General features: G+C 33.7%; 14 protein-coding genes and 1 pseudogene across 17 annotated transcripts in view; 3 read left to right on the top strand and 12 right to left on the bottom strand.

Annotated features, from left to right (window-relative positions):
• LOC120197926 (protein TIC 22, chloroplastic-like) overlaps window positions 1–5310 on the top strand; it is an 11716-nt gene extending 6406 nt beyond the window's left edge. Inside the window, exon 8 of the mRNA XM_039199325.1 lies at window positions 4949–5310. Within this exon, the coding sequence (XP_039055256.1) occupies window positions 4949–5041 (93 nt within the window). The 3' untranslated portion in view covers window positions 5042–5310. The remainder of the gene's footprint in view (window positions 1–4948) is intronic.
• Window positions 5311–7309: 1999 nt separating this feature from the next.
• LOC120198227 (protein WEAK CHLOROPLAST MOVEMENT UNDER BLUE LIGHT 1-like) lies at window positions 7310–10683 on the top strand. Its single transcript, XM_039199584.1, has 3 exons — window positions 7310–7318; window positions 7815–8696; window positions 8831–10683. Exons 1-3 carry the CDS (start codon window positions 7310–7312, stop codon window positions 10679–10681), a joined length of 2742 nt encoding a protein of 913 aa, XP_039055515.1. The 3' UTR covers window positions 10682–10683.
• Window positions 10684–11046: 363 nt separating this feature from the next.
• Window positions 11047–12400, bottom strand: LOC120198661 (photosystem I chlorophyll a/b-binding protein 5, chloroplastic-like). Its single transcript, XM_039199964.1, has 6 exons — window positions 12093–12400; window positions 11876–12008; window positions 11680–11792; window positions 11483–11587; window positions 11288–11376; window positions 11047–11205 (listed from the first exon to the last, which is right to left on the bottom strand). The coding sequence occupies exons 1-6, from the start codon at window positions 12305–12307 to the stop codon at window positions 11063–11065; spliced, it is 798 nt and encodes a 265-aa protein (XP_039055895.1). The 5' UTR covers window positions 12308–12400; the 3' UTR covers window positions 11047–11062.
• A 669-nt stretch (window positions 12401–13069) lies between these two features.
• LOC120198562 (pentatricopeptide repeat-containing protein At2g04860-like) lies at window positions 13070–15386 on the bottom strand. Its single transcript, XM_039199871.1, is given in 2 exon segments — window positions 13070–13376; window positions 13379–15386. Coding segments are annotated over 2 exon segments (2088 nt in total). The 5' UTR covers window positions 15381–15386; the 3' UTR covers window positions 13070–13290.
• A 66-nt stretch (window positions 15387–15452) lies between these two features.
• On the bottom strand, window positions 15453–17248 carry LOC120198563 (alpha-amylase-like). Its single transcript, XM_039199872.1, has 4 exons — window positions 17089–17248; window positions 16863–16995; window positions 15939–16723; window positions 15453–15856 (listed from the first exon to the last, which is right to left on the bottom strand). The coding sequence occupies exons 1-4, from the start codon at window positions 17164–17166 to the stop codon at window positions 15605–15607; spliced, it is 1248 nt and encodes a 415-aa protein (XP_039055803.1). The 5' UTR covers window positions 17167–17248; the 3' UTR covers window positions 15453–15604.
• Window positions 17249–44181: 26933 nt separating this feature from the next.
• On the bottom strand, window positions 44182–45102 carry LOC120198229 (non-specific lipid-transfer protein-like). Its single transcript, XM_039199588.1, has 4 exons — window positions 44826–45102; window positions 44685–44745; window positions 44492–44594; window positions 44182–44411 (listed from the first exon to the last, which is right to left on the bottom strand). Exons 1-4 carry the CDS (start codon window positions 44949–44951, stop codon window positions 44330–44332), a joined length of 372 nt encoding a protein of 123 aa, XP_039055519.1. The 5' UTR covers window positions 44952–45102; the 3' UTR covers window positions 44182–44329.
• A 3706-nt stretch (window positions 45103–48808) lies between these two features.
• Window positions 48809–49961, bottom strand: LOC120198228 (cold-regulated protein 27-like). 2 transcript variants are annotated; one of them, XM_039199586.1, is made up of 4 exons: window positions 49774–49961; window positions 49239–49375; window positions 49184–49206; window positions 49054–49092 (listed from the first exon to the last, which is right to left on the bottom strand). In XM_039199586.1, exons 1-4 carry the CDS (start codon window positions 49885–49887, stop codon window positions 49088–49090), a joined length of 279 nt encoding a protein of 92 aa, XP_039055517.1. In that variant the 5' UTR covers window positions 49888–49961; the 3' UTR covers window positions 49054–49087. The 2 variants fall into 2 exon arrangements, with proteins under 2 accessions (XP_039055516.1, XP_039055517.1); XM_039199585.1 differs by having other exon boundaries at window positions 48809–49092; window positions 49184–49375.
• A 7962-nt stretch (window positions 49962–57923) lies between these two features.
• LOC120198224 lies at window positions 57924–69371 on the top strand (annotated as a pseudogene).
• A 10193-nt stretch (window positions 69372–79564) lies between these two features.
• On the bottom strand, window positions 79565–80883 carry LOC120198032 (heat stress transcription factor B-4-like). Its single transcript, XM_039199427.1, has 2 exons — window positions 80430–80883; window positions 79565–80317 (listed from the first exon to the last, which is right to left on the bottom strand). Exons 1-2 carry the CDS (start codon window positions 80676–80678, stop codon window positions 79565–79567), a joined length of 1002 nt encoding a protein of 333 aa, XP_039055358.1. The 5' UTR covers window positions 80679–80883.
• Window positions 80884–86878: 5995 nt separating this feature from the next.
• LOC120198375 (transcription factor bHLH95-like) lies at window positions 86879–88105 on the bottom strand. Its single transcript, XM_039199729.1, has 3 exons — window positions 87854–88105; window positions 87085–87528; window positions 86879–86992 (listed from the first exon to the last, which is right to left on the bottom strand). Exons 1-3 carry the CDS (start codon window positions 88103–88105, stop codon window positions 86894–86896), a joined length of 795 nt encoding a protein of 264 aa, XP_039055660.1. The 3' UTR covers window positions 86879–86893.
• Window positions 88106–91344: 3239 nt separating this feature from the next.
• LOC120198372 (probable E3 ubiquitin-protein ligase RHG1A) lies at window positions 91345–96309 on the bottom strand. 3 transcript variants are annotated; one of them, XM_039199725.1, is made up of 7 exons: window positions 96284–96309; window positions 95849–95880; window positions 92722–94366; window positions 92311–92361; window positions 91963–92061; window positions 91742–91882; window positions 91345–91666 (listed from the first exon to the last, which is right to left on the bottom strand). In XM_039199725.1, exons 3-7 carry the CDS (start codon window positions 94324–94326, stop codon window positions 91535–91537), a joined length of 2028 nt encoding a protein of 675 aa, XP_039055656.1. In that variant the 5' UTR covers window positions 94327–94366; window positions 95849–95880; window positions 96284–96309; the 3' UTR covers window positions 91345–91534. The 3 variants fall into 3 exon arrangements, with proteins under 3 accessions (XP_039055656.1, XP_039055655.1, XP_039055654.1); XM_039199724.1 differs by lacking the exon at window positions 96284–96309 and adding an exon at window positions 96013–96121; XM_039199723.1 differs by lacking the exon at window positions 96284–96309 and having other exon boundaries at window positions 95849–96086.
• A 3423-nt stretch (window positions 96310–99732) lies between these two features.
• LOC120198374 (NAC domain-containing protein 96-like) lies at window positions 99733–102219 on the bottom strand. The gene is made up of 4 exons (XM_039199728.1): window positions 101617–102219; window positions 100600–100872; window positions 99961–100211; window positions 99733–99868 (listed from the first exon to the last, which is right to left on the bottom strand). The coding sequence occupies exons 1-3, from the start codon at window positions 102124–102126 to the stop codon at window positions 100134–100136; spliced, it is 861 nt and encodes a 286-aa protein (XP_039055659.1). The 5' UTR covers window positions 102127–102219; the 3' UTR covers window positions 99733–99868; window positions 99961–100133.
• Window positions 102220–103301: 1082 nt separating this feature from the next.
• On the bottom strand, window positions 103302–107121 carry LOC120198373 (polyadenylate-binding protein 2-like). Its single transcript, XM_039199727.1, has 9 exons — window positions 106872–107121; window positions 106138–106256; window positions 105150–105806; window positions 104971–105048; window positions 104799–104888; window positions 104451–104582; window positions 104100–104276; window positions 103820–104023; window positions 103302–103742 (listed from the first exon to the last, which is right to left on the bottom strand). The coding sequence occupies exons 1-9, from the start codon at window positions 107119–107121 to the stop codon at window positions 103497–103499; spliced, it is 1953 nt and encodes a 650-aa protein (XP_039055658.1). The 3' UTR covers window positions 103302–103496.
• Window positions 107122–111868: 4747 nt separating this feature from the next.
• Window positions 111869–112905, bottom strand: LOC120197854 (WUSCHEL-related homeobox 4-like). Its single transcript, XM_039199249.1, has 3 exons — window positions 112655–112905; window positions 112300–112569; window positions 111869–112190 (listed from the first exon to the last, which is right to left on the bottom strand). Exons 1-3 carry the CDS (start codon window positions 112871–112873, stop codon window positions 112038–112040), a joined length of 642 nt encoding a protein of 213 aa, XP_039055180.1. The 5' UTR covers window positions 112874–112905; the 3' UTR covers window positions 111869–112037.
• Window positions 112906–128159: 15254 nt separating this feature from the next.
• Window positions 128160–128957, bottom strand: LOC120197807 (ethylene-responsive transcription factor RAP2-1-like). Its single transcript, XM_039199203.1, has one exon. The coding sequence runs from the start codon at window positions 128797–128799 to the stop codon at window positions 128314–128316; it is 486 nt and encodes a 161-aa protein (XP_039055134.1). The 5' UTR covers window positions 128800–128957; the 3' UTR covers window positions 128160–128313.
• Between the last annotated feature and the right edge of the window lie 15222 nt (window positions 128958–144179).

Genomic DNA, 144179 nt, shown 5'->3' with positions numbered 1-144179 from the left:
TACTAGACATTTTATTTCGGTCCTCTGAAATCTTCCATTTGTTCAAGCTTTGTAGGCTCCTCCAACAAAGGCAATGCAAAAATATCGGTCTAAAAATGAAATTCTTGAGTGCTCGTGTGTAGTCGACTATAACAGGTGTTCCTTAACTCCCTTAGTCCAATATTACCAAAAATTTCTTGCTCAGATAAATTTGATTTAATTTTCCATTGTTTGGCTAGCTGAATCCATAAAGTCGGGGCGTTTAACCAATTACTTTAGAGGGACAGCTTAACATTATAATCACTTTTATCAGGTTTAACTGAAGGGTTCATCTCATCACAAAGTCTTCGGCCTGAAAAAAGCAGTGGAGCAAACACCGAATTGCCAAGTGTCCGAGTAATGTCATGGTTTGAATACAATCTATTCATAAAGCCAGGGCTTTCGAGTTTCCTCTGTAACCAATTGCCTTAGTGGAATAGTTCAGTTTTACGGATTTAATTTCTTAAGATTATCAAGAAGAACCTGTTATAGTCTAGGTGTTTGTTGAAAGTAAAAAATTTCATCTTTAGAGTTCAATTTTCAAGCAACTGACCTAAACTAGATTTACTTACTCGACTATTCCATATGTGAAGATCATTATCATCACTGAACGTCTTAAATAAAAAGTATAATAATGTCATATGCAAAAGGATGCCCCATGTTGTCCGCACCTTATGAAAGGAAAATGTTATATTGGTTAATTACAAGAGCAGGGTACGGTGTTTGAGTGTATATTCTGGGTAAAGTCAAATTCCTTGTTTTAAATCATGTTACTTCGTCAAAGATATGTAACTTTGAACCATTTCAGAGTCTCTTAATTCAGATGATATTCAAAGAATTTCAAGTTTGCAAATATAATTCATTGTTTAATGTCTTTAAAGTAACATAAATTTATTTAAAAGTCCTTACAAAGACTTGAGAAAAAAAATGAAAAAACAAATTCAAACAAAATGTCTCAAATGATGAAATGGTCTTCCTCACTTGGATGCCCCCAAGTTGTTGAAGTCGATCCGATTCTTGTTACGTATTTTATGTATGATTCTCTTGATTGTGGAGTAATTCTCGATAGTGCGCCCTGGGACTCCGCTATGATTTTCGCAATGAGTGTTCTCATCATACTACTTGGGGTACGGGGCTTCATGGATTTTTCTGGATATGGTGACACCACGTGTGCGTCAAACAACTGTTGGTAAAACTCCTTATATGTCATAGGATCGAAATGTTCTCATTTTTTATGAGACATGTGAATGTAATAAAAAAAGGGAAAAAATAATGCGAATGTAAAGAAAAATAACAAAATGCACAATATGGCGGAATGCATGATGCATGAAATGTTCGAGACATTGATCCAAAAAAATGTACCTGTTATTATAAATAATCCTTATTGGGACAAAAGTGTTACGTCTTAAGAGACAAAAATATCTTGAAGGCATAGACCCCGAACAGCTTCTGATAGGTTGACTAGTCTTCTGCCTTCGTCTGTCACCGGTTGAATACCCTGTCAAACCGTTCCGGCTCCTTTGGCTAAAATGTGCAAATAACGAGCTGCTTGCCCCAAAAAAGGTCTCGAAGGACTGCATCTCCGACTTTCACTCTCTGCCGAGCTTGTTTTTAACGAAAGTGCCATTGGAACCCATCATCGAGAGAAACTATCCGAAGCTTGCTTCTTGAATTCGTCAGCAATGACATCCAACTCAGCTAGGGTTTCACCATCTTGTTCTTGTAGTTTTCGAAAGTAGCGACCGGGTCAGTGACCTTTTACTCGTCTTGCACCTGCAACTTTGCCTTTGAGTATTCTTTGACCACGGTTGGACTTCTGAGTTTTTTAGCTCTTTGTATTATAACCCCTTTGTCCGTTAATGCAAATTATTTACTTTTAACAAACACATTTTTGGTGGATTAACACCTCGTTTTAATGATGCGAATGATAAAAAAATGCCAAAGAATAAAAATGAAAGGAGGAAAAAAAAAAGTAAGTGAGATAATGATGATAATAAAAAAATGATAGAAATGAAAAGTCCTACCCCACATGATATCTATCCCACATGCTTATTATTCCTACCCGGACATGATCTCTATCCCGCATGTTAATTTCAAACAAATCCTAACCGCATATTTTTCTAATTCACATGCTTTGAACAGAAAGTAAAATAGGAAATAAAAGGAGCCTAGGGTTTGGAATGAGGTTTTGGGGTGGGCTCTAATTCCCTGCACTATCCCGGTTTAGGTTCTAAAGAGGTACCCGAGTTATCCTTGCTGGTGCCCCCTTGGGCTTACCAGACCCTTAGTCCTAAGCCCATTACAAGCTTATGTGGACTAAGTTAAACTCGAGAGGAAACATTCTCTTATGCCCATACGGAGAATAAATTCACACGAAGGCATAAGATATATGAATCCCGAAGGTTACTTGCTAGGCCCATACGGTGAATAAATTCACACGAAGGCGTCGCTTTCACCCCCACTTAAATAGGGTTCGGAGCTCGGGTATAGAGCCTTAAATGGAAACTTTTCGAAAATCTGAAATCATTGAAAAAATGTTAGTACAACTATTTACTTGGAAAAATAATCAAAGGTAAATAATTGGAATCGAATAAATAAATTAAAATTTACAATTTACAATTTTCGCATAAAAAGACAACCGAAAATTAATTCTGGCCTGAATCACTTACCTGTCCCCAGCGGAGTTGCCAAGCTGTCGGAACCGTCTTTCGGTTGGGCCCCGGAATTGAGCTTCGACTTGAATGAATTGGGTTAGAGTCGCCACCGACCATTTTAAAAACGTTTAGGTAGGTCGGACACCATCTTACCTGATCTGCGTTTTACCAGAGATGTGTCGGGTTCGGGAGTCGGTTACGGTGAAGTAAGGATTAGCACCCTTGAACCGCCCTTTCGGTACCAATTAATTTATCGGTTGCAAAAATTTGAATAATTTAAATTAAAATTTAAATACCCGATTCGAATTGCTTGCCTTTGATTGACTAAAACAATCTCCTAAAATGTTAAAGATGTTAGATGAGAAATAATAAATAAATATGAAATAAATCAAATGAAAAAAATTAAAATAAATTAAAATTAAAATAAATTAAAATTTTGAAAGTACTAAAATAAACGAAATAAATAAAAGAAATGAATACATAACATTTAAAAGATCATAAGGAGAATTTACCCAAGATTTAAAACCATTTTTGTTTCACGCCAAACAAATGCAATTACATCTCCAGTACTTTTAGCCACCAACGCACATCATTCCACTCCACAGCGTGATGAGCCTCCACAAATCCGAGAACTCGTACACCGGCAATGTCAACCATAACCATAGCAGCACCGAGAACATGCCCAGCAGTATAGCACCAAAACTTAATGCCATTTGCTTCCACAGTTTGATAAAAATTAATAATCTCGATTTTATCCATGGAGCGGTTAATGTCCTCGGAATGTGGTCTTCTCCGAGTAAGCAAGATGAATTCCACATTCAAACAGTACAGTTTTGCTTTTGTACGTCATGTAAACGCAAGAACGACCAACTTCATTGCCGCTCCGATCAAAGCCTCAATCCAAATAGCATAATAAAGTTCCCATGAGTTATGTCGATTATTGACATACGCCCACCGAAAGCACTTGCCGGATTCATCGGAGCTCCAGTAAAATTGGATCCCGTTATAACCAAGATCGTCGTCATTATAGTTACTAACCACTGCTTTATCGGGTTGTTCCTCGGACCCTTGAATATTATCATCAACAAAGTAAAGCTTCGCATGAATGTGAACACTCCTTCAACGACGGCACCGGTGTGTAAATCCACTTTTAAAGAAGGTCCGGTCAGGTTCTTGTTGTCTTGACCCGGGATGAATTCTAGGGTCGTTACTCCACCTGCGGCCTGGGCCGGGAAGCGGACTGCCATGGAGTGGAAGGAGGCGTTTTCCCGAGGCCGGCAGCGTGGAAAATGAAGGAGGCGGCGGGGTTGAAGCTGGCGTCGTCGAATAATTCTCCAATGGTGGAGAAGGTTACGACTAGAATGTTGACCAAGACGGTGGAGATGAAGAGAGACGCCAAAGGAAGCGTTTGGACGCAGAGGAACTTGGCTGTTTCGGCGGTGAAGATCATTAGGACGGGCATGGAAAACACCCACATGGAGGTTAACCGGGCGTCTTCAATGGCTACCTTCATCACTCCCATGGCTGCTGGTGATGTCTTTTACAAGGTCGGTTTTGATGAGTTGGGCATGGATTTTTTTTTAGGACTTTCTTGGTGGTGCATTTTGTTTCGAGTAGAGAAAGGTACAGGTAATCCGATATCAATTTGATTATGGAGTTTGGAGAGGGTTTTACATAGCAAAAGCTTTGGAGCATCGGTTTCCCTTTGCTTTTTTGTTTCTCCTCCCCCTGTAGCCCGAAATTACAACCATTAAATAATAATTCCCCCTTCCCCCACTTTCATTTCTTGAAAGAAAAAGAAGGAAACGTGTGTGGTTTTAGTTGAAACGTGGGGTGGAGTTAGTAACTAATTGGATGGTGGTTTAGTGGGTTGTTTTTTGGTTGAGACAATGGTGGGGTAGTGGGGTTGTACATGGGGCCTGTAAAATTAAAAAATAAAAAATAAAAATATTATTAACAATAATAATAATAAGAAAAATAAAAAATAATTATACGATAAAATGCTTTTTTAGACCCGGACAAAAACGGGTGTCTACAATTGTGAATCATTGTTTCGATGCAGATGAGTGAGAAAAACTCGGGGTGGGATGATCATATTATTTATACATGCATTGCATTTTATCTAAATTTTTAATTTTCTGACTGCCGGAGGTCTTCCACGGAAGTTACTCTCAACCTGGCGTTGGGGGTAGCCTACTACCCTACCTCCCCCTTACCCCATACATATGGGAATTGGGTTTTGTTGTTGTTGTTGTTGTTGTATTGTTTCGATGCAGATGAGTGAGAAAAACTCGGGGTGGGATGATCATATATTCATTACGCCTGGTAAAAGCCATTCTCAACACATCCAAGACGTGGTGAAAGTATGAGGCAGTTCAGATGTTACTTTGGCCTGTCCATTTGATAACATCAGAAACGCGATTACAACTCAATGCTATTGAATTCGAATTTGGAATGGAAGGGATAGGAGTTACGCGATAAGAGTGGGATACCTCCATTTATGTACTCCGAGATCCTATGGGTTCTCCATATGTTACTGAAAAAAAGAAAAGAAATAGGCAAGGGAAACGCAGTAGCCGTGGTCATTGATATTGCATATCTTATACTTTGAACGAGTAAAACACTAATTGTCTATTGGCATTTATTTATATCTTCACCATCATTCATCAAAAGAATGCTTTTAAGACAAGGCAACGTAAAATTGCAATTTCTTTGATAAAAATGAATATTGAGTTCCCGCATGAATCCCCTTGATTTATTGGTCTCAAAGTAACCGATAGATTTCACAAATCGTGCATTGTGCTGCGTTTTGTTTTAATCTTTGAGACAATCTCACGAATACAAATAAAAGTAACATGGATTATTAATTTTACAAGTATTAAAGGTGACAATGATCTATAGATATTTGACCTATTATTGATCGATTAAGACGGAGTATTATAAAAAATAATTATAGATGATTTTTCAAACTCATTTATTTAATAAACATATTTTATATTAATATATTATTTATGAATAATCAATTGTTTAATATATAATGGAAGTGTAATTTAAAATTAATGTAAAATGTAATTTAATATCTATAAGATTTTATCTATTAAGCACTTTAATTTTAATATAATAATAAAAAAGATTTGTGTGAAATGAAAAGAAGGAAACAATAAGAATGACAAGAAGAGTAAGAGATGTGACAATAAGAAGAAAATTTTATATTGTTTTCTCAATATGAATGGTGTATAATTAGTTTCTATATTCTATATTTACAGACATAAGAAATAGATATCATATAAAATATTAACTCTAATGAACATTAAAGTCTTAATAATAAATTGCATCAAAATTCTATTTAATAATAATGTTTTAATCATAATAGAGATTCGCATATATATAAATATTTTTAACAAAATTTTATACTAAATAAGAAATAATATATTTTAAGTTGAATATAAAATAGAATTTTATACTTATCATATTTTATCTAATTCAAATTTTACACACAAAAAAATAATAATATTTTAAATTAAAATAAAGTATAAATCAAAATGAATATAAAATATAATTTCATATTTTATTGGATTTTATCTGTTCAATTTTTTTATTTAATTTCAATAAGATGGTAAATTTATACAAAGTCTTTCAATATTGATATTAAATTTAGCCAATTAAATTATTTTTGATTAATATCACTTTTATAGTTATATAATAATTAGTAATGCATTAAAATAATCATTTTTGATAGATTTACTTAAAAACTAAAAATGGATAATTAGAAAGAAATACTATAATCAACGTAAGAGAAAACAATATTAATTTGATCAAAATAGCAAAGTTGCATTGCTTAGACGTGTAAAACAATAAACCATTAATACTTGTTGTGTTTTGCTTTTATTTCTCCCCTTAAATTTCGCGTTTTGAAGCATTTCGGAATCATTATTAACGGATACCCCTCCTCTTTTCGTCTGTTTCTGGTTAGTCCGGGTAACTTCTTTTCGTTTTTTTTTTTGCAATGTAATTTGTTAATTAGCTTTCTATTCATCTATATATAATCAATGCATTATTCATGAATCAAGCGCCAAACCGTTTGTTAATCTTTTCAGCTCTGAGAATTTTGAAATTTTTGGGATCCAAGTTGAATGAATGCATAACGTTGAACTGAGAAGCCAAGCTTAGGTTCTTCATTTAATTTCCGTTTTTCTGCTTCGTTTTATTGCAGAAACAATCGACGTTAAGATAAACTCGGATTAGCTCCACGTCCTTTCCCGTGAGCTTTCATTTACATTTGTTGATTTAATTTGTTTCTTTTTATTTGATTCTAATGTTTAGAACTCCTTGCAATGAATTGCAGGATCCACAGATTTTCTAGATAATGATGTGTGTTCTTATCTCAAAACATTCTTATTACTATCCATTCTTCTGAAAAGAATCAACCTTTCAAACTATTAGCGGGAAGAAAAAACTTTAATCATGATTAAATTATGGTGATGCTCTGCCGAAATTGTTTATCTGCTAACAGGAAAATAAATGGGAATGAAAAATGGAGATGCTTTTGTTTATGAATTTGGATTGTGTTTAATTTAACATAGAGTGTTAATTTAATTTGTGAAAATCATGATTCAGTTTGAATTTCATTTAAGGTAATGAACTCTGTATCTATGTTCTAAGCTGATACATTTGTCATCTGATTTTGCATGAAATTAATGTTAATGGGCTGTTGAATATCTCCCCCCATTATTGTTATTTAAATGGTTGATTCACTGCTTGATATCATTGATCATTAATGATGTGTTTGGCTCATTCAAAGAGGTAAAACGAATTTAAGATGACAAATCGTTGTTGCCACCTAGATTCAGCATGATTTCTAATGCTTGTTTACTCTTGCATTTCTGATTTCTTTGATCAAAATTTGTTTGCAACCTGTCGTATTTTCTATGAATTGTAGAACTTAGATGGTGCTTAGATTGAGGACCTACTATTGAAGAATTCAGTGGCAAACACTAATTTTCTTGTTGAAATTTACAATGTTTGCTAAATATATATTTTCAGGTTTTCATATAATTGTAAGAAATTAGATGTACTATGCAGTGATTTCTTGTAAGTTTTTTTTATCTTTCGCTTACATGGCTTCTGTTTTGTTGGTTTCAGACACCTTGGCCGGTCTCCTTGCCGTTTTCTCAGGTGCAGAATGCTAAAACAGAAGGCATACCTCGTTTAGATTCTTTTGACGACCCAATTATAGGACAAGTAGACCATATAATAGATACTGCAGCTTTAGCTTCGTCAGTTGTCATTGATCAAACTGAGGTAGATCATCAGGGTAGGCTGATGGAAGGTTCTAGGTGTGGGGGAGTACATGACAGTTCAGATGAACATCTATCTAAAAATACTAGTTCTGTTTCACATAGTAATAATGAGGACATAATTGTTCCTCCACCTTCTAATCCAAAGGTTGGAGATTCTGAAATTCACCATGTAGCATCAGCCAATTCTGTTGGAGCTGTGCACGCTCTTTCTGATGGTCAGCAACCTGAACAAGCAGATTCAATTGCCAGTTCTGTTGTCAATGGTGACAATGACATGATTTTGCCTCCTGCTTCCTCCCATGATGTGAAATCAAGTGAGATTACCTTGCCCCATCCTGAGGTTGGCACCATTAATGTTGAATCTTCCCAAAATACTACGGATGAACAAAAATCTGAAAATGATCATTCTGCTTCCATTGATGCCGAAAGTAACAACCAGATAACATCAGCCAATGATTCTACTCAACCGCTTCTTGTTGGCGGTAAGGCAGAAGATGCTAAAAAAGGGGATGTAGATCACGTCAGTCATCTTGTTCTGCCTCATAAAAAGATTGTCAGTTCTATGGTTAAATCCCCAAAACCTGGTAACCCTATACCAAAAAAAGAAGGTGATTTGAATAGGGGTCGTATTGTTACAGCTTCACCTTTTGAATCTGTCAAAGAAGCAGGTTCCAAGTTTGGAGGAATGGTTAGATGGAAATCTCAGAGAACACAAAATCTGGAGGTATATTAGATGTATTTGCAATGGTGTTAATGTTAATATAATCTATTCTACTGCAATGTATTTCTTTCTGTTTTTATCTCTGCCTACTTTATTTGTGTCTGCTAAATGTAACTTGAACTTTTTTGGGGCTATAGGGAGGATCCAAGGCTGTGGCCCAAGACCTTGAGAAACTACAGGAGCAGATGGTTGTATATAAGAAACAGTCAGTTGATGCTGAAGAGGCAAAATTTGAAGTATTGAAGGAGCTGGACAACACAAGTAAACTGATAAAAGAGCTAAAGCTAAGCCTGGATAGAGCACAAACTGAAGAGAATCAGGCAAAACAAGACTCCGAACTCGCCACACTCAGGGCAGAGGAAATAGAACAAGGGATTTGTGACGAGGCTAGTGTTGCAGCTAAGCAACAGCTTGAGGTTTCTAAAGCCAGGCATGCAGCTGCTGTTGAGGAGCTGAAATCTGTTAATGAAGAGTTGGAAACATTAAGAAAGAAATATGCTTCTACGGTGACTGAGCGAGACACAGCTGTTAAGAAAGCTGAAGAGGCTGTTTCTGCTTCAAAAGAGGCTGAGAAGAGAGTGGAAGAATTGGCTTTTGAGCTGATGGCCTCAAAGGAGTACTTAGAGTCAGCACATGCTGCCCATACGGGGGCTGAAGAGAAAAGAAACGGAGCAGTCCGAGACCAAGATACTCGCTTATGGGAGAAGGAACTAAAACAGGTTGAAGAGGAGCTCCAGAAACTCAATCAGCAAATCCAATCGACAAAGGATCTGAAACCAAAGCTAGACACTGCTTCGGTACTGCTACGTGATTTGAAAGCTGACCTAACTGTTTATATGGAATCTAAGTTCAATTTGGAAAATAATGGACACTCTACTGATGCGTCACAGACACCACAGAAAATAACTCCCACTGAGATACCAGCTGCTGTTGCCTTAGCAAAGAAGGAGCTTGAAGGGGTGAAGCTCAAAATATTAAAAGCAACTGCAGAAGTGGATTCTTTGAAGGTGCTTGCTGTTTCATTAAAATCAGAGCTTGAAAAGGAAGAGTCTGCTCTTGCCACCATTAAGCAAACAGAAGGCATGTCAGTTGATGTTGCTTCTCTGAAAGATGATACGGATAACACCGAGTCAAAAATAGATTCAGTGCAGATGAATGAAAAAGAGGCCAGAGATAAAATGGAGGTGCCCAAGCAACTGCATCGGGCAACACAAGAGGCTCTTGAGGCCATGACACTTGGTCAAATGGCTCGTGAAGAGCTGAACAAAGTAAAGGAAGAGGTTGAACAAGCAAAGGCTAGAGCAAGTACCATGGAGAGTAGATTACTTGCAGTTCAAAAGGATATAGAGGCAGCTGAGGCTTCAAAGAAGTTTGCTTTAGATGTTATGAGAAAATTGCAAGATCATGTATCAGCTCAAAGAACCGATAATGTTGATTCACCAGATGCTGTAGTTCTTTCCTTAGAGGAGTACAATGACCTCAGTAAATGTGCATATGAGGCGGAGGAACAGGCCAACATGAGGGTGTCAGCTTTCGCTTCTCAAGTCGAGGTAGCTAAGCAATCCCAGTCGAGTAGCTTGGAAAGGTTGGAACAAGTAAAGAGAGAGATGGCTGAAAGAAAGGAACAACTAAAAATTGCTTCAGAGAAGGATGAGAAGGCCGCGGAAGAGAAGTTAGGCATAGAGAAGGAATTGAGACGATGGAGATCTGAACACGAGCAGCAGCGAAAGACTTCTGAATCATGTCACAGTGGAGACCCTCGATGGGCAAGTTTTAACGGAACGAGTCGAAGGAAGAAACCTGGACCTAATATTTCTCCTTGCAACACTCTAGATAGCTCAAAGGCAGCCAATGGAAGTGGCACCGAATCCGAATCATCCCCAGAAACAGCGGTCGAAAAGAAGAAGAAGAAACTGTTCCCCAAGTTAGCTATGTTCTTTAACAAGAAAAAGAGCTTATTAAAATCCAAGTCCAAGTTCAGAACCTAGTAAGTCTGCCTATGAAATGCTCTAATGCTGTGTTATCTTTGCCATTGTGATTTCACCTCAATTCTTTTTTCGTGATTGTCATGGTGGCCCTCAATATTATATTAAGGTTTGCCGGATTTTCTCCGAGTGTAAATTTTATCGACTCTAGGATGAATGATAAAGTTGAGTATACATATGGTTTGTATGGCTGGAGGATGTGAAGAAACAAAAGATGATCCAAGTTCTGTATAGGCTTTGATATACTTGGATTGTCAATTCTTGTATAAAACTGATGTTTATGATGAAAGAAAAGAACCTTTTTTATGCAATATCATGAGATAATGTACACATTTGCCGATAATCAGATGAACCGTATGAGCCAGTAGCAAAATGATTTAACAATCAAGAAGAGGAGCTAGAAAGGGTTTGAATGATGGTCTTATGCCATGGATTCGAAAGGTGCTCCACAAGGTTATCAATTGGACCTGCATGTGTCACATAAGCTTGCACAAAGATCCCTAGCATTGCTACCATCGCTAGTCGTCCTGCATCCGGAAACAATGGCTTAATTTCATGCAACGAAAAAAAAAACCATGGTGATTGAGGGAAGAATCAGGCAAACCAGACCATTTTTTATCTCTTTCAGCTTCCAATCATGAGCATTTTTAATATCTTTGGCCAGACCAAGAGGGTTCAGCAGGGGACCTCCAGGGTATCTGGTAACCATGGAAACAAAATTCTAAGTTTGATTTTCATTTTTCGAATGAAAATATATTCACTTCCAACAAGTGTTCGTATCTGGAAAGTGTTTAGGAAATATACCCGGGTTCTAAACCTGCTAGTGCAGATTCCAATCCGAAGAAAGATCCTTCTTTGGCTTGAGAACCAGGGCTGATGAAGTCCATGTATCTTTTTGTTTCAGCAAACCTGTTCTCATCAACATCAAGCCAAGAAGCAATGATCTTAACTAGATGAACAACCTATACATATGTAGGAGAATTCTGGCATAGTATTTGTACCCCATTAAAAGAAATTGAACAACAATCAAAGTTGTTGTGCTTGCAAACTCGAATTTCACCGCACCAGCTTCGTACCAAACCGGTAAATTGCTGATCCCTGTAATGCGTAGTAACTGCAATATGAAGTTCTTATATCATCAGAGATTTGTGATGAACATTAAAACTGGGAATTAAAATGTATGGGGGAATCACTTACATCAGTGAATAAAATTCCAGCAACACCAGCCATGGCAAAGCGAGCATGGACCAACTCAGCTTGAACATACCATTTTAAGCTCTCTGGATTTTCTCCTAGTCCGAGCGGGTCAAACCCATAATCACCAGCCAAACTGGTTATGAGGAAAAAAAAACTGAGGAAACAGTGTAAATTCTATTGTTGTGTAGAAAATTTCAAGTGGACTGGTGTGACTTACGTGCCATCCAAATAAGCTGGAGGGTCAAGTCCGGGGAGCCATGTTGGTCGCTGCTGGGCTTGGACCGCAACCTGTCGATAACGTCGAGGTGAAGAAGTAGACCAAAATGCAGGTGCCGAGCCGAACGAGGGTTTATATATTTTGTTATGGAATATGTGTGAAGAAGAACAAGAACAAGGTTGGAGAAGGAAGCCTCTTCCAACCGTGATAACCATTGTTGTGTTGATTGATTCCTTAATTTTCTGTTTTTTTTTATATATATTTATCAACAACTCTTAATTGGAGGCATTCACGGCACCATATGTCGTGAACATGATAACACAGGCTCACTTGCCCCTTTCCTAGCCATTGGATTTGGATGTAAGGATTATTCTACCAATTGATAGATGTGGTCCAGTTTGAATATCCCACATTACTCAAAAAAATCAGACTTGGATAAAGTTTTGATTTTTGGTACTAATTTTGTATTAGTAATATCTAAAAAAAATTTGTATCTAACACAAGAAATGCAAAGCCATGAGGCATACTTTCACCTATGAAGCCATAGCATTGGAATATCGAATAAAGAGTGGGTCAGTAGCAAGTCACCGCCTGTTCAAGCTTCATACTTCATGCTTTTCCCATAAACCTTAACCTTATTAGCATCATTAGACTCTAACCCATAATCAAACAAACAATCATTAAACTTGCTAGGAAAGCCCATCATAATACTAAATTACGGTTGCAGCTACGGCATTGCGATTGCAGGTGTTACAGACGTTACAACGTGATTTATTTTCTAAAAATAACTATGTATTTATGTTGCGGATGCGGTTTGCGGAGTAGTGATGACCTCGAAAAACATTACGTCATGGCCACTACACAACGTTGCAACCACAATTTAATACTATGAAGCCTATATACTGTTCACTAAAAAACTTCATTCCCTAAAACTCCCTTGGCAGTGAAATCAACCGGATCTCCAAAATCTTTGAACTGCATTTCCACCCCAAGTTTCACTTTAATTCTGTTACCAACCTTTAAAACCCACCAAGTTTCCTCATTTTCCTCCTTGTTACTCTCTTCACCATCTTCTTCTTCTTGCTGACCGTTAAATTAATGTTCAACATCTTGATAAAAGAGCAAGATGGAGTTTTGAGAGATGGGTTTAGGGTTACAGGCTATTAGTATCATTCCTGGGTCTTCTGGCATGGCAAGATTATGAAGTCAACTCAATCAGGCTAGCTCCTGAAGAGCCATCCCCTCCAGTGTCCTTCATAATCTGCCTCACTCTAACTACATCATCCACATCCCTTTAGAAGCATAAATATTTGACATCAACACATAAAAGCCACCATTTGTGTGAACCAAGAGATACAATTTCTTGGCTAAATATTCCCCAAGTTTGACCTCTTGGTGGATGCAACAGCCATCGAGCAAAGCTCCCCACACTGCAGAATCAGGATCGAATTCCATATTCCCGATGAATAATAATGATTCCTCAAAGTGGCCACCACCGCTAAGGAGTGTAACCATGCTTGCACAGTGTTGAAGACTTGGTGATATACCAAATTCTTCGGTCATTATCTGTAAGTATCTTCTTCCTTTATCAACATTGCCACCATGGATACAAGCTGCTAAAACACCCAAGAATGTGATTTTATCAGGTTTTCGCCCTCCTTTTTGCAACTCAGCGTAATGATTATGTGCTTTGTTTTCAAATCCGGATATGCTGTACCCTGTAATCATTGTATTCCATGTTGCCAAACATGGCTCTTTGATGCCCCAGAAGACTCTTTCAGCTAGCTCAATGCTTCCACACTTTACATACATGTCTATAAGAGCAGTACTAATAAAATCATCCATTTTTATGTTATTCCTGAGGATAAAACTGTGAAGCTTTTTACCATAACGTAAATAACCCAATCGTGAACACCCAGATAGCATACTAGCAATGGTTATGGCATCTGGTACATGTCCGTGCAACTTCATTTGAAAAAATAACTCCATGGCATCACCAGCTCTTCCAGCCTGCACACAGCCGGATATTATTGAATTCCAACTGATTAATGTTTTTTCTTGCATCTCAAAAAACAGAGAGAATATAGCTTCAACGTCATTAAACCTGGAACACATACTTATTAGCCCATTTGCAACCAAAAAATGTATGGTTAGACCAGTCTTTATTCCGTAACCATGAAAAGCAAGCCCGATAGCAATGTAAGCAGGATTTTTTACCCCATGGAGAATGCTAACCATTGCAACTGCATCAAGTTCCATATTGAGTTTCCGACTCCGAGCAAAGCATGCTACCACCTTATCCATGTTCCCTTTCTCAGCATAGCTAGAAATAAGAGCAGTCAAGGATACCAAATTTTCTTGCGATAACGACTTATGAAGCAACTCAGCTGACTCACTATCTCCACATTTCAAATATACGCAAACTAAAGAAGTAATTACAGAAGCATTGTTGACAATACCAGTTTTAATAGCAAAACAATGGATAGTTTCAGGTTCTGCATTAGCAGATAGAAGGCTCATAACTGTTACAGAATTTGCTTCCACAGCTTGCGCTCTCATTTTCTTGAAAAAAACCATGGCTTCATCAGAGGAACCATTTTGTCCATAAGCACCAATCATAGTATTCCAAGAAACTACATTTCTTTCTACCATTTCTCCAAACAAAATTTCTGCCCCTTCCAAGTCCCCACATTTTGCATACATCGAAGTAAGCGCATTTTTCACCTTGGAATCCCTATCTTACCCGGCTTTAACTCCAAGTCCATGAATAGATTTCCCTTTAAACACTAACTCAAGCCTCCCACTAAACGGAACCAAACCAACCAACGTCTTAGCTTCAGGCCTAAACCCTTCTCTAACTATTTCAATGAAAAGACTAAAAGCCAACAAATCATAACCATTTTTTGAGTACCCTGAAATCAAAGCGTTCCAAGCAACAACATCCCTGTCAGGCATTTCTTCAAACAGAAAGCGAGCACTTTGAATGCAACCCAAGTTAATACAAAAGATCAGAAGACCCGTTCTAACGTATGTAAGTTGAACAATACCGGATTTAAATAGATGGGTATGAATTTGATTGGCTTCTAGCTTGGATTTTAATGAATTTGAAGCAGAGAAAGATGAAGCTAAGGCTTTGATGAGAAGAGAGAAAGTGAAATCATATGGCTTTAGATTCGATTGTAGTAATTGGCGGAAAACAAGCAAAGAAGATTTCACTGTTTTAGTTTGAAGCTGTGAATTTAGTAATGAGTGAAAGAAATTGAGACCAAATGAATTACCCAAGCTCATACTCTGGATTCTCTCTAGCCCTCTGAATTAACCTTATAATATTATTTTTGTTCTTGTAAAGGATAGAGAAAAAAGCAGTAATAATTCATAAATTATTAGATTTATTCTTTACATGGAAAAGCAGAATTTTTCCTAGTTGTTAAAGATACAACAAATGGCCAGTCTTTAGAACATAATCTGAAATGACAATTTGTGTCTGTTTTTAAATCATTTATTCAATTTGGTCACTTCTTCTCCCATACTGCATAGTTATTACCAGAGGTAGCAAGCTGGTAACTGGAAGGAACAAGGTTTCCAAGATCCATCTTTGGTCCAATCTTCATTATGATTTTATCATCAATGGCAGCAATATAAAGTTCAGATTCCGCTGCCAGAATATTAACCGTGCTTGTGCTTTGAATCCCATTCTTATTCCTGATTGCCACCAGTCTATTAATCTCGTCCTTCAACCCGAAATCGAATAAGTGATCATAAAACTGCAGAGCCAAGATACGGAGGTTTTCATTAAGAAAGTTATGGAAGATTAAAAGAAAATGAAGAGTGGAAGTGTAAACTTACTATGGATGGGATGCCAGGATGGGTTAGGATGTAAGTATATCCCTGCATTATTTTATCAGATGGGAATGGCCATTGATTTTGTGTGGATCCAGTGTCATGGTTGTCAATGAAAGTTACAGCATTTTGAGGTAGAATTCCAATCAGTCCAGGAGGTTTTCCATTCGAATCCTTCAATCTCCATAACTTCCCTTGCACCGCGTCGTTCAGAATCCCTTTCGTAGTGAAATCGAATGCAGTCACAACACCTCCGGCAGCTTCAACCCAATCTTTTATGTCAGCACGGTGTGAATCTTCTTGTCCTTCGTTTAACTGTTCCCATTTCTCCCCGACAGCAAAGTCCGGAGCAGTTCGATCCATATAGAGTTTGGATATGCTCGGGGCATACCCTCTTACAAAATCGAATCGCCATCCATCGAATCCAATTTCAGTCTTTAACCAATTCAACCAATCTGATAACTCATTTTGTACCACCGGATTGAGATGATCAATATCCGGGGCAGGTTCATAGAGCAATCCGCTGTCGAGATTCCCGGTGCCATCACCATAGATGAGATCATCTCTGCAAATATAGGATGGTCCCCAATCTAGTCGATCATCGGAAGTTCCACCTTCGAAAATGCAGTATATACCCCTGCTATCTTGCCTCTCGGCTGTTCTATGGTTTATCACAATGTCAGCAACGCATTTGACTCCCTTTTGATGGAAAGCATCAATCAATGACTTCAATTCGGCCTGAGATCCATACGTCGATGCATCGAGATCATATAGCCTTCCCGGCAAGTATCCTGAACAAATTCATATAAAGTCAAAAGATTGCTAATACACACAATTCAACAAACACAAATCCTGCAACATTCATGGACTCATTCACACCAGTTAACATATGCATATATGATCAATGAAGAAATTCAAGCGAAGGGTTACCCTCGCGACTGACTGACTGGGAGGGCGGTGGGAGCCAAACATGAGTAACACCGGCGGCAGCGATATCGGAAACAGAGTTCCGGAGAAAATTGTACCATCCACCAGCCTTTTTGGATGATTCCCAGTTGAAACCCTGAGAACAAAACCATACAAATTCAGAGAACTAATCATCAAAATCATGTTTTTTAACATTCAACCATAGCTTCCGAAGAGAAAGATACAGCACCTGGAACAATAAGGTAGAGGATGCAAAAGGGGAGAAGACAAAGAGGATTACAAAGATGAAGCAAAGTGAATTTAACATTTTTTTTGCCTTTGGTTTTGTTTTGTGTGTCCTTAGGAGCAGAGCAGCTGAGGGTTTTATACTCTCTCCTGTAGGGTTTTCGTCGGTTTGTTTTTGGAACTTTTAGCCATTAGCGCGCAAATTGGAGCTCTATGGAGCTGGAAAATTATTGGTTGGGGGAAGATGAATAAGAAAAGTTTTGAATTTGCGTGTAGCTTGGTGGAATTTTGAATTAAATAACGTGTTCAACGGCAAAAGATACATGGACCTGTGAAATTTTCATTGAAACCAATCATCTACTCTCGTATTGAAGGGGAGAAGATGAATTTTCAAAGTCATTGGAATTATTCCTTCCCATTACGTGAGTAGGGTAGGTTTTAGAACAACTTGATGTGAGGGGTATCAATGTCTGTTCCAAAATTTCTGACTTATTTTGTATTAAATTATTTTGATTTCAAATAATGATGTAAAGATGATTAATTGAATTGAAAATAAGTGATTCAATCAGTTAAATATAAATTATAATTAAGAATAGAAGCAACTATAACAAAATTATGAAATTATTTCGTTTTTAAATTTTAAAACTATTTTTTGTTAAATTATTAGAAAAATAACATCAAATATATAAAAATAATACTGAAAATATAGTTGACTAGAAAAATAATACAAATGTAATAGAATTATACAAATGTGTCAAAATTATATATTTTTTATATAAATAAAGTGTCGTCTATATTAATTTTATTCTTCTCTAATAATTACATTGTTGATTTGTTTCTAATTAAGCTAAAATTAAAAAGAGAAGAAAAATCAAATATACAAAATTTAGTTTTATCGAAATTGCCTTGAAAATTAAATAATTATTATATTTGATTATTTGACCTTTAATTATGAAAAAGATTCGGAAAATGATATTATTTAGAGGAAATTACAACATATATCCTCAAAGTATGACCCTCATTTTAAATTAGTCCTTAAACTTTTAAATGTTCCAATTTCATCCCTAAACTATGACTATCAGTCTAAATTAGCCCTTAAACTTTTGAACATTTCAATTTCATCCCAAACTATGACATTCATTCTAAATTGGTCCCCAAACTTTTTGAACATTCTAATTTCATCTCAAACTATATGTATATACTAATCACATCAATTGTTAATAAAATCGTTAGGCTAAGTTGTATTATAATGTGTTTGAAAAAATAGGTTAAATTTTGGTTGAAACTAATTACATATTTTTGATGAATTTGGGGATGAATTTGGAATATTCAAAGTTTGGGGATCAATTTAGAAAGAGGGACATAGTTTAGGGATGAAATTAGAATGTTCAAAAGTTTAAGTACTAATTTAAAATAAGACATAGTTTGGGGATATAATTTAAACATTCAAAAGTGTAAGGATTAATTTAAAATGAGAGTTATAGTTTGAGGACATATGATGCCATTAACTCTATTATTTATTCAAAGTTTTTTTCTAAGCACGAACCAAGCAATCTCGGTGATTAAAGAATTGTTGTTATTCATTGAGTCCCTTCGAGCACCATGAAAGTCAAGAGTATGAGCGTTTAATGTCAAATGATCAAGAGTTGTATTTGAATAAATAATATCTTGTACTTACCCTAATTAATATAAAAAATTATAAAGTAACAAGGGAATGTCAGTAAATATAAGTTTATTTAGTTGAATGGGATGTTAAGCTTATTCAAAAAAGATTTAAGATTTAATTTTTGATGTTATTAATGAAAAATGTTAGATGGATAAGATCACCTTATAATAAATTTATGCACTAAATGATTTAAATTAATCGATCAATAAATCATATACATGTGAATACACTCAAAACAATATCATAACTTAATCAAAAATATATTACCTAAAAAGTCCATAATCAATTTTCTGACAAATTTATGTTAATAATAAGTTTTCTAATTCTTTAAGGAAATAAAATATAGAAAGGATTATTTAGAGAAATATCAATTATTTTTAGAAATATATTATGTTAACCATGCTTTTTAAATAGCACGTTTAGCGAAAGTGTCTTTGTTTACGTGACAAAAAAGTTTGATCATAATTTTTTATATTTACGTGACAATAAGTTGTAATTTATTGTTTGTTTTTTATTAGGTTGTTCTTTGGTTAGGCCATAATCTGTAGGTCGTTTCTGATTAGGTGGAATATGGGTTATATATACCCATCAATGTAATAGGTTTTCATTCCTATTGAATCACTCAATTTCATTTCATAATAATAGAAGTTCTATTCTTAGCCTTTGTATTCATTCCCGTTCATCTATTCCGGCACCATGTCGAAATTCTCACAGGACCCATCTTTAATTAAAGGACGTTCAAATTATAAATAGTGTCACGGACTAAACTTTTGGGTCTATGGACATTGGCGCAAAGGTTCACACAAGAGGGGTTCTATTGCGCAGACTTTAGGCTTGTTGGGCATGATGAGTTGGCCTGGTTCTTGGAGAATGCTTACGAGTCCATAAAGGATCGAGTCTGAGGCGTCTGAGAGAAGCAACGAGGGTGTTACATGTTCGATGGGGGTAATTTTGTCAAGGCTCGTGGATTCAGACCGAGACATGTGTGCGCAGATTTCTGTAGAAGAATAATACAGAGTGTTGGGCTTGCCCAGAACCATCAGACCTAGCCTGTTCCTTGGAAGATTCTAGAAAGTATATTATTATCCAATAATTAAGGATTTAATTATGGATAATGTTTTGTTTGAATTCAAATACCTTAGAGATAGAGTTCTTGTTAAGGTAGGATTCATTCTAAGCCGTCGATGTACATTGATCTACACCGTTGGATCTTGAGGGCCTCAACTATAAATAGAGAGTTCCCCCTCATTTGTATTCATTCCATCCAATTCCATCATTTGTAATCTTTCAGAGTAATAAAGCTCAGGCATTTACACTTACTCTCTTTGAGCTCTTGTGTTTCTAGCTTTCTAGCATTGTCGGTTTGTTCTCCTTTGTGCTGAAGCCTTTGTGGCTTGTGTTGCCGATCGTGTGGGCTGAGATAGCCTCTAGAGTGTTCCTTTATGAGTTCTTTCAAAGTGCCAAAGTGATTCAAGTCTTGGTGACTTAGAAAGTTCTCACAGTGCTCGTGCTTTGGAAACCCGCTTCAACCCATGTGGCTTGGATTAGCCCCGATTATATGTTGCTTCCGCGTTGTTGTTTAACCCTTGAGGGTTTGTTCGTCGCTTAGTGATCCAGAGACTCACAAAGATGTGGTTAAGGCTGACTTAGGTGCTATTTCGACCTTGAAATCGTTTAAGTGTCACACGAATCGACTAGCAGAAGTCTAGCCCCGTGATAAGTGGTATCAGAGCGTAGCTATTGTCGTAGCCCCACCACAAGTGGTGTCAGAACGAGTTGTTGGTGAAACGACGCGTTTACCAGTCAGATTTTGTGGCAAGTAGTGACAAAGCGAGTCGTTGCAGGCAAACAACGATAGTTTTGAACGTGTTTGGTGAAAGTGAGTCAGAGCAAGTCAGAGTGTTGGTGTTATGGATTCAATAGTGATCCGAGCTTGTCTCTTGACAAGAAGAATATTAGTGAGTTGAAGGAAGCCGTTGTGGATACAACGAGTGTTCCAAACAAGTTGTGGAAAGAAAGCGTGATGGCACAACAAAAAGGAGTTGTTCCCACAGAGAATGACGCGTATAGCCATGGTGTTAGGATTGAGCTAGAGAAATAGAGCGTGGGAGTTATCCCAGGATTGTTGGAGATGAGGATCGAGAACCTTGAGAGCTTTGCTGAGGAAACCAAGGAAGTCCAGGGAGTTATGTAGTCCCATCTTGAACAGCTAGAGTCCATGAAGGATGGGTTTAAGGATGTGGCACAATGAATTCTCCACGACTGGACTTTGATAGATATGAATAATGTGCTCAAGGTCAAGGTGATGGCCTTGAGGGAAGAGATAAATGGGCTCAAGAATGAGCTACTAATGTGCAAGGGAGCAATGAGTAATGGCGGTGTGCTCAAGACCTTCGTCGAAGGACTTAGACCACGGGTGATGCTTGCCAGAGAGCAAGGTGATGCCTAGAGTTGTTCGGAAGCCGGAGCTGTAGCCAAGTCAAGGTGTGAGCTTGAAGGAGTCAAGCCAACCAAAGATGAGTCGTCCGAACCCATAACCGAAGATAGTGGTGAAAATGGGGGAGACTATGACAAAAGACAGTGGATAGATGGCAGAAAAAGCTCTTTGAGTAGCCAAGAAGTGGCATTGACTGATCGTGGTTGGATAAAGCCATCGGGGAATCATGGCAAGGCCAAGTACGTGTCAAAGAAGAAGGTCAGTAGTAGGCCTCTTAAATGTTACTTCTGTGATGGTCCTCATATGATAAGAGGATGTCCCGAGAAGAATCGCCTTGTTGCCATTGTTAGAGGAGAAGACAAATCAGAAGGGGAAGTAGCCAAAGATGGTACGACTGCGGGAGTCAAAGCAGTCAAGCCAGGAGTAAGGCTCAGCGTGAATACGAGTGGGGTAGGAAAGCCGAGGGTAAATAAGCGAGATCCACTAAAGTTTTTCCTATGTCAAGGAGCACATAGGGCTAAGAGTTGCCCAAATACAAAAAATCTATGTGCCAATGCAAGTGACGAAGCTAAGAAGCCAAGGGTAAAGAAGCGAGAACAATTGAAGTGTTTCCAGTGTGGAGGAAAACACAAGGTGCGAGATTGCACCAACGATGTAAAGCTCGGTGGGAAAGTCAAGGGCTAATCAAGAAAGTCGAGGGTAAAGAAACTTAAGCATCGGGAGTGTTTTCGGTGCAAAGTTCCATACATGGTGTGGGAATGCCCAAGCCGAATCAAGCAGTCCAAGGGAAAGGACAAGGCCGAGAGTAGCGAGCCTGTCAGACTTGGTTCATTGTTGTTTACTTCTACCAAGGTTAGTCAGAACCAAGAGCAGAATGGGTTGCCCAAACCCAATGTTGCAAAGGAGCTTGCCAAGGATGTCGAGGAGGTAGTCGTTGCTGTGGAAGCTTGAGTTGGCAAAGGGCCAAAAGAGCCTGAGACGTTTCAAGAACAGTTGAGCTCAGTGCATGCCGAGATGGAGGCATGGTCTAAGTTGATAAGTCTTAGACATGATGTGACATTGAAGGAGTATGTGATTCAGTTCAAGGAACTCATGCTCAAAGTCCTAGAGTTGACTGAAGATGATGCATTCTTCACCTTCATAGATGGATTGAAGCTATAAGCAAAGAAGGAGATTGAGAGAAGGGGAATGAAGGAGCTGTCTAAAGCCTTGATGGCCGTCGAGTCTATCAAATAACTTGGAGTCAAGAAGACATCCAAGCCGAAGTTGAAAGATGTGGGTAGTGGTAAAAGAATCTGAGATGAGGGTCTGTCTAATACTGAGGAGCGAGGCTCTTCGAGTGATGCTTGTTCGAGTGGAGTTTGTTCGAATGATGAACATTTGAGCACTAATCGTTCAAGTGGTGAACACAAGTCTGGAGAAGACATGTGTAATGTTGGCACAAGCAAAGATGTCAGGTGTCTTAAGCCGATGACAAGAAATGAGCAAACGAAGGGTCACCAAAGAAAGGGGCCACAAGAGTTGCAAGCTTGCATGGATAAAGCTAAGTAGTCCGAGAAGATGGACAAGCATAGGATCGAGTTACCCAAGGACGTAGGTGAAGATAGGGTCGGAGAGGCTGTAAGAGTTGGCTCAATGATTTTGAGTTCTGCCAAGGCAAGTGGAGGCCGAAAGCAGGATGTGTTGATGTATGTGAACATCAATGTTGCGGGAAAATTGAGAGTTTCCTTAGTAGACACAGGAGCAACCGATTTATTCATGTAAAAAAAGGCTGTCGACAATCTTGGTTTGAAAGCTGAGCCATCGAAGGGGGCGATCAAGACTGTTAATTCTAAAGAGGTTCCAATTACTGGAGTGGCCAGGAATATAGAGCTGCAGATTGGTGATTGGAGCAGCAAGGAGGACTTTAGGGTGATCCAATATGATGACTTCGACTTTGTCATCGGGTTGGGTTTCCTTGACCATATAAAGGCTTTTGTCTTTCAATTTGTCGATGTCATGTGCATCTTAGATTCCTGACGACAATGTATTGTGCCTTTGTTTCGAGATAGTAGGGGAGAGACTAAGACCGTAACGTCCATTCAGTTTGTTGATGATGTTCCAAGGGAGAGGAATATTGGTTTGGGGACTATCATCGAAGAGATAATCGATAAGTGGTTGATAGAGTCCAAGCCATCCAGAGACATGATGGGCGAGAGCTTGTCACCCATGTAAGAGGGTAGAAGTTGCACCGAACTTCAAGGGAGGAAGCGCCGATACGAGTAGAAGCATTAGACTTCCGAAGAGAAGTTTTGGTGTGTGGAGTGCCAGATTTCATGGAGTAAGAAGGGTTGACAAATAGAGTAAATGTGTTGAAGGAAATCGAGAGACATCTCAAACACGTTCCAAGTGTTGAGTTTGATTCACCATTGTTGATGAACATAGGTCGATGACCTAACCATCTTTTTGCGGAGTTATCAAAGATTGGAAGGGATATCTGAGACTTTAGAGTTCTTAGGGATAAACGAGTGTTGCCGATGAATCTGAGTTGTCGTGTTGTATGTTGTCGGAGTATCCAAGTCTTTACCCCTAGATCAAAAGTATCCTTGTTTGGGTGAATAAAAATGGGTAAGATGGATTTCCTATGATCGAGATGAATGCCACGGTGTGTTAGATTGTGTTAAGACATAACGGTGTTAACCAAGGCGAGGAAGCCAAAGAGTTTAGTTAAAGCGTCCAAGGTGATAAAGACCAAGTGTTCTCACCTAGCAATAAGGGCATCGCTAGATCAAGTTGGGGAGATTGTCACGGACTAAACTTTTGGGTCCATGGACATTGGCGCAAAGGTTCACAGGAGGGGTTCTATTGCGCAGACTTTGGGCTTGTTGGGCATTATGAGTTGGTCATGTTCTTGGAGAATGCTTACGAGTCCATAAAGGATCAAGTTCGAGGCGTCCGAGAGAAGTGACGAGGGTGTTACATGTTCGATGGGGGTAATTTTTTCAAGGCTTGTGGATTCGAACCAAGACATGTGTACGCAGATTTCAGTAGAAGAATAATACAGAGTGTTGGTCTTGCCCAGAACCATCAGACATGGCCCGTTCCTTGGAAGATTCTAGAAAAGACATTATTATCCAATAATTAAGGATTTAATTATGGATAATGTTTTGTTTGGATTCAAATACCTTAGAGATAGAGTTCTTGTTAAGGTAGGATTCATTCTAAGTCATCGATGTACGTTGATCTAGACCGTTGGATCTTGAGGACCTCAACTATAAATAGAGAGTTCCCCCTCATTTGTATTCATTCTATCCAATTCCATCATTTGTAATCTTTCAGGGTAATAAAGCTCAGCCATTTACTCTTACTCTCTTTGAGTTCTTATATTTCTAAGTTTCTAGCATTGTCGGCTTGCTCTCGTTTGTTCTGAAGCCTTTGTGGCTTGTGTTGCCGATCGTGTGGGCTGAGATAGCTTCGAGAGTGTTCCTTTCTAAGTTCTTTCAAAGTTCCAAAGTGATTCAAGTCTTGGTGACTTAGAAAGTTCCCACAGTGCTCGTGCTTCGGAGACCCGCTTCAACCCAGGTGGCTTGGATTAGCCCGATTAAGTGTTGTATCTACCTTGTTGTTTGACTCTTGAGAGTTTGTTCGTCGCTTAGTAAGCCAGAGACTCATAAGGACGTGGTTAAGGCTGACTTAGGCGCTATTTCGACCTTGAAATCGTCTAAGTATCGTATGAATCGACTAGCATAAGTCTAGCCTCGTGATAAGTGGTATCAGAGCGTAGCTGTAACTGTTGCAGTAGCCCCACCACAAGTGGTGTTAGAACGAGTTGTTGGTGAAACAACGAGTTTACCAGTCAAATTTTGTGGCAAGTAGTGACAGAGCGAGTCATTGCAGGCGAACAACAACAGTTTTTTATATGTTTGGTGGAAGCGAGTCAGAGCAAGTCGGAGTGTTGGTGTTGTGGATTCAATAGTGATCCGAGCTTGTCTCTTGACAATAAGCATCTTAGCGAGTTGAAGGAAACCGTTGTGGATTCAACGAGTGTTCCAAACAAGTTGTGGAAAGGAAACGTGATGACACAACAAAAAGGAGTTGTTCCCACTGAGAATGGCGCGTAGAGCCATGGTGTTGGGATTGAGCTAGAGAAATAGAGCGTGGGAGTTATCCCATGATTGTTGGAGATGAATGAGGATCGAGAACCTTGGGAGCTTCGCTGAGGAAGCCAAGGAGGTCCAGGGAGTTATGGAGTCCCATCTTGAACAACTAGAGTCCATGAGGGATGGTTTAAGGATGTGGCACAATGAATTCTCCACGATTGGACTTTGATAGAGATGAATAATGCGCTCAAGGTCGAGGTGATGACCTTGAAGGAAGAGATGGATGGGCTCAAGAATGAGCTACTCATGTGCAAGGGAAGAATGAGTGATGGGGAACAATGAGTGATGACGGTGTGCTCAAGACTTTCATCGAAGGACTTAGACCAGGGGTGATGCTTGCCAGTAAGCAAGGTGATGCCCAGAGTTGTTCAGAAGCCGGAGCTATAGTCGAGTCAAGGTGTGAGCTTGAAGGAGTTAAGCCAACCATAGATGAGTCATCTGAACCCATGCCCGAAGATAGTGGTGAAAATAGGGGAGACTATGACAAGGGACAGTGGATAGATGGCAGAGAAAGCTCTTCGAGTAGTCAAGAAGTGGCATCGACTGATCATGGTTGGATAAAGGCATCGTGGAATCATGGCAATGTCAAGTCCGTGTCAAAGAAGAAGGTGAATAACAGGCCTCTTAAATACTACTTCTGTGATGGTCCTGTAACACCCCTAACCCGTATCCGACCCGGATACGAGTCCGAAGTGTCACATTGACTTTTCAAACCTTGACTCTTAAGAAAAAATCCCGGGAAATTTAAAACTTTATTTAAATCAAAATAAAGACTTTATCAGAGTGCTCGTACTTAATAACTTATTACATGCCAACACTTTATACATAACCAAATACATACTTTGTCAACTATTTCTGATCTGATCTTTTGGTAAGGAAAACTGACCTGTCTTGCTCCGCATCACTCCTTACTCTTCTCGAAACCTACGTGTGAAACAATCACACGCTAAGTCGAAGACTTAGTGAGGCATAACAACTTATAATGCACTTTAAAACATATATTGATACATGCATGTTCTGTTCTATCATGTTATAGCATTTATCATACCACTAACTTATATTTGTTCATATCTCTGGATTAGCCCATGTACATATTTGAGAACTATCGATATGTGAGTCTATAGAGGTTGTGCACTATGCTGTCACCACAGCTCGTATAAATGCACCGAAGTGCCCCGTAGAATTGCACCGTAGTGCCATATAATGATGTCCATAAGGACCACGTAGAATTCTTTAAGAATCATATACATATGCTAGGGATCAAGTATGTGTCTTTCCAGACTTCACACATGTTCCAAAGAATATACATATGTCCCGAAGAACCGCATAGAATTGCACCGTAGTGCCATATAATAATTTCCATAAGGACCACATAGAATTCTTTAAGAATCATATACATATGCTAGGGATCAAGTATGTGTCTTTCTAGACTTCACACATGTTCCAAAGAATATACATATGTCTCGAAGAACCGCGTAGACCCTCGACTCTTGGCATGCCAACTATACCCCTAGCTCTCATGACACATAACATGGGCGTTATCATTTATTTCATTTCAAATATTCACATAACTTGTAATTCACTTTCACATATCACTTATCACATAGCTTCTTTTCATATTATCACATAGTCACGTAGTTCACTTATACGTAGATCATTTCCATATAATTCACATGTCACATACTCATCATATCTTGTTCACATATGATCATATACTTCATATAACAGATAGGAACACTTTCACGTAGCTTATAATCATAGGTTTTGTCTCATAACATATACTTGTTTTCACATATATATATTTCATATCAATTCTTATACCATCACATAATTCCTTTAACATACATAACATATCATGTAACATTATAATAGAAATATCTATAAGTCATATCACTTAGAGCACATACACTTATAGTCACATTGCTTATATCTTAATCTTATGCCTTCTCTTAGACATATATATATATTCACATGTTCGGTAATCCACCATTTCATCACATAATTGTGTATTCATATAACTCATTTCATTTCATTTCATATCTATCTATATATATATATCCTCAAGATTATCCTAATATAAATCATATAGCACTCTTATATTTCGTATTCATATTCATCTAGGGCAGACTTATAAACATATCTCACTTCTATTATTTCTCTATATATGATCTAATCTGTTTACTTAATTCAATTTCATATAACTCCTATAATCTTCTCATATAACTTCATAATTTTCTATCATACAACCCATGTGTTATAGTTTTATTTAAACATATGAATCCTTCCCATCTAGCTTATCTTATATGTTCATCTTATCATTTATGTTCAAATCTCCTAGTTAGTGTACTATTCTCACTTCATCCTATAGATCAATGTTATCCATCTTATTTCACTTATCATATAGTAATAATTATATTTTACTATGATCACATAGTTTATATCTCACATAATTCATAACATTTCTTATGTAATTACTTATACTTTATCATCTAACACATAAAAGAACAAATCAATCCATATACTCAAGCATACATACATGCATATTCAACTCATGCCTTTAATCATGCATTCATGTGTAACACTTCAGGAAATAGACTCATCGCAAGTCTTATTCCCATTGCACATCATATACTATTGAATATGCACTCACCTGGCCTCACTAGTCAATTCCAATCTCTTATCTTTCCCTTGATCGATCTTACTTGCCAAACGTTCCGGAATTTCTCTATGCGTAGAATCTACATAAATGTACATTTCGAGGTAATCATTAGATACCTACACCTTTTAATTAGATACTAGCAGCTTAAACGAACTTATTAAACCAATATTCCCATTTTTCCTTTAGGGGGAATCGGTTCCCTACTATGGGGGTATCGATTCCCTCTAGACATTCTGGAATTCTGTCGTTTGAAGGGGTATCGGTTCCCCTTGAATGGGTACCGATTCCCCTTGCCCAGAAATCATATTTCAGCCCGAAAATTACCTCATTTCCTCTCAAACACTTCATATATCATCCCCTTTTTCATTCTTAACTCTAGTACACATACTTAAACCAATTTATATTCATTTATTTCATCTTAAACCTCAAAATCCTATATTCCATATGAGATTCAAAAATCATACCAAATTTTCAATGTGTTCTAATTCCAATTCTAACACTTCATACTTCTTAATTAGATTGATGACAAGTCAAATTCATCTATAAAACTTCAACAACCATACCATATCAAAATTTCATCTTAAAACTCATATTATAAATTCCTTCATAATTCCTTTATCTTATTGTTTAAATCCCATATAAGCTTTCCTTAAGCTTATTTAATACCCAAAGAATCAAAACTAAGCTTAAAACTCCAGAATTAACCAACTAAAATTAAACTTACCTTTATGAAGTAAACCCACGGGAAGAAGAAGGAAGAAGAATGTAGCTTTCCAGATACTTCCTTACCCATTAGCTTATCTCTTTAAATAAGAGATAATTATCTTTTACATAAAAAGACCATAATACCCTTTCAATTCTTCCATAATTACCATTTAATCCACTATCAAAATATTACACTTTAAATTCCTAAACTTTTCAATTTAGTCACTAACCCGGTATTGAGGATGTTACAGGTCCTCACATGATAAGAGGATGTCCCGAGAAGAATCGACTTGCTGTCATTGTCAGAGGAGAAGACAAGTCAGAAGGGGAAGTAGCCAAAGATGGTACGACTGCGGGAGTCGATGCAGTCAAGCCAAGAGTAAGGCTCAGTGCGAATGCGAGTGGGGTAGGAAAGCTGAGGGTAAATAAGCGAGATCTACTGAAGTTTTTTCTATGTCAATGAGCACATAGGGCCAAGAGTTGCCCAAATACAGAAAAGTTTGGTGCCAATGCAAGTGACGAAACTGGGAAGCCAAGGGTAAAGAAGCGAGAACCATTGAAGTGTTTCCAGTGTGAAGGAAAACATAAGGTGCGAGATTGGACCAACGAAGTAAAGCTCGGTGCGAAAGCCATGGGCCAAGCAAGAAAGCTAAGGGTAAAGAAACTTAAGCATCGGGAGTGTTTTCGGTGCAAAGGTCCACACATGGTGTGGGAATGCCCAAGCCAAATCAAGCAGTCCAAGGGAAAGGACAAGGCCGAGAGTAGCGAGCCTGCCAGGCTTGGTTTATTGTTTTTTACTTCTACCAAGGTTAGTCAGAATCAAGAGCAGAACGGGTTGCCCATAACCAATGTTTCCAAGGAGCATGCCAAGGATGTTGAGGAGGTAGTCGTTGCTGTGGAAGTTTGATTTGGAAAATGGCTAAAAGAGCCCGAGACGTTTCAAGAGCAATTAAGCTCAGAGTATGCCGAGAGGGAGGCATAGTCTAAGTTGATGAGTCTTAGACATGATGGAACGTTGAAGGAGTATACGAGTCAGTTCAAGGAACTCATGCTCAAAGTCCCAGAGTTAACTGAAGATGATGCATTCTTCACCTTCATAGATGGATTGAAGCCATGGGCAACGAAGGGGATTGAGAGAAGGGGAATCAATGAGCTGTCTAAAGCCTTGATAGCCGCCGAGTCCATCATAGAACTTGGAGTCACGAAGACATCCAAGCCGAAGTTGAAAGCCGTGGGTAATGGCAAAAGAATCCTAGATGAGGGCCAGTCCAATGCTGAGGAGCGAGGCTCTTCGAGTGATGCTTGTTAAAGAGGAGTTTGTTTGAATGATGAGCATTTGAGCACTGATCGTTCAAGTGGTGAACACAAGTCTGGAGAAGACATGTGTAATGTTAGCACAAGCAAAGATGTCAGGTTACTTAAGCCGATGGCAAGAGATGAGCAAACAGAGGGTCACCAAAGAAAGAGGTCACAGTAGTTGTAAGCTTGCATGGATAAAGCTAAGTCGTCCGAGAAGATGGACAAGCCTAGGATCGAGTGTAACACCCCCAACCCGTACCCGACCCGAATACGAGTCTGAGGTGTCACATTGACTTTTCAAACTTTGACTCTTGACAAAAATCAAAGAAAAATTAAAACTTTCATTAAAATAAAAGTGGTTTATTTACATAAATTAACCAAAATAACCAAAATCGATCAGATCATATTCAACTCAATCAATTAGTACATGCCAACTATATTCGAAATAACCAAACACATTTAAATCATCTATTTTCTGATCTTAAATTTTGTAAGGGAGATATTGACATGTGTTGCTCTTCTTCGTTTCTCTTCTCGCTTCTTTAACCTACGTGTGAAATAATCACACGCTAAGTCTTTGACTTAGTGAGACATTAAATTTATAAAGGAAACTCTAAATGCTTAAACATGTATGAACATATCACTTCATGATGTTACACAATCATTATATATAATATAATGTACACATATACACATCACACATTATTTCCATCATTAATCTTATTCTATTATCCATATTATTATCATTTATATCCTTTAATCATACCTTTTTATCAACAATGACTCATTCAAACCATACACACATCATCATATCAATCATATAATACAGTTCATATCACAAAAGCATATATTTCACAAGTATTATCTTCATTGTTATCTCTTTGTTTAGCCCACGTACAATTTTGAGAACTATAGATATATGAGTCTATTGCGGTTGTGCACTATGCTGTCACCACAGCTCGTATGGGGTCCCACCAGGGACTATGAAATTTGTCCCGAATGACCACTATGAAATGTCCTGAAGGACCACTATAAATCCCTCGACTCTTGGCATGCCAACTATACCTCTAGCTCTCTTTACACATAACATGGGCATTAGCAATATATCATGTCACATATTCATATAATCACATAGTTAACTTTCACCTGTCTCTTATCTCTTATGACCATATAATCACATCACTCTATATCAAATTCGACATATTCATATCACATAGTTCATGTCACTTGCATGGTTTCTCATAAACATATATATCATATCTTATTCACATATATTTCTCATATAACCTATATTAAATGATTCATATCTTATTCTTATATAATCCTGCATATCATCTATGTTCATTCACTTAATCTCTTATATTCATATATCACATATGCATATTATTCATTATATAAACATATATTCATATAGCTTATGTAAATCTATATATATCACTTATATCGGTTTCTATATCTTATCAAACTAGCATATATTCATACAAGTCATATCATACCTACAACAACATATAATTCATAACAAACACATGTTCATGTTCATGAATTTATGCATGACACTATAGGAAATAAACTTTTCGCAAGTCTTATTTCCATTTTATATCATATACGATCTAATATGCACCCACCTTGGCCTCACTTACTATCAATTACTCATGTGTCTTACTTTCTCTTCTGGATCAATTCTAATCTTTCAATCATTCCGGAACTTTCTCTCAATCGATATCTATACAATCACATATTTATACTATCAGTATCCAATCGATATATTGTAATCTATCACTTCTTAGACTGAAAGAAAGATTTATTCCATTTCCCATTGATGTGCATCGGTACATTCTACAGTGTATCGATGTATCCCTTAACATGTGCATCGATGCACTACCCATGCATCGGTACACAAATCACATTCGATGTTTTAATCTTAAGGGGGTGCATCGATGTACTAATTGCATTCGATGTTCATTTATTTTAGAGTGCATCGATACACATTGAAGATGCATCGATGCACACAACCCATAAATTCCATTTGAGCCCAAAAATTCTTACTTTGTCCTCAAATTCTACTTATTAACCCCTCCTTATGCCTTAAAACTCATCTATACATATATAAACCTTCTTATAACACTATAACACTTAATTATCCCTCATAATTCACCATAATTCTTTAATCAAAGAATTTCATCAAATTTTCCATGTGTTCTTAATTCAATTCTATCACCTCTAACTTCTTAATTAACCCTTTGACAAGTCAAATTTAACTTCAAATTTTTTTAACTCCTTCTATTTTAATAATTCACTTAAAAACTCCTTTTACTAAATCTCTTATAACTTGTTCATTTTGGAGTTTTAGGTCACCATAAATCTTCCCTTACTCTTTCTTATCACTCAGGAATCAAAAGAAACCATAAGATTGAAGAAACAAGCAAATTAAATCCAACTCACCTTATACATGAAGACACGAGAAGAAAAAGAAACTGAACCCCATCTCTCCAGAAATTTTTTCCCATTTATACGTGGTTATCTCTTTTATAAAGAGATAATAAAAATCTTTCTTTGCAAATACCAATTTACCCTTACTTCCTTATATATTTACCAAATAATCCTCAAAATATTCCTAATTAAGTCTCTAAACTTTCAGATATTTTGAAATTAGACTTTAAATTTTCAAAACTTCCATTTTAGTCACTTACTCTAGTTTTGGGATGTTACAAATCTCCCCTCCTTTTAAGAAAATTCGTCCTCGAATTTTTATTGCATACATTGATAAGAACATATCTTCTAATGTTCTCATATTGCTTTCTTTACTTTATCCTTTCAAAATTTATAATCATTGATTTGCCTTCAATTTCTAAATAACCCAATTAATTTTTGTCTCTTCTCTCCTTTGATTCTACATCTTTCTTTGACCTTTCTAAAATTCCATATAAAGTCACTCATCATGTAAACAATAACATCTATTCTCATCACTTCACATCACAATTCTATCTCTAATTACCTTACCACAATGACCAAACTCTTATTCCATCACCATTTGACCAAGAACACCACCTTAAATCTTCTTCAAATACGATTAAACATATACTTTACGGAATCAAACAATCTTTTCACATCACCTTGCACACTTTTCTTATTTCTATATCAAACTTATCATCTACACTTCCATATAACCTTCATCATATCTGATCCCTTAAACTCAATCATTTTCATTTCTTTATTCCATTATTCCTTTATTCATTCAAAATTGAAATCTCCTTATACATAAATCATATATTTCCTTTTATATTCATATACTCTTGTCCTATCACCTATACGCATCTCTGTGTACCAATCTTCATTGCATCCTCGTAATTTTGATAACCCAATTTACTTATACAGAACTTCATTCTTTACCATCTCTTATACTTGTATTTTCATTCCTTAAAACTCCCTACAATAACTTTTCTCATTATCTACATCATAGTTATCCGATCAGAATACACAACTATATTCAGATCCACATCATAATTAATTAATTCAACTTTATCCTTTCTTATAATCTTATAACTCTATCACATTTACTCTGACAGCTAGTCAATAACATCTGTCCAATCTAGGGCACAAGCCCTAGTCAACCAATCATATACATCCTTTCCAATCGAAATTATCTCAAAATTAGTTTACTTAACTTATCAAATACCTTTATTCTCATACATCCTGTAATTTCCGTTGTTCAAACTCAACATTCTGACTTTCTTTGTCTTATAAACTGATCATCGATATACCCATTCTTAAACTCTTCTTATAATTCCTTAGCTTGTATCCAGATCCACTTCATATTTATTTATCTTATTCTGACAATATCTTATAATTCCGGTACATTTTTATCGCATACTCTGGTTAGCCAACGCTAACTCTTTCCATCTTAACTGCAAACCCTTATCATATACACACTCTTGTTTATGCTTAATACTATCCCTTCGTTTCAAACTCATAAGCTATGACTTTATACATCTTATACGCTTTTCACTAATACACTTATTCTTGAACTCTTTTACCAATTCTCACTACATCATTTGATCTTTTAACGCTCTATGGTGATACTTGTTCACCATATTATATCTTATCCACTAAATAACAAAACGAATCCATATCACATTTCCGATTCAAAACAGTGAAAATTTTCTATCATTATTCATATATGATTTCAACTTTCTGAAATCAACCTTTAATCTTATAAGACACTTTCTGAGGTTTCTGCTCTTCATCCTACCTAGCCAGGGCAGGTGAATTGCTATCACCATCAGATTTGTCAGTCCATCGATTCACTTCGACAATTTCTATAATCAATTTCTACTATATCATACAAAACTTATTCTATTAGCAAGACAACATACTCCTTATACTATCATATCAGAAATTTTCACTTTAAGTTGGCATGTATACATTTTAAACCTCATTTGACTTCGGTTTAAGCCTAGAATCGGCTAAACCTTAGCTCTGATACCATTAAATGTAACACCACAATCCGTACCCGACCCGAATATGAGTCTGAGATATCACATTGACTTTTCAAACTTTGACTCTTGACAAAATTCAAAGAAAATTTAAAACTTTCATTAAAATAAAAGCGGTTTATTTACATAAATTGACCAAAATAACCAAAATCGATCAGAGCATATTCAACTCAATCAATTAGTACATGCCAACTATATTCAAAATAACCAAACACATTTAAATCATCTATTTTCTGATCTAAAATTTTGTAAGGGAGATGCTGACTTGTCTTGCTCTTCAACCTACGTGTGAAATAATCACACGCTAAGTCTATGACTTAGTGAGGCATTAAACTTATAAAGGAAACTCTAAATGCTTAAACATGTATGAACATATCACTCCATGATGTTACACAATCATTATATATAATATAATGTACACATATACACATTATTTTCATCATTAATCTTATTCTATTATCCATATTATTATCATTTATATCCTTTAATCATACCTTTTTTATCAATATATGACTCATTCAAACCATACACACATCATCATATCAATCATATAATACATTTCATATCACAAAAGCATATACTTCACAAGTATTATCTTCATTGTTATCTCTTTGTTTAGTCCATGTACACTTTTGAGAACTATAGATATGTGAGTCTATTGAGGTTGTGTACTATACTATCACCACAGCTCGTATGGGGTCCCACTAGGGGCTATGAAATTTGTCCCGAAGGACCACTATAAATCTCTCGACTCTTGGTATGCCAACTATACCTCTAGCTCTCTTTACGCATAACATGGGCATTAGCAATATATCATGTCACATATTTATATAATCACATAGTTCACTTTCATATGTCTCTTATCTCTTGTGACTATATAATCACATCACTTTGTATCAAATTCCACATATTCATATCACATAGTTCATGTCACTTGCATGGTTTCTCATAAACATATATATCATATCTTATTCACATGTATTTATCATATAACCTATATTATATGATTCATATCTTATTCTTATATAATCCTGCATATCATCTATGTTCATTCACTTAATCTCTTATATTCATATATCACATATGCATATTATTCATTATATAAACATATATTCATATAACTTATGTAAATCTATATATATCACTTATATCGGTTTCTATATCTTATCACACTAACATATATTCATACAAGTCATATCATACCTACAACAACATATAATTCATAACAAACACATGTTCATGTTCATGAATTTATGCATGACACTATAGGAAATAGACTTGTCGCAAGTCTTATTTCCATTTTATATCATATACGATCTAATATGCACTCACCTTGACCTCACTTGCTATCAATTACTCCTATGGCTTACTTTCTCTTCTGGATCAATTCTAATCTTTCAATCATTCCAGAACTTGCTCTCGATCGATATCTACACAATCATATATTTATACTATCAGTATCCAATCGATATACTATAATCTATCACTTCTTAGACTGAAAGAAATATTTATTCCATTTCCCATTGAAGTGCATCTGTACATTCTACAGTGTATCGATGCAACCCTTAACATGTGCATCGATGCACTACCCATGCATCGATACACAAATCACCTTCGATGTTTTAATCTTAAGGGGGTGCATCGATGCACTCCTTATGCATCGATGCACTAATTGCATTCGATGTTCATTTATTTGAGAGTGCATCGATACACATTGAAGATGCATCGATGCACACAACCCAGACATTCTATTTGAGCCCAAAAATTCTTACTTTGTCCTCAAATTCTACTTATTAACCCCTTCTTATGCCTTAAAACTCATCTATACATATGTAAACTTTCTTATAACACTTAACTATCCCTCATAATTCACTATAATTCTTGAATCAAAGAATTTCATTAAATTTTCCATGTGTTCTTAATTCAATTCTATCACCTCTAACTTCTTAATTAACCCTTTGACAAGTCAAATTTAACTTCAAATTCTGTTAACTCCTTCTATTTCAATAATTCACTTAAAAACTCCTTTTACTAAATCTATTATAACTTGTTTATTTTGGAGTTTTAGGTTACCATAAATCTTCCCTTACACTTTCTTATCACTCAAGAATAAAAAAAAACTATAAAATTTAAGAAATAAGCAAATTAAATCCAACTCACCTTATACATGAAGACATGGGAAGAAAAAGAAACTGAACCCCAACTCTCTATAATTTTCTTTCCTATTTACACGTGGTTATCTCTTTTATAAATAGATAATAAAAATCTTTCTTTGCAAAGACTAATTTACCCTTACTTCCTTACATATTTACCAAATAATCCTCAAAATATTCCTAATTAAGTCTCTGAACTTTTAGATCTTTCGAAATTAGACTTTAAATTTTTAAAACTTCCATTTTAATCACTTGCTCTAGTTTTGGGATATTACATCGAGTTATCCAAGGATGTGGGTGAAGATAGGGTCAGAGAGGCTGTAAGACTTGGCTCAATGATTTTTAGTTCTGCCAAGGCAAGTGGAGGCCGAAAGCAGGATGGGTTGATGTATGTTAACATCAACGTTGCGGGAAAATCGAGAGTTGCCTTAGTAGACACAGGGGCAACCGATTTATTCCTGTCAAAAAAGACTGCTGACATTCTTGGTTTGAAAGCTGAGCCATCGAAGGGGCGATCAAGACTGTTAATTTTAAAGAGGTTCCAATTACTGGAGTGGCCAGGAATATAGAGCTGCAGATTGGTGATTAGAACGACAATGAGGACTTTAGGGTGATCCAATTGGATGACTTCGACTTTGTAATCGGGTTGGGTTTCCTTGATCGTGTAAAGGCTTTTGTCTTTCTATTTGTCGATGTTATGTGCATCTTAGATTCCCGACGACAATGAATTGTGCCTTTGTTTCGAGACAATAAGGGAGCGACTAAGACCGTCACGTCCATTCAGTTTGTTGATGATGTTCTAAGGGAAAGGAATATTGTTTTGGGGACTACCATCGAAGAGACAACTGAGAAGTGGTTGATAGAGTCCAAGCCATCCAGAGACATGATGGACGAGAGCTTGCCACCCATGTAAGAGGATGGAAGTCACACCGGACTTCAAGGGAGGAAGTACCGATGCGAGTAGAAGCACTAGACTTCCGACGAGAAGTATGGTGTGTGGAGTGCCAGATTTCATGGAGTAAGAAGGGCTGACACATAGAGTAAATGTGCTGAGGAAAATCGAAGGATATCTCAAACACGTTCCAAGTGTTGAGTTTGACCATTACTGAAGAACATAGGTCGATAACCTAACCATATTTTTACGGAGTTATCAAAGATTGGAAGAGACATATAAGACTTTCAGTGTTCTTAGGGACAAACGAGTGTTACCGATGAATCTGAGTTATCGTGTTGTATGTTGCCAGAGTATCAAAGTCTTTGTCGCTGGATCAAAAGTATCCTTGTTTGGGTGAATGCAAACGGGTAAGATGGATTTCCTACGATCAACATGAATGCCACAGTGTGTTAGATTGTGTTAAGACATGACGGTGTTAACCAAGGAGAGGAAGCCAAGGTGTTTTGTTAAAGCGTCCAAGGTGATCAAGACCAAGTGTTCTCACCTAGCGGCAAGGGCGGTGCTAGATCAAGTGGGGGTGATTGTCACGAACTAAACTTTTGGGTCCATGGACATTGGCGCAAAGGTTCACAAGAAGGGTTTTATTGCGCAGACTTTGGGCTTGTTGGCCATGATGAGTTGGCCCTGTTCTTGGAGAATGCTTAAGAGTCCATAAAGGATCGAGTCCGAGGCATCCGAGAGAAGTGACGAGGGTGCTACATGTTCGATGGGGGCAATTTTGTCAAGGCTCGTGGATTCGGACCGAGACATGTGTGCGCAGATATTTGTAAAAGAATAATACAGAGTGTTGGGCTTGCCCAGAACCATCAGACCTGGCCCGTTCCTTGGAAGATTCTAGAAAATATATTATTATTCGATAATTAAGGATTTAATTATGTATAATGTTTTGTTTGAATTCAAATACCTTATAGATAGAGTTCTTGTTAAGGTAGGATTCATTTTAAGCCGTTGATGTACGTTGATCTAGACCGTTGGATCTTGAGGGCCTCAACTATAAATAGAGAGCTCCTCCCCTCATTTGTTTTCATTCCATCTAATTTCATCATTTGTAATCTTTCAGAGTAATAAAGCTCAGACAATTACTCTTACTCTCTCTAAGTTCTTGTGTTTCTAGCTTTATAGCCTTGTCGGCTTGTTCTCCTTTGTGATGAAGCCTTTGTGGCTTGTATTGCCGATCGTGTGGGATGAGATAGCCTCGAGAGTGTTCCTTTCTGAGTTCTTTCAAAGTGCCAAAGTGATTCAAGTCTTGGTGACTTAGAAAGTTCCCACAGTGCTTGTGCTTCGGAGACCCGCTTCAACCCAGGTGGCTTGGATTAGCCCAGATTAAGTGTTGCTTCTGCGTTGTTGTTTAACCCTTGAGGGTTTGTTCGTCGTTTAGTGAGCCAGAGACTCACAAGGACGTGGTTAAGGCTGACTTAGGCACCATTTCGACCTTGAAATCGTCTAAGTGTCGCACGAATCGACTAGCATAAGTCTAGCCCCGTCATAATAGGAATCAATTAAAATTGAATATATGTAATTTAGAAAATTATTAGGTATATAATTGCACCAAAGAAAAAAAAATGGGTATCTTATTATATAAAAATACACTTAATTATATAAAAAAAAATTAGATATCGCATTACATATAAATGTCAAAATTAGGTACTAAAATTTATATTTACCCTTCTAAAATCCAGGTAATAAATATGGGCGGCTAAATTATATAAAAAATTCAAATAAAATCCTAAAATCTATAGATGTCTCCCAAAATTGAATTGAGAAATTGAGATAAAGTTGTTTAAATACTAAATAATACTTTTTAGTTATTTAAGATAATAATATTAATCATTCAAAAGAAAAGAAAATAATATTAAAAATTAATATCTACTTTATAAAAGACACGTCAAAATATATTCGGTTAAACTACTAACATGACGTGTCTTTCTGAAATAGATGAAATACTATTTTTTAAATAATTATTTTTAAATTTATTTCATTAAATAATTAAAAATATATATTATTTACACAATTTTACCTCAATTTCTTAATTCAATTTTAGTAGACAGTTATTGATTTTAGGGTTCTATTTCTGTTTTTCTATAATTTTAGCCGCCTATATTATTTTTATACAAATTGAGCTGTTAATTTTATTGAAAAGAGAAAATATTCAAATTTACTATGAAATATGAAAATTAAACACATAACTAGAATATTTTCTTGTAACCATTGATACAATAAAGTAGTCACTCAAAATTATTCAAGGACCATACATTAAAAAAGTTAAAACTCATTTAAGAAACTCGAACAAAAAGAAAAATACAAACAAATTTTACTTCATCGACAAACAAACCATAACATGGGATTAAACTACTGAAAGACCACCACCAACAACAAAATAGAATTGAGCGCCGTGAGAAAATTATCTACGAACGCAAACCACGTATCTAAGTCCGAAAGAACAACGAGATAACAAATAAACGTCATTTTGATCAGACGATGCCACGTTAAATTCAGTCCTGAAAAAACAGTCAAATGATCAAAAACGTACCATGAAGACAGAAGAAAATGTGTCCTAAAGACAAATAAAAATGTGTCATAGAGACAAAATTATTAGAAACTATAAAATACACGAGAAATAAAAAATATAGGCGATAAAAGATAAACACCAAAACTGATATCGTCACCTGTCAAACTCAAATGAATAGTAGAAATAAAATGAAAGCTAACCTTAGATATTGAATTATCATCTATTTGTTTCTTTTACTTTTGAAAATTATATACATTAAACTAGAACAGACTCAAATAATAATAAGAATAAATAAACAAACAACCAGGTGAGATAGAATTATGCATGACCAAGATAAACCAATCAAAGCATTAAACATAAATTATTGAAAGGACTCCTAATTTATTGATGTACCAGCAATGTTTTTCATAACTCCATCCAGAAGTTCAGAATGCTAAGTGGAGCGGTCTTTATTTCTTGAACAAAATAATATTCAGCCCTCTATTCTCCAATATATGTGATTATTTGGATGCCTAGTTCTTGAACATGTACATTTTCATATTTAACTCATTTAAGTCAACTTATATTTTTTTGTATGCTTGGAGTTATGTAAATAAACTACCTAATTTTTTTGAATGGCGAGCATCGTCAAGCAGCAAAACTCTATTACTATCTCCACTGCCAGTATGTTTTCTCTCTGTTGAGCGCCCGATATCATTACATGTGATTGTCAGAATAAATATGGTAACTGAGTTATCCATCACAGGCCTCTCACACACGGGAAAACTCAAAGAAATTTCAGATGAGTTAGACCATTAATGGCAGAAAAAGTGTATCAGCATTTGATCCAACTCACACAAACATAAAGAACACTGCCATAAACATATAGAAGCATCCATGGACAGTGAATAAGTTTTATTTACTGGGATATAACTAAAGACTCAATCTTTTTAGACTTTAATCATCCAAATATACTAAACACTCAGACTCCATATCCGAACAGCATAGCAACCAAGTAACAATGGTTCAATTTCGCTCGACGGACGTCTATTTTGAATCTCCGATATGCTAGCCGACATCATTTCGTAATTGATAAACAAATCACTGGTAAACAAGGCAAGAAAGTAAAATTGATAGAAAATTGAAGAAAGAAACGAAAATGGAACCAAATAATTTAACAACAACAACAACAAAACCCTGATTCCCATATGCAATGAGGTAAGGGGGAGGTAGGGTAGTAGACTGACCCCAACGCCAGGTTGAGAGCAGCTTCCGTGGAAGACCTCCGACAGTCAGAAAATTAAAAATAAAGATAAGATGCAAAAGCGTGTATAAATAAATAAATAAATAAATAAATACATAGATGAACAGTCTTCATATACAGTATTGATATGTGCGTCTGTAATGGGGAGTAATCCTGTAAATAATTCCCTGCAAATAATTCCCTACATAGAAATCTCTGCATATAGACTGAAAATGTAAGACCCCCCTAAATTTAAAAAGAGGAAACATGAGTAGAAATGATACACAGAAGTCAATAATAGCAAGCTACGAGAAGGAATAAATTCAAATGAGTTAATTCTTAAACTAAGGCAACACTACTCCGATACCCTAGTTCTAAGCCTTCATACATTTCAATGACAGAAACATGTATAAAGTAGAAGTCATGGAAAGTACTACAAAGACATTAAAAAGAAGACAGAGATGTTACACCCTATGGCTGTGAACCGCACTACTCAACTACCCTAGTCTTAAGTCTCCATACTTTCCTATCGGAGGTCATGTCCTCGGTAAGGGCTAATTCCTTCAAATCAAATCTCAAGCAGTCTTCCCACTTCCATCTTGGTCGTCCTCTCCTTCTGACACCGTCGACTGTAATCGACTCTACCCTCCTGACCGCATCCGACGGTTGTCGCCTAAGGACATGCCCAAACCACCGTAGTCTTCCCTCCCTCAATTTTTCGGATACAGGCACCACCCCCAAGTACATCCTAATAGCAGAGTTAGGTGTCATGTCCCACAGAGTCCTACCACATGTCCATCGAAGCATTCTCATTTCTGCGGCCTCCATCCTCCTTACGTGATCCTTCTTGATTGCCCAACATTCTGATCCATACAGCAGCGCTGGTCTTATTGTCATTCTATAAAATTTTCCCTTTAGTTTTAGAGGCACCTTTTTGTCACACAAAACTCCAGTAGCAGCCTTCCACTTTAGCCATCCCGCCTTTATACGGTGTGTAATGTCTTCATCTACACCCCCATCTTTATGAATCATAGACCCTAGGTACTTGAAACAATCATTTGAGGGGATAATGTGTCCTTCTATGCATACTTCTACATCTTCATCGTTTTGGTTTCCACTGAAGTTTGAACATACATAATTTGTCTTTTCAATATTGATCCTTAGACCTTTTTCTTCCAAAGCATTCTTCCAGGTAGCAAGTCTACTATTCAGCTCAGTTTTTTGTTTCAGCAATTAGGACAATGTCGTCAGCGAAAAGCATACACCATGGAACACCGTCTGGTGTCGCACAATAGATGTCGTCCATAATCAAGGCGAAGATGTAAGGGCTAAGAGCCGACCCCTGGTGGAGTCCGATTTCCACCGGGAATGCCTTGGTGTCGCCAACTGTAGTCCTGACGGTAGTAGTAGATCTACAGTACATATCACGAATCACCCGGATATAAGCAGTTGGGATCCGTCTCGTTTCCAAGGTCTTCCAGATCGTATCGCGGGGAACGCTATCATACGCCTTCTCAAGGTCAATGAACGCCATGTGAAGATCACTATTTTTTCCCATATATTTCTCCCTATATTTCTTGTCAATCTTCTAAACAATTACTTGATTAAAAGAACCATAATTTTCCTTCCAGAAAATAAACGAAAAAGATTCACATCAAAAATCCATTTTGGAATTTCCCATTTTATATCTTCAAGAACAAAAGTTGAAAAGCAAGAAACAGAATAAATCAAACGACCTTCGAGAACTTGTGTAGAAGGGTCAAAATGGGATTGATCAGAACTGGGTCGTTCCAAAACACCAGCACCACCGATCTTGAAAGAACCGAACCTGGCTTTCCTGCACGTAAGTTTTGAACCCATTTTCTTGAAAACTCAAACGTAGCAAGCAAAGCAAAGAAAAAAAAGAATTACCTCAAAATGAGAACAAGGAACGAATGGTGTAGGGCACGAAGGCGTTGAACGGTGGCAGCCTACTGTAGCTTTGTAGGTAAATTGTAAACGGCGGAAACCATAAAGAAAAGAAAATGAAAAAGGGTTAGGGGTTTTATGAGATAAAAACTCACTTTGTGGTGTTTTCAATTTCAAACGCCACTAATGTGTTGCCAATTGCAGCTTTTTATCAAAAACACCACTAATGTTATGAAAAATTGCGGCGTTAAATGAAGAATGTCACTATATATAAGTTTATTGCGGCGTTTGTTTCAAAAATACTACTAAAGTACGAGTCTTTTGCGGCGTTTGTATCCTAAACGTCGCTAAATTTATCATTTTGTTGTAAATGCAAAGATATGTATAAAATTAACGGCGTTTATCTTAAAACGCCACTAAAAATCCAAAGTAATTTTTTAGTAGCAATAATGCTTATACATCAAGCCACTATAATCATTAACTATAGCTCCTATCCCATTGTATTAAGCTTGACGCTCTACCATCCACATTAACCAATCAACCATTTAAGTCCCAAACAAAACAATAATTTTATTTTAATCCTTACTTGAGCAAGTAAATCAAACGCCAAATATTGTTAGTTTTTAGTCCCATTACTCTCAGAATTTGGTAATCAAAATGACAAAATCCAAGTTGAAAAAAAAAAGTTTCGAGTCTAATAGTAAGAAAAGGAAAATTAAATTGAAAAGGATTATCAAGTTCAATAACTTAACACTGATTTATCTCATGATTAATGGATGACATGATTTACTAATGGAAAACTTGGAAAGAAAACCCCTGGTAAAGGTAAAGCTGGATGAGAAACAAGATTATCATCTCCATCACTTGCTGAACTGAAAGAGGCCTGAGATCGATATAAGTGTCAGACATAAATATATGTAGGTCGACACAATTAGTATAAAAAGACGAGACGTGGGGAGTAACATAGTCCGACGAAGCACATAATTTTATTGGAAATACTTCAAATGATGAATAAAACGAGTGGAGCTTTTACAGTAGAAACCATTAACGACTAGAAGCCATCTTATCTGGAAACCTAAATACTACATTGGCATCTCTGCTCACATCTTTGCCGGCTTTGGGAAAATATCTGGAGTGAATTTCTGAGCTGCACTCAAGCTTCCCTTGATCTTCATCATCCCCCTGCATCATCCATGGCAGTTGTACAAAATCTAAGCAGATTAAAAATGGAATATAATGAAGGGAAAAAGAAAGAATTTCACCTCATAAAAGCAACCTGGGGATTCGTCTGCCCAGTGGCGACCTTCACAAAATCATCGTCCTTGAAGTAAAACGTAGCATCAGGCTTTCCCCCTTCAAATGTACCTAAAATTCAGGGTAATAGATCTCACTATCAACTTTATAAATTGCAGAATTTCATCGCCGAAAGAGTGAAGGAAACCGAACTATGATAACCTTTGGTAACCTCTCCTTTCTTGAGATCAACAACGTAAGAAACCTCATCAATCCCAATTTTCTATAAATCATAAACAAATCCCGGAATCAGAAACAAATCTTTAAGATCAAATAGAGACTGAGAAAGAATAAAGGGATAACCTTGGGGGAGATATTGAATTGGAAAACGAGGCCGATCTTCTTGGTGAGCTCTTTACCAGCATCAGAAGCCAGGTGGAATTTAATCATCTCAAACAAGTTATCAGATTTCAACTCAGTAGTCGCCATTATTACAACACAAGTGTAGAAATCCGAAGAAATAAGTGAGGGAGTTGGGTTTGGCTTACGATTGAAATCTGATTTTGTAGGGCAGTGAAGGCAAGGCAGCTGACGATAATTCAATTGTTCATTCAGTACGGGAAAGTGAATAGGCGACGTATCTGACCTGCCACGCTTTTCAATAATTAATAAAGACTAACAATTTATAGGAAGTAGGGTACACTGCATTCAATTGGTAACAAAAGACAAAATTGTCTAAACAATGTTTGGAAAAAAAAATTATCCCGTATATAGGAAAATTTATTTTCTCGTATAAAGTTATTCCTACAATATTTTATTGGAAACTCATAGATCATTCGTTTACTTTAAAAAGACGTATAAATTATCTGATAACTTATTTTTAAGATATATGCTTCCCGCAACCTAATAATGTTGTAGGTTGAACATTGTCTTCTTAAAGACGTCGTATAATCTCTGCATCTTTCATAATTCATCGACTAATTTGAGGTCTTCTATAATATAATGAAACAATAACCCTATATAAATATCACAGATTGATTTTTTTAAAAATTCTAGAATTTATTTGTTTTAAAAAAATTAAATTATTAATATAAAAAATACCTAAACTATTATTTAAAAAAAGTATATCACACATTATAAAATAATAAATTATTAAAAATATAAAAAATACTAAAAATATTAAAAAAACATATTACATAATATATACGTTAAACATTCAAGCACAAAAGTAAATTAATTATATTCATATAATTGAATTAGCAAAGTTAGTATGCTTTAAATTTTATATAATATCAACAATCACTAAAGATGTCATACATTTTTGTATCATACATGTACACATACAAAACATTGTATCATTATCATATAGTTATATCATCAATACTTATAGAAATTATTCTTATTGGATTAGTAAAAAAAACTTACGAATTTTACATCTAAATATAGTTAAGAAATATCGAAGTTATTCGTATCAATATACACATCTAATAATATTTCAAATAATTTTTAAGTGATGTTGTATATACTAGTTATACAATGTGCAATGGTTTATGAATAACCCTTAGAATTGTTCGAAATATGATTGTATGTGTATATTTATGCGGATAACTTACAATATTTTTAACTATAGTTAGATATAAAATTTGTAAGTCTCGACTAATCTAATAAAATTTGTGGACCGGTATGAACACGTTGGATTTTGTTTATTGATCTTTTATGCAACGAGAAATAATCTTTTATCCAAGTGTCTAAATTCAACTAATAATTAATTGATCTAATAAAATTAAATATTAAATTTTTTAAGCAAGAACTGAGATTTAAATTTTAACGTTTGTGAATTGAGAAATTTGTGTTAGAAAAGTTATCCCATAATAAGTTTCTACAAAATTCGATCTAAACTAATCGATCAATAAATTGAATATCAATGATTAATATATAAAAAAAAATTGTCCAATGCTCGATTCATAAATATAACAATGTTGTACAACAATAATAATCAACATATCGTTCCATCCACTCTTGGTCTTCAATGTCTTGTGATTAAGAGTAGTTTATTGATAGCATGGTGATTAAGAATATTTTGTCTTCTAATAGAAAATTCAAAAGTTAAAGGGATTCAGAAAATAAAAAAAAAGGTTTGATTATTATATAATTTGGATAGACTATATATATATACATATATTTGAAAGGGATAAATTATATCTTTAGTATCTCAATTATCACATTTACTGTGTTTAGTTACTTGATTTCATTTTAATCAGATAAAAAATTAACAAAATTATTGACATAATATTTATTTTATTTTTTTAATGAAATAATATTTATTTATGATAACATATCAATATCATCATTAAATTTTTAACAATAGATGGTCAAAATAAAACCAAAGTAAATATTAAGTATATTTTTTTTAAATAGTTAAGTAATTAAAATGAAATAAAAATAAGAGTTAAGAGTACTAAACATGTAATTTGTCCTATAACTTTTCATATTAAAACTTTAATTGTTGGTTAAAATGATTTTTGAGAGGAAATGAAAATTTGCGAATCCTTTTATTATAATATTTTGGTCTGATATTTTTATCTTGATTAATATATTAAAAGAGTTTTAATCATATATATTCAAGTATTTAGTTGGATATCAAAATCAAATCTTTATAATTAATAAAAACATAATATGTACAACAATAAAATAATAGAGTTCATTTAACTACAAAATATTTATTATTATTTTTAATTATTCTAAAATAAATATAAGATAATATTTTTAAGGGCTTTTAAATATATTAGATTTTTAATATGATATTTCATACGTAAATATTTCTCATTCTACTTTTTCTTTATGTCTTTTATATTATTAAAATAACAAATACCTCTCTTTCAATTTCATCTCTTCCTTCCACTATAACCATCATCATTATTATTTGACACTTATATTTAGAAATTAGGGTAAACAATATATTTAGTATCTAAATTATTAATTTTATTCCATTTTCCCCTCCAAATTATACCTTACGCTCAGTCTAAATTTTATTAAAAATAATGATAATGTTGAAGTGTTGAAAAAAATTAAAAAAATCACATCAATAATTTTATTACCTTTTTAATGATAAAATATCAAATTTAAATTTAAATTAAATATTAAATAAAAAATTAAAATTTGGTACATTAAATATTAAATAAAAAATTAAAATTTGAGTACCAAAACGGAATTAAAATAATAAATGTAATTTATCCTAAAACTTATTGCTTGATAAATAGAAGTAATAAACATTACCAACTAATTGATATAGTTGATATAGTAGAATCAAATATCAAATTTAAAATTCAAATCTTAATATTATAAATAAAATAAATTTAAATAGAAAGACTACCCCATAAAAACTCTATATTTACATGAAGAAACTGCCCTACATGAACTACTGCGATCTCTCTCTGTGTCTCGGTCTCCATGACATAAAATACATATACTATGTCACCCAAATCATCCAAATATATATATATATGCAAATGAAGGCAACACAAGGTGTCATGGAAATTTAGCAACCCAAATCAACAAATACTAGTATCTATGGAGTATCCTTCGGCTTTGCTTACTGTATTAGTCTCTGCCATAGATGTTAAGCTACTTCAGGTAAAGGAAGCTTCTTTACCTCATACAATAACCTAAAACCAAAACCAGAAACATGCCACCAAAATTAGGCCTAAAACCAAAGTGATTTATTTGTTTTTGTCTTAGTTTTAAGGCAGGACAAACGCTAGTAATCTTTTTTACCTCGTCATTGTCTGAAGCATCATATGCCAGAGTTTTTAGCTTCTTGGAACTGCATTCACTGCTAGTTTTTCATCTATGAAGTTCTGATCCGAAACCTCTGCAACCACCAACCAGTCTTAGAGTCCGAATACGGGTGCAATTTATTTAGCAATAGAGAAATTCATCAACTAGTATAAACATGCCTATTGACTTCTAACAACTAGTATATGCCGATCGGACCGGTTCCGATAGCATGGAGCCGGTCAGATCGTTTTCTTATTTATATGTGTTCTAAGTATATAGAACCATCAAATATAACAACATGCCACCGTAGCAAGACACCAAAAGATTATAGAATACTCATCAGATAATCATGAATAAATATTTATTTTGCTATCATATATGGATGCAAATCACGATCAGTATTGGTGAAATAGAGCTGAGAGCAATTCAAGGGAAACATTGACAGATCAACCATACAAAAGTCTATATCGTTAGTCTCGAGCGAGATTAAGATTCGTTGAATAAGCTCAATACCACTGCAGGAACTATAAACACATAAATTGTATAAAATCATCAAGATCACACCTATATACCAATGCAAGCATCAATTTTACCAATTTGTGGAGTCTTGAAAATGACATGATCATATACAAAAATTGCTTTCTTCGACATTTGAATTGTTTGTTTTACCTTTGGGTGGCGCATTATGTTGAAGATGGCTACCCGAGGCGAATACTCGAGACTTGGATCCGGATCTAAAGTGCTGGATCCATGGACTTGCCATGAAACACCTAGAGTGATCTCTTTTATTCGATTGAAATCCAGCTCTTTTGAAATTTATCTTATTCCAGCTACCACCTCGTAGAACTTTAAACTGCAAACAACAAAAATTGAAAAGAACAGTAAATAGATTGGAAACACAAAGACCCCTTTAATCATAAACAAGTGAAAGATCAGTCTCGAACCTGGCCCGAAGAGGTACGATGCGATTGCCTTGATAATTTTGATCCTGGAAAGTTCTCCTTTTGTGATTTCCATGGAAGAAAATCCATAGAATCATATAACTGGTCAACAAATGAAGCTTCCATGGATTTAAGGTATAAATTGTGCTTCTCATCTGTCCATTCTGTAGATGTAGATTCAGACATCAAAGAATCCTGTTGTATTATCATTTTCATCATTAAAAAACAGAAAGATTTCGCACAAGGCAAAGGCAACACGTAATTTTATTCACACAATCAGATTAGGAAACAATAAACAGCCTGAAAAAGAACTATGAAATATGTGAAGATAGAAAACTAATGTTATAAACCCTGAATTAACAGTACATAATTATCAATGCTAAATAGAAACGTTACAGATTAAATCAAGAGAAACATGCATGATTGATAATGATTAAAAAAAGTTAAGAGAATTTAGCTTCTTCACCGGCTAAACTCATATCAAAGTTGCTTCCTTTAAACCGGGTACAATAAAAAAACCCACGGTTCAAATTCATCGATACATAAATCAAAAGCAACAACAACATATGCTAAAAAAAAGATGGTTTATTTACCAAGCTTGGAAGTTGTTGTTGAGCAAACCAGCCGAGTGACATCGTATGAGCCAACGACTCAGAGGAAGAGGCATCTGAACTAGTCCAAGACTCATTTCTCCTGAAACCCTCCATGCAAAAGAAGTAAAAAAAAAACCACTAAATGAAAGATGCTTTTTAAATTTTGAAGATCAGAAGATGTTTTAAAAAAAAGAGGGAAAAAGGAAGATGGCGATGGCGATGAGAGCAGTTGGTATTTAAAAGAAAGGGCAAAGGAACGTTACAGTTGTCATGGCTTTTTACACGTGTCATTTTGGGACATCGACATTGCCACGTCACTCATGGTCTTAGCGTAAAGCTCCAGATATTTATCTGATCCCTCAAAATATCTACTCCATTCCTTTTTTAAACTTGAAAGATAAGATTACCTGGCCGCATTTCTCGGAGTTTTTGGTATATCTAAACTAAAATCTTTTAGATTTTTATATTTATTATTGAATAAAAAGTATTAGTAAATTTTCGTAATACAATGAAATGAGCATTAAAGACGTGACCTAAATTATTTTATTTAATCAAGTTTAATAATTATGAGTAAAATAAGGGTTTAATTAACACACGTGAATAGTGTGCATCTTCAACGCAGACAATGAAGGGAATACTCAAAATTAAACTAAAGAAGATCAATAGTTAAGTTGAGCATAGGAAAGAAACATACTATTTTTACTAAAATACTTAAAATTATCACCTAAATTTGAGGGAAGGAACTGTAACAAACTAGCGATGTGGGATATTTGGATTTTACTATCGATAATTTTAAACCCTACACGAAAACCCTTTTTTATTTTTAGTACATCCCACGGCATTTTCCAAAAAACCAGGATATTAAATATTTTTAAAAGTATTTTAAACCTTACAACTTATATATATATATATATATATATATATATATATATATAAAGAAAATTAGTCAACAATTAAATTAGCAAATAATAATAAAATATTGTATAATTTTTTTTGGAAAGAAAATACCATAGAAGTCATATTTTGGACATAGTATAAAATTTGTATGTTTTATATATCTTTTTAGAATTATTAAATAAATGAATATAAATGGATGATTTTTTTGAATAATGCTGTTGAAAAAAATGGTTCAAATAATACGATCGAATGATATTTGCTCGAATAATGATTTATATTATTTATAGAAAATAGGGAGCTTTTTAGGGAGAAAATTTTATTATCTTCAATTTAAAAGTTTTAAAATTAAATTACACCATTAATCACTAACTTATCACCTCTTTTCTATTGTGGTCATAAAACTATTTTTTTTACAAAATTGTTATTAATGTAACATTTTTTTCCTATTCTGATCATACACAATTAAATTTAACAGTTGGTTTAATGGAAATGATGATGTGACATAATACAATAATAATTTTGATCATTAAAATTTATATATTCTATAAATTTGATCATAATTTGAAATAATTCAATAAATTCTTAATATTTAAAATTCTATCAATTTAATTTCTATTTTAATTATTTAATATTTCAATAAATTTTTTCATTATCTTATTAAAAATAAAAATATGAGCTCAGTTGTAAAACAATGTTGTTACCATTCTCTATATATTTTTCTGACGTTAGCGATGAATTTACAAAAAAGGTAAAAGTTCAATGGACCAAAATAAAAACACAATTATAATTGGGTGATCAAATAAAGAATTTATGCCATTAATAAATAACAAGAAGAGGAATAACTGTGGAAAGAAAACCAAAACCGATCTGGAATAAATTCTGATAAACACGGTTTCTGATACCAAACAAATATGAAGTGGTAGAGTTGGGTATTAGCTTCGGTACTTATCATTGAAATTCAATCGGAGCCAGACAAAGATGTAAATGGGTTATACCTTTTCTAACCTAAGCATAATTATGAGAGATTAAAATATAAATGTTTTTTTTGAGAGTTTAAATTGTAATGTATTAATATAATATTAAAAAGCGGTATAAATCTATTGTAATAAAAAACTTTTATAAAAAAAAATATAACTTTTTAGATAGAATAATGTAACATTTTAGGTTGAATCAAAAAATATTATAAATTGTATAACTTTTTCGATTATAAACTCAAATCTGACGTCATGTGATTTTTTAAATTACAATCGAAAATATTATAAATTATATAATCTTTTAAATTGAAAATGATAACATTTTAAACTGAAAACATTTTAAATTAAACTATCGTACAATATAACTATATGTTTTTGAAATTAAAATCAAATAACTATCATCTAAAGGAAAACATTTTATGAGTAAATATAAATGGTGATCTTTCACTCTTTTGTACATTTTTTTAATGAGATATCGAAACTGATTTATTTAAATATATTTTAAAACATTTATCACTAAATTAAGATAACAATTCAAAAATAATTATGTTTTTATTAATATTTATAATACATGATTACAATTAAAGTATATTTAGTTAGTAAATTTAAATTTAAGTCGGTTAAATTCACAAACTTTTATTTAAATTTTAATTTGATGTAATTAAACCTGCATGTCAAACTACACGAATAATTTGTTTCGATATGAAATATCAACTTTAATTTTTTTCTAGTCAACTCAAATATATAAATGGTTAATCTAAGTTTCTTTTTAATTTGTCTACATTATTATTTTAAAATATTTATTCTATTTTAAATTTACTACTTTTATATAATTTTCTTTCTTTAAATATATTTATATTTTACTTTTTTATAATGAACAACTTAATATATTATTTATCGCTTATATTATGGTAGCATATATTATGAATTTAAATTTTATATGATCTAAAATATATAATATATAATACAATATATTATAAATTTACAAAATTGTTATGTCAAATTCAAATTTTAAATGTTAGAATTTAAGTGTGACCTATATTTTAAATGAATATATTTTTTTATTGTCCCAACTTATTTTCGGACTTATATTTTTGTCAAATCCTTTCAAATTTTAGAGAGATCTTCAAATTTAGATATATAATCTAATCTTTGAACATATCTAGCTAAATTTAATGGGGTTAAAGCAAGTGAGTGGCCTATTTGGATTTTAAATATTAAATATAAATCACTATTTCATAAAACTTATTTTTTAATATCGCTTCTTCGGTGTTTTATGCAAGAGAAGAAGGGGATTGGGATATATTGTTCGGTTCGGTTCTGTGGTTAATTTGGAATGATCTAAATTGGAGGATTTTTGACCTGGAGTACATTGAGAATGATTCCGTACTAGTGCGGGGTAGGCGACTAAGCTGTGAAGCTAGTAGTGCATTAGATTCAGCCTTATCATTAGCTCAATCTTCTCGTCGTTTGTTGAATACGATTGATCCTTGGTTTTCGCCTCCTCTCAATTGGTGTAAGGTTAATACCGATGGCTCCCGAAAAATAGGTGACATATTTGCTACATGTGAGGGTGTTATTAGATCCTCGAATGGTGGTTGGATGCTTGGATTCTCTAAAGTGATCGGAATTTGCTCTATTGTTGAAGCGGAATTGTGGGGTATTCATGAAGGACTTTCTCATGCTTGGAATCTTGGGGAGAGACAAATAATGGTGGAAACTGATTGTTTGGGGGCTTTTTGAATGCTGCAGGAAAGTTATATAAGAGCTTTGATCATCATGCTCCTAGATTATGTTAAGGGGTTGTTATATCGGGATTGGAATATGGTTTTGAAGCATATTCACTGGGCTGCAAACAAGGTGGCTGATACGTTAGCGAAGTTAGCTACAGCGAGGGGCAAAGTCCACATGGTTTTCACTAATCCACCAATGGAAGTCGTCAACTTGGTGCAACAGGAATGTAACATCCTCAATACCGGGTTAGTGACCAAAGTGTGAAATTTTAAAAATTTAGTGACCAGATTGGATAAATTGAAAAGATGAAGGAATTAACTGAAATATTTTATATAGGATAATTTAGTAAATGAAGAAAGAGTCAAAGGGCAAATGGGTCATTGAACAAGGAAAATAATTAAATAATAATTATTAGGTATTTTAATACCAATGTGGAACATGTTTGGGAAACAAATGTTTCCAGACCTCTCTTCTTTATCTTCTTCTTCTCCAACCGTGAAGCATACAAGCAAAGGTAAATTTCTTAATTAGTTGATTATTTGTTGAATAAAAGGTTGGGTTATGATTCTTAGGTGATACTTAAGGAAAGCTTAAGTTGTCGTATAATCAAAAGATGAAGAAGTTATAAGAGATTAAAGGGAATGGATTTCTAAATAAATTTTTGGAAAAGAGTTGATAAGTGGAATTGGAAACTAAAATTGACTTGCCATAAGTGTGAATAAGAAGTTATAAGTGTTAGAAATAAGTTTGGATTACATGAAAAATTTAGTAAGATTCTTGGTTTTAAGAATTTGGTTGAGATATGGGAGATAATAAGGTGTTGAATGATAAAAGTTAGTTAAAATGGTTGTAGTTGAGTTTAGTGGTATGAAAGGAGTTTTATATGAGGAAATTTAATGAAAAGTTGTGGAATTTTCGGGTGAAACCGGTTTATTATTGACAGGTGCATCGGTATACTATGAATGGGTATCGATGCACTAAGACCAATTTTGAAGGTGTATCAATACACACAGGCAGGCATCGATACATGGAAATTTCGAAGCTATTTTGGGTACCGATGCACCTATTGTGCATCGATATACCCCTAAAGGAAAAAGTGAATATTGATCTATTAAATTCGTTTAAGTTAATAGCATCGAAGTATAATGTTTAAGCTTCTGATAATTGTCTTGAAAATTATATTTATGTAGATACAGAGTCTAAACGAGTTTCGAAATAATTGACAAGTAGTATTGATCGAGGGAAAGACAAGGAAATATAGGTGAGTGCATACTATAAGTATAGTACAATGGAATAAGACTTGTGATAAGTCTAATTCCTATGTTGATTTTCATATTATAATAGTTATGAACATGCATACATGATAATTATTATGATACATGCATAAGATATAGATGTTCATATGCTTTGATAGACGATATATGTGAATAGATTTAAATGCACATATGATATAATATGTGATATGAGAATATGACATGAAATAAGTGATATGAGCTATGTGATCACAAGAGAAATGACATGAGTACATGAACATATGAAACATAAGAATAATGCTCATGGTATATGATATGAGAGCTATAGGTATAGTTGGCATGCCAAGAGTCGAGGGTTCTACGTGGTCCTTCAGGACAAATATAGAGGTCATTAGGGACAAATACATAGGTCCTTCGGGACAAATTTCACATGCCCCTAGTGGGACCCCATACGAGCTGTGGTGACAGCATAAGTGCACAACCTCAATATACTTGAATACCTTGAGTTCTCAATAATGTACATGGGCTTACAAAAGGTATTAAAAGTGTTTACATTATTACATGTTATCATGTTATTATCATTTACACTGAATTATCTGTGACATGATAGAATAATTAGATTATATGTTCATATGTATATGAGATGCATTATTATTATTATTATTATTATTATTATTATTATTATTATTATTATATTTTACGACTCATTAAGTCTATGACTTAGCGTGTAAGTGATTTACACGTTGGTGTTGAGAAGCAGGAGGATTAAAGCTAAGTTCAAAGGAACAACATATCTCTACTCAAGGATCAGATCAGAAGTAAATTACACAGTATCTATTGTTATGTGATAAATAAGTTGGCATGTAAACAAAGTCGGTGAATTAAGTATTTATGCTCTGATCGAGTTTTGTAATGTTCTAAACATATTTATGTAAATGATAATGTAATAGTGATGAAAGCTTAAATTTTTATGAGTTTTATATAAGTTGAGCTGAAGTTATTGTAGCAGTGCATCGGTACACTATAGTAGTACATCGATACACAATTTATATTCGATGTTTTTGTGCATCGGTACACTATAGCACTGTTCATAAAAACGTTTTTGCCTTAAATTTGTTATAATGAAACATAATTCAACGCTATATTATCGTATTTTCTTAATATAAGTCCAAATGTTTTGTTATTTTGTAAGAATATTGTTTCAAAAGTCAATGTGATATCTCAGACTCGTATCCGGGTCGGTTACGGGTTGGGGGTGTTACAAGGAAGTTGTTGGTTGTGTTTTAACAGCAGAGTTTTAATTCGTGTAACTTCTTCATCTTTATTTCATAAAAGAAACTTATTTTTTAATGTTGTATTCAGAATATAAGTGAACATTTATTTAATATATAATAAATCCAATAAAACAACATGCTGAGTTTTATTTTACACACTTTTCTAATTTATTTAATACAATAATTTATTTAAAATTTTAAATAAAAATAATAAAAAATTAATCAATAAAATTATTATTTGAAATAGATATAAATTTAGTATATATGTTTATACTATATTTAAAAGATTAATTCAAATTGATATTATACTAAATTAACTGACCCTTATTCTCATATGTAATGGGGTAAAGGGGAGGTAGGATAGTAGGCTGCCCTCAATGCCATATTGAGAGCAGCTTCCGTATGAGACCTCCAAATTATGAAATGCCCTCCGTGGGACTCGATCCCACGACCCCAAGATTAAGAACCTTGTGCTCTACCAACTGAGTTGGACGGTCATTTCAATAAATTGATATTATACTAAAGATTAATTTAATTAAAAATGATCTAATTATCACTATTTAAAAACATAACATATATATTATTTTAATTATATTTTTTATCTTTTAATTCTTTTATACATCTTTAAATAAAACAAATTAAAAACATTATTTTGTTGTCAAAAAAATTGAAAACATTAGTTTTCAACTTCACCGGAGTTCTTTCTCTCACTCTTTTAATTCCAACCCGCCATATTTAACGACAGAATCTCTGGAAAAAAAAATCATCAGAAAATGAAAAGTGGCGTACATTTGAAGAAGATGAAGTAAAGAAGTTCTAGAGAAAACCTTTTGGGGATCAGGTTATAGAGCTCCTGATGAGAGCCCTGACTCTGTTATATTCACTTTGGAATCCAATTTTAGTCTCTTTTCTTCGGGTTCCGCTAGTGTCGATCGTTGCTCGTTTGCTTCCGATGTTCACGATCACGATTCTCTCACCTCCGAACTCTATTTAGTAACTTCTCCACTCTTTCAACGCCCTTTTTTTATGGTTTTATCGCAACTTTTCGATGTAATGCATAAACAATGGAAGGTGTAACATTTTTAAATTGTGATCGACCATTGTTGAATGTTGATAAATTTTCTTCTTCTTCTTCTTCCTCCTCCTCATTCTCCTCCTCCTCCTCCTCCTCCTCCTCCTCCTCCTCCTCCTCATCCTCCTCCTCCTCCTCCTCTTTCTTCTTCTTCTTCTTCTTTCTTCTTCTTCTTCTTCTTCTGCTTCTGCTTCTTCTCCTTCTCCTTCTCCTTCTCCTTCTCCTTCTCCTTCTCCTTCTCCTTCTCCTTCTCCTTCTCCTTCTCCTTCTCCTTCTTCTTCTTCTTCTTCAACGCCTTTTTTTATGGTTTTATCGTAACTTTTTGATGTAATGCATAAACAATGGAAGCTGTAACATTTTTAAATTGTGATCGACCATTGTTGAATGTTGATAAATTTTCTTCTTCTTCTTCTTCTTCTTCTTCTTCTTCTTCTTCTTATTCTTCTTCTGCTTCTTCTTCTTCCTCCTCCTCCTCCTCCTCCTCCTCCTCCTCCTTCTTCCTTCTTCTTCTTCTTCTTCTTCTTCTTCTTCTGCTTCTTCTCATTCTCCTTCTCCTTCTCCTTCCCATTCTCCTTCTCCTTCTCATTCTCCTTCTCATTCTCCTTCTCCTTCTCATTCTCCTTCTCCTTCTCCTTCTCCTTCTTCCTTCTTCTCCTTCTCCTTCTACTTCATCTTCTCCTTCTCCTTCTCCTTCTCCTTCTCCTTCTCCTTCTTCTTCTCCTTCTTCTTCTCCTTCTTCTTCTCCTTATTCTTCTTCTTCTTCTTCTTCTTCTTCTTCTTCTTCTTCTTCTTCTTCTTTTTGAAAAAGAGGGACAACGGAAAATAACATTTGAAATGTGAATTTCTTTTGCAGTATTTGGCTGCATATGGAGGAGATGAGATTGAGAGTTCAAGTGGACCAGATCCAAATCCAAACAAAGCTATAACAGTCCATAAGAACAGTTGATTCCCCAGAAAAGGTGAAAAAGCTAAAGGTATTTGCAAGTAGCAATGTTTTTTCTTCCATTATTAGTTTATTTCGAAAAAGTTAAAACTGAAACTGCACCAAAAGAAAGAAAGAAAGAAATAAGGAAAACAACTAATAAATCCAAAAAAGTTCAAATTCACTCACTCACTCACTGTCATTGTCCACTTGCTTTTATTCTCTTTCAAAATGATAAGCAGTTCAAGAAGAAGAAAATGATACAGCTCGCATAGGGGACGAAATTCAACTCATTGATTCAACGAGATACTCGTTCTCTCTTGCTATTAAAGGTACTCTTTAGTTTCAGTTTGAAGTTGTTTTTTAGCTTGCATGTTTTTTGTCAATAAGGTAATAATTGTGAATTAGGTTTGTTTGATGTAGAATGCCAGGATAGGAAGATTAGATCTGACACTTTATTGAAGAATCGTGATAAGCGAAGAGCTTCATTAGATCTAAACAATGTTTCTGTATCGTCTTCTTGGTTGTGGACTATGAAGAAAATCACTGTTCCAACACGGAAATCAAATGCAAGTCCTAGTCCTGGGACTCCCAATCATCATCACCAGTTGAATTATGGAATGCAGAAGGGTTGGAGTTCTGAACTTGTGGCATTATATAACAATGATGGAAGGAGACAAGGGAATGCTGTTGGAGTGTTACCTCTGAACAATGGAAAGACCTTGCCTTCAAAGTGGGAAGATGCCAAGAGGTGGATTTTCAGTCCTGTTTCTAGGGATGCTTGTGTGAGGAAATCGAACTTGCATCCACAAACAAGACCAAAATCAAAGAGTGGTCCACTTGGTTCTCCTCGGGGCGATTTGACTAAACTGACACCTTTTCGTCGAATATATCCCTTTCTAATACTCGTTGACTAATATTTTTCGAAGTAGCACTCTTTCGGCTGAGGTGGCATAAAGAAGTATCCTCGGGGATGCGCTTTACCTGGATTTATGCTGATTGGGATGCTACACGTGTAAGGCGCATCCCAGGGGACGTATTTTCACGGGATTCTCTTGAGTCGGACGCCACGGGGGTAAGGCGCATCCCTGGGGACGCGCCTTTCATTAAATGCCATAAATGCCCATCCGTTTTTCCCCCAACTACCCTTCCTCCTCCCCTATATAAACCCCCCTCATTCTTCACACCAAAATCATCTTCTCCTCTCTTATATAAACTCAAATTTTCCAACTATTTGAGTTTTAAATTTCTTATTAGTTGTAAGAAATTTATTTTTAAGTTAGTAATTTTTTAAATAGTTTTTATATTTTATATTAATATAATTATATAAATATTATTTTTTTAAATAATATTTATATAATTATTATTTATTTAAATTTATTAATTATTTATTTTTTGTGCTAATTATTTTTTTTTGTCTACAGTTATAATGGAAAGTGAAATGCTGCTGCGATTGGATGCAAACCATATCTCCAGACATTTTAGTGATATGGTAATATTTTTTTATAATTAATGTTAATATTTATTATTATTTTAAATTTAAATTTATCATGAATTTATATTAATTATAAATTTTTATAATGCATATTATTTAGGAAATTGATCGTATTTTAGAGACATTTATTAAAAACCCACGTATACCGACACCGCAACATATTTTTTCATATTTGTCTTCTGTCGGGTTCGGGTATATTGCAATAATTATTGGTGGTTGCAAACTCGAACCTGCCCTAATTTCTGCATTGATTGAGAGGTGAGGTCCGAGACACACACATTTCATCTTCCATGTGGAGAGGCTACAATTACATTGGAGGATGTCTCTATGCATCTGGGGCTTCACGTCGATGGGAATATTATGTAAGGTATGGCGGATGGTGATTGGCAGTCAATGTGCATGGAGTATCTTGGAGCTGCTCCGCCAGAGTTTAATGAGGTAGAATAGATTTATCATGGTTGAAAGCTAATTTTGAAGTTCTGAATGAAAATGCTTCAGATGATGAAGTAAAGGCATGTACTCGGACTTATATTCTACGAATCATTGGAGGAATATTGATGCCTGACAAATCTCGAAACCAGGTGCGTTGTATGTTGTTGCGGCATCTGATTGATTTTGATGAAACTGGAAGATATAGTTGGGGCGTTGCAGTTTTGGCATTTCTCTATAGAGAAATATGTCGTGCAACGAGTTATAAGAAAACTGCTATCAGTGGATGTCTTCTGCTTCTGCAATCATGGGCGTGGTTCCGCATGTCTTTCTTATGCCCGGTCGTCAATGAACCATACGTATTCCCCTTATTATTGAGGTAATTTTTAAACTAAATTTTGATTTAAATATTTTTAATTAAATAGGGTGATATTTAGTTTAGATTATATTTCATAGGTGGTCGATGAAAAGAAAGAACCATAGAGATATATCTATTGGACTAGAGGAAATCTGTTTACTTATTGATACAAAAGCTGGGTCTGAGGTATGTTTTGAAATCTGTTTAAATATGAATATTTTAATTTAAAATGTTAGATATAATTAGAATATTATATTTATTTGAATTGTATATTTATATTTCAGTTTCAATGGATACTTTATGCGAGCGATGAAGTAAAGGCTTGCATCCCACCCCACCTGAGTGGGTAATTAGAGGTTTGGATGTCAATTGTACCTATTATATGTTATGCTATTATTGAGTGGCATCCAGTTGATCGCGTGCTCCGTCAGTTTGGTTGTACGCAATATATTCCTGGAGCACCTAGGAATTTAGACGACATGCATAACATAGATAGACGAGGAAAGAAAGAGGTTAACTGAGTGGTGAGACACAGAGATTTGATTGCTCTTTGGGAGAACCGGTATGCACAATTGGCCCCTCGACAATTTTACGCTGAAACTGGTCATATGGTTACGTATAACTATATGGACTGGTTTAATGAAAATAGAAAGTCGTTTCTACTTTCGGCGGAAGCACGAGGAGTTAACATTCATAGACGCCGAGAGAGACGTCCACCATCTCAATATCATCATCCCCCAACTCATGGACGGAGAGAAGGCGCTACCGGTTCTGCATCAGTCCCACCACATCCCTATCCACCGCTGATGATGCCCAGCCCTCCAGTTCATATGCCATCTCCTCAGGGGCATATACCAAGCCCACCAGTTTATATGTCATCTCCGCAGGGTTACATTCCTAGCCCCCAGGGTTACATTCCTAGCCCGCCAGGTTACATGCCTAGCCCATAGGGTTTTATGACACCATATGGAGGTGCATATACGGCTATGTTTAATGATCCAACATATGGTTCATATGCATCTTATTTGGCTGATGGTCCTGCTCCACAGACACCTCAATCTCCATCTGGATCACAGACATCGATGCCAATGTTTTCACAGTTTTCTCAATTTTCTATGAGCGGTGAGATTATTAGTAGCACTCCTCCAGGGTCGTTATTTTATACAGGCCCTTTAGCGTCATCTACAACACCAGCCGGAGAAAATACCGATGATGATGATGATGATAGTGAAGATGAGGAGACTGAAGAACAAGTTCCACAAAGAAATCCTCAGCGAAATAGACAATCACCGCCATGTGAAACTCATTTGAGAAGACGACATCGGTGATCCAATTATATTTTAATGTTATTTAAATAGTTATATTTCATAAATTTATGTAATTTGGTTATGTTATTTAAATATTTCATGGTTGTTACAACAATATTTTTAATGTTATTTGTTATTCAAATTTAACATTAAATGTTTTTAATATACATATTATAGTATTCAAAATTTAAAATTAAAATACAAATTATAGCATTTGAAATTTAACATTAAATTCAACTTAATATTCAAATTGTATTCAAAATTAAAAGTTAAATTCCAATTATAGTTCACAATACTTAAATTGAAATTAAATTTATTCATACGTATGATTTTATCCTTAACATATACATTAAAACATATATATTAAAACAAACTTAACACTTCACAATTATTCGTAAAAACATGTCGATGCTCATTCCATACAATTTCAATGTCACAATCAACTTATAACTTCACATTTATTCAATTTATCCATAACATTTTATCCAATTTATTCAAACTTCACATAAAGTTTTAATTTAAGTTATAAACTTAAATTTATCCATATGTATAATTTTATCCTTAACTTGCTGAACTTCCATAAAAAACTTAAATTTTGGTTATAATTTACCTGATTTCACCATTCATCTATAGTTCCCCGGGGGACATGAGTGACATAATAGGACAATGATAACATATTCTCTGACAAAATAATGGAAGGAGCGCCCTCGGGAACGCGCTTTCAAGTCCCTTTAGAAATAATAGGTACTGACATGAATAGTTCCCCGGGTGACATGAATAGTTCCCCGGGGGACATGAGTAACATTATAGGGCAATGATAACATATTCTCTAACAAAATAATAGAAGGCGCGCCCCCGAGAACGCGCTTTCAAGTCCGCTCAGAAATAATAGGTACTGACATGAATAGTTCATTGGGGGACATGAGTGACATAATAGGGCAATGATAACATATTCTCTGACAAAATAATGGAAGACGCACCCCCGGGAACGCGCTTTCAAGTCTCCTCAGAAATAATAGGTATTGACATGAATAGTTCTCCGGGGGACATGAGTGACATAATAGGGCAATGATAACATATTCTCTGACAAAATAATGGAAGGCGCGCCCCCGGGAACGCGCTTTCACCACTTTGCCAAGTTCCCTTATAAATAATATGTACTGACATAAATAGTTCCCCGGGGACATGAGTGATATAATAGGGCAATGATAACATATTCTCTGACAAAACAATTGAAGACGCGCCCTCGGGAACGCGCTTTCACCACTTTGGGTACTGACATGAATAGTACCCCCGAGGGACATGAGTGACATAATAGGGCAATGATAATATCTATCTGACAAAATAATGGAAGACACACCCCCAGGAACGCGCCTTCATGTGAATAGCACCCGGTTATAGACACTATTATATGCAACGTATTATGGACTTTCAAAACAAACTTCAGTTCACAAGCTTTCAAATTCTCAAACTCTAAATTTCTCAAAAATCTCAATCCTCTATTCTGTGAAAATGAGTCGTCTTTCTGCTGTTGTTTTATATAATGGAGAAATTAAGAAAGCTGAAGAGGGGGTTATTTTTTAGTCAGATCATTATATCCCCTTAACCTTGAAGAGAAACATCACTCTTGAGGAGTTAATCACAAAAATTTTGTTAAAGATTCATGTAGCAGGTCGGAGAAGACTATCTTCACTTCAGTATAGATTTCCTACTGAACTTTTTCCACTCACGTATACATCATTTTAGCTTTCCAACGATAATGATGTTTCTATGATGGTTAATGCTCATATGGGGAGTTCACAATCTCTTATTGAAATATATGTCACTTTTATTGAGGTTCATGCTTCTCGTGGTCTCTCATATTCCTTTCACATTGGCATTGCATATCAAGCTGATCAAGTTGATAGCCCGACACAACTGATATGTAATGATTTCACATCATTAATGGCGAATCCAACGCCAGATGTCATGCCATCAAGTTCAATAGGAAGACATTTATCAGCAACTGCTTATGATCTTAACCCACGTGGCTTCACCAATAATCCATATGACAACATATATTCTACTTCAAAGGGCAGACATTCATCTGCTAATATTTTTGACTTATATATGGAAATGCCATCGAGACGACAGTCTATTCACATCCCACATGATATAATGGCCTCAAGTTCAAGGGGAGGACACGCAAGCGGGAACTTATTTGACCTCAACATTGGATTATCAGAGGAACCCTCATCTTCACCAGAAGAACCTCTTCGGGAGCCAGGTGCTGAAACAGGATTATTTGTTGAACCTGACTCACTACAGTTTAACGTACATTCTGATGATGATGATGATGACGTTCCGATAAATACAACACCGGCCAAACTTCCTGCACATATGTATGGGGCTGATTATGATGCAATGTACGAGCCTGAATTTTCAGATCTTCCTGATGTTGGCAACTATGGACTTAGTCATCAGTCAATGACGGTGATTTACATATTGGAATGGATTTCGCATCGAAGGAAGAAGCAATGATGGAAATAAAGAGTTACAATATTCGTAACTCAGTTCAGTCCCGAGTTTATCGATCTACCACGGAGAAATATGTCTGCAACTGCGTCCAACGTGACAACGAATGTCAATAGATGGTCTGTGTATCAAAGAGGAAAATGAAGAACAACTTATGAGAACTAACCAGATACAACAGTCCTCATACGTGTTGTGCAAGAGGTATAAATCAGGATCATCCCAACTTGGACTCTAACATTATTTGCCAAGCAATTATGCCCATTGTGAAGCAAATCTCTCGTATAGCTGTTGTAGTGTTGATTTCTACTATACAGTCACAATATGGGTACACCGTCTCCTATAAAAAAGCTTGGTTGGCAAAACAGAATGTCTTTTGTAAACTTCATGACGAATGGGATTCCTCTTACAACGAGCTGCCCAGTTGGTTTCATGTTGTACAAAGAATCCCGGGATAATTGTTGAGTTCGAAACTCAACATCATTACGTGAATGATCGAGTGGTTCGCGATCGCTGCCAATTCTACCGTGTCTTTTGGACTTACCCTAAGTGTATTAATACAATCAAGTACTGTAAATCAGTTGTCCAAATTGACGGTACTTTCTTGTTTGGGAAATACAAGTAAGTTTTATTATTGGTTGTGGTCCAAGATGAAAACCACAATATTCTTCCTGTTGCATTTGCCCTCGTTCAAGGAGAAGACTCTAAGTCTTGGGCTTTTTTCCTTAAAAATTTACGTTTACATGTTGTCACCAGGGAACGAATATGCATTATTTCAGACCAAGGAGCCGGGATAAAAGCAGCAATGGACTCCTTAGGTACAATGTATAGACCTCCACATGTTCAACATCATTATTGTTTCCGTCATATTGCTGCAAACTATTACAGAAAATACAAGAATAACGATGAACGTCAGTTAGTCGTGTGAATGGGTATGTTACTTTTCCCAATTTTTCTATAATTTTTCTATTACTTATTTATACTTCATATTAACTATTACATATTCGTAATGGCTTAGGTTACGAACTCTTACCTCAAAGGTCTGAGTCTATGCTACAAGAGTTGTTTGGCAAAAATAAGAAGGGGTGTGAGTACATTATGGACATCAGCAAAGAAATGTGGACAAATGCGTATGACGGGGGGTATCGCTATGGTCATATGACAACCAACTTGGCTGAAGCAATAAATTCAACCTTAAAGGGGGCGCGTCATTTACCAGTCAAGGCGTTGGTCAAAACGACTTATTTTCGTTTGGGTCAACTCTTTACAAAGCTTGGTGGACAAACTCTTACTTGGATGCAAAACGGCTATATTTACCACCCAAGACTAGTAGTTGATTTACAGAAAAAAGTGGCTGCATCAAATGGGATGTTGGTTACAAATTTTTCTCGCACCCGTGAATTGTTTCGTGTAACCGAAATGCCACGTCCGCTGCAAGGAATTGAAGCTAACTCTTTCAGAGTTAATCTGCAAGAGAGGTGGTGCGATTGTGGTTTCTTTCAAGCACTCAAATATACATGCTCTCATGTCATTGCAGCTTGTTCACACTCGCATTTGGACTACAAAAATTATGTTGATCTCGTATACCAACTTTCACAAGTATTCAAGGTATATGAATTTGAGTTTCCGCCCATAGAAAACGAAAGAGACTGAGATGAGATTCAAACTTGACTTACAATTGTACCAGATCCATTGCTATTGAGGGACTCAAATCGTCCAAAATCTACTAGAATACATTGTGATATGGATATTCGGGAGAAGTCAACAGAACAAAAATGATGTGGGCATTGTAGAAACATCAAGCACAATAGAAAAAAATGTACAGCTCTGTTATCATCACATAACCGTTAACCCTTATGTAATTAATATTCTATTTAAATGAATGTTTTTGTTTCTAATATTTAAATGTAATTGTATTTTCTATAATTTCTCAATTTATGTATACCTAAATAAATTTTATTTTTTTAAAAATTTTATTTAAAAAATATTTTATGATATTTATTTAATATAATAATTAATATTATTTATTATAAAAAAATAATTATTAATTTTAAAATATTATAATAATTTCACCTACTAAGTAGAGAAAAAAATATTAAATTAAACAAATTAAAAGTTATAAAAAATTTATGTATATGATGACACATTTCATGTTCTGATTAGATGATTAAATTTATTAAATTAAATTAAAATTAAGACTAAATTGATAAAATATGTACGTATTGAAGATTAAATGTGTAATTATACTAATTTTATTAACTTATGCATCAATATTTTCGTTAAATATTGATAACAGATGACTAGATTGATAACATTTAAATAATTAAGTGATAAAATTAATAGATCGATAATCAAAATAAAAAAATAATAGATATATAACCATACGTGTAGTATTATAATTTCATACATTTTTCCTATAACTACAATAAGATCAAAGCTGGTTTTCATTTATTGTTCCATCCGATTAATGTCGCGTGGAATGGGTTAATGTCAAAGTCCCTGAAACATATAACACTAAAACCTAAATTCACTCCACCTTTAACACACATTTAAAAATAAATTCGATAATTCTTAAATTATAACCGAAACACTTTACATAATATATTACTAATTTATAATAACAATAAAATAAAATCTTTATTATTAAAAAAAATACTAGCATGGCATCAAACTCAGCAGAACCCATATAAAGTGCATCCCCGGAGATACGCCTTACATGCGTGGCATCCCAGTCAGCATAAACCCAGGTAAAGCGCGTCCCCGGGGATGCGCCTTTGTCCCAGCTCAGTCGAAAGGATGTTACTTCGGAAAATATCGGTCAAATGATGTTAGAAAGGGAGATATGCGACGAAAATATGTCAGTTTAGTCAAATCGCCTCCTTCGGATTGCTTACCATTCTTTGTACTCTCCTTCGACTCACATGTTTGATGGAGGCCGTAAAGGACTCAGATGGTGTAATTGCAGCAAATGGTTTGACAATTCATACCCGTAGCCCTACTGGAGGATTCGCTATTCAGACTGAGCCTTGTATGGCCCGTTCTGTCAGTGTGCATGGATGCTCTCGGGTAGTGAACCCATCATTGTTGTCTTCTCAAGGTATGTCCATTTCTATTGTTCAAAATTCTGGGTTTAGATAATGATATGGGCTTTTGCCTACAATAACCTCTTATACATTATGGGTGCCATTTGAAATTTATAAGATCGATTATTATAGTTTGTTTTCCTTGTTGTTTGTCTTGGCATCAAGTTACTGAATCTTAAATTAAAACTTATATTTGATGCATCATGAACAAATCAAAGCTCATGATTTAGTAGAACAATATACAACTTTTTCTATGTTAAATGTCATATTTATAAGGAGTTGCTATGAAATTATCCAATAAAATGTTACTTATTGACTGTATATTGATTATAGAACAGCAAAGACGTGCTCCTTGATATAGGAGCCATTCAAACATCAAAGAATATCTGCATCTCTAGGCAAGTGCGCGTGAGTAGAATTCTCTACATTTGCCAAATCATGCACTTGATATTTCTTTTTTTAATACAAACCGTGAAAAGAGAAAATAGATATTTTCCAAATCTAAACTTCATGTTCTATTGAAAGATAGGTTATTGTTTTTATGGTAATTGCTGCTAAAATGGTGCCATCCTGCATCGGTTAATTCTTGGATTACCTGTGGCCTTTATATTCAAGTTGGCCCTTTCCACCGAATGGCAAATGTGTTTTTGGTTGGGTGCTTAAAAATTGCTATGCCTTCAGTACTTTCATTGGTCTCATCTTTCCAATTGGTTTCCATCAAAGTTGCAGATGAAAATCTTGATGCAACCAAGGATGCAGTCTTCGATATTTCTGATACTGTTTCAAGAAGAGATGCGGTGACCCAAATGAGCCCACAGGGTAGCACTCAGTCTTCTAAAGGATGGCCTTTTTCTCCCCCCCACCCCCCACCCCTACTGCTCTACGTATCATGGAACTGCAGTCTGCAGAGCATCCATTGCTCTAAATCAGAAGTGAGAGATGTCCAGGTGGATGAAAGAGACATCATGACTAGGTGGTCAAAAAAGCATGGAGTTCGAAATAGTGGGACGAGCACAGAAGCTGTTCATGACCAGAAAAATAGGGCAGTTGACACTCCTACATCGTCCTGGGATATGTCAGAGACAGCAAAACACATTTCCAAGTATGGTTATTACTATGCCTCCATTTCTTTTGTACTATTCTGTATTTTTAATAAGATAAAAGATGAACACTTTGGAATACCTCAAGGCAATGAGTAGATATCTCTATCAAACACTTCAAGATCCCTTCAGTAAAAGCTAAAAGTTTCCACTCTGAACATTTTTGTTATGTGTGAACCTCATTCACCTTGTTCCTTGAAGACCAACTTTGAATGACTGTAATATAATGCTTAATTTAACCAAAATTATGAGCCTCATGTCAGCTTTTAGATGCTAGAATGTGTGAGATTTGCCTTCTTTTCATTTTATATATCTGCCTTAGAAACTGCATCCAACTTGTTACTTTAATCAAGAAAATCCTAACCTATTTAGTTATGTTAAATCAATTCTGTGTTACAGGTTCAAGTATCAAAAACTGATCAAGAGAACCTAAGACGAATTGAAATGTTTACCGGACAGATTTGCTCGGTTTTCACATTTCAACACCTTTCTCTCATATTTGCAGGTTCAAAAGAGAAGCAGAAAAAATCTCTGCATGGGAGAACCTGCAGAAAGCCAAAGCTGAGGCTGCCATAAGGAAACTAGAGGTTGTTTTTCTCTTAAGTACTCTATTAACAATTGATTCTGTATATTCTTCATATTCATTGTTAATATAGAACCACTAAATAATAATACTCATGACTGCAAATCTTAAAAGATTTTTGGAAAAATGCATCAGATCTAACAAGATCGATAAAGCTATCATCCTTACCATTACTAGCGGAATAATGTTTTTTCAGATGAAACTGGAAAAGAAGAGATCGTCATCAATGGACAAGATAATGAATAAGCTGAGCTCAGCTCAGAAGAGAGCTCAAGAAATGAGAGGTTCAATGATAGCCAACGAGGTCGATCATGTTACAAGGTCAACACATAATAAGGCTATATCGTTCCATAGAGCTCGCCAGATGGGTTCATTGAGTGGCTGCTTCACCTGCCATGCAATCTAATGCCTCAGCCGTCATTTGCCGGTTCAATCAGTTCTCAGATGCTAGGTAATTTCTGCTTGGATCAATGGTTTCTTTCCAGAATTTCTGACTTAACTGTTCCACATTATATATGTCCAGTCTGAAGAATAAAAACCGCCGGAGATGACAAATATTGTACAGGAAGCAACTATTATACTCGACGTCAAACCGGAGTCGCCATCCGTGAATGAAGCACCGCTGCCTCCATCTAAGGTGAACCCAAATTGCCATGTCTTGGGACTTGCATGTTTTCCTAAACGTTTACTAATAAGCTACTGTATGGTTGGTATGTATGTAGATTAACGTTTCAAGTTTTTATTTTATGTTTCCTTACTATGGCAGTTGGCCCTGGAATGGAAATGTCATTCATCTCTTATACCTAGTTAGATTAAATAATATGAATATGGTTTAAGTTGCATAATATGTATAATTCACGTATCAAACTTTATATAAAAATATATGTTCGATGAAAATAACATTAAGAAAAATCCACAAATATGTTTGTCAATTACTATCTCCATTCTCTATTATTATTATCATTGAATCCCATAATTTATTTATTTTTTTCGTCCCTAGGAAATCAAATGCACTTCGTTGATCAAATCAGATTTCGAACACAGAGATTAATGTACACAGTGGCATTTACCCCTAAAAATGAGAAATTTGTTCTATAACCCCCTTAAAAATCATGAAACTTTAAATTAGTTTAATGAAAAAATTATTGTCTCTTAAAAATTATTATGGTTCCTATTTAACAAAACCATGGATTCGCCTTTGAATATATAATTAATTCTTATTTGAGAAACACAAAACACTTTTGATAAAAAAAATTATTAAGTTATTATGGAAAATTTACACCCAAATAGAGTTCTCATAATTAAATTTTGATTAATCAATCTCATCCGTTAACGAAGGGCTTCAGATTGCTCAAAGAAGAATTCCTGATTGTAATTAATAAAAAGACAATCCAAAATAATTTAGAAGAAAAACGGTGCATGCAAAAGGAAGAACAAAATAAATAAGTGAGAAGCGAAACAAAATTTTAGGAGATGAAAATAGATAACCAATAAAAAAATACACAGAAAAAATCTAAAATCTAAAATAATTTAAAATTTTTAAGGGAACGACATGCTCTTCTCTCGGTCCATCCCTGATTAAGATTGTTAGTTTATTAAGGAATTAATTATATATATATTTCTATTTGGTATTACTTTATGGTTAATTAGAAATGATTGTTAGTTTATTAAAGAGTTAGTTATATATATATTTTTCTTTTTGGTATTAGTTTATGGTTGATTAGAAATGAACTATATATATCCATCAATGTATTAGGTTTTGCAGGTTGAACCCAACATATTTTGTAACCCGTTTTTTGCTCTAATTGATTGAAACCCCATTTCCCATTTTCATTTTGCAGTTAATTCAAAGCTTTGTAAATAAAATCCTAACCTATTGGTACGTCTCTGTCAGCCACCACCATTCATCACTGTCTGGATCGTTACCTAATTAATGAAGTTATTGATTTGGTGAAGAAAAAAAGAGAGACTCATCTTGTATGATCTTCAAAGTTGACTTCAGAAAGACATATGATACTGTAAGGCCAAATGGCCTGGTTCCATTCCATTTCTGATATTGCAATGCTTACACTTACAACGTATTTATTTCAGAGTACTAGACGTATCCTTCTACATCACACGTGCGCACTGAGTCGCTTGTCGACATACCCCAACGAATCTATAAATGTGCAACTGCCAAAGACATATAGATATATGTATATATATATGAAGAGAGAGAGAGAGAGAGAGTAGGTTATTAGGGTTATGGGTGTTTTATTTATTTGGTATGGGGCGGAAAAGAAATCATAGGCACGACAAAGATACTGTAAGAATTTTACTCTCTTCTATTCAAAACTTTTTATGCATCACTACATTCGAGAAACAGCAATGAAGCTGTTGAGATGGCTACTCAACCTTTATGTAAAAACTTTACTAATTTATAGATTTTTGGGCGGTGGGACACCTTAAATCCATAAGAGGGAGAGAGAGACAAGGTTTTCAATTTCTTTAGCTACCAGTCAAGTTAAGCAAATGTTTCTGCTTCTTTGAACAAGTATAGAAACATTTCAAACAACTTTTATATTTCGCTTTGATGGAGAATAATTCAGTGCTTTTTTGTACTTTTAGTCCAATCTTATTATATAATTTCAAAAGAAATTATCGTTTTTTATATATGTGGTCTAACAGTTAATGGGAAAAAGAAACGATAATCTTCATCTTCTTTGTACTCCACAATAATAGTAATAATTACGTTGATAATTACATTTTTGAAAATCGGGATTCGAATGTGTTTATTTGTATGGGGTTCTGAATTCAGATGAAAAAGCAAGTTTGTACGTATCAATGTATCATGCATTAATGGAGTAATCAAAAGAAATCCCTGATGAAATTGTCATCGACGTACACAACTTGTTGGAAATAAAACACTCACACAAACAACTTTTATTGAAACTCAAACAAATATTACAAGAGCACTCTCACTCAAAAACAAGAACTACAACTTACTCTTATAAGACTTTGATTCTTCACTCACTTAGAAGCTCTTAATTTTTCTTGATGCTTAAACTAAAATGGGAGGGGTATTTATACTACTCAAGCATAATCCTACGCCCACAAATAAAATAACTTAAACCATTAAAATATACAAATACCTAACTCTCACCTAACTCTTCACCTAATTCTTCACCTAACTCTTCACCTAACTAAATTGATGTAAGCAATGACATCAATTTAGTTTGGGTTTGGGTTTAAGCTCCCATAATGGATCAAATTTATGATCCAACACCCCCTTAAACTTGATCTTGTGACCCCAAGTAAGTTCCTTAATCTTATGAAGTCTTCCCTTGTTAGTGGCTTGGTAAAAATATCGGCAACTTGATCTTGTGACTTCACGTATTCAACTTCCACATCCTTTCTTGCAACGCACTCCCTTATATAGTGGTAGCGAATATCGATGTGCTTACTTCGATCATGGAATATTGGATTCTTTGCTAAGGCAATGGCTGACTTGTTGTCCACGCAAACCTTGGTAGGCTCTTCTTGTATCAAACATATCTCATTCAATAGATTTCTAAGCCAAATTGCATGACAAACGCATGAGGTAGCAGCAACATATTCCGCTTCACAAGTGGACAATGTGGCAATCGGTTGTTTCTATGACATCCATGTGAAAGCAATATCTCCCATGAAAAATACGAATCCAGTAGTGCTCCTTCGATTATCTATGTCTCCACCCCAATCACTGTCGCTATATCCAACAAGCTTGTAATCATTAGAAACTGAATAGAACAAGTCGATTGTACCTTTCAGATAGCGAAGAATTCTCTTTGCGGCTTTAAAATGGGTGGTTGTTGGAGATTCCATATAATGACTAACCAATCCAATTGCGTGAAGAATATCAGGCCTCGTGCAAGTTAGATAGCGTAGACTTCCTACCAAACTTTTGAAGAATGCTGGATCTATACTTTCGCCTTCTTCATGTTTGGACATCTTGATCCTGTATTCTATCGGTGTGCTTATTGGCTTACAGTTCTCCATCTTGAACTTCTTCAGGATCTCCTTTGCATAGCTTTCATGTGAAATGAAAATTTCATCCTTTCGTTGCTTAACTTCAATGCCAAGGTAGTACGCCATGAGCCCCATGTCTGTCATCTCGAATTCCTTCATCATCACTTTATTGAATTCATTAAACATGCTTGGGTTGCTTCCGGTGAAGATCAAATCATCCAAGTAGAGGCACACGATCAAAATATCTCTATCTTTGATCTTGATATATAAATTGTGCTCGTAGGGACATTTGTTGAAGCCATTCTCTTGGAAGTACTTGCCGATTTGGCTATTCCATGCCCTTGGTGCTTGTTTTAGCCCGTAAAGAGCCTTCTTCAACTTCAACACCTTGTCTTTGTGCCCTTTGACTTCGTAGCCTGATGGTTGCTGAATGTAAACTTCCTCTTCAAGAACTCTATTTAGGAAGGCAGACTTTACATCCATTTGTTGCATCTTCCACTTGTTTTGAGCTGCCAAAGAAATGATTAGTCTGATAGTCTCCAATCGAGCAACAGGAGCGAATACCTCATCATAGTCAATTCCAGCCTTTTGACTATAGCCTTTAGCAATTAGCCTCACCTTGTGCCTTTTAATCTCTTCTTTGGCGTTTTTCTTTGTTTTATACACCCATTTGACACCTATCGCCTTATGTCCCTTGGGAAGTGATGTAAGTTCCCATGTGTCATTCTTCTCGATGGCCTTGATTTCTTCTTCCATTGCATTTCTCCATTTCTTTTCTTGTACTGCTTATTGAAAGTTCACTGGTTCACAATCGACAAACAGACAAAATAATGTAAGATTATCTTGTCGTTCAGTTACCTCATAGAGATCTCTAAGGCATCTTATACGTTGCAGAGCTCTTTCACTTTGACTCCCACTTGACAATAACGAAGGTGATGAGTCTCCTTGAGTGGTTGATGTTGGTGAAGTGGGTGGAGTTTCAAGCTCTTGTTGAGGTTCACCTAGTTGTTCCCTCATTGTAATGCCCTATATTTATATCATATAATGATTTAACCTAAGTACTCCTTTATAAAGTTTATAATACATGTTCAAATAGTCTCATTCTATCCTATAAATAATTTCTACTTATTTTATCTCATTTCCCCTTTCACTTACATAATTCATATATATATATATATATATACTAATTTAATCTATTTAATTAGTTCAATTTCCCATTACTTTGTACGTATACTCTTTCATAAAGCTTTGTAGCTCTTCACTTTATAATTCATAAACCATAGTTTCATTTAACTATATAAATCTTCCCTATATAACTTATGTATCCTTATTTATGCATATACCCTTGAATTTATACTATCCTCATAGAGTCTTCTAACCTTTCTCGTGTAATCACATATACCATATAATATGACTTATACTCGATTATCTTATGCTTACTCGTTCATTTCATTCCTTATGTCTCTATCATATAATTTATTTCATGTTCTTCCATTATTACATTTTAGTGTTTTACACAAATCCTATAGCATATCCAAAGCATATCAATATCTTTAGTTATGCATACATACAATTAATGTAAAATATATAATCACATATAATAATAACAACCACATAATCTCATTCATGACTTCATGCATATTATTCTAGGAAATAGACTCATCGCAAGTCCTATTTCCATTAAACAATACCTGTCACTATTATGCACTCACCTTGGCCTCACTAAATTTCGATCCCCTTTTATGATTTCCTCTCTTTCGATCGAGTCTTAACTTGATACTCTTTCCGGAACTTGTTCATGTTCGATATCTACATAATCATACATTAATACATATCAGTATCCCATTGATATACTCTAATCTATCATTTCTTAGACCAAAAGAAATGTCTATTTTAATTTCCCCTTGAAGTGCATCGATGCATTCTACAGTGCATCGATGCATTCTTTAACATGTGCATCAATGAACTACCCATGCATCGATACACAAATCACCTTCGATGTTTTCATTTTAAGGGGTGCATCGATGCACTCCTTATGCATCGATGCACTAATTGTATTCGATGTTTCCATTTTTAATGGGTGCATCGATACACTCTGAACAATTTCTGGAAATTTACCCTTGATGCATCGGTGCACATTGAATGTGCATCGATGCATATAGCCCAGAATTCATTTTTAAGCCCGAAAATCATCAACTCTTCCCTTAATTCTTGTATTTTAAGCCCCTATTATGTTATTAAACTCAACTACCATTACTTAAACCAACTTATATCCATGTAAATCATCTTTAACCTCAAAATCCTATATTTCTTATGAAATTCAAGAAGCATACTCAATTTCTAACATGTTCCAAATTCCATTTTATTACTTCATATCTCTTAATTAGATTGATGACAATTCAAATTTAACTTTCAATTTAAGTTATGAACTCTATTTCAAGATTTTACCCAAGAACCTCAAATCTTTAATCCCTCCTAACTCCATCATACTTTGATTTTAAGATAACTTAAGCTTTCCTTAAGCTTAGTTGTCATCTCATAATCAAAACCCAACCTTAAAATCAACAATTAATCCATAAACAAAGAAACTCACCTTTGACTCTTGGTTTTTACGCGTGAAGGAAGAAGAAAGATTAAGAGAATTCTGGAAAACACTTTGTTTCCTCTTCCCTTTCACGTGTTAAATATATATTCATATTTAAATATTTTCCTTGCAAATGACCCTTTTGCCCTTCAATTCACCTTATAATTACTAACATCTTTTAGGCAATATTTCAAAATAAATCATTGAACTATTTCATTCTTCTACTTTAGTCACCAAATTCTGAAACTTTACAATTTAGTCATTAACCCGGTATTGAGGATGTTACATGAACATGGGTTATACTTCCAAAGGTTCTCAAGTGGGAAATGTTAGGCTTTCTTCCACTCCATGTCTCTTGCGGTGTCTTTCCCCATACACTTCTTGTTGGAGATCAGTTTATCAAGTAGACTACACAAGCTACTACTTCCGCCCAAAATTCCTTAGGTAGTTTCTTGCTTTTGAGCATGCTTTGTGCCATGTCGAGGATTGTTCTGTTCTTTTTTTCTGCCACACCATTTTACTGGGGGGATCTAGGAACTGTTATTGGTGGTCGAATTCCATTTGCTTCACAAAACTCTTGAAACTCCCTGGAAGTAAATTCTTCACCTCAATCGGATCTCATAGCTTTGATCTTTCTACCGCTTTCTCTCTCCACTGCTGCTTTGAACTTCTTGAAGACTTCGAAAACTTCTGACTTCTGTTTCAAGAAATATACCCAGGTTTTTCTTGAAAAATCATCAATGAAGAGAAGAAAATAATTACTGTTACCGAGAGAGCTTGGCTTGATCGGTCCACACACATCGGTATGGATAAGCTCAAGTGGCTTCTTGGCTCTTGTCTCTGACTCCTTTGGAAATCTTTTCCTAAATTATTTCCCGACTAGACACCCTTCACAAAGCTGGTCAGGACGGTCGATGCAAGGTAGTCCCTTCACCATCTCCTTCTTAGATAGCATCTCTAGACCTCTAAAATTGAGATGCCCAAATCGAAGAGGCCAAAGCCATGATGCATCTTTGTAGCAAGATTTCAGGCACTTTGCAACATCATTTTGTATGTTGATCAAGAACATTCTATTCTTTGGCATCGACACTTTAGCAATGAAGTTATTTTTATCATCTTTTATAAAAAGATTATAATTATTCATATGAATATCATAACCTTTCTCTACCAGTTGCCCTAAACTTAAGATGTTACTTTTCATATTGGGCACATAAGAGATATTTGAAATAAATTGATGTCTTACATCTTTCAAACTGATAAGGATGTTACCTTTTCTTTTCACTGTTATTGTAGAATCATCTCCAAACGAAACATTTTCGCTTACTGACTCGTCTAGCTCTATGAACATATCTTTCCTTCCACACATGTGATTGTTTGCACCACTGTCAAGATACCAGGAATTTGCTTGGCCACCATCAGCTTCCTTTCATGCTAGAAGAAGAGTTTCTTTTTCATCTGTCTTTTCCTCCACGTAGTTGGCCTTCTCCTCAATTTTTTTGTTAGGAGCTCTAAATTCTGAAGCATAATGCCCAAACTTCTGACAATTATAACATCGAACTTGAGATTTTTCTTATCTCGGATTGATTCTTCCACGGCCTCGTGTTGAGCTTTCTCCTTTCTCATAGTTATTGTTGGAATTGTTTTTGTTGTAATTCCAGCTTCATCCACGACCTCGACTTCTACCTCGTCCATGGCCTCTGTCTCTGCCTTAGCCACGTTGATTTCTATCATTACGTTGACTTTCATGCATATCCTTGAGTTACAGCTTGAGGAGTTGATCAGTAAACTCATGCTTCTTCTTATGCTTCTCTTCGTATGCTTGCAATGATCCTTGGAGTTGCTCGATTGTCATTTCTTCCAAGTCTTTAGTTTCTTCAATCGTCACGACTATGTGCTCAAATTTGGGATCCAACGAACGAAGTATCTTCTCTATTATCCTCACATCTTCTAACTTTTCACCATTTCTTTTTAATTGATTAGAAATATCTACTACTCTTGAGAAATAATCTAAAATAGACTCGGATTCTTTCATGTGTGAGGATTCGAATTCACCTCTTAATGTTTGGAGACGGATCTTCTTCACTTGCTCGGATCCTTTGTAAGAGATTTGCAGCTTCTCCCACGCTTCCTTGCTAGAGCTTGCACTCGAAATCTTTTCAAAACCTTCATCATCTAATGCTTGATAGATGAGGTAGAGAGCCTTTTTGTCTCTCTTTCTTGAATCCTTCAAAGTTGTCTTTTGATCTGGTGTAAGAGTAGCAAAAACATCATCATCTGCATGCTCGTTATAGCCTTTCTCTATGATATCCCACACATCTTGTGATCCAAGAAGTGCCTTCATTTTGATACTCCAATTGTCGTAGTTGTTGTTGTTGAGTGTCAGAACTTGGAATCGTGTCATACCATTTGTCATATCTCTCAATATGATGACTTTATTTTCTAGCAACAGTCTTTCGGCGGTGCATGGCGGCGCGTCAGAACTCAGATTGAGAAGATTTTGGCGGCGGCGGCAGATTCCTCTCGTCGAGATCTTCGATCTTTCCAACTCTCTCTGATGCCACTTTGTTGGAAATAAAACACTCACACAAACAACTTTTATTGAAACTCAAACAAATATTACAAGGGCACTCTCACTCAAAAACAAGAACTACAACTCACTCTTATAAGACTTTGCTTCTTCACTCACTTAGAAGCTCTTAATTTTTCTTGATGCTTAAACTAAAATGGGGAGGGGTATTTATACTACTCAAGCACAATCATACACCACACAAATAAAATAACTTAAACCATTAAAATATACAAATAACTAACTCTCACCTAACTCTTCACCTAACTAAATTGATGTAAGCAATGACATCAATTTTGTTTGGGTTTGAATTTGGGTTTGGGTTTAGGCTCCTATAATGGATCAAGTTTATGATCCAACACAGCTAGCCTAACAATATGATTTGAAAGGGATCCTAAACTCTCTCTGGCGTTTTCTTTTTGCAATGTGTATTATCTTTCTTAACTCATCAGAATGATCGAATGCAACTATTTATTTACTTTTTCCGTCAACAAATTCAGTTCATTCCACGATTTGGCTCCCGGCTACCAAATGTTGGATCGTTACCTAAATGTTAATGAAGTTATTGATTCGGTGAAGAAAAAAAAAGAGACTCATCTTGTATGATCTTCAAAGTTGACTTCAGAAAGGCATATGATAATGTAAGGCCAAATGGCCTGGTTCCATTCCATTTCTGATATTGCAATGCTTACACTTGCAACATATTTATTTTAGAGTACTAGACGTACGTGTCGACATACCCCCAATGAATCTATAAATGTGCAACAGCCAAAGATATATATATATATATATATATATATATGGAAGAGAGAGAGAGAGAGTAGGTTATTAGGGTTATGTGTGTTTTATTTATTTGGTATGGGGCGGAAAAGAAATCATAGGCACGACAAAGATACTTTAAGAATTTCTCTTTTCTGTTCAAAACTTTTTATGCATCACTACATTCGAGAAACAGCAATGAAGCTGTTGAGATGGGTACTCAAACTTTATGTAAAAACTTTACTAATTTATATAGAGTTTTGGGCGGTGAGACACCTTAAATCCATTAGAGGGAGAGAGAGACAAGCTTTTCAATTTTTTTAGCTACCAGTCAAGCAAATGTTTCTGCTTCTTTGAACAAGTATAGAAACATTTCAAACAACATTTATATTTCGCTTTGATGGAGAATAATTCAGTGCTTTTTTGTTCTTTTAGTCCAATCTTATTCTATAATTTCAAAAGAAATTATTTTATATATATATATGTGGTCTAACAGTTCATGGGAACAAGAAATGATAATCTTCATCTTCTTTGTACTCCACAATAATAGTCATAATTACGTTGATAATTACATTTTCGAAAATCGGGATTCGAATGTGTTTATCTGTATCGGGTTCTGAATCCAGATGAAAAAGCATGTTTGTACGTATCAATGTATCATGCATTAATGGAGTAATCAAAAGAAATCCCTGGAGAAATTGTCATCGACATACACAGCTAGCCTTTTTCATTTTTTTCTCTTTCTCCATTAATGCAGCTAGAAACACACAGAATGATGAATAGATGAATTGCACCAATGGAAAACTAAGAAAAAGAACATCGCTTTTGATCTTCACTTTCAACTTATAATATTAATGTACACATTCAAAAGGAAAAGAAGAAGAAGATAAAATAATTAGGAAACTAACAAGTAGAAGAAGGCATAAGATTCAACCGTAGATCATCTTTTTCCAAGACCAAACGTGTCTTTCTAGTTTCCATGTTTGTTGTTGTTGCAGTATTGTTATACTCGGGATGCAATCTCTTCTTTGATTGTAAAGGTACACCAAACAACTTCGTTTTGCAACTGTTGCTGCTCGGTTCTTCGACAATGGTTAACGAGCTCTGGGATGTTGCTGTCGGGGAGTTCAAGACCTGAACTTGGGGGGGCTTTGGGCTGTTCGGATAATACCCGATAAGCTGGTTCAACGGCTTTTGTAATAATGAACTACTGGTGTTAACAGCAGAATATGGAGGACCAGAAATAAGATTGCTTGGAGTGACAGGCTTCACAGGGTTTTGAACGAAGTAGATAATGTCATTGTAAAGCTTCTTCATATGTGCTAGTTCAGACATAAGCAAATTGTTGTTTCTTCTTAGCCTTTCGTTGTCTTCCGATAAAGCTGTCACCGAGCTGTTATTATATCCTCCTCTTGGGGAAGAAAGAGGTGGTGAGTCACAACAGTTGGCTCGTTCATCTGAGTCGGTCGGGGAGATGCTGACTCGAGTTTGAAACGGGAAGAAACTCGGTGCATTCAACGGAGAATGGTAATGATGATGGTTTAAAGATGGGTGCGAAGTTCTTCTTCTGTGAATCTCACAAAGCAAGTGCTTTTCTCCTCTCTTGAAGAACTCATTGGCGAACTCCCATCTCTCCGGTACAATCTTCCTAAAACCCTAGTTTCCATTACCAAAAAGCAACAAGAAAAACCCAGATTAGTACACAAACCAATGATGCAAAAGGAATAATTTTTATGAACAAAAAGAAGTTAAGTTTTTTTGTTTATACGTAAGTGTTGAGCTGCCTAACAAAGCTAGAGAAGTTGTTGTGCTTGAAGTAATTGGGGAGCAAATCACGAGCAAACTCTGGTGGTCTCCAAACGACAAAAGTGGTGTCGTCTTCTCCCCATGAAACTATGCGATCGGTGGTCGGATCATCGACCAGTTGGTAGGTTTTTGTGAGGAACGGTGCCGTCACCGCTTTGTGGGAGTCTAGTGAGAGTAATACGCCTTCGCAATTATCAAGCATCAGAGCCATTGAAAGATCCAAAGCAAGAAACTGGTGTAAATGAAAGAGATGGAGAGAAGAGGAGGAGGGTAGTGGTCGGAGGAAAAACACAGACGCATTTCTTAAAACATGAATTAGTGTATAGGGAGTGTGCTATCAAGACAAACCCGTGACTATATCTCTCTCTTGTCTGACAATGAATCCCTAGCACATGGCCGTTGATGTGTGCAGTGATCAGACCTCCTTGCCAATTTACTAATTTCATATACTCTCTATCCGAACAAGATTTCAAATAAAATCTAAATTATAAAACAAAATTCAAATAATTTAAATTTTTAATAATTAGTAAATTATTTTTCAATTTTGAATCTATCCTTCAACTTTACAATATATATATATATCATATCTGGAAAAAAATATGAATACTTAATTTAGTTATTGATTTTATATATTTAGAAGCCCCGTGTTTGCATCTTCTTTTTAGTTCATATTTTGTAAGGTACCTTTTGTTGATTAATATGAGGAACCCAACAGACCCTAGTATTTCCAATTCAATTATTAGTTTTGTATTTTTGTATGAAAGTGGAAGATATAAGGAAAAGGATAAATGGAGATGTGTGATGAGATTTAAAGGCTGTTGTTGGTGACGACATATCTTCTTCTTCTTCCAAATTTCTTTTTGGTATTCTAGAGATTTCAAACATAAGAAAATAAAGAATGATGTATAGACATCCCCTTCGGCTCTGCTGCCACCTTTACTTTTCTATAATGGAGGGCTTTGGCCTTGGGACTTTGGGTCTTCAGCTTTGGCTTAATTGCTTTCCTCTTCACTCGGGTGATTGAATTATTGTACCTAAAAGTCTACACCGATGACTGAAATATATTTTATTAAATATCACACCTTTCCCTTTCTTTCTTTCTTATAATCTTCCAATAAATATTTGTTTTTGTTTTTTTTTTTTTGCATGTTCTCTCTCTCTCTAGCTTTTCAATGCGAAGAAGAGGCATCAGAAATTTTAAATTTTTCCTGCTTTTAGAGTAAAATATGACATCTTGAAAATAACATTCAAAGAATATATATTGATTTTCTAATCAAGGTTTATAGTTGATGGTGATGCCCTTAATCTCATTATTGAAAAATGAAATTTCAAAACCAATGAATGTACTACATATTCAGCCAAAACAATGGCTAGCTAGAAGCAAATGTCAGCTTCAAGTCCCGATATTCAATTCTAATGGGAAATGCTTATATATATATATAACGTAAAACTCTTTAATTTTACATAGAATTAGGATTGTTGAATGATTGAAAATAGATGGTTGAAATTGATTCCTTATTTTTTTTTTGTAAATATCTTCTCATTTCCAACTATTAATTTCAACCATATATTTTTCACTCATCCAACAGTCTTAAATTTGTGTAAAATTGAAAGAGTTTTACATTGTGTAACAAAACTCTATCTTAAATACAATTTAAAACTATTTCAGTTTTATACAAATTTAGGACGGTTGGATGAGTGAAAATATATGACTAAGATTAATAGTAGGAAATGAGAATATATTCACTGGAAAAAAAAAGAATCAATCTCGACTATCTATTTTCACTCATCCAATGATCCTAAATATGTGTAAAACTAAAATAGTTTTATATTGTGTAAATAAATATGGTTAGGATCTACTTACACAATGTAAGATTCTTTTAATTTTATATATATATTTAGAATATTTAGATGAGTGAAAATAGATAACTGAGATTATCTCCTTGTTTCTTTTTTCATATAATATATTATTATTCCTACTATTAATCTTAACGATCTATTTTACTCATTCAACTATATTAAATTTGTGAAAAACTAAAAGAGTTTTACGATATATATATATATATATATATATATATATATATATATATATATATATATATATATATATATATTCTCTTACCTGAGTAGTTCACACCTAGACCAGGGACCTTCTGCAACTCCAAAATGTACAATTTCATTTTGTTGTTGCAGTGACTGACATGGAGACAGTGATTCTTGTTGAAGGTTGTTTGTTTTTTGTTGCCATTCTCGTGATTCTTGTTTTGTTTATCACTACAAGGAAGTGACTTTTAGTGACATTAAGAAATAGTCATCAAAATTTACAGTGATTTTATTAAAATATATTAAATATAATATTCATTATTATTGTCATGCTTTAATTAATTTTTTATGATTTTCAGTTGAAATTTATTGAATAAAGTATAATATAATTATTTTTAAAATATAAACATAATCCATTAAGTATTAAATATTAAAGTAATTATATAAATTAATTTAATTAAATTTAAATTAAATTAGTAATAAAATAATTCTTTATGTAATAATTATTTGGTATATTGATAGTGTAATAATTATTTTATGGTTGAAATGGTTGGATTGATTCTTATTGTTTTTACTGATTTTTTATTCAACTATTATTAGAGGGATTAAACCAAAAACTGATGATAAAGAATAATTTAAACACCTATCCCACTTTTACAACATTAAGCTAAGAGGATTCTATTCTAATATCTAAAACTCAATAGCACTAAATCAATCTTATATCCAAACTCATCAAGTGATCTTAGTGGTTAAAGTATTATCTTCTTTTAAGGTTTCGAATTCAAATAATTATATCCGTAAGGTGTATATGTATTATCAATTTTAAGAAAAATCTTGAATATAAACTACCATTTCAAAGACAGGCAGCTTAAAACACAGAGCCAATACGGATATATATAAAAAACCATGGAAAAAACATTAAGGTAAAGGCTGTATTATTTTATTTGAAAAGAAAGAATCAAAACATGTTTTGTATAAGCCAACGACAAGCTCTCAACTTCTTTCTTTCCTTCTGTCTGTGGGAGAGGGATTAAAATTATAATAGTTATTTTGTTAACTTGGATTAATTTTTCGGAATTAGTCATATTTATAATCACGATAAACATACATACATACATGATCGGAAAGAAGTAAATATACATAATTGTTTATGTATATATATATACGTGGTAGATGCAGAATAGTGATATAGAATAGAGGGAATGAAATGGAGGTTATAAAGGAGGGGTCACGAGAGAATATGGGATCCCACGAGGAAATGGCAGAGTGATATTAATGGAGGTTATAAGATAGAAGTTTTGTTTGGGTCATTTCATATCTCTCTGTTCCTTCTGCATCATGATTCATACTCTTTGAAGAATTCGATATAACAATACGTGTACATCCTGCAGAAATAATTATTTGAACCCATGATTTCAATGGCTAAACTAAATTCGTATACTACACTCCAACCGAGCCATCATACATTCATACTTCGAGAGCCTTTTTTTCTTAAAACAGGGGAAGAGGAATTTTACTCCCATTGATATTGAACCAATAACCTAAAAGAAAAAAACAGTGTCAAATGAGAATTTTTAACCGAGATTATTGACAATAACTTCTCATTATCTAAAATTGCATGCAAATATTTATACATGGAGAGAGAGAGAGAGAGTTCGTGCTATTCCTTTTTCCTAAAAATACGCTTCTCCCCTTAACAATGGTTAGTACTAAACAACCGATTTCTCCTTTATTTTATTTTGTATTAAATGAAGAAGGAAGTAGTACTAAAAACATAGCAGTAGGCATGAAGTAATAAATCATATGGATGGATAGGAGAAAGTAATATATTTTTTATTTTCATATCATATACAATGCATGATTTTGTTTTATCATCAACTGAATTCTTTTCTCTCCCGTTTTCTGTAAGTATTGCCATTTTTTCATGTGATGAATGGTTGTGGTCCATCATGGGCAAAACAAAAACTTGTCAATATTTAACTTTGAATCTCTTAACCAACAACGTTTAGAATATTTGCGTTCGTTCAGAATCCGTTTAAGAACGATAATCTAAATATCTTAATCAAATATTATTTATATCTGTACTATCTATTTCCACAACTAAATCATAGATAAAGTTTATATTTTTCAGTAAAAGGAAAGGTTAATTTTCTTCAAATTTTAATTTAATTTTATTATATATCAATCAAACCTGTCGTTTAATAATAATTAAATCTTGTTGATTGCAAGTCTCATTTCAGGTGGAACTTGAGGAAGTTACTGAAATTAAGTGCTGAAGCTGGGAATTTATTAGGAGTTGGTATTAATTGATCTTTGGCAAACAGTAGTTGGATTTGGAAAAAAAATTAAGAGAAAAAAGACTAGAGTGCATTGGCAAAGACTCATTTGGTTTTCCTTGTTTGTAAACATTCCATTATTGTTCGGATGTTCATTTTGGGTAGGTACCAACTGATGATAGACTTGCTCGAATGAAGATTGATACGGATGGAATGTGTAATTTATGTGGTGTTGCCATGGAGACTGAAAACCACTTATTCTCTGAATGTTCTTACTCCTGTAGAGCTGGGGTAAGATTCTGCAGGCCTGCAGGTTGCAGCAAAGATCGTTGTGTTGGGAGGACACAATGCGGTGGACAGTGGACACATGTTCCTAAACAGTGCATTAATTTGGAAAGAACGAAATCGTAGGCAGTTCAAAGAGAATACTCGTTCGATTGATAATATTGTAGAGTGTATAAAAGAGTTTGTTAGTATAATATTATATAATTACTGTATAGATAAGACTAAAAGGGTGAATTTGTAGTTGTGTGCTGAGTGAGGAATCCATTGAGATCCCTCCTCTATAAGTTGTATTTGTTATGGCTGCTGCTGCTTCGTGGATAAATATGAACAATAACACTTACCAAAAGAAAAGAAAAAATCTTGTTTAATATATAATATTTGTTTTAGTTTCGATCAATCTGTTCTCATCCTTGTAAAAAAATTAAATGCTTATATATTTTTTGACAAAAAAATGCTTATATAATTTTTGACAAAAAATGCTTATATAAATTTTGATTAGTTTTGTTTTGTTTGTAGTATATATAATATTGAGAATTTGGGATTATAATAGGAAAAGAGAGAAGGCTGTTGGATCACATGCGCGTTACATTCTTTTCTTTTCTTCCCTACTTTTTGCTTTTATTGTGGCTTATGGACATTATAGAAAATAAAAAAAGGACCCCCGATTCAAGGCCCCCCACCCCCTCGATCCAAGGGATTCTATGTGTTGATCAATCCAACTCTGGGTCCCATCGTGTGGCGGATATTAAAATTCCAACATTAAATTTATTGGTTTTCATATTTTAAAAAGTTTAAACTTTGAAGATAGATATTAATTAATTCCCAATAATTAAGTTTGTCAAAATTCTGGATTACTCGACTTGAACTATTGTAATATGATCGGGTGATGAAGGATGGACCTGTTCTAGGAAAATGCAGCAAGACCTACCCTCCAATGATTTCTGGTGTTGGGTTGATCCAGTTCCTTATCATCATCTCAGCTTCAAATGTTTGTTGTTTCTTTGCTGTTGGTAAAAGTGACAATGGCTCTTCAGGTTAAACCATTTCAACCGTTAATCTCGTATAAATTACATCAACAATTATATTAACCGAATTAAACTCATTCTATTCGAATTAGATCTTCTAAAATGGACCATAAATGAAGTTATTAAACCGTATACAAATATTGGGCCGAAAAATAAAACCGTATGTACATATGACGTGTCCTACTTCTTAAAGAAAGGGTTGGAGCCTAAGGTTAGCCCAACAAAGGGACGGTCCATATCACCTCAAGGCAAACGAAGGGCAGAAGCCAACCTATTCAAATGCATCTTTCTAACATTGACTGGCCCAGATTAAAGCATAGTGATATAGAATGACATGTACAAGAGCGTCATTTAATTTGATTGATGAATCTTAATATTGTGTTTAAATAAAATTAAATAATATTTTATTTGATTCATTTAATTTTTTTTAAATAATTTAAGGTAATGACAATTATACTTTAATAATTTTTCTTTAATTATTGATAACACATACATACCATAAACAGAGTTGCTTAAATTCAAATCCTTTAAAAGAAAATAATATTCCTTTTTATCATCACTAAACGAGTTTTCTAAATTTAGATCGTTGGGTAAAGAAATGAAGGCGATAAAACAGTTGGGTAAACCAAATCTTGTATACTGCTTTCGGTCTTCTACACATTTACATCGTCAAAACTTCAGTTTGGACATTCATAGCAATGGATTTGCTTCACAGGCAGACAGTCACTTTAATCAACTTCCTCTAGGAAAAACGCTGACTACGATTTCAACCCTATATAGGGTTTCTACTATTATCATTAACCCGAAAACAGGCACAAGTTCATCTCTCCTGCAGCCAGCTTAAACGTCTCCTCTATCGAGAGTGCCGCCGGAAATTGTTCCGATACTCCACCAACCTAATCCATAGAATAACCCCACATGGCATGAGCATTGTCGTAAATCTGGTAAAAAAATTTAGAGGCCAAGTTTTCTTAAAGTGTGTACTTACATGGACATGGATCATGTACATGCTCCGATACTGATCCGACGAGACTTGAGCCGAAACCACCTCCAATCGATGCTTTTCGAGTATGTACAACATGGTGGCAAACGTACCCGGCTTCCTCGGTGAACAGACATTGATTTGTGCATCGTCCCCACACATACTAATGACTACATTCGAGGAAAACCATGTCTGAAAGCAAGCTGGTGACATTTGAGCAGGAAATGTTTGAGGCATGTCGATTGTCAAAGGATAATCATTTGTTGGTCCCTGATTATCTGTCAGGAATTCTTCCCTCGACTCAGGCCCTTGCACCTGCGATGTGATTATCGATGATGCCGTCGTCGAACTCCTTAGCTTCTCGAGCTTCTGTTTTTCGAGTGTCTGGAGATTCTGCTGAAGGTTTTTGATGTATGTAACGGCCTCATCGACAATGGTGGACTTGTCTGCCTGTGAAAGATTAAAGAGTAAACGTAAACATCTTCATCTCTCCCTACATCGTTAAAAAAAATGTAACTGAAATGTGCTAATACTAAACCTTATAGAATCTTTGAAAGTTTCTTTTGGAAGAATCTTAAGTAAATTGAAGACTTGAAGTTAACTGTATAGTTGTATACTATGCCCAGAAATCATATGTTTTCTTTTTCAGTGAAGCACAGTTTCAAGATTGGGTAATGAATACAGTCATACAGATACCATGAAAAACAAATAATCTCTTCTCCTCCTCCTTTTTCTACCATAAACCCTACATCTTTTTTTGTTATATGTTAATTACCTTAGCGGGAAGTTGAGGAAGCAAAGCATGAAGACTAGAGAACATATTCCTCATCTTCTTCCTCCTTTCTCTCTCAGTCCATATATGCATCTCATGCTCCGACTGACCACCACCGTGATCGCCGCCGCCTCCATTATCATTCCCTTGTTTCGACCCTCTTTTCCCACTTCTCTTCTGACCACCCTCCTCCGCAACGGCCTCCGTCTCCGTTTCCATGTTTGGGTTATCTGAGCTTGAATCGTATGGTCTCATCACCCAAATTTTTTCCTTCAACGAAACAGCAGCCAATTCAGCTGGAAAAGAACCCAAAGAAAAAGGGGTTTAGGATGAAATTACGAAATGATATTTTTATTGCAGAGATGGTAGTGAATTCATGTATATTTATAATGCGGAGAGGAAAGGGAAGTGGGAAAAAGCGTAAAGAGGTAAAGAAGATGATGAATGAGTTTTTGAAAGCAACAAAACAAAATACAATCATGAGACAATGCCGTTATTCCGCTTCCATTTCTCATGTTCATTAGAAAGAAATTACATATATTTCTGCAGTGGGGCCCGTTATTTCTCTACTTCTTCGACTTTCCCCCTCCTCTTCCCTTGATTTACATCACTGCCATTTTCAACTTTCCCTTGTATTTATCCTTTCACATCAGATACTGCATTCCACCTAAACTTAAGGGTGATTTACAAGTTCTGCCACAAAAAGGTAAACTATATGTAGAACCTATTACTCAGTTTTTGTTTTGATCACTTAATTTTTAGTTTTTTCAAAATTATATTTGATATTATTTTTTGATTCTATTTTAGTCATCTATCATTAAAAAAATCAATGATAATGTTAATGTATTACTATAAGATAATATCACGTATATATTAAAAAATAATTTTAAAAACACCATATCAACATCACTATTAATTTTTTAATAATGAATGATTAAAATAGAATCAAGACGTAATATTAGGCATGATTTTGAAAGAAAAAAAATTGAGTGAGTAAAAAAAAAACTAAGTAATAGCTGAGTGACCAAATAGGTAGTTTACCCAAGAAAAAAAAGAACAAAATGTAAAATGGCAGAGGTGTAAATGTGAGTAAAGTTGGGGCTAATAAGGAAACCGTTGGGCAGCAAGATCTTAGAGGGGCCCAAACACGTCAGAACGACGACATACTAACCCAGCAAACTCATCCGTATTTTTATTAATCCCAGCTTAGTTATTTCTATTTTCTTATTTTACTTAAAAATATTAATATCCGACGTATATTTATATAAAAATGTAAAAAAAATAGTCTTTAAATGTGTAAAAAAAAGAAACCTATTTGTAAATGATATTTACGAAATGAGATAATGATAAGAAAATCAGTTTAGAAAGCAGAAAGGGGGGGGGGATAAAAGCCAGCTAATCATCTTTTTGTTGTTTGTTGTATACTGTGCCTTAATCATAGATAAAACGCAAAAAGGAAAAGGTTTTCAGTTTCGAAAACTTTATAAATTAATAAACTTAAGGTCCAAAAATCATCAAAGAGGATAAACAAACAAAAGATGAAGCAGAAAATTTTGTTTGTATTAGTAGCATTTGCTGATCGTCAATTACGCCCCCAAAAACTAACTCTCTTCTTTTTATAAGCAATCTACCAAACCCTAACTCTCCTCCTCTCTTTGGGTTATTGGAGGTTCCATCGCCTAGGATTTAGAGTTTATATGGATAAATTACACCATATGCCACTAAATTTTAAGTGGTGCATTGTTTATATCATTTAACTTTTTATTTTTTTCAATTATGATATTAAATTTTGATTTTAACTTTAATTATGTCATTCAACCATTACAATCCAAACAGTATGATAACGTTGTTTCAAGCATTAAATTTTAAAAGTGTATCAACTTTGTCATTAAATTACATTGTACATTTTTTTGCCACCCCCAACAGCCAATCACAAAATATTTAAAGGTTTTCATTAAGCATAATATATATATATATATATATTAAACAATTTATTTTTTTATCAAATATATTAAAATCCAAAATATATATTTTCATCCTAGCAATATGTACATGATGGTGTGGGATAAAGATGAAACTCTTAAAAGTCTCATCTTTGTAAGGGGGAGAGAAGGAAAAAAATGAGATAGATATCATATGACTTCCATGTCAATATGAAACCGTTTATATCTTCCTATTATTTATAATTTAATAATGTCTAAATAAAAAAATATGAATAATTTAAAAGTTTAATAATAATTAAATTAAAAGATTTTAAAATTGAACGATCAAAATGGAGTGATTAAAAATATAGTTGACCTTAGTAGAAAAAATATGTATAGAATATAATAATATTGCTTAGTAATAATAAATTTTGATTATTAAAATTTTCGTTATAATTATTGGTCTCCTAAAAAATAAGTTAAAACTTGTAATGATGGATTGTAATTGTAGATGAAAGTTGTACCCATTAAGAAAGAAAATGGGCAAGGCAAATGGTGGAGTTAAGCTTAGTGGACTGAGGTCCTACAAGATTTGAATGAAGCCTATTATAATGGTGAACTTATTAATTCAATTTATTTCATTCGTAAATGTCAGAATTCAAACTCTTAATCTTATTTAAGGATTTTAATAGGATTAGACACTAAATTTAGATCGAACCGATTAGTCGAACTTTTCAGGTTCAGGCCAAAGATTTGGACGTCTCATGCGTTGATCATGACTCTGGTCTTGGATGGTATCTGGAATCCATTAACCTCACAGCTTTGGCTACATTGTCTTGGAAGAAACAATAGAAGAGCAGGGTTCTCTCTTAAGGTCTCTTTTATAACACATTTTAGATATTTAAGTTGATGAACGCAATTCCTATCTCCGGCCGATATTCTTGAAGCGCTAGCACTATGCTATGGGGTTCGTATGAATTGGGTTCCTTCAAGTATTGGTTGAGAGCGACTCCATGCACGTGGTCCATCACTTAGAGCAACTACACACGGATCAGTCGGTGCTTCGATTCTATCTTGCCGAGGCTCTCCTACTCTTTGATTTGCGCCCTCATATCACTGTTCGCCATGTCCGGCAGGAGGCTAATGGCGCTGCCCATTCTTCAGCATCTTATGTTTCTTCTGATATAGTGGATATGAAAGCTTCCTGATCTTTGGACTTCTCGCTAAAGGCTGTCCTTGCTGTTATGGAATAAGTCATTGCAAAAACTTTCACTCAATTTCACAGCCAACCCTGCATTTGATTTTTCTTTTCCATGAGATTGAACACTTCCCCTTCTCTTATCATTTTGTTTTATTAAAAATGTTTACCATTTTTTAATTAAAATATTTCAACCTACAGATTAGCGATCCATCGCTACTCATCATCTCCCAAGGTTGTCTTCCAAACGAAAGAAATGTTCTTTATTTTTCACCCACCGTTGAGCGTTAAATGTCAAGCACAGAGATTTTTAATAATCAAAACTCCATAATTCAATTGGCTCAAGATTCATACATAGTAACTAATAGTTGCAATCATCAAACGGAAAATATAGTTATTCAGACATCCATCGCTTTGTTTAACTGAAACTGCCACGGATATAGAGGCAGCACACTGGGAAGGCATCATGTTTGATGGATTTATGGAAGCCAGGCCGATCACAGGACTTTTTCTTTCTCCAACACGATGATGAACAACCCATTGCCTCGAGATAATCGGGTCATCTCATTTAGTCAGACCCGTTGTTTTACAAATGGGGCACAAGTTCTTCTGCATCAACCACTGTTTAATGCAATCAGCATGAAAATCATGGCCACATTCGAGCGTACCGAGATCCTCTCCCTCATTATATTCCTCCTGCATGTTTGTTCTTGACAATTATTTCATGGATTCATAGCATCGGTGAAGAAATGACATATGAGAATTTGTTACCTGACAAACACAACATGGCTCTGCCTCTGTCTGAGATTCCAGTGCTTTAGAGTTCTTTCGTCGTTTCAGACGGTTTGATATAGTTTCTTCGTTCAACCCTGTGCTTACGTAACCAATACGCTCTTCCAAAGCTAGCAACTCCTATTACCCCACAAAACAATTCAGATGTGAGAATTTTCAAGCTCAGAAAGGATTGCAGATGCCAAGAATGTTGATATTACCTCGTATGACATGTTATCAACATCAAGCCGCATGCCCCTGTGCCGGTCATGCATATCAGCTATCCCAGAAACTACTGATTGATCAAGGATCATAACATCCTGTCGTCCAAGCCGAATTAGAAAGATAACATACCACTGGTTAGGACCAATAATAAATCTTATCAAAAACTACATTTGGGCCCTGCATTACAAGGCCATTCTTTGCCCGTGGCAACTCAAATTCAAAGAATGACTACCTATAGGAACAGAGGTACAATTGAACAATAAAAGGAAAAGGAATCTTTTTCATGCTTTGAATTGATTATGTTAGAACAGCATCGAATAACACCACAAATATTAAAAACATACCTCAAATCGCAAGTTCTCACCCCTGCGCATGAGATCCAAGACATTGCGAATCTGACCAAAATAACCAATGTCATAAAATAAGTCTTTTGCTGGCAAAAGGAAGACCTCAAAAGACTTTAGTGCAACACATTGATTTTAGATTAAATTGAGCATTATGGATAACGAGGACCAATGTCATGTCTTCAGATAAAAGCAACTAGGAAAAGGGGAAAAAACGAGTGTTATTATTCTCGACAATTAGCATTGCAAGAAGATGCAAGGAAAAAGAAGTTACTCCTCTTTATAGCAGGTAAGTAATATACAATAACAGTTAGATTGGTATCAAATCAAGCATAAACAATGTAAGGGAGTGAAAACTATCACAATAATAAAAATATTTGAAGGCAAAAAAGATTAAGTTCTGGAACGAACCTCAGACACAACAAGCCTGCTTCTTCCCTCGGTGGCAGCAGCTAAAGTCCGCAAGGAATGGGGAATTCCAAGCAAATCTGCAGCATCTTGTCTCTCCAACCATGGCACTGACCTAGGGTATGAACGATGATGCCCCTGATTAGCTATTCCAGAGGAAAGTAGCATCTGTTCCGGAGTAGGAGGTCCCGAAGAAAGTGATGATTGATTGCCCTGGCCTCCAGATTCAGCAGCAAGGGAAGATATCAATGACCGACGAACAAGTTCTGACAATCTCCGCGGGTATCGTGAAGAGGTGTTGGAATGAGGGACATAAGCAGAAGCAGGCAAGGCATTGGCACCAGAACTTGATCCGGCACGAGATGTAGAAGCACCATTTACAGGGACATTTATATTTCCACTGCTTAAACCTTGATTTGTTGAATTTCTAACCAATGCTCTCAACTCGGGCGGAGCAACAAACATAGGATGATCTGACAGATTCCTAGCCATGCTTCTTGACTGATGTCCCCCATCCGGTACGGCTTCTCTATCCGCATATACATTAGAACTTGATGAACTAGAAGCTCTTAAGCCAGAACTTCCATTCCACCTAAATGGTTGCATATTTCGTGCCAAAATTGGAACATGAATTACAGAATTTGGGTTTTGAGGAGTTGCATTATCTACCACTGGTGCTGAACTTGAGTCAAGAGAATGATTGACTGGAAGAAGTCTAGATGACTGCTGCAAAGATGAAACAACAGGCTGCCTGATTGTACCACCTGAAGAAAATATTGGAGTCATTGGTTCTTGTATACTTAAAGGACTTATTCTCAGTCGGAAATCCCTGTGTGAAGCCTCTGCAGTAGGCAACAAATTCGGTCCAGGAATGCTGTCAGAACCTGATCCTCTAACATCAAATCCAAGTCTAGGATGCACTTGCCTCGTGGGGGCAGATATATTCACACTGCTTCCTGCATTATAACTAGCAGAAACTCCGTGCCAAGCACTACCATCTGCACAATTGAGGCTGCTAGAACTTCCGCTTGAAGAGGAATGTCCAACATTTGCTTCAAGAGCCTTTCTTTTACAAGATGTACGACCACTGTCAGGACCACGTGAAATTTGCTCATTTCCGGACCCACTAGGCTTATATAGGTTAGACTGTTCGGTAGCTTGACAATTATCATCTCTGTGACCCACTAAGCCAGCATTTAAGTTGAGATTCTGAGGAACTGCATCATAATTGGAACTTTGAACAAACAGAGAGTTTGGTTCATACCACTGCTCTTCTAAACTTGGACCAGCGTTTGCAGAGACACTCGTGGAAGTTGATAATCCATGGTCCATTTTCCATTCATTATGGTTTTCCTCATTCTGTGAACCAATAGAGCTAGGCTCGGCCGAGCTCCATCTCCCCATCTCCTGCTCCTCTCGACCAATCGAATTCATAGATCCAATGTTTATGTCATTCGATGACAGCAAACAATCAGTCAGTCTATTTTCTATCGGATTTCGAATATTATTCCAGCAAACCTTCTGGTCTATAGAAGCATTACTTGACGTAGAACCATGGTCAAAGAAGGTTTCAGGCATGGAACCAACAGTACCTTTCTGCCCCTGCATTAGGGCTACCTTGAACTTCCCTATAAATTATAGTATAGTCCTGAAGAATATTTCAAAACAAATAGCAACTCAATAATTGGCACAGGAAAGTGAAAGTGTAGCAGTAGCATTAAAAATTCTTCTAAGTTAAGAACTTGTGTATAAAAGTACACAACAAGATATACAAGAACGTTTTAATCAAATTTCAGATTCATGACAGTAAAAGAGTAGTTCAAATAGGATAAATGTCAGCCTACATTGACATCAAGAAACCAATTGATGCAAACAAAGTACTCATTAACACGAGACTTGCCATGTAAATGTCACTTCAAGGCTTCAATTTGCATGATTTAACACCATACACATTCTTTCCAATACAAAAGAAACAATGAACATTAAAAAAATAGCATCACATCTACGGTCCAATATCTAGTGGTAATAATAGGATACAATGAGCTGAGGAAATAAGGAAAAGAAAGTGAGTAGAAACTATAATACGCAAATACTAGTAATTAGTTGGAGCAATAGGCAGTAACAAATTAAGCCAAGTAATCTCTCAGCATGCAACCTTTAGTTTGGAGTTAAAAGTTAAAACAGTGTAACTAAATAAAAGAAGAGAATTATATGCCTAATACTTGCTGCTTGCAGCATGGTAAAGTAACCAACACTAATGTGAGTAATCTCGAATGCAATCCACTCACGGATATTCAAACACATATATACATCAATAAAACACTATCCTAAAATTCGGTGAGCCAACCATAGAACCCGAACATTGCTATAACCGGGTGGAAGTGTTGGATAAGGGTATGCAACCCGCACAGGTATGGAACAGCTATGTTCAACTTTTTCCACATAATTGGAGAACCTTAGAAGGTCATATCTCCAAATCCATGTCTGAATGTGCCGCCTTCAAGAGAAGAGTTGGAGATACATAGGAACAAGGCACCAAGCAACTAAATTTGGAATTTTCAACATTTGAAGGGAATAAAATCAATCAATAATAAACCAATACAAAAAGCAGACAATGAATAAGGATCAAGCTTCCTTGTTTAACCATATAGAACAAAAGGCAAAACCATATAAAGAAACTAAAAATCAATGCATAAACAAGAAAGAGTCATCCCCAAACAAAAACTCACCATACAAAAGAAAAGAAAATTTCCAGGAGACAACTAAATCGAACACAACAAAAAATGAAATGGAGAACCTAATGGTCAAACAAGGCAGCTAGGGGCACTGTCTCTCATAAATCAGCTATTTTACAAGAGACAACATCTATAACCAAACAACCTCTCAAAACATAGCAAAATAAATGGCAGCCTTTGAACACAAACAGGAGATACCTCTAAGAATATGCAGATTTTGGGAGCAAAAACCATAAAGATCAGAGCTTTGAAAAGATAAAAGGGTACCCTTTTAAATCAAACAACCATAAAATTCAAGAGAAACAAAAACGTAGAGAATATACCCCATATCTCATCTGATCATCGACAGATCAAGCAAAAAGTAAACAGAACAAAAAAAAACCCAGAAAACTCACCTAACGGGAGGGAATTAAAGACTTTGATCGATCTGGAAAAGAGTATTAACAATAACAAAAAAGGATTAGACCACAAAAGGATAAAAAAAAAGCTGTGTTTGAGGCTTGTCCTCCTCTCGTTTCTCAAGCCAAGAAAGAGAGACAAAAACTAAAAAAAAAACCACTTGAGGAATGGGAGGAAGAGAGAGAGCCTTTGAGAGATAAAATGAAACGAAAATACCATACAATGAAACAAAGAGAGCGACTATAAGAGGACATTAACCTTTAATTTATCAAATAACCCTACATGAAAAAAGAAAAAAAAAAGACAGAAGTAATGGTCACAAAAACAGCAGTTTCCTAACAAAATAATTTGAGTTAAACACAAAGAAATAAAAACTTAACAAAACAACAATGGTCACCTATGCAAAAAAGGGGTCGTGTTGGGCCGCTTACCGAATGGCTTTGAAGTTTCCTTCTTTCGCTCTCTCTAAAACTAAAGTGTGTTAAATGAAATTAATAATTAAGATTTGTAGAATCCCGTCTATCAATGCGGTTCGTAGGCAAAGCCCCACAAAACACTTAAAACCCTTTTGTTTTGTTTCACTTTCTCTCTCTTGTTCACGGCAAGCGCCTGCTCTTCCCTTCCCTACGGCTTTTACACATCCACATGCATCAACACCTCTCTTGTTCTCACCCCATCTTTGTGACACAAAACAAAATTTATACCTTTCTCTACACCTGTAGACCATATTAAAAAAATATGATGACAAAATTATCTCTAACATTTTCACATAAAATTATATTGTATTTATTCTTTATTTTTAGTATTTTAGTTTTTGATGTTTACTTTAAGATTAAAATAGATCGTATTAGATAGAAATTGATTGATAGTTAAAATATGATATTGAAATGATATTTTTATATATGTTCAATTTCTCATTTTAACTTAAGTGACGTTATATATATCATATTTTCATTTTAGATAACATAGTGCATATTATATCATTATTTTAGATGATGTGACACATATCACATCAATAATATGTATTGATCATTAGTCAATTAATAGTTTTCAACTAATAAAGTTTATTTTGACCAAAATTAAAACATTGTAAAATAAAATACTCCAAAAAATAACATAGGATAAAAAGATAATTTATAATAAAAATATTACTATTATAGCTATAAATCTCATCATTAATCAATTAACGGCTAATAAAGTTTATTTTGACCAAAATTGAAATATTATGGAATAAAATACTCAAAAGAATAACATAAGATAAAATGATAATTTATGATAAAATTCTTATCATTATAGCTAAAAATTGATTTCAAATTTTCACTAATAAAAATTTGGCCTTTGTATAGTTTTTAAGTGAATATAAATGATCAAACACTTTAGATTGTACTCTCATTTTTTTCCTATTGAATCTTCTTCTCCTCCTAGTCCCTTAACCATTCAAAGGTGGTTGTTTTGATTTACGTTTTAGTCCTACAAATATGTCCATTTGGACATATGGGTTGTTGTTATTCAGCCACGTTGAAAATAGTCCTTTTTTTCAATTAAAAATTGATTGAAGAGAAGATAAAGCGTTGATGATTCCCCCATCTTCTTCACCAGCGAATATTTATAGAAATGTTGGCCTTTGCTTTTGACAAAAAAAAAATGAAAATGAAATTAAAAATCTATCAACTTGCATGATGCCAACACAGTGTATATTTGGAATTTAATCATGGTTTGGATATTTACTATTTAGGCACTAATTGAAACAAAGGAAATATAAAATGAAAAGACAGAGAGAAGGTGGTGATTTGGCTTTTGTTAAACAAATAACAATGCTTGCAAGTTGGTTTGGCTATAAATTCTCAAGTAAAAGTTAGGTCAGTTGAAGGCCAACGCTAAAAACTTTATTCAAAATAAAAGGGCCTATGCATATTTTGTCCAATCAATTTATGTTATGTAATTGATCCTTAAATTATTTTATTTATTCAACCCTTGAGTTTTGAATATATGATTAACTCCTAAACTTATATTATATATTTATTTTAGTACTTAAACTAATGAATGAGCATTGAGTGTCTTTATAGTCTTAACTATTTAGTTGGTACTTAAACTTTTCTAGACTTATTTGATGATTTCTTTCTACATATTTGGTACATAAACTAGTACAAAGGACGAAATATGCAGAACCCAAAATAGAATATGATTAAATTTTAGATTTTAGATTTAATATAAATTAGTTTATATTTAAATATAAATTAATCAAAAAATATTAAATATTAAATTTAGTCGATATTTATTAGAAACGGTTTGATTTACTACATAGAACTCGATAGTACAATAAGATATTTTTTAAACTAGTAGTTATATAGAAAATTAATTAAAAATATATATAAGTATATTCATAATTATTATATTCATGTTCATATAATTATAACCAACCATTATAATACATAAATGAGTGGTTTCATAATTAGACTACATCCAAATGTTAACTCTAATAATTTCATATCGAATTTACACGTAACAAAATTTAAATTAGAATAAATTTATACTAAGAACCCACAAATAATGGTAGAACTCAAACCTAAATGCTCAGAAACTTGATTCATTCTTTATCTACTCTACAAATAAAGTTGGAAGTGTGACATATATTCTTTGGCACAAGAATAAATTTAGTCACTAATTTTTGTATTTTTTTTATTAAATTGGTTCTTATTGTTTTAGTTAAATCTAGCTGTCTACATTTCAAAAGTGCCAATTACTTTTTTAACGAAAATATTAATTAATATTTTTTAATAATTATTTTGATAAATCTGAAGTAAATACAAGGGATAGTATATATTTAAATACTCTCAACTATTTAACAATGAATGTTTATATCTTTAATATTTACAGTGCTTGAACTCAAAACCTCAAAAGATAACACCAAACTTCTTAACCAATGATATTGCTTGGTTCATAAATTTTTTAAATAATTTTAAAATGACAGCACACGTGAAAGCTAATATATATTTCATGCTAACATACAACTATTTATCTTATATTTGAAAAGAAAACCCATACATGAACTATAATATGAGATTTCATGTACACGTCATTAATAAATTAAAGCTTCAATTATTAAAAGAATTATTGTTATTTTTAAACGTTCAAGTTTGTACATTAAAAATTGTAAGAGTATTCTAGTTTTTATTGTCAAATGATTAAAAATCTTTAAAAATATATACTACTTTATAATTATCTAACTTTCTAAAAAGTTGAGAGATAGGTTTGACTATATTTTTTAAAAGTTGATAGAGAATTTTTTTAAAAAAAGTGACAGTCAAATTTAATTAAACGAGAATGAGGACTAAATTGATAAAGAAAAAAATTGAGGATTAAAATTATCATTTTTTACTATTAAGTATATCCCTAAACTCTCAAACTGAGTCCAAACACCTTATCAAATTCCTCATGAGAGACATGACACTTTCTTACCACGGTTAATTACACAAAGGACTTAATAAGAAAACAATATGAACATTAATGATTTTCCCTTCATTAACCACTATCATAGCACACCAGCATGTTCTCAAGCTCTCAAGAAGCAAAGAAAGAACATCAGTCTGCAAACAATTCTCAACAGTTTCAATCCAATTTATTTAGATCAAACAATTTGAGTTGGTTTATCTGCCATAGGCTGTGGGTTCAAAGCATCTGACCAATAGCAAACATGCTTAAAGAAAGAATGGGTTTCCCAAAGTTGTTTTCTTCACCTCTGCTGCAATGAGAAAGTTCATAAACAGGCTAGGATAAGAAAAATAATGGCAAGTGAAGCCATTAGAGAATTGAGTAGAAAGTATTTCTCGACCCATCATCATTGCAGAAACAGGGGAACATGGAAGTCGGGTGAAGGACCTGATCTCGAAATTTGTCTGATAATTCTGCTTAAGGAAAAACTCATCTGATAATTTTATACGTCTGTAATGTAAAGCTTCTTGATAACGTAAATTCTTCTGAAGTGATATTCCTGATATTAGGCACATGAGTGCAACCTGCATGGTAAGGCCAAAAAGATATATTTAACCAAAGCTCCCCTTATGTCATCGATCCAAGCGCTTACCAGCAAACGAGGAAAGAAAATCACCTTACGAGGTGAGTGATTCTGCCATTAGATTTCTCTCTATTCATATTTGAAAATTTTCTTGTTTCCTATTAGGTTCTCAAATATATATATATATATATATATATAAACCATTCTCTTCATATTCCGAAGGCAACTGCTCCTATTTTCTTCATATGGTGTATCACAAAAACCCATCAAACCAGATCTTCCAATTCTATGAAATCTTCTTCTACAATTGACTGTAATTCATTGGCGGTTAGTCGAGATCCCATCTGCATAACAGCCATTGTACAGAAAAACTCGTTCAGTTTGAAGAAAGAATGCATCATCTTATAAAAGTTTAAACCGGCTTAACATTGTGTTGGCAACAATTACTTCAAGATCCTGAATATGAATTTCCATTAAAAAACCAGTTTGAAAACAATCGTGTTATAAAAAAAAGTTCTGCAGTTTTTTTTTCGTTAGGATAAGAACGGGAGCTTACCTGTTAATGCATGCCAAAGATTCAAGTTATTTGATATGAATTGAGATCTAGAATACATGCATGTATTGATAGAAATGTTCTAAAACCCATGACTGGTTGCACAAAATAAGCATCTACATAAAATAATGGCAGTAATATAGTTTCCATGAAGTAAAATATGCTCAAACAAGGGTTACCAGATCATTGGGCAGGTCTGGAGGGATGCCTGAAGGTAACTCTAAACTGGCAAGAGAAGCAGGTTTAGTTGCTATTGAAGTAGCTAGCTCTTTAGTGAATTCACCACCTTTGATTTCAGCTTCATGAATGCAAGGTCTGAGAAATCCATTGGGCCTAACACCAATGTGACGAAAAGCTGAATCACTTTCTTCTGCGGAACAACTAAAAAGATTCTCCGAAACATTATTTCCCGTATGAGGTTCAACAAATACTCGGCAGAGGACGAAAGAAGCCTGCAGATGGTCCAAACATCAATTTCATGGAAGTAAGAGTCCCAGACCCTCCCCCACCATTGAAACTAATCTAAAAATATATTCACATCTTTGGCATAGCATATCTCAAAAACAAAATATCATATTTTGAAAGAGTAAGCACATAAAAGTCAGGATTTACTAAGACTTTACAACAATATTTAGGAAGAAATTTACATACAGATAGACTCTTATCCAATAGTGAAACGCAGAAACAATAATCAAATAACCCCCATGTGTCACATTGCATCAATTTGTTTATCCAGCTGAACGGAAAACCAAGGTTATGTTCACTAAAACGATGAACCATCTAAATCATTTAAGAAGAACAACAATGCATCCTTTCAGAAAACCATGAAGATCAACAAACTAACAAACAAACAAACAAGTCAGAACCAAAATTAGCCCAATCAAATTTGGAAAAACTTCGAATAAGTTTTGAAAATCATTTTGCCCCAGCGGTGAAAAGAACCAAGGTCAATAATACAGGGGAATGGGGCTTTAGAACATTATAGAGAAGCATTAGAAAACATAGCAAAAGCAGGGTGGGTTTTGTTGGAGATGACACAATTAAATCTGTAATAGATACAAAATTTGTCAGTTTCATTTAATCACTACCTACCAAACATCAATAACAAGAAGCAATCACCTAAATATTAGCCCATACAACCTCTTAAAAAAGGAAGGGCAAAGTAAAACAAAGTAAAGTTACTTTAGTTTTTTTACCTTGAGATGATGAAGCAGGGCATATTCATACATAATCCAGGGTGTCCTGACTTTTGCCTTAACTGAATTAACCGCATAATATACAAATTTAGCTTTAGTTCCCAACACTACATTTCCACCGTCAAGCACATCCTTATCTTTCCCTATTCTCCTCCAAAACCCTCCCTTTGCTCTTCTCCTCATTTTCTCCCTTCCTTTACTCTTCGTATAACAAAACCAGTGCCTTTTCCTCCCCCGATATCCGTGCACAAAGCAAGTGCCATCAGGCAAATCAAACGGTTCGTAATCGTACAAATTAACCTCTCTTATCAAATCGCAGCCGCAAATATCAACGGGATCGGGGGCGACGGAGTTGTTTTTCCCGGTGAGATAATAATCAAAAAGCACCTTTTTGGAAGGGTAGAATGGACAACCTTGCGGAATATGATGTATGGATTTAGTCCTCGATGAATCCCCTCCTTTTCCTCTTGTATCAATCAATGGAAGAATCGAATCTTGATTGTTGCACATTTGGGAATAGCCGAATCAGAGAAGAAAAATTGTTCTTTTTCCAGGAATCGAAAAGGAGTGGTTTTTGGTTAGAAAAGGATTTTACGGATTTTGTAGGAATGTAAAAAGAAAAAATCAACTGCGTGCAGCTGAAGCTTTCCTTGCAAGTGAAAGCGTTAGTATCCGGTTCATGTGTATGTGCTCCTTATCTATGTTTTTAATATTCCCTATTTAAATATCACGTTTTTATTTGTCGGTTGGTATGGTACAATGGACGTGGAGGGATCTTATTGGCTGTCATTTGAAATTGGTGACGGCGGGAATTTAGATTGTGACTAATATTTGGTCAACGTATGGAAATAATTAGCGTGAGTTGAAAGCAAAATGATATAACCTGTCAGCCGTTAGATTCAATATTCGCTTCGCTGGCAGTTTAAGAAGATTGCGGAGGTGTCAGGTAGTACGAGCAAATTGGTAATACATGGAAATATTTTAATAAAAACTCCTCGGCTTTTCCACAATAGAAGGGTGTACCAAGTATTTTCCCGGCTACCGACAGATTCAGCAACTGGACACGTGGCTTGAGGATAAAGCGATTACTAATTACCGACCACATACGAGAAAAGACAAAGGAACAAATGTCTCAACTGTCCGAAATCCGGGAGAAGTCTTAATTATTCTAAAGAAAAATAAATTCGTTTTTGTCATTTATAATTTATAATTTATATTATGTATATTTAATCCACTCATTATTAATATTAATTTAAATTATTTGAACATACATCATTTAATATGTTACTATAAAAATAAATACTTTTTGCCAACTCAAAAAGAAGTTTGAATCTTTGAGTTCTGAAGTGACAACTGCAAAAAGAAGGTAGATTCATGGACACCATGGATAGTATACACGTACTCTTTCTTCGTAAAATTGGATTTAAATCTGACCAAAACATATGGAAACAACTCGAAAGACAAGAATCAGAGATGTTTATAATCCAGGTCAGGCCACAATAAACTCCATCCAAACCAACCGAATCAAAAACATTGTCAAGCTTATAAAAAGCAACAAAAACAAAACAAGCTTACCGAGATTGAGGGATAGCTTGACCCTTAGACAGGTCAAAATTAATAACCACAAGATTTGGTCTAAAAGCAAATTTTAATGCATCAAACAAACTTAAAAGTATCCATAACATGCCAGTAAATAGAAAAACCTTAAAGCCAAACCAAAACAAACCATGTCTAGAAAGTATCAGAAACCCTAATAACTGACAAAAACAAAGCATAGATAAAAGTTCCAAACTTCGACCCTAATAAACTAAGATAGCCCAGTTCTGATAAAAAGGTCAAGCCACGTCTCTACCAAGAAACTAGACCCGAATTCCAGTCATTCAAGAAACGAGGTTATCGTTCAGGGATAGTGAAGCCAATTGGTCAGCTGGACTGTTGGCCTGCTGCTGGGCAGCAACACTCCTCAACACCTCCATGGCTTCAGCTACTTTCGCCTTCAAGGCTTCTGGGGATTCAAGGAGATGCAAAACCTCAGTTTGGTCCATCTCCAGAAGCATGCCTGTAACCTTGGCTGCTGCATCACGCTCCAGCCGTTCAACAAGAGGGTACAAGCTTTCACCAAGCATCTGCTCAACACAGATCTTTAAGCTAAATAAATAATCCGAAGTCAATCCCAACTGTCAAAGAAAACAACAGGGCTCACCGTCCTTTGCTGTTCAGGTGTCGCATTAGCAAGAGCTGTAGCCAAAGCTGGAATTGGCATATGCTGTCCGATGCCAGCATCTCTCAAGGGCATGCCACCCATGTCATATGGAACAGAAAGCATGCCTCCACCAACATTAGACAGCGGAACTTCAGGCATGTTACGACCAGGGGGATAGCGATAGGCACGCCCCCTGGGCATCATCTGGAACATTTTGGAAAAATCAGAACAAAAAAGCCAAAGCATAAGATATGTGCTACTACACATGTATACGGCTAACCTGCTGCTGCATCAATGGCATTGGTTGCTGGTTCTGTGGGACAGAACCAGCTCCTCGTCGTCCACCTGGGCGCTGGCCCTGCTGACCCTGCTGTACCATGGGAACAAAGAAGTTCGGTACAGGAGGGCCACCAGGCCTCATTCCGGGAAGCAGTTGCTGCTGATAACCAAAACTAGCCTAGAATAGGTAACATAAGAAACAAGCAATTTCACGTTCAAATCTCCCCTATCAAACTTTGTTACATTATTGAAACCCAATAGAGGTAGCAAATAATACTAACAAATCATCCAATCATCTGAAGGAACAATCATGTCAAGTAAAGAAAATTGACAAGGACTAAAGATATATTACTTGAGGAGGAAGCATGGCAGGAGGCGCTTGACCATATAAAAATTGTTGGCCAAGCCCTGGAGCACCAGGAGGGTACATTGGCATACGAGGAGCAACTGAAGGGATAAGCGGTCTCATTTGAGAAAACTGAGCCTGAAATGATAGACATATGTGAGAAAATGGCAATTGAAATTCAAATTGATTCATAGAACTATTAGAAACAATTTTTGATGGTTGAGAACATGAATTTGACAAGAATTTCAGAAGTATCAAAATACTTGTCCCTTAAAAAATGTCAAAATGGAAGTATGCACAAATAACACCAAAAAAAAATTGTATAGTCTAAGAAATTATTCTTGCTCATATTACCTGTAGCCTGGCTCTTCTCTCTTCTTTCCTTTGTGCCACTGCAACATAAAGTGGTTTGCTAACAACCATTTTACCATTCATCTCAGCAAGCTGTAGATGGATAGAAACATGTTTTAGATTACGATACCATGCTTGGGATGACCAACCAAATAGAAAAAGAATTCGAACTTACAGCACGAGAAGCTTCTTCAGGAGTAAAAAATGCAACAAACCCAGAGCCCTTACTAATTCCACTAGGGTCACGCATAACCTGTAAAATTTTGTGGGACAAAAGGGCAATGACATATATCAAGAGAAACAAGGTTACAATAGTTAGCATCAACAATCAAACAATCTAGAAGCATTTCAAACCTTGCATGAAGTAATGGTTCCAAACTCAGAAAAAAGTTCCTTCAACATTTCATCACCAATACTATCATCTAAGTTCTTAATGTATAAATTTGCACCCTGAGATTTATCTGCAGCTTCCTTCATAGTTTGCTCAAATTGGGCTTTTAGTTCATGCTCTCTTTCAGATTTTTTCTGGGCTTTTCCAACATACCACTCTTTGTCTTCAAATTTCTTTCCATTAAGAGCTTCAACAGCTTTAGCAGCATCATCAGCATTGTCAAAGTTGACAAATCCAAAACACTTCGATTTCCCATCTGCATCCCTCATAACTACAGCACTAGTAATTTCACCGTACTCTCCAAAAATTGTTTTCAGGTCTTCATCTGTTGTAGACTTGGAAAGATTTTTAACATAAACATTATTGAATTTGGCCTTATTCAATGCAGTCTCTCTTTCCTGCTTTCTAAGGAAACGTCCAACATAGACCTGCTTCTCATTAATCAACATGCCATTTAATTGGTCGATCGCATTTTGAGCAGATTCTTCATTGTCAAATTGTACAAAACCATAGCCTTTAGACTGGCCAAAACTATCAGTAGATATCTTGCATGAAAGAATGTTGCCAAATGAAGTAAATGTATCATGTAATGCTTTGTGATCGATAGACTTGTCCAGATTCTGCAATCAAACCAAAAAACAAAGGTATAGGTAAATATAAAAAGCCAATCATATCATTTTTCAACAGAGAAATTATGCATGTTGTAAATAATTGCAGCAAAAAGACCAAGGAAAGTCAAAGAAATGATCATTTGAAAATGTATTTGCATGAAAGTTTAGCATGCAGGGCGAGAGTATACACAGGAAGGACCAACACCTCTAAAAGACACCGTAACATACAGCCAAATTTATCATTCTTGTGATTTAAGAAGAGAAAAATCAGTAAGAGTGAAATAGCAGTGGAAGAAAGGGGAAGGGGGGGAGAGGTTGGACGTTGAAAACACACTAATACCTTGATAAATATGTTTGCAGTGCCAGTCTTACGTAGACTAGGATCACGCTGAGAATACATGATACGGATGGACTTATTATTCAGCGGAGTAAAATTCAGTAGATCCATTGCCCTAGCCGCTGCAGGAAATAATAACAAAAAGGCACCATCAACTAACTTGAAGAATTCAAAAGAAAGAACATATTCCCTATATGATAATTATCTAAAACATGAACTTAAAAAAGCTCATGAAGCTTCTTTTATTTTTTAAAGTGCTCGAGCAACTCAATGAAATGCTAGGCAGAAGAGATAAAAAAGTCAGTACTTCAACTTCAATTATATTCACACTTACTGAAGACATTACCAATTACAAGTGGAAATCAGCAAATTGCATTGATACAACAATACAAAGATAAAATCCGCAATTAGATTAATTTAGTGATGCAATCAGCAGTCGAAATGTCATAAATGCAGGAATTTTTTTGAATCCAATATCAATGTATTACGAGGAAAGCTTTGTTAAAGTAATGAATAAATAATCCTTACAATGTCTAGAGAGCGGATCCTTTCAATATAACAAATTTTAATACATCGAAGGTTATGGAATAACCAAATATTCATAAAACTTGTCAAAATTCAATAATTTATGTTCATATTATAGAAGAATTCGCAATCAAACTAATTACTCCAAGCATCCTTAGATATTAAATCACTGAATAAAGGATAAATCTTTAAAAGTGAAATAGAAGTCTAACCATCACGAAGGTTGTTATAATTGACATAGCCATAGCCAAGAGAGCGGCCTGTGGCCAAGTCCCGGCAAACCCTCACTGAGGCAACCGGAGCCACCTGGCTAAACAGTTGGTAAAGCTGCTCATCGGTAACAGTAACATCAAGATCCCCGACATAGAGAGACGTGAGCATGAATTGCGCTCCACCAGCTCCCGGAGCGACGCCGTTTGGACCGGAAACAAGCGCCTGTTGCTGAACCTGAATTTGCGCCATCCTCGAGAAAAAAACTTAACCCTTACTCTCCTGGATCTTTCTCCTTTTTTTTTGAAATTTTTTCCTTTTTTGTTTCCCTCTCCTATTGCTAATAAATGGAAACTCTAGAGAAACACACAGATAAAAATATGCGGGATATTTTTGGTATTAAAGAGGAGGGGAGAGGGGGATAAAATGGGGATAGAATCGTCGGAAATCCGGAAGACAACCGGACGGGAGATAACGCCGACGGAGTATTTAAGAGATTTTTCGGTGGAAAAATAGGATTTTCTATATATTTTATAATTACTAAGAACTAAGAATGGGTGGGAGGAAGAAGGGAGGGCAGAGTAACTGCACCGCAGCGGCGAAGAAGGAACTGTGTCGTTTTTATAGGTAAGACAGTTTCAAAAAGGTTAATATCCGCCGTCGGATCATTTTGATGGAAACGAAATCGTAGCCGTCTGACAAAATCAGGTGTTTGCGTTACAATGGGCCAGTCAAATTTGGCTTCATTCCCTCTTTTTTCTGTTTTCTTACGTCAAGATAGTTCTATACCTTTAAAGTTGTTTTTTAGTTTAGTATACCAATTAGTCCCTAAACTTTGTAATAGTTTTAATAGATATATACTTTTTGGATTTTTACCTGAACTTTAATTTTTTTAAATTAATACACATATATATACATGATGCTTTAATAATTAAATTAAATTATAAAAAAAATTCATTTATTAATGTAAGATGCTAATATAAAATTGACTTATTAAATATTGATTGTAATACTAGTGTCAAATGTTAAATGGTTTAAAAGAATCCAAGTACCAAATTTAAAAGATATCAAATTTAAAGGCTAATTGAATATTATAATATTTTCTATTATTTATCCGAATATCTCCTCTTCATTATCATTGAAATATTTTTAAATTTTCTGAACGAGTTTTTAAAACGATCTGTAAAATTTAAAATATAATATACATCTTAAATTACCTATGAAATTTAAAAACAAATTAAAAGCAAATATATCAAAACAAACTCGGTTATTTCGCGCAATGCATGTAGTTTTTGACTTAACCGTCTCTCTCTCTCTCTCTCTCTCTCTCTCTCTCTCTCTCTCTCTTTTATATGGTCTAATAAATAATGTTTATCTCGTTATTATTAGATAATAGTCTCTTTTTGAAATAAAAATATATTTATTTTTCCTTTTAAAAAATTTGTAATTTTGCCACAACGTAAATCTCTACCAAAAAAATCTCAACAAAGTCTAAAAATTATCTGTAACTTTTTTCTTCCTTTATTTATAATATTAAAAAACTATATTGATAAGATAATCTCAAATCTATATTTTAGGGGTTGAGATTTTGACTAATTATTTTTAGAAATTCGTGTTTAGTGTATTGGTGCTGAGATTTTAATTTTTATAACATAATTTTTATAGGTAAAGTTAGATGTAATATTCGATCAAATTTAATAATTTTTTTAATTAGTGAAGTTAACGAGTCATATTTTATTATTTTAATTTAGTTTTTTTAAATCAAAACAAACGAAATAACCTTTCATTCGGATAAAATTATTCAAATTAAATTAACAAATATGCATAATTAAAATCTTATCAATAACATAGTAAAATTTCAAAGTTATAGCACATAAATTTAACACCATATATAGTTGATAACTCCTTTATAGAAAACAAGATACTTAGATTTAATAATTTATTTGTTTAAATACTTGATTTTATCATTTTATAATAGTTTTTTAAAATGCAATTTAACATGTTTTTAGAGTTTTAAATAATTTTGTAATATTATAATGTATATCGTTTTTATAATTTTATAAAATATTTGATTTTGTATATAAATGTAATGTTCTTTGTCCTATCATCGGAGTAATCTTTTTTTTTTACTATTTTGAAAATGATTATATCATTGATTTTTACTTCAAATTTTGAGTATACGATTTCTCAACAAACAACATTCAATGCATCATTTTTGATCGATTTTATTTATAAAATTATAGTTGATCCATGACACCGTTAAAGTCTCATTTACTATTCTTATTTTATTATTTTTCAGTCCAAACTAAACATTTTTCCCTCTAATTTTTGATGGAGGTATTACATGAATTTTTGCTGTATTGATTAGTATGACCTTGGAATATTTTAACCCACGAAAATTGGATCCCAAAATTTCCGACCCGCATCAAGAGTATCTGGGCCAATTAAACAAGGTCTGAGAATATTAACAAGATTTACAGGCCTGGGCCTGTTAATGGTTTCCCATAACTTGTACTCCCATTCTCCTGTAAGGAATCTTACTATATCTTGATTTCCAAATTATATTATACGGATTAAGAAAAGATAAAATTAATTGGTGAAAACTCACCTAATTATTAAAATTTATTGAGATTAACGTATAAGCTAAACTGGGTATTTTCTGCTAAACGGAGAAACGATATTAAATAAAAATGTATAAAACTGAAAACTTTTTGTAGTTAAAAATGAGTTGATTTATAAAATCAAACTTAATAAAGAGGCTTATGTTAGTATAGATAATGTAATAAAGAATGTGAGATCACTCGTAAACATATCTTGAAAATGGTTAAATTCTATTGAAAGTTGTTGTATTAATTATTATACGTCTCTGTTAGATTTCGTTCTTATACAGTAACTTATATCCTCTAGTTTTTGAAATGTGTGTATTTATTTTTAAGTTAAAACAGAAAGTAATACCTGTTGCATCACCTCCAAAGCTGAATTCCACCCTATCCGTATTGATCTTTCTCTAGTTAACCGGTGACTGCCGCCATTTCTTATTACTGTTGTGAGCTAACAAGTTCCTTTGTGGTGCTGTCGTCATCGAGGTTCGTAATTTAGTGAGTTCTTCATGCAGTGCGATGGAGATGACTATCCAGCTCAGTTGGTAGAGCACAAGGTTCTTAATCTTGAAATCGTGGGATCGAGTCACACGGACGGAGGGCATTTCATAATTCGGAGGTCTTTTACGGAAGTTGCTCTCAATCTGGTGTTGGGGGCAGCCTACTATCTTACCTCCCCTTTACCCCATTACATATGGAAACAAGGGACAGCCATTTTTTTCATGCAGTGCGATGCTTTCTTTCATAGTGTTATTTCTCTCGATATGGTTGGTATATAGATTTGATTTATTTTAGGATTAAACAAATAACCTATACTTTTCTCATTTTTTGTTTTTTTATTTTTTAATGGAAGAGAAAATGAACATAAAGAAAACTATTCTTCATTTGCTGGTTTCTCCCCTTGCACCAGCCACTCTACTTCAAACGGTGGGGAGGAAAATATCTGCGTGCCAAACGGGAGCTCCCAAGCTAGTTTTGTCAGCTACCTTGTTGCATTCTCCAAGAGTATGCCATAATATAAAAATATATGCTTAATATAAATATATGTACCCAGATTATACATTTTTTTTCTATTTAAGTATCTAATTTTTTTGTCAATTTAGGTGTTTAACTTTTCTAATGTTATTTTTTAGGTGCCTATAACATAACGGTTATTAAAAATAAGTCAATATATCACTATTTGACATGTGACTTTTTTTATTTTCTTTAATTTTCTTTTTAAAAATCATAAATTTTCAAAAAATATAAAATAGAACTCAACTTTTAGTATTTTTTTTATAAAATACCTCAAGAACTTCAATTCACCATGTGACCACCCACTCACCTGTCATACACTCATTCGACGGCCACCCTCCGACCATTCACACGTCGATTGGAATGGATATGTGTTACGATTTAGGGATTTGGGTTTAAGGATTTTGAAGGTTTCAATCCACGAGTGACAGATGGTAATGGGTGGGTAGGCGACGGCCGGTACACAACTGGCGAGATGGGTGTATACTTTAGGATAAATGATTTTTGGACTTTTTGAGATTTTATAAATATTTTGGGTTTTCTAAAAAAAATACTAATATTTTTTTAAAAAAAAGAAAAAATTTATAAAAGCATAATGTGTCACATTCTGAGTGATTGACGGGATTTTTTTAACGAATGTCATAGTAGAGGCATCTAAATGACAACATTGAAAACATTAAACAGCTAAATTGAGTCAAAAAAAAGTTTAAATACCTAAATGAGAAAAATATATATAATTTAAACAGTTATTTTTTTATTAAATCAAATATATAATATATTTGCGGACAGAATTAGAATATCAACTCAGAAATATAAAATATAATTAATAATAAAAGGATAAAGGGGAAAAAATTAAAATAAAGTGAAATTTGAGGAGTCTAATTATGTATATTATTTGTATTATAATTCTTTAAGAAAAGACTGGAAGACAACTTCTCCAAGCTAAAGCATAGTTTCGCCCCTAATGTGTCAATATCCTTGATTGGTTAATTAGACAGATATAATTGCAACTTTATAGAAGTCTTCCAAGCAATAGAATTGGAATCATAACAAAGATAAATCATGCATTTAACTTTATTATTTCAACAACACTCACGTCCCACCTACTTTTCTTTTCTGGCTGCCTTCCATGCATCTTTTTCAATTTTGAAAAAAAAAAAGAAATCCCATTTACAAATATTAACATCTAAGCTTCATGTGTGCCTAGCCTGTAGTGATGAATAATGACAGAAGAAGTCGATAGATATGTCGACTTCAGTGTCCAACGATCACTGCTTTTTCAACAAGTTATTATGTTTATCCCATAATCAAAACAAGATCGATCCTTCATATTAACTGACGATGATTATCAGAGAGAATAAATAAAGAAAGTAAATAAATTTGGGTTTTCAAGTCAGGGAATAAATAAGCCATTAGAGTACAACAACACAGCTTTGTGTCTTTCTTCTTTCATGCTGCAACAAAAAGAAGAACAGAAAAAAAAAAGCTACACCACCATCATTATCATCATTCATTAAAGCAGCCTTTTTCTTTTTCTTGTTATTTGAAACCCCTTCATCTGCTTTCGGGGTGCAATGGGAAGAGCTCCAGAGTTCTGTTTTCATCTTCTTTACTCGACGATCTGCTTATTTCTTCTTCCTCGAATGACCAGCTTCTGTACTTCCTCTTATATGGACTACCCTCTTCTCTTTCCATAATTATTTCCACCTATAGTGCACGATAGTTAGCTTCATAAACGGAAAACAAAACTAACCCTAGTATAAAAAAAATCAAGGGGATTAAGTTTCTGCTTTAAGCCTATAACTGCATTGCGTACCCTAGTATCCAAAGTTATGGGAGTAATGGGAGCTGATTTTCTAGGACAATGGCCAAATCGTTTCTGCCTTTGTCTCTCGCGTGCTTTGTGGTTTTGGAACCAATAGAACACGTTCTTGCCTTCGATCTTTCCAAACTTCCCGAGCTGCTCGGTGATCTGTTCTATTTGTTGTGCGTTCGGGGTTCGCATCCCACCTCGATACAGCATCTCCAATATCCCTATCTGCTCTTGCGTCGGGTTCCACCGCGTACCTCCCGGGTGCGTTTCCACCTACATATCATACCGTAAACTTCTTTCAATATAAATAATCAAACCAGCAGCCGTGTTTACAGCACATGAAATGATTTAAGTGTACCGGAGGAGAATGGCGGTTGTCGTTGGAAGGGCCATTGCCGAGTTTCCGAGGGCCGCTGTCCGGTCTAATGAAGCTCTTGAGGTCGAAGGAGGAGACGGTGGTTGTTGTATCAGTGAGCTTAGGAGCAAGAGGGCGTAAACGCTTGCAGCCAAGGGAGAGCAATGGCTCTTGTTGCTCCCAGAATCCACGAGCCAATTGATGCACCTTCATGTTTCCCATGGTGAAGGTGTGAACGATGATGAGTGGTGAATTATATAGAAGATTAAATAAAAAAATAAACTAAATTAATAAAAACAAAAAAGAAAGTGGGATATGAGGTGGTGCATTGAAGAACCAAGACCAAATGATGAGGTGAGGTTGACTTGTGATTTCCCATATTTTAAAATCCCCAAAAAGAAAAGTTTAACTGTGATGAGAAAACTTTTACCACCACCTTACTTGTATTATTATCGTCATTCTATTTAAATTATTTTCAAATTTTTTTCAAATAATTATAAAATTATATTTATTCAAAAATATTTTAATTATTAATAGTTTATACATATTCTACGTACACAATTATTTAAACTAAAAAAATTCTTATTATTGTTAAAACGATTTAATTATTTGATTTTAGGGTAGGGGCGTGTGGGTGAATGAGTTGTGGGTTGGAGTTGGGCGGTCTAATCAATTTTTATAGCTTTCATGATAAGGTGTTATTGCTTTTCGGTGGCCACTGTTTTGTTTTTTTGTTTTTAAATGTTCAACAAAAATCATTTTAATATTTAAGCTATAAAGTGAATATGGGAGAGGAATTTGAAAAGATTCCTCCAATCCCAATGCTTCAAAATGGAATTCCTTTGCTTTCCAAGATACACATATGATGAACTACACACTCACAAAAGGATACCCAAAAACTACACTATGTCATTCTGTGTTATCGTATTTTATACTATAATCTAACTTAATACATTATAATATAACTCATAGAATTATTATTTTAGACGGTCGAGAAAATATTTTATAAACGATATTATATTAATATGAGTTGTTCTATTTAAAATCATTTAAACATTGACATGTTTGTTGAGTCTAACACAATTTATGTATCCAATAATTTCATTAAATTATTTTTATTATTGGATCCCAAATAATTTCTTCTCTCGGCTTTGGGAACTATAGCCCTCAATTTCCCAACTTTTATATTATAATAAAAACCCACTTCTTTTTGGTGTATACATTTTGGCATATCTTATTTATTGGATCTGGTACCGATGCCATGCAAATTTTTAATACATATGTATAAATAAATAAATTCCAAAAGCTTATATTATATTTATAAAAAATTTGAGAGTGGGTAAATAATAATTGCATGTTTCACTTTGTATGATGAGGTTTGAATATACAGCTTGATTTTATGATCACTGTCGCATGATTCTTTGGAACCAATTGATTGGGTTCAGCACGTGTGACTCTCATAATCTGACTCAAATTACACGTGTATAGTTCAATTATATATAAGACTTCTTTTCTGTTATCAACAGGATATAAAAAAAGTTTAATTAAACTTTGATAATAATAGTTTCAAGTGCAATTGATAAAAAGTAATAGTTTTGTAAAAAAAAATTATATATGAATTTTGACATAATGTAAGTTTTGATTTGATGGAATTATGTATATGAAATTTTAATTTTAACTAAGTATACTCGTGTCACAGTAATAGAATATTTGTCATTTCTAAACCCTAAGCTAAAATACAAAATTAAATTATAATAAAATTTTATATATTCTATATTAAATCAAAATTGCATAATAATTGTAAAATTTATCCTTATATAATTTTATTTTAAATAATATTAGGTGGTAGTCACTCTCATGCATGTTTTCCACAAGAAATTTTGCTTCTAATTTCCTGCTCAATTAAACCCTATTTGCAAAGTCAATAGTGGGAAGTCCACTTCTTTAATTTCATTTCATTCAAAGTTGTCATTAAAACCAAAAATTAAAATTTCATATTTTTGTGAACTTCTTACTGAAATTTTACGATAATTTTTTTGAATTAACTAACTACTACCCTCGTTGAGGCTTACGTTAGGGTTGCAAACATCATTGGACAGCAGATTAAGGATGGACTGCGGTGGGGAGTCATGAATGATGAGATCATAGTCAATGAAATCTTCATTTAGTTGTAAAGCTAACGGTTTAATAATTTTGAGATCTTAAATTTGAATTTCGTTATAGGTGAATTCTTTCGTTCAATCAGATATATATATATATATATAACTGTATCGTTTTTTTTAATTTAATTAATTTTAAATTTTGAAAATAAAACATTAATATACAAAAATAAACTCTAAATATATACTTCTCAATCTCATACTATATATTTAACAATAGCTTCTAGAAGTAAGAATCAATTTACCTCAATAATTAAGGGATTTATTGTTATCTTTTGAGATTCCGGATTAGAACACTGCATACGTAAACGTTTATTGTCAAAATATTAAGAGTCTTTGAACTGATATAATATTGTATTTATCCTAAATTTATTAAAAACAATAACATAGAAATTAGAAAAATAAAGAAAAGTAATATAGAAAATAAATACTTTGATCTGAAAAGTCGTTTTCTTAGTCGTGGAAACTTCAAGTGTGATATGTACCAAAAAATCTAACAAAAAAGTACTTAACACGGTAAGTTTGGGTACATATCTACCACCATTTCCATCGTAGAATTAAGGTTTCAACGCTTGAGATTTTGTTGTCGGCAGCTGAGGTGACGTTTTCCCCTTCTCTTCCAACCTTATGCGACGTCTTGCCATGAACTGGCGAGGAGATCTTGACATTGAAAAATTTGCCTACCACCTGTTTGTCGAAATGTTCGGCTTCTTTGCTTAACAGCTCATGCTAAGCTTTTCAACTGGATTTTTTTGCCACAGAAATAAGAACAACAAAGCTGGAATATATATTGATAGTGATGCCATGTACTTGGACTCACTCGATATGATCTTTAATTTACTATACAACTTTTTGGTTGTACCTCAGTTGTCTCGTATATACCCAACTGTTTTAATCTTGGCTCCCATATTAATTTGATAACCACACAAGTTATCATTTTTCTTTCAAATTTTTGAGTTAATTACAGGTTATCATATATATTCCTGTTTTCTTGTAGTAATACAATTCTTGTCAGGGTGTGGAGTGAAAAGATGGTTGGCGGGAGAACCTTTGTTTACGTGCATCTGTTCCTTGAAAAGAGTAAGATTTACTTAGTTGGAAAAGGTCAGTAATTTCGAGGTTAACTAAATATTCAGATTTCGAGAATAACTAAATATTCAGAATGGCCCAACCCTGTCATTTCTTAGCTTAACGACAAACACAATGTCTGTCATAATATCATTTCAGTGTTGACATGAGTTTATCCCCACCCTCACGTAAGCTTTTTTTACTCTTTTTCTCTGCCCTTTTATTATATTAATCAAGGGATGAAATCAAAGGTAAAATATATTTTAAAATTAGATTAGTATTTAAGGAATTTTATTTATTTTTATTGATTAATGTGTATCAGGAATATAAGAATATTAACAATCACTATTAAATAACTTTATAAAATTATTGATAAAATTTAGATTACAACGATTGTTATTAATTCATCCTTCTTAAATTAAATAAAAAACTACGATAGATAATTTTGCGATACGCCTTATTAAATTGAGGGGAAGGACAGAGTCCTACCTCCTTTCTCCAAATATACGTGTTAGATTTTATATTCACCATTAGTGTTTGTATTATGATTAAAATAATGATGATTATTCATATGTTGGTAAAACTGATAAATATAATCTTTTGACAATAAATTTAGTTCTTTCAGATCAAGTGACTCGGTCATAATCTTGTCAAAAGATTATATCTTATTGAAAGATATAAATAAATATATATATATATATATATATATATATATATATATATATATATGTATGTATATTTAAAGACTTTCATCAACGGAGTAGTTTCTCTGTAGACATAGGAGTGATATAAAGACATGACTTACGGAGGAGATCTGGATGTTGTACGACACTTGCCCTCCCTTATTCTAAGGAATGTTATAAAATAGTTTGACCCGAGACTTACATGAGAGGATTAGGAATGAGTAAAACTTAACTCGAAAAAAGTCGATTTGAATTGATTTTGAGTTGTAATTTCATAAACGTAACTCGAGTCGAAAAAATTTAAAGTTCAAATCAAGTTGTGAAAGACAACTCGACTTGAATAACTCAAATTTTTTAGTAATTAGTATATTGATTTTCATGTTTGAGTAGAGTCCTTCGACTCTGAATGATATATGTATATCACATATGAAAAAACATTAAGAAATATATATGTATTGTATATGGTTATAAAAAATCATTTAAATTAGAATAAAATAATATCATAATGTTATTAATATTTATATTTAAATTTAAACATACACTTAAAAATCCGACTCGATTCGAAAAAAATTTAAAGTCAAATTCAAGTTATAAAATAGGACTCGTCAACTCGAATAACTTGAAATTTTTGTACTCAACTCGATTGAACGCTCACTCCTAAAAAAGGTGATTAATGCATTTGATGAATTATTTCTTAAGGACAAATGATAAACCCACATAATACGTCAAGACTGAATCTATTATCATACGATCATATTCATTAACTCTATTGACTTATAAATAATTATGATGATCCTAAACTTGACACAAATAGTAGGCGTCAGCATAAAAAGTTAAAAACCAATACATAAGCCTGGAAAAGGGGCCAAGAGTATATTTTTCCACCCTTTAGCTTTATATAGCTTATCATATTCAACTGACCATTTCCATAGAACTATCAACAGTGACTCTTTGGCCTTGTAAAAAAGATATCTATACTAATAAATATAATATTTTTATTTAAATTAATTTCTTTCTTCGTACCATAAATATAATAATATCATTTATCCAAAAAAAATATAATAATATCTAATATTATATACTATCGCCTTCAATCACGACAAAGAAAGTAAAACGAATCGAATAAATAACCACGTTAATTCCACCCCCTACTTTACATAGGCAGGCATGATTACGTGCCTAATCTCGTTTCCCTTTTTCATGTATATCACATGTTTGGCTGATTATTACTTTGCTTTCTTTTTTTTTTAATATTTACTACCATATGTTTGTTTATATTTTCTCAGCTTCTTTGTGGCCAAATCAAGATTTTCTTTTGAGTACCCCCACGAACGTTTACTATTGAAAGCATACTATAGCTATCAGGAACTTACATATTATTTTTCTTAAATCATCTTATACTGTATAATTAGCTTTTGATTTTAATTAATTAGTTAAATATATAAAATAATAACATTATATTTTAACATGTTATATGAATGTATTGCCGGTCTTAGATATTATGCCAAATTAATGGTTGGGAGAAAAACGAAAGTGATTGCAATTATTCAACAAAAGCAAGAACGAATCGGGTGGCCTAGAATTGCACATTTTTGGATCATAAACCACCGAACAAAGACCAGGCAGGCTCCAAATGTAGTGAGAATTTCCATTGTCTTATTCCCACAGAATGTAAGACCCAATCATCAAATTACATGCATGCACATGATGATAAAACATTTCAAATTCCATGGAAAATACTGACCAGCTTGTAGGACACTTGTTCATCAATAAATGGACAGTCAAAATTTAACACAGCGGTGGAATGTTTCGTCATAATCACATTTTTCTTCCTTACAGCAGATGCATAAGTTGAGTTCGTGTCAGTCTTTTTCTGCGTTCTTTTTAAATTTCTTTTAATATGAAAATATTTACTTATTAAACAATAGTATTTTCGCCTTATGACCTCTAGTGCAACCTCTAGTTACATCTTCAAAAAACTCTTGAAACTGAAAACCGAGGTCATCCTCATTTTAGACGCCGGAATTACGAATGCTAAAGGGATTTGGGAAGAAGTTCGAATCAAGCATGATAGAGTCCCATGGCAAAAACTTATTTAGTTCCCTCTTCACATCCCTAAATTCAATGTCATTGCTTGGTTAGCTAACCTTGATCGACTCCCAACTAGGGAGAGACTCTTACGAATGTGACTCACCATCAATGGTCAATGTATTTTATGCAATACTGCTCTTGAAACGAGAAACCACTTATTTGCTGATTGCATTATGGCAAATTCTCTTTGGAATGGTATTTTACATCTTTCTCTACTTGTCTTTGCCTCATATGTCTTGGGAAAATAAGCTTACTTGGGCTTATTCAACTTGGAAAGGTAAATCTCTCTTAACCTCCATTATGAAAACTGCATGAAATGTTTTCATTTACAAAATATGGGAGGAGAGGAATAGACGCATATTTCAAGGGAAATCAAGAACTGTTGAAGACTTGCTTGATTCTATTAAAGATATTGTTGGTGCTCATCATAGGAATAGAGACTTTAATAGGCTTGACAATGTTAATAGGCTTCTTTGTAACGATTGGAACATAGGCTGATTTTGTTGTACAGTGATACTTTCCTCCTTTGAGATTTTGTATGAACCTTCATTTGGATAATAAAAAGCTTACTTGTGCAAAAAAAATTAAGATTTTGTTAATTATTAAATTTGTATTTAAAATAAATTGCATGAAAGGAGTGGATCCCACACAGTGGAAGAAACGGTGGGAAGGCATGATTAGGAAGACAATGGCACCATTCGCACGTGCCGATGGACCACAATCCATGATAATAAAAAAGTAGATATCAACTCATTTTACTTTAACATAAAGTGAAAACACATACATACTATTGCTTTCCATCTCCTCTTCCATGCTTTTGGTCATCCTAGGGGATTCGTTTCTGAATTGTAGAATCAGAGAAGTTGGAGAAGCAAAACGGCATGCTTGGCGAAATTAGTGGCAAACTGCGTGCAATGGGGATCGAACCCAGGCACTCCCTTTCTCAGACGCTCCTAAGGACCTGCAAAATGTTGGGATTCAATGACAATATGACCTCATAAATATAATGTTTGATTATGGGAGCTCTCGACTCATGGTACAATCGAAAAATATCTCAATAAATTTAATTCTTATTTTTTTATAATAATTTTATATTTTGATTTTTAAAATTTTATTTTGATAAATTAATTTTGTTTTAACCTCCGTACATTGATCCTCACTCACTCAATAGAGCAGTAAATAAATTGACACAAAGCTAAAATTCTAGCGTTTGCGTTGATTTGTGAAAGAGTGAGGCCGGGACATATCATTAACTTTGTGCTTCATTCGTCAACACAAGAACTGAATTATGGTAGGAGAAAAGGGAAATGTTTTCGTTTTGCTCGGAAACTTTTCAGCTTGCAGAAAATGATGGACTTGAAAAAAACTGTTTGCTTTACTTCTTTAAATCATACTAAAATAAAGCCAAAACGTGCGCATCCCACAGCACGCCATCATTGTTTACATTGAAAAATTCTATAAGTTTATAATAAAATGTTTTTTTCTTTGTAGAGTATTGTATTCTTCTTCTTTTTTATTACTTTGAGATCGTTTCATAGCATTTCTTCATTACAATAAAGATGGAAAGGTGGATGGGAAAGAGAATAAATGAAAAGGATGGTGGCGTGGGGAGGAAATGGTCAAGTCCTGTGTAAAGGAAATGTTGGTGCAAATGTCCAGTGACAAGCAATGGAATTGCAATGGATGACAGTGTAAGCACAGTATTGAATTGATGGCACTGAAATTCCTTTGCTTTTGCCTTTTTATTCTTTCTTTTTCCTCCTCTTCTTCTCCTAAAAGGAAAAAGGGGTTAATATCTTGACGAAAAATTTACCTAGTGGAATGCAACCGTAATAACGGCCGTTATATAACGATAATGTCGCCGTCTAAAACTGATATTCGAAAAAATTGTGGTGGGTAGCGGAATCACGATAATAGCGATCTGTTGCGGCTACAATTTAACGTTTAACGGTAAATAGCGTCGATAATAGGATACTATTCCCGTTATTCAACCATGACTTCAAAAAAAAAACGGAACAAGTGTTTAACGGTAAATCGAACCTGACTAATTCACATAGCTAAAGCCAAAAAGTCCCCCTTTCCCCATTTCTCTAATTTTCAACTCGTGTTTTGTTGTTTCTATTATTTTGGGATCTACATCTCTTTTAGGTTCTTTTCTTCTTCTGTTCCTCTTTTTTCTCTAAAACCCAAATGCCATTTTATTTTCTAAAATTCCATTTGATTTTTTTTTTGTAATTTATGCACTTATTTTTTGTTTTAATTTATAGTTTTGGGTTTTAGCTGCAATTTATTTGATGTTATACTTTACGCTTTGAAGCTCATCGTGCTCTTCAATTTAGAACATTTAGCCTTTTTTTAGCATTTATCTTTGGGTTTGAGATTTATTTTTATTTTTACTTTTTAGTTTTAAGGTGATTCTGTTAAGCGAGCAACAATCATGCTTGAGTTAATGGCTTAATTTCTTAATCTCTTTTAATACATTTTTTAAATTTAGTGTGCGTTTTATGTAGTTATTGAGAGAAAATTTGATTGTGAAACTTGAAAATTAAGTTATTTGGGACTCTATTAAGTTTTTTGATTATTGTCATAGATAAAGTGAGATATGATTTCTTAGTGTTGGCGGTAAAATGGCAATGCTCCATCAATATCCTCGCATTTTAGACCTTCATAGTTCATATACTAGATCAATGGGGGTACTTAATGTTCTTGGAGGGAGGGTGTTAAAGGAGAATCCTTTAAGGTGCGTTTGGTTCACGGAATATAAGATTACAAGTGGGAATAAAAGATTATTATGGAATATGATTATTGTGAATATTGTATTTTGTGTTTGGTTGGTTTAACAGGAATGTAAGATTATCGTGTTTGGTTAGAGGAATAAAAGATTATTGGAATGTATATTTGACCAAAGTGTCCTTATTATATATTTATTTTTTAACAAGTTGGAAAATATTTATATATTTTCTTTAAAAAATTTATATAATTTTTTTAAACAAAATTGAAAATATAAAAAGGTTTAAAGAAAGGGTAAAATTTTATTTTAACCCCTGAACTTCATATAAAATTTTAATTATAGACTTTTTTTTGTAAATCTAAAATAGTTTAAGGATAAATTTATAATTTAACTTTCGTAAAATTTTTATTATTCAATGATAGAATAAAGATATTTTTGGAAAAAAAAATTAAGGGCATTTTAGTCCAAAACGCTGGTAATCCAACAATACCTAAGGAAAGAGAGGTAATGACATTCTCGGTATTATACCCCAAAAAATCTACTATTGCTAATGTAAGATTACCGGGAATGACATTCCCGGCCAACCAAACGGGGGAATGTAGATTCCATTCCCATGAGAATCTCACATTCCCCCAACCAAACACACCCTTATGGTGCGTTTGGTTCACAAAATGTAAGATTACCAGTGGGAATAAAAGATTACCAGGGAATATGATTAATGGGAATGTTGTATTTTGTGTTTGGTTGATTTAGCAGGAATGTAAGATTACCGTGTTTGGTTAAAGGAATAAAAGATTATTGGAATGTATATTTGACCAAATTATCCTTATTATATATTTATTTTTTAACAAGTTGGAAAATATTTATATATTTTCTTTAAAAATTTAAATTCATAAAATTTATATAATTTTTTTTACAAAATTAAAAATATAAAAATGTTTAATGAAATGGTAAAATTTTATTTTAACCCCTGAACTTTATATAAAATTTTAATTATAGATTTTTTTTTTGTAAATCTAAAATAGTTTAAGGATAAATTTGTAATTTAATTTTCATAGAATTTTTATTATTCAATGACAAAATAAAAATATTTTTGAAAGAAATTTTTTTAAGGGCATTTTAGTCCAAAACACCGGTAATCCAACAATACCTAAGGAAATAGAGGTAATGAGATTCCCGGTAATATACCCCTAAAAATCCACTATTGATAATGTAAGATTACCGGGAATGACATTCCTGGCCAACCAAACGGAGGAATGTGGATTTCATTCCCATGAGAATCTCACATTCCCTCACCCAAACACACCTTAGAGAAACTTAGCTGCCTTAAAATATGTGATGAGAAAAGTGAATCCTCATTTATAATTATTATGTTTTAGGATAAATCGTAAGAAATTTTAAAAAATTCACAGCCGTGACACCCGCCTCAGTGGTATCTGTTATGTATTCAACCGCGATAAACGTGACGCGACCGAAAACGTGACCATTAACGTTATTTAAATCGTTAATCTTACCTCTCACACTCTTCAAAAGTCTAAACGTCTTTTTCGCATGTTTACTCCTTCACTGTTGTTGAACTCGTACTGTATCACATCATAAAGCTATTGCATTATTCTTCGTGTATCGTTTAAAGTTTCGAACTTTAAAATCACTCACTTTCTCCCATTGCCAGCGCCATATTGGTTCAAGTGCCAGAGAGAGAGAGAGAGAGAGAGAGAGAGAGGAGAGAGAGTTGTCCCACGACTCATTTTGTTGTCTGAAATGTAGCCGAGAATGGCCCCCCATGAGCCATTTTCCCTCCAAAAAGTTCAGCGACAGATGAGAGGGAGAGAGACTCCATTTTCAAGTCAACTTTTTCTGGTCTTTTGTGGATATTGGATTTGTTTGTCTGCTGCTGCAGATTCAGAGTTTGTGATCTTTGTTTTTTGTTTTTTAAAATGCAAAGCTTTTGGGTTCAGTTGACGATGAAAGTCAATTAACATTAAATACCAAAAACAAAAACTTTAAATCAGTATAAATAAAGGAGTGGACTATGAGTTCATCACAAAAGGTTGTGGGGGAGAAAGAAAGAAAGAAAAAGGTCGAAGTCCTTACTGATAGAGTAATATTATACAATTTAATGATTTAATTTGAATTCATAAATCCTCGCCTGTTTTGTTAGTTGATGGTTTTGGCAATGTTAATGCATTATATAGGAGACGTAGCTATACAGACATCAAAATTAACACTAAATTAATCCTTTCTTTCAAAATATTTTTAAAAATTAATTGAGTATTAAATTCAATCATTATTACAATATATAATAAATCATAAAATTTTAGTATATTTAAATATAATTACCTTTAATTTAGAGATTGAAAATTTTGAATATATTTGTATATTAAAAAAGTTTTTTTTTGTTGTTGTTGAAAAAACAAGTTATTTGTACATATAAATTATTGCTCTAAGGTTGTTATTTTTGATTTTGATATTCTGCTGAATTTAAGAGCATTCATATATTGATTTTGATTTTTAAGAAACACGTTATATATACGTATATTGAATTATTGGTTTTAATATTCTTCTGAATTTAAGTGCATTCACCCATTCTGCTGATTTTGAAAATTATGAATAATTTATGCATTATAATTTGTATAATCATGCATTGAAAAACAAAAACATCTTAGATTTGATCTTCTTTTTCTGGATTGGGCTAATGCAAAGGTAAAGATCCAAACACTGGGTTATATTTTAAGCATCCTGGGTCATTTGCTTAGATTTGTATAAGCTTTTTTGGTTGCTGGTGTGAGGAAAGAGATGAAATAATGTTTTAATTTTGGGTAGGTAAAACTTTATTATAATTAGAAACAGGTGCAACAACAAACAAAGAGTCACTACTGATTAAATAACTCAGAGAATGTTGTGTCCGTAATACTTTTACAACTTAAAGAATGAATTTGTTTAGGTGTTTATCCAGCATTTGTAATTCTTATCGCTGATGGTTTGTTGGAGTTTTGGGCTTATATAGGAAGATGATTATGACAAATAATGACTTCTGATAGATGATTTAGCTTAATATGGTAGTGTGGTTGGTGGTCTATAAACGGAGAGGTGGGTGACATGAAATCCACAAAAAACGGAGGTTTTGAAGTTTATAAACGATGACGTCGTATATTCTATCAGACATGTCTTTTGAGAATGAAGTAATGGTCTGTGACAAGTGATAGCCTAATTTCACGCAGAACGCCCTAATGAATGGAATAAGTAGGGTGAACAACTATGATAATGGCCAGTGACGAGGGCATCACGAGATTTGTGGAGGAGAATGTCACGTCTTGAAAAATGGGAGACATGAACACCACATCGAAAATGAAAAAGGAGATCTTGAAGTTTAAATAGTAGTGTTGTACATCCTATCAGATGTTTTTTGAGAAGAAGATAATAATCCGTGTGACACGTAACCTTGATTAAAGAGATGATGTTTTTAAGAAAAGAATTACCTTTACATGATTGAGTGTAGGCTATAGCTAGCATGTGGCCTTCAAATGGCCTTGGTAGATTTTGATTGAGACTTGCTGTTGGACTTTATGTATGGTATTTCTCTCGGTCATGACAATGTTAGAAAGCTTGTAGAAGAGAAATTCTTTGCTTGAGTTGTCATCTTCTTATACATGTGGTTCGAGTGTCCCTTACATCCGCATCTGCTGTTAAAAGATTTGATGGGTTTTAATATAACCTAAGATACTTACTGCTGAAGTTTTTTGTGTTATATCGTCCTTTTGATTTGGATTGAGAGCTAATGAAACGGGACATATCTGTTTGATTCTATTTGTTTTGTTGTATGTGTGAACTTCTCATATGCTGTAAATTTCCATGTCCAGCTAGATTTTTTAGCTTGTTGCCGTCACTAGCGTGATTTCCTCGTCACGACTAACCGGTTGCCGCACAATTTCATTGCGAAGAAGAGTCAAGTAAATGAGGATGGATGCCTCTTTGCATTGTGAGAGCAATTGTTTTGTATCTTTGTGGTTAACATGAGACAAGCTTTGATAAGAGCCGTCTCTTGTGGGGTGAATTTGTCTCAATTTTAACCGTTACATGTCTATCATCAACATTGCACATCCTTGTGTTAGATGCACGGTTTTCAAAACTGGACCGGTCCGATTACTGGTTCAAGTAGAGACAAATGTATTAACTTAGACTGACAATGTATTGGATTGAACCCAAATTTGATGATCTTGAATTCGTTTGTAGATCGATTCAATTGTGACGTTCATTGTGTGTTTAACCTTAATCTGAGTAAGTTAATATCTTCACAAGTATGATTTGTAAACTTTGATGTATTGTAGACTAAAGTGACCTTAGAAGTACTGTGGAATTAAGTTTGTATATGGGGTATGCAACTTACGCATGGTGTCTTTGCTAATAAACACAGAATCATAGCTCTTACTAAAAGTTAGGACATTCTCTTTAAGGTAGTATATAGTTGATGTAAATAGAACTCGGTTATCATGTTCATATATTTTAGATTTTCTTATTCTTTGTATTTTTTATTGATAATATGTTTTCGCTTCTAAAATTTTATAAGTTTGTCTCATCTTAAAATTTTAAAAGTTCGTTCTCTAACATTAAATTTTATGTATGTCCCTAGTTTGTAATGACTTCCGTCAATGATTATTTACATCACGATACATGTTACATAATTTTGGAAAGAATAAAACCTTAATGCATCACTAGTGTCATATGAGGGCTACACACATATGACAAGGTCGTCTTCACCTTATTTGTTAACTTTAGTAGTGATATATAATATGGAGTTTAGTCTCGGGTTTTTAGTGGTAGTGGTAGACAATCAAGACTAATAGTTATGTAACTGATAGACGTAAAGTTAGAAATCAACTACATAAGTTTTTGTAGTCCAATTTATATAATATTTTTTTCCATCCGTTATCTTATTATATAACTCTTGATGATTTATGTTTAACACGACACCTGAACGAAATCGTGAACAATTGAATTAAAAAAAATATGTTATTGGATTGACTCACGAAGTATTAGGTATTTCTCGGATTAATAATTAACTTTTTTGTTGCCCTCTTGGTTCAAGAGTTTTATCCCGACTAATTATGATCGACATGTGTCGCACACCTGATTTTGTTGTTTGAGTTTCTCCATGGGAATTTTCTACATATAAAAGACCTCAAATTTAAGATCTGCGTAAACAATATCAAGCCCTTTATTCAATCCCACAGGAACGGATTAATGATTAATTTGATCTAAGTTTAATTGTTACTTTTGAAAATCATTTTATTAAATATTTGTTTTAAATTAAATAATAGATTTGGAGTGAAAAAAAATTAAGCGCTCATATTATCTAATTATTTAAAATAAAATAAAATCACTCATAATATATCGTGATAAAATCGTTGTGAATTTAACGTAATTAAAATATGTCATGGGTAACTTAATTAATTAGTAAATAGATTTAATTACTTTAATTAATTGGTCCATAAATGACTACTCCAAGGCTAATGTATTGTGCGCTTTATTTTGTTATATCTAAGTATATTTTAATCTAATCAACCTCTCTTAGTACATGTTCTATCGACTGGGTTGGAACTATACAAAACTCTACGTACTCATCATAGCATATATTTGACAGTGAGAGTTTAACTTTGAGATCGTTTTTGTGTTTGGAAAGGTGGTCACGCGCCTGTTAATTCGTTAGTTTGAAAATAATATGTAAGCTCAATAATTAAAAGCAAAGATCAAAAGTTTCCTTCGAATTGTTTAAGTCGATCGATATCTCAATTATTGCAACCTCACACTAACAAGTAAGAATGATTATAGTGAAATCTGTCTCTTGCTCGCCTCAAAAGGGTATTTTTCGGGATAACGACTCTCTTTAATCAATAAACACAATCCATCAATAAGTGAATTTGGTATGATGTTAAAATTTACTCTTTTATATTTATTTGAATAATTATTTTAATATTTATTTTAAATTTTAAAAGTATTTTAATTCTCATGAATTCAAATTTTGATCAGAATGATCCATGTTGGATAAATTTTGTTAGTTGACTAACGATCTATGCATGTTATTAACATGATATTTATACATGTATTTAATTGTTTATGTTCCATGTGTCATGTCATCATTATGAATGACATGATATGTGACACGTTAACAACATGTGTTGATGAATAATTAACCAATAATTTTGGTCCAACATGAATCATTTTGATAAAATAAAATATTTGCTTTAAAAAAATGTAGCTCTTGGTGTACCTTCTAATGCAAATCACACCCATATTGTCTCTATTATTATACATCATTTAATATATGCTAGAAGACGCAACTCGATCAAGATAATTAATTAATAAATTGAAAAAAAAAATAACCTATCACGATTCGTCGTCGTTTCTACTATGTCTTATAACATTTTAAATTTAAAATATATAATTAAATTTGATCTCCCTAAAAAGAGAAATCGAGACACTCGATTGAATTTTGAATGAACTCTCCCTTAACTTGTAAACACCATCTTTCATTTATATTAAAGAAATGAATCATTATTGATCAATCAATCCGTCATCTCATCAAATCTGAGCACTTCATTCTTATCTCCTTATCTTTTTTGTTTCCATGGAAATAACCTACAACAAATTAATCAATACTTTATAATCACTAACTCAGCTAAACGAGTTGAATAGCTAAGCCAGTAGCCATCCTGTTTCATTACTGTATTATTCATATTACAAGTTACAATCCAAAGTTTAAAAAAAAACCTAACCTCATCAAATAGAATCAACTCATTTTTTTTATTGATTCTATTCTCTGAGCACTTACTATTCCATGAGCGAATAAAAAAGATAAAGAAAAACAAAGTCCTGATGTTTATGAACAGTTTGATTTTGATTATTATTATTTTTGTTTTGTTTTATATCATTTCAATCTTCATCGGAGGATTCAGGGCACTTGTTCAAATCAGGCTTTGAGAAGACTAGACCGGGGTTCGATGATTCCGATGAAGTAGAAGCGTGACGATGATGTTGATGAAGTGAGCCGGTTTGTAGAGCGTCAACTTTAGCGCCGACCTCGGTTGCTTTCTTGCGTATGGAAGCGGGGGAGATGTACCTAAGTTCATCGTCATCTTGTAATATAAGGTCAGGGAAGTTGAGCCTAGCCGAAGGTCCACGCAAGTAGAAGACGGCAGTGTCGTAGGCACGAGCGGCGGCTATCGGCGTGACGTAAGAACCCAACCAAATCCTGGACCGCTTGTTCGGCTCTCGGATTTCAGCCACCCATTTCCCCCACTTCCTCATCCTTATCCCTCTGAATGGTTTCTCCTTTTGCTGCTGTTGTTGCTGGCCGCCTTGCACCTTTTGCTTCTCTCCGCTCGTTGAACTCGAACTCGAACAACAATCACCTCCCATTGAAATACCCTAAAATCTAAACTAAAAGAAACAAAACAAAAACCTTTTACGGATTTTTCAGTTTTCTCTTGAATTTAGAGATTGAAAGCCATAGCCAAAAAGCAAGAGATTGTTGAAGCTAGGTTTAATGAAAGATTACCCTTTGCTTCAAAAGCTATATATTCTCGATGTTTTTATATATATAATATAGTAGAAAAAGAGAGGAGAATGCAGAGGCAAGAAGCATTAGTTTTCCACTTGGCTGCAAATCTGTAATCAGGGAACGGCTGCCACGTTGATCTTACTTAAAGATAAATCAAAATTTGGCCGACAAAATCAATCAAACTCCTTGTCTTACTATTTCTATAATGCCTACGCTATAAAATAAGTTAATACACACACACACCACACACACATATATATATATATATATATATAGAGAGAGAGAGAGGAGTAGAAATATATCTAAGAGATTATTTTAAAAAAATTAAATTTATTAAGAGAGTAAGAGTATATTAATAGATCAGAAATTGATTGTTATGATTTCATCACTAGTAATATATTATATTAAAATCACAATAGATAATATATTAAATTTGTTACATGTGTTAGACATGTTATATGAACCAACAATGATATTGCTAAAATTCTAATGTTATTAAATCAGATTAATTATTTCATTCATACATGAAGTATATCCAATTCTCAGTTTCATAGATAATGTTTAAAAATTCTCGATTTCATACATGGTGTCTTCTTGTAACAAAGTCATAGTGAAGTTAAATTTTAAAACTCATAATTACCTTCCTCTCGTACACCAAAATGCAGTTTCCCAGAACCACATCCATAAGGACTTACCTTATAACAATGGGTATAGGAGCCAACCTAAGGGAGCATATTGGGGCCTCGGATCCTACCCAAGGGTCACCTTGGGTCCGTAAGGAATTACTAATTTGATCAGAGCTTAACCTCCATACTCCAGAATCTTACCCAAACAGTATCTCAATAAAACAATTCACATAGTAAGCAATAAATTCCATGATCCATAAATCAACATAATCATATTTTTCAGTAAAAACAAGTAACCAGATAACATATGTCAAACAACCATAGTTCGTAACCAGTAAATCAGTAAATCATAATGTCGAGTTGTTAAATGATTCAGTAAATAAGTAATTTCGATAATTCACATTTCAAAACAGATAAAAAAAATCATACAACACATAGGGAACACATCTATCAAAAAGGAATCAGTCGGCAAGTCTACTGAGCACCTGCCGCGCCAAGCCCTGCAGCAGTGTTCGAACCTAATTCATAATTCAACGGAGTTATTATCGGAATAATATTTTAATTTGAATATTTTAGAGTTTACGGATCATACGAGTTATCACTGGCTCACGAAGTTGAACGGATCGAGAGGAGCTGGGTCGAGCTATCGAATGGTTAGGAGAGTCTCGTGTACCTTCAAATAACAATATCTTAGATCAGTCATTAACCTTAATTTAATTATTCTTAAATAAAATACTTAAGTACATATGCATGTCCGGGTTCGACGGTCAATTCAGAGGTTTTCGGGTTTGAATTTGACAAAACGAACTTCGAATTAGGACTTAGAACATCGAAACACATAAAATATGTTTTTTTAGAAATTTTGACTTTTTTGTCAAAGTCTGTAACACTCTAACCCGTATCCGACCCGAATACGAGTCTGAGATGTCACATTGACTTTTTGAAACAATATTCTTGTAAAATAGCAAAACATTTGAACTTATTATAAGAAAATATAATAAAATACTATTAAATTATGCTTCATTATAAAAATTTGGAAAAAAATACATATTTATAAACAATACTATACGGTATGAACAGTACCATGAACAGTGAAAATTTTGAATATAAATTGTGTATCGATGCACTGCTACAGTAACTTTCGTAAAACGTTCATAAAACTCGTAAAAATTTAACCGTTCATTATTATACCTTTACTATGTACATATATACTTTAAAACATTACAAAATTCAATTATATAATTTTGCAAAACCGATTAGAGCATATCAGATTCAAATCTTTATTTACATGCCAACCACTATTATTATTACAAAATACATATTATTCAATTCTTTTCTAATATGATCTTTGGAAAGGAGAACTGACCTGTCTAGCTTAGCTTTTATCATTCTTCCTCTTCTCGGAACCTACGTGTGAAACAATCACACGCTAAGTCTATGACTTAGTGAGGCATATAAAACATATAATAAAAATAATGGATTTCATATCCATATTAACATATCTTCTATTCATTCAATCATGTCACATATAATTCCATGTAAATAATAATAGCATGATAACATGTAATAATGCAAACACTTTTATACCTTTTTGTAAGCCCATGTATGTAACACCCTCAGACCCGTACCCGACCCGAATACGATTCTGAGGTGTCACATTGACTTTTCAAACTTTGACTCTTGACAAAATTCAAAGAAAATTTAAAACTTTCATTAAAGTAAAAGCGGTTTATTTAAATAAATTAACCACATTAACCAAAATCGATCAGAACATATTTAACTCAATCAATTAGTACATGACAACTATATTCAAAATAACCAAACAAATTTAAATCATCTATTTTCTGATCTGAAACTTTGTAAGGGAGATGCTGACCTGTCTTGCTCTTCTTCGCTTCTCTTCTCGCTTCTGTAACCTAAGTGTGAAACAATCACACGCTAAGTCTATGACTTAATGAGACATTAAATTATAAAAGAACTCTAACTATTTACACATGCATGAACATATCATCTTATAATACCACATCAAAACAATATAACATTATATATAACATATACATATCACACATTATTTTAAATCTCTAACCTTAGTTCACTATCAATATTCTTATCATTTATATCTTATAATTATATCTTCTTATATCTATTTTTTTTCTTACTCAACATATTATTCAATTAACCAAGCAATACAGACATCATCATATAAATCATATCAGATTATCTACTAAGAAGTACATGTATGCATATAAATCATCATTAGTCACTTATCATTTAATCACATAGCACATATACCTAACCTTCTTAATCATATACTATACCTATACCTCATCATGTCCTTGCCATAAAATTTATCATATCACAATATATATTTGTTATCATTTCTTGATTAGCCCATGTACATATGTGAGAACTATTGATATGTGAGTCTCTAGAGGTTGTGCACTAATGCTGTCATCACAGCTCGTATAAATGCACCGAAGTGTCACGTAGAATTGCACCGAAGTGCCGCGTAGAATTGCACCAAAATGCCATATAAAATGTCCATAAAGACCACGTAGAAAATTCCTTAAGAATCATATACATATACAAAGGATCAAGTATGTGTCTCAAAAGACATCACACATGTTCCAAGGAATACATATATGTCCCGAAGGACCGCGTAGACCCTCAACTCTTGGCATGCCAACTATACCTCTAGCTCTCAAGACACAAAACATGGGCATTAATATTTATGTTTGTCACATATTCACACATTCGTATCAAATAGGCATATAGATCCCTTTCACATAGCTTATATCATACCTTCATGTATTCACACATCTCTTGTCACATGTCTTATTATTACATTTTTATAAGATCACACGTAGTCAAGTAGTTCATTTCCATATAAATCACACATACACGTAGATCACTTGCACGTAGAACATCTTCATAATACTCACATATCACATAGCTTATACTTGTTCTTATATCTTCTCATAACATATTCTCTTATAACTTTCTGTCATATCATTCTCACCATTTAATTTCACCTAATTCATAGTCATGTGGCTTATCTTATATACTTATATTCACATACCTTATAATTACCTAGTGTACTCCATCTCACACATAGTCGCATAATTACGAAATTTACTTACACATAGATCATTTCCATACCTAAATCATATAACATCCGATTCTTCCTCTTAAAGTTATATTATATATTCTTATAATCTTATATTAACCTATAAGTAAATACTTATCTTGTCTCATTTTTTCATTTATTCTCATAATTATTTATACCATAACATATATTTTATATCACATATCTAATATTATTTGTATAATAAGTTAATCTATTTATTTAGTTAAATTTTACATAACTCCTATACCATAACTCTCTTTAAGTATATTTCTTCTCTATAACACTTATCTTATAGTTTGACATCATCATTTATACTCAATTCCCTTCACTAATATATTATTCTCATATTACTCTATAGTCTAATCTTATTTAACTCATCGCCCTTCTCATGTAGTCATATAAATCTATTATATTGATTCTTATAATTGATCACATTTACTATGTAACATGTATGGTCACCTATCATATAACCTATTTCACATTCCCATGTAATCATATAGATCATTCATATTAATTCCTATAACTTATCACACTACATGTATTCACACAAATCATTTAATACATACTATAATATATATCGCATATACCCAAATCAAACATATACATATGATCATAAATTCATGCATTCTAATATAGGAAATAGACTCGTCGCAAGTATTATTTCCATTAAACATCATAAACTAACTCACTCACCTTGGCCTCACTAAGTTCCAATCCCCTTTTATGATTTTTCTCTCTTTCGATCGAATCTTAACTTGATAATCGTTCCGGAACTTGTTCGTGCTCGATATCTATATAATCATACATTGATACATATCAGTATCCAATTGATGTATTCTAATCTATCATTTCTTAGGCTAAAAGAAAGTTATTTTCATCTTTTAATAAAGGTATGCATCAATGCACTCTACAGTGTATCGATGCATTCCTTAACGTGTGCATCGATGCACTACATGTGCATCGGTACACAATTCACCTTCGATGTTTTATTCTTAAGAGGATGCATAGATGCACTCCTTATGCATCGATGCACTAATTGCATTCGATGTTCATTTATTTGAAAGTCCATCGATACACATTGAATGTGCATCGATACACTTTGCCCATAATTTGTATTTTACACCCGAAAATCCTTAACTCTTCCTTCAATTCTTCTATTTTAAGCCCCTATCATGTCATTAAACTCAACTACCATTACTTAAACCAACTTGTATTCATATAAACCATCTCTATCTTCCATATCTCATCATGATTCTTAAAATTAAGAATCTTACTAAACTTTCAACTTTGTTATTAATCATTTCTAACTTCATAAATCTCTTATTCTTAGTGATGACAAGTCAAATTCCTTCTCAAATTTCACTTATTAAATATTTTCCAGAAATTCATCTAAAAACTCATTTTCTTTAATATCTTATATATCTTTCATCTTGTTGTTTTAGAACAAATTAAGTTTCCTTAAGCTTAATTATCATCTAATGATCATAACCCAACCGTAAAATCAATAATTAATCAACAAGCAAAGAAACTCAACTTTGAGCTTGGAGATACGGGAGGAGAAAGAAGAAGAAAGAAAACTCTGGAGAATTCTCTCCTTTCCCACGTGGTTCCATTATCTTATAAAAGGAATATAAAAAATTTCTTTGTCTAATGACCATTTTACCCTTTAATTCTTTTAATAATTACTAACAACTTTTAGGAAATATTTCCAGATAAATAATTGAACTATTCAATTATTCTACTTTAATAACCAAATTCTGAAATATTTTAATTTGGTCTCTAACCCGGTATTGAGGATGTTACAATGTACATTACTGAGAACTTAAGGTATGTGAGTACATTGAGGTTGTGCACTATTATGTTGTCACCACAGCTCGTATAATTGTCCCGAATGACCTATCCAGAGGTCATAAGAAACCTCGACAACTGTCCATAGGTCCCAAAGAACCTAGGTAAACTGTTCATATGTTCCTTAGAACATAGGTATATTGTCCATATGTCCCGAAAGACATAGATAATTTTGTCCATATGTCCCGAAAGACATTGATAAAATCTCGACTCTTGGCATGCCAACTATACCACTAGCTCTCATATTACATAACATGGGCATTATCATTTATGCATTTCATATCACTTGTTCTTTCATATAGCTTTTTATCACATTTCATATGATCACATATTTCTTTCTCTTCTGTCACATACCATATATATGTGTAAACATATATCTCATATCACATATGCATATTAGCACGAAGTTTATTTTCGTGTAATTCATATGTTACATAGCTCGTATCACTTTGCATGGTTTCACATAAACATATATATATATATATATATATATATATATATATATATATATCATATCTTGTTCACATATATTTCCCATATAACTCATATCATTTTATTCATATCTTATTCTTATATCTCGTCTATGTTCATTCACTTAATCTTCTATGTTCATATATCACATATTCATATCATTCATGTAACATATATAATACCCTATATCCATTTCATGTATTCATGCACATATAAGAATCACATAAAATTTTAAAATTACTTCTTACCATAGTAACTTCATCATTGGCTCATCGCAAGCCAATGTTTGTTCAAGAACCTAAGTACAATATAAATTGCACTCACCTTAGCCTTGCTTTGGTTCGATCGTAATTCTTTGATTGTTCCCGAACTTGTTTAGGCTCAATATCTACATAAAATAAATTTCGAGACGATTTTAAGAAGCCTAAACCTTATAACTTGGTATTAATAACTTGGGCTAATTTGATAAACCATAAATTCACTCTTCCTTAAGGAGTGTATCGATGCACCTCTTAATGCATCGATGCACATTCAAAAATTATTTTAGTGCATTGGTACACACTCATAGTGCATCGATGCACCTGCCCAAAATAGACTATTTCATCCGAAAATCATCAACACTTCACCCAAATTTTCATGTATAAAATCCTTATTATGTTACTAAATTCATCTATAACAACTTTAACAAATTCCTATCATTCCATCATCTTATAATCTTCCATATTTCATCTAAATTCTTAAGGCTAAGAATCATACCAAATTTTCCATGTTATCCAAACTTTGATTTAACACTTATAACTTCTTATTCACACATATGACAAGTCAAATTTAGTTTTAAATTCAACTTATCAACTCTTTTCCAAGAATTCACTTAAAACCCCATTTTCTTTAATCTTTCATAACTTCTTCATCTTTTGATTTTAAGATAACTTAACATTTCCTTAAGCTTAGTTATCATCTAATGATCAAACCCACTCTTAAAATTAACAAATAATCAACAAAATAGAAAACACACCTTTGCTCTAGCTTGGGCACGTTGGAGAAGAGAAGAATATGAAGAATAAAGAGTGAAGAGATTTCTGGAGAAATCTCTCAACCTTTTCCCCATATATATCATTATCTTATTCATTTCTAATTCAAATGACTATTTTGCCCTTTAATTCCTTTAATAATTACTAACAACTTTTAGGAAATCTCCATATAAATCATTGAACTATTCAACTATTATACTTTTATCACCAAATTCTAAAATTTTACAATTTAGTCATTAACCTGGTATTGAGGATGTTACAAAGTCAACGATCATGTCAACGATCAGTCAAAGTCAATAGGTTGACTCAGTTTGGACCATTTGAACCGGTTCAGACCGGTTCGGTCTGACCATATCGAATTTAAAGCTTCTTGGGTCGGTCGAGAAGCTCCATACGCACTGGTGGTGCGTGCGGCGACGACAGGGACCGTTGAGGTGGCTTGATTACTCCAAAAACATCCATACATCCAAAACAACTAAATTAATTCCAAAACCAATCGAAAATCATGATTAAAAAGACCATAAAAGTGACTGACGACTTACCCACGGTGGTTAAACAGAGTAGTGATGGAGAGGCGACGATCCTTACCGGGTTTTGATCGGACTCACCTATGGAAAGAAATGGTGAGGGAGGTGAGGTGAGACGGCCACTGGATCGACCGAAAAATGCAAAAAATCGATGCGATGGGGGTGGGTTTCGGTGAAGCTTTGCGAAGAACTTTTATGGCGAACAACGCCAATGTTCGGTGTGAAGAGGCTCGGGTTTTGGTCGCTGGTCAACGGCGAGTCGGATTAGGGTGGTGGTGCGCTCAACGACAGTCAAATGGCGATGGATTTGGTGAAGGTGTGGAGCAGTGGGTTAAAGTTAGGGTTTGAAAAATTAGGGATTTTGGGGTTTTTGGGTATTATAACCCGAATCTGATAACTTTAAGAGATATTGTAATTAAATATTTCACAAATAATGACCTAACCTAGATGATAGAGCCATGGTTGGCCATGCTTTTGCAAATAGGTTTAAACCCCACCTGCTACACATTGGTATTTTTATTTTTTTCTCTACCGACTAAAAAAATATTATGTATGAAATCGATAATTTTTAAATATTATGTATGAAACTGAGAATTGGATATACTTCATGCATGAATGGAGTAAGTAACCTTATTAAATATTACACGATATAATTAATTATTAAAATGTTTAATTAGGTGTTATTAATTGTTAAAATAAATTTTGAACGGATATTATTTTGTAATTAACTTATACTATTAAAAAATTATTGAAGTGTCATATTATAAATAAAAATTAATTTAAAATCTTTTTTGTGTGAATTCAAATAATATTTTAAAAATTTATTAATTTTAACTATTAATGTGTAAAAAATCTAAATCGTAAATAACAATCCTAGTATGGTAATATATCTTTGCAATTCAACTTTTTTTTGTTTTTGAAAAATTCAAATAAATTTTATTTATTTTTTAATCAAATCAAATTCTAACTTTAAAATTTAAAAGTAGATTAAACTCAAATAAAAACTTTAAACTTTTAGATTAAATTTCGATGTGGTTAAAATCTTGACTCTACATAATCTATGTCCATCCATATTTATATAATTATTTAATGTGCTACTTTTATTTTTTTTAACTGTTTAAACGGATTAAAAAGTTATAGTGTGTTATTAATTGGCAAAAGTGCCTAGATAAAGTTATAGGAGTGTTTAATTCTCAAATTTATGTACTTCTAATATTATTTCTCTATCTAACGTATTTTCTACAGTAATCACTTAAAGATCCTAGTATATCTCAGTGTCTTTGGGCTAAAATTTTCAAACATTGATTACTCGACGTCTTTAGTTAATTTTTTCTGCTTACTGTACATTTTTGGTGATTTTACCAAAAAATCACATTTTCCTTAAATATTTATGTTTCATACACCCTTTGAGATAATATTCCGATTTAACACCCTTTGCAGAAAGGCACGGCCCATGCACCGCTTTTAAACTTTTTTCTCGACTATATATACGCTCTCAACTCGTAAACATTCACAGCAATCCTCTCAACTAGAAGAATGTCGTCATTTCGGTATAGATATCAAACATCATTGTTTCCGTTAACTTATACAGATTTTCATCCAAACGAAGCAGACCGCTTTCCATTTTATAACTGCAAAAAAATAAAATATTTAAATAAAATAATAAAAAATTAAATAATACAATAATTAAATAAAATACTAACAAAATATTAAATATAACAAAATATACCTTATAAATAAAATTTGAACGAGGTTTGATTTTTTAGAGGATTTGAGAGGATTTGGTGTGCTGAAAATAGTTGAGAGCGGGGTATTTATAGGATGGGATGGATGGTGTGAACAGTCAATTAGGTCGGTGGGATGGAAGGTGCATGGGTCGAGCCTTTCTGCAAAGGGAGTTAGATCGAGAATATTATCTCAAAGGGTGTCTGAAACGTAAATATTTAAGGACATTTTACAGATCTAGCAAATATTTAAATATTTTTTTATAAAATTATTTCTACATTAAATTACACAATACAATTATGTCTACCAATTACCACTTAACACTTTCTGATGCGTTTTTGACAATTTCAAAATCCTATACGTATACTATATTCTAGGATTTTGAAAAATAATTTTGCAGAAAGACGCGACACATTCACCGCATATGATTTTGAAAAATAAATATTAGTTATAAAACTTTTATAAATATTTTGCAATGGTAAAAAACGCATCAGAAAGTGTCAAGTGGTAATTGGTAGACATAATTGTATTGTGTAATTTAATGCAGGAATAATTTTATAGAAAGTATTTAAAAATTTGCTAGATCCGTAAAATATTCTTAAACATTACTTAATAAGTAATTGATTTATGTTAAGGTGATATTTATGTAAAAACGCTAATTTTTTCCTGGATTTTATATAAATACTCTAAAACCACTGAAGACGCCAAAAGATCCCAAGACCTTGTAAAAAAAATATCCTAGATCAGGAATTAATAAGATAAATACATTAGATTGGAAATTAAACATTCCCACATCTTTATCTGGGTACTTTTGCCTTAATATATCACCTCATAATAATCTATATATATACTACATTATGATATACACACATTAAAGTGTGAAAATATTAATTGTAAAAATTTAATTAACTAGACGTATTGATTTTTCAAATGAAAAAAAAGTAAATTTGAATTTTTGCTTATAAAAATAATATAAATAAATCCTATTGGATTATGTTGTTCTTTTATAATTTGACTTTTTTATTAAAATATCGTAATTATAATATGTATATGTTTTAAAGATTCTAAACAATTTAACAATAAAATTTTAACACTTTATAGTTATAATACTCAAACTTAAAATCTTTAAAAATAAAAATAATATTTTTAAACACTATTTGACTTTTTTTTTCATTGAATTAGTATCGGAGTCCGGAATATGGTATATAGGTTGTTCATTGAAGCGAAAATTCTTACGAAAATGTAACTAAAAATAATTTTATATAATTTTTTTTGCCCTTGTTTGATTTTATTTAATAATAAATAGTAGTACCAAAATTTTAATATTTTTAAAGAATAATTTATTTTCCTAATAGATTTGAACTTAATCAAGCTTCAAAAAAATCCTAATCTCTCCAATTAATCAGAGTAATTTATTTTTTATGTTATTAAATTTAATATCAACTTTTATATACATAATAATCTTTTTATTTTATTAAATTTTATCATTAAAAATTTATTAATAAGATACGGTATAATGTAAAAAAATTTAAATATATGTAGCTTTCATTCATTTTTTTTTGGAATATTTTATCTCCGATTAATTTTATTTTAGGGTAAAATGGCTTTTGATTGGATAAAAATTATTAGATGATTAATGGTCTCATACGTGATAAGATCTATGTGTTCAAAATGATGATATGACATGTGACATGTTATCAATCAAACATATGGTATATACCACATCATCATTCATGTACATGTGACATATCATCATTGATGTATACGTGACATGTGTCATTTTAACATTTTAGACACATAATTAACTGACAATTTTCATTCAGTTAGGAGTTATTTTGTCTTAAAATGAAAAGTTAAGACTTTGAAACTAAAATACTCTAAAACCTAAAACTAAAATGATTGTTTATTAAGATATTAAAAATGTTTTTATCATAATGTCATAATAAATTATATATTTAGGTTACTTCTATCATATATTTTAAAAACAAAAGTTGTGTTGGCATATATTCAAGATTTTTTCCTTGAATAGAATCAAATCTTGGATTTGTATGTGTATTTTGATTTTTTTCCCGGAATAATTAGTTAAAGGATTCATTGTAATAGTTTAATTTATTAATAATGAAAACATGATGATATAATTTAGTAAAATTAAATATTTACGGGTTACATAAAAATTAGTACTAAATTAATTAATGTAGAGCACAAATTACCCGATTGACATGTGAGTTAAGAACGGGTGAAAGAAAAGAGAGAGCATAATATTAAAATGAGCCCTCACGATTATTAAAATAATTATTTTGGCTTTTATTTGTTTGGAGCATTTTGGGTCTTAATATTTCATTTTAGAATAAAAAGGTTCCATAAATAAAAATTATTAGTTAACAAATAATTAAGACTCCAAAATTAAGGTTATTTTACCTTAAAATGAAAATATTAAGGACCAAAATGCTCCAAAATAAAAGAGTAACAGACAAATTGACTATCTAATCAAATGTTGAGGTCTTTCTACCTTAAAATGAAATGTTGATGTCAACATTTTTTAAAATAAAATAGAGATCAAAATGATCTTTTAGTAAATATTGAGGATTAATTTTAACATTATACTAAGAAAAGGCACAAGTTTAATTTGGAGAGGAAGAAGTCGGTGGTGAATGAGTTTGAGATTGACTTTTCATCTAAGCAATGAAATACCAAATTGATTATTTATTTCTTCTTAATATTTTTATTATTATTATTATAAATCTATCTGTATTGATTCAAACTTCAACCTCGTTGAAACTGGCTTCTTTTTCTTGTATTTGGTGTCTCAATCTTAATAATCTGATTATAATTTTGATTTCATTATATCTTTATTTACATTAAATTTGGGTAAATTACTTATTTGGAATCTTATTCATTTTCATATTTCTATTCTAATAACCTAACCACTAAGGTCAATTGGTTCTTACTTATGATTGACATTTATTATTATTAATCTGGGTTAATTACAATATAAATTTGTTTAAAGATAACTCTTAATATTTTAACATTGAGCGTTCGTTCCTTTAATCTTAATATTCAAACCCAAAACTTTTAAAAATAATAACAATTATTTTAATATCAAAATCACCCAAGTTTGTGCTTATAATCAACATTCACTTATTAAAATTGGGGTTACGTAAGTCTTGACGGCAGGGTTCTTTGTGCTGGTAGCTGATTAAAGAAAATGTGAGGTATCCATCCACATATGTCTTCGATGATTGGACACTACACCAATGATTAAGGATGTGCTAAATCCTTCGATGCCGACAACAAAGCCGTCTAATCAAGATTAAAAGACCTATAATATTAGGACTGGTGTTATCTTTACTTGAATGCTTTAGTGATTTCTCACCTTACTTTAGTTGGAATATTATTATAGAGATATAAATAAACACAATGTTGGATAAATTATTAATAAATCGTTTGTATGATATTTATTTACTTTTATTTGTTAAGTTAAATAAAAATGTATGAATATAATTTTTATGTTTAGTTAATAAATAAAAGAATACCAACAAATATATATTTGATCCGTTTATATTTATGAGCAAATTCATTTATTGGCTCTTTTATTTAATCCTCATTTTCTTTATTTTTTATATTACAAATATTAGTGAAATTAGAGACTAAATTGAAAACAAGATGAATTTTGGAGTTCAAACTATGAAGTCTAAAGAATTTAAAGACTAATGGCATAATTTCATAATCTCTAAACATATAAACGAACACGTAGGCATGCATATGAACAAACATTTCGCAAAAGTTAAAAGAATATGTTTATAAAGATATAAATGAATATGTTCACGAAATATTAAATAAACATGTTCATGAACGTTAAACGAACCGAACACAAGCACCTTAAAAATAAATAAATGAATATGATATTAAAAATATAAACTAATATGAATCACATATATATATTTAATAAATAAATAAACATAAACACAACCTTATTCGTTGAAATCATGTTCATTTACACCCCTATATAAACACATTTCTTACAACTTGTAATCCTAATGGCCAAGAGCCAAAATATTTGGCCCATTGGCATTTTGCTCACAAAGAGCACAATTGAGTCGATCAAAAGCTCCAATGTTTATGGGCCTACCAACTAGCCTTGGGATCCAAAATGCAGCAGGCTTTTGCTATTTATACGAAGATTACTATTTTCTTCATTGGAAAATTGTCCAGTTTCTGGAACCCAGCCCATTTCTCTCTAACGAAGAAAAAAAAAATGCCCTCATTTTAAAAAATGTATACTTTGTGAACACTATTTGCAGAAGCCAATCATGAATGTGTATTTTGATTGTGATTCATGACTAAAGGGAGCGTCTTTCTGAAGAGGAGCATACCCCACGGCACACCCCCAGAGCACTAAAGAAACCCCACAATCTAACTCTAAAAATGAAGGCATATGCACATGTTAAAAGCCTTGGACCCTGCACATGTTCTGTCTCCTATTCATATCAAAAAAGCTTTTGATTTTATCATCGAAGGGCAATTTACAATGATAAAGCACAAAGACAGCATTTTTTGGTGTTTTATTCAGACCAAATTATGATTGGTGGACATAGGTAAAACACACACACAGTTTAGATTTGGTCATTGGCTCTCTCTGGTTGACACTTGAGAGACTTAGGGTAATGATTATGCCCTTTGGAATCAAAAACTTTTCTATGAAACCTTAGAGTAAGTTAAAAATATACTTTAAATGTTAAACCCGGTACACTAGTTAACAAAATCTGAATGATTGGACTGCAAGACATACAGTCCAAATTAGGTTAAGTGTTCATTCGAATTTAGAGACGATTATATCATATTTTAAAAGTGATTGTATGAATCAATTAAGTTTCGGACCAAGGGGGAGACTGACAGAGAGATTGGTGTGATTGGATAAAAAGGTAAAGGATTGAGAATAAATTTTAGTGGTCTTTAACGAGGTGGGAGCATGTGATGCAAAGCTCCACATGCGGTAGAAAGAAAGCAGAATGGAAAAGAAGTGGTGGGCTCGAGAGATTGAAGATGGTTAAAACTTGGAAAAGTGGGGGAATATTAAAGAAAACTAATGCACTGTTACGGCTAGTCATTTCTGAAATTTTAGTTCTAAAAAACAGCACTATCATGTGATTTCCCTTAGATCTAATGAGAATGCTCTGTTGGGGTTGCAGTAGTTTAAAGCAAAGATGAAAACAAGTTCGAGATTCGTATATGTGCGTGGAACAACGTAGTTTATACTTGTATAACGAGCGGAAACTGACCCATGATTATATGTTAATAACAGTGAAAGAGGAATGTGCATTGTTGAACCCCTTCAAGGTTGGTCAGATGGAGTAATCGTTTTATATAAAAAAAAGAGGAGAATCTGAAAAGAGTAACAAGTTTTACTCAATCTAACGGTCGAATTCCCCCACAAGAAAGGTGAGTTAGGTTGAAGAAAAGGAAACTTGGAGTCAGGGTCTTTGCTTCTTATTTTTAAAATTTTCTTTCATTTTCCATTGTGTTTTTTCCGTGTGAATGAAGGTGTTCGGCAATATGCCTGACTGAAGAATTGGCTTTGACCAAATGACAAGTTTGCTTTAACCGACAGTCTACCTCATCAATCAAAACCAAATGGGGTCATTTGTTATGACCTAATCTTATATGATATAAGTCCAACTAGAAATCAATACAATTCTTCAAACAAAATAAACCCTTTAATTTGGATGGAAAATCATTGTCAGCCATTTTATTACCAGAAACTGATGGGAAATATTCCTCAATTTTCTTTCGGGATAGGGGAATGGAAGCAGTGTATGATACTTACTCCTAACCGAATTTATAATAATGTTGATATTGATTTTTTTCAGCTAAGGGTATTTACAA

This window comes from Hibiscus syriacus, unplaced genomic scaffold (assembly GCF_006381635.1).
Source record: "Hibiscus syriacus cultivar Baekdansim isolate YM2019G1 unplaced genomic scaffold, ASM638163v2 tig00117056_pilon, whole genome shotgun sequence".
NCBI classification, from domain to species: Eukaryota; Viridiplantae; Streptophyta; class Magnoliopsida; order Malvales; family Malvaceae; genus Hibiscus; species Hibiscus syriacus.
Note: the sequence above shows the minus strand (reverse complement) of the source record. Positions and strands in the feature narration are given on the sequence as shown.

What these genes read in the sequence shown, in the direction of transcription:
- LOC120198227 (XM_039199584.1), top strand. An exon ending in AGAGAACACAAAATCTGGAG is followed by an intron (nt 8,697 to 8,830) that starts GTATATTAGATG and finishes TTGGGGCTATAG; the next exon opens with GGAGGATCCAAGGCTGTGGC.
- LOC120198661 (XM_039199964.1), bottom strand. Translation starts at nt 12,307, where the DNA reads ATGGTTATCACGGTTGGAAGAGGCTTCCTTCTCCAACCTTGTTCTTGT. An exon ending in CTAGCAGGTTTAGAACCCGG is followed by an intron (nt 11,377 to 11,482) that starts GTATATTTCCTA and finishes CATGGTTACCAG; the next exon opens with ATACCCTGGAGGTCCCCTGC. An exon ending in GCTGAAAGAGATAAAAAATG is followed by an intron (nt 11,206 to 11,287) that starts GTCTGGTTTGCC and finishes TTCCGGATGCAG; the next exon opens with GACGACTAGCGATGGTAGCA.
- LOC120198563 (XM_039199872.1), bottom strand. Translation starts at nt 17,166, where the DNA reads ATGTTAAATTCACTTTGCTTCATCTTTGTAATCCTCTTTGTCTTCTCC. An exon ending in CCTCTACCTTATTGTTCCAG is followed by an intron (nt 16,996 to 17,088) that starts GTGCTGTATCTT and finishes TTTTGTTCTCAG; the next exon opens with GGTTTCAACTGGGAATCATC. An exon ending in ATCCTGGCATCCCATCCATA is followed by an intron (nt 15,857 to 15,938) that starts GTAAGTTTACAC and finishes TTGGCTCTGCAG; the next exon opens with TTTTATGATCACTTATTCGA.
- LOC120198229 (XM_039199588.1), bottom strand. Translation starts at nt 44,951, where the DNA reads ATGGCGACTACTGAGTTGAAATCTGATAACTTGTTTGAGATGATTAAA. An exon ending in AATTCAATATCTCCCCCAAG is followed by an intron (nt 44,746 to 44,825) that starts GTTATCCCTTTA and finishes TATGATTTATAG; the next exon opens with AAAATTGGGATTGATGAGGT. An exon ending in GAAAGGAGAGGTTACCAAAG is followed by an intron (nt 44,595 to 44,684) that starts GTTATCATAGTT and finishes CCTGAATTTTAG; the next exon opens with GTACATTTGAAGGGGGAAAG.
- LOC120198228 (XM_039199585.1), bottom strand. Translation starts at nt 49,887, where the DNA reads ATGGAGGGTTTCAGGAGAAATGAGTCTTGGACTAGTTCAGATGCCTCT. An exon ending in AACAACAACTTCCAAGCTTG is followed by an intron (nt 49,376 to 49,773) that starts GTAAATAAACCA and finishes ATAATACAACAG; the next exon opens with GATTCTTTGATGTCTGAATC. An exon ending in ATCGTACCTCTTCGGGCCAG is followed by an intron (nt 49,093 to 49,183) that starts GTTCGAGACTGA and finishes TGTTGTTTGCAG; the next exon opens with TTTAAAGTTCTACGAGGTGG.
- LOC120198032 (XM_039199427.1), bottom strand. Translation starts at nt 80,678, where the DNA reads ATGGCTCTGATGCTTGATAATTGCGAAGGCGTATTACTCTCACTAGAC. An exon ending in TTAGGCAGCTCAACACTTAC is followed by an intron (nt 80,318 to 80,429) that starts GTATAAACAAAA and finishes AATGGAAACTAG; the next exon opens with GGTTTTAGGAAGATTGTACC.
- LOC120198375 (XM_039199729.1), bottom strand. Translation starts at nt 88,105, where the DNA reads ATGAGACCATACGATTCAAGCTCAGATAACCCAAACATGGAAACGGAG. An exon ending in TTCCTCAACTTCCCGCTAAG is followed by an intron (nt 87,529 to 87,853) that starts GTAATTAACATA and finishes AATCTTTCACAG; the next exon opens with GCAGACAAGTCCACCATTGT. An exon ending in TGTACATGATCCATGTCCAT is followed by an intron (nt 86,993 to 87,084) that starts GTAAGTACACAC and finishes TCTATGGATTAG; the next exon opens with GTTGGTGGAGTATCGGAACA.
- LOC120198372 (XM_039199725.1), bottom strand. Translation starts at nt 94,326, where the DNA reads ATGCAGGGGCAGAAAGGTACTGTTGGTTCCATGCCTGAAACCTTCTTT. An exon ending in GCAGGCTTGTTGTGTCTGAG is followed by an intron (nt 92,362 to 92,721) that starts GTTCGTTCCAGA and finishes TATTTTGGTCAG; the next exon opens with ATTCGCAATGTCTTGGATCT. An exon ending in AGCCATGTTGTGTTTGTCAG is followed by an intron (nt 91,667 to 91,741) that starts GTAACAAATTCT and finishes ACAAACATGCAG; the next exon opens with GAGGAATATAATGAGGGAGA.
- LOC120198374 (XM_039199728.1), bottom strand. Translation starts at nt 102,126, where the DNA reads ATGTGCAACAATCAAGATTCGATTCTTCCATTGATTGATACAAGAGGA. An exon ending in CCCTGCTTCATCATCTCAAG is followed by an intron (nt 100,873 to 101,616) that starts GTAAAAAAACTA and finishes GACCATCTGCAG; the next exon opens with GCTTCTTTCGTCCTCTGCCG. An exon ending in CAGACCTGCCCAATGATCTG is followed by an intron (nt 100,212 to 100,599) that starts GTAACCCTTGTT and finishes GCTGTTATGCAG; the next exon opens with ATGGGATCTCGACTAACCGC.
- LOC120198373 (XM_039199727.1), bottom strand. Translation starts at nt 107,121, where the DNA reads ATGGCGCAAATTCAGGTTCAGCAACAGGCGCTTGTTTCCGGTCCAAAC. An exon ending in TTATAACAACCTTCGTGATG is followed by an intron (nt 106,257 to 106,871) that starts GTTAGACTTCTA and finishes TATTTCCTGCAG; the next exon opens with CGGCTAGGGCAATGGATCTA. An exon ending in CACCTGAACAGCAAAGGACG is followed by an intron (nt 103,743 to 103,819) that starts GTGAGCCCTGTT and finishes TGTGTTGAGCAG; the next exon opens with ATGCTTGGTGAAAGCTTGTA.
- LOC120197854 (XM_039199249.1), bottom strand. Translation starts at nt 112,873, where the DNA reads ATGGGAAACATGAAGGTGCATCAATTGGCTCGTGGATTCTGGGAGCAA. An exon ending in ACAACCGCCATTCTCCTCCG is followed by an intron (nt 112,570 to 112,654) that starts GTACACTTAAAT and finishes TATGATATGTAG; the next exon opens with GTGGAAACGCACCCGGGAGG. An exon ending in CCATAACTTTGGATACTAGG is followed by an intron (nt 112,191 to 112,299) that starts GTACGCAATGCA and finishes CGTGCACTATAG; the next exon opens with GTGGAAATAATTATGGAAAG.
- LOC120197807 (XM_039199203.1), bottom strand. Translation starts at nt 128,799, where the DNA reads ATGGGAGGTGATTGTTGTTCGAGTTCGAGTTCAACGAGCGGAGAGAAG.